This window comes from Nerophis ophidion, linkage group LG06, assembly GCF_033978795.1.
Source record: "Nerophis ophidion isolate RoL-2023_Sa linkage group LG06, RoL_Noph_v1.0, whole genome shotgun sequence".
Taxonomy (NCBI): Eukaryota; Metazoa; Chordata; class Actinopteri; order Syngnathiformes; family Syngnathidae; genus Nerophis; species Nerophis ophidion.
In genome coordinates, this window is record NC_084616.1 from 53,785,083 (window position 1) to 53,929,261 (window position 144,179).

Consider the following 144,179-nt stretch of genomic DNA (forward strand, 5'->3'; position numbering starts at 1 on the left):
AACAATGTAATAATTTATTACATTTGACAGATAAATCACATGCATTCTGACTTGTGTTATTTTCTTATACACCATAAACCCAATATGGTGAATGTTTCAATCAATCATCAATCAATGTTTACTTATATAGCCCTAAATCACTAGTGTCTCAAAGGGCTGCACAAACCACTACGACATCCTCGGTAGGCCCACATAAGGGCAAGGAAAAATTCACACCCAGTGGGACGTCGGTGACAATGATGACTATGAGAACCTTGGAGAGGAGGAAAGCAATGGATGTCGAGCGGGTCTAACATGATACTGTGAAAGTTCAATCCATAATGGATCCAACACAGTCGCGAGAGTCCAGTCCAAAGCGGATCCAACACAGCAGCGAGAGTCCCGTTCACAGCGGAGCCAGCAGGAAACCATCCCAAGCGGAGGCGGATCAGCAGCGCAGAGATGTCCCCAGCCTATACACAGGCGAGCAGTACATGGCCACCGGATCGGACCGGACCCCCTCCACAAGGGAGAGTGGGACATAGGAGAAAAAGAAAAGAAACGGCAGATCAACTGGTCTAAAAAGGGAGTCTATTTAAAGGCTAGAGTATACAAATTAGTTTTAAGGTGAGACTTGAATGCTTCTACTGAGGTGGCATCTCAAACTTTTACCGGGAGGGCATTCCAGAGTACTGGAGCCCGAAATGAAAACGCTCTATAGCCCACAGACTTTTTTTGGGCTTTGGGAATCACTAATAAGCCGGAGTCCTTTGAAAGCAGATTTCTTGCCGGGACATATGGTACAATACAATCGGCAAGAAAGGATGGAGCTAGACCGTAAGTAGTAAAACCTTAAAGTCACATCTTAGGTGCACAGGAAGCCAGTGCAGGTGAGCCAGTACAGGCGTAATGTGATCAAACTTTCTTGTTCTTGTCAAAAGTCTAGCAGCCGCATTTTGTACCAACTGTAATCTTTTAATGCTAGACATGGGGAGACCCGAAAATAATACGTTACAGTAATCGAGACGAGACGTAACAAACGCATGGATAATGATCTCAGCGTCTTTAGTGGACAGAATGGAGCGAATTTTAGCGATATTACGGAGATGAAAGAAGGCCGTTTTAGTAACGCTTTTAATGTGTGACTCAAAGGAGAGAGTTGGGTCAAAGATAACACCCAGATTCTTTACCGTGTCGCCTTGTTTAATTGTTTGGTTGTCAAATGTTAGAGTTGTATCATTAAATAGAGGTCGGTGTTTAGCAGGACCGATAATCAGCATTTCCGTTTTTTTGGCGTTGAGTTGCAAAAAGTTAGCGGACATCCATTGTTTAATTTCATTAAGACACGCCTCCAGCTGACTACAATCCGGCGTGTTGGTCAGCTTTAGGGGCATGTAGAGTTGGGTGTCATCAGCATAACAGTGAAAGCTAATACCGTATTTGCGTATGATGTCACCTAGCGGCAGCATATAGATGCTGAAGAGTGCAGGGCCAAGGACCGAACCCTGGGGAACTCCAAACGTTACCTTAACGTAGTCCGAGGTCACATTGTTATGGGAGACGCACTGTATCCTATCAGTAAGATAAGAGTTAAACCAAGACAGGGCTAAGTCTGACATACCAATTTGTGTTTTGATACGTTCTAATAAAATATTATGATCGACGGTATCGAAAGCAGTGCTAAGATCGAGGAGCAGCAACATAGATTACGCATCAGAATCCATCGTTAGCAATAGATCATTAGTCATTTTTGCGAGGACTGTCTCCGTGGAGTGATTTGCCCTGAAACCGGATTGAAAGGTTTCACATAAATTGTTAGACGCTAAGTGTTCATTTAACTGCTCCGCAACAATTTTTTCGAGGATTTTTGAAATAAAGGGAAGGTGAGACACCGGTCGGTAGATTACCATGAGGTCAGGATCGAGGTTAGGTCTTTTAAGAAGAGGATGAATAACCGCTTTTTTGAATGCTAGGGGAACAGTGCCCGAGGAAAGTGATAAGTTTATAATATTTAGCACTGATGGACCTAATAATACAAAGAGCTCCTTGATCAGTTTCCCAGGAAGTGGGTCAAGTAAACATGTTGTTTGTTTTATTCCATTTACACGTAACAATTCCTCTAATGTTATTTCCTCAAAATAAGAGAAACTATTTTGGAGGGCAGTATCCGCCGTATATACAATCGTGTCAGTGTTAATAGAACCCAGTTGTAGGTGGGACGCATTGTCTTTAATCTCCTTTCTAATGACTTCAATTTTTTTACTAAAGAATTGCATAAAGTCATCAGCTGAGTGGGTGGAGCTACTGGAAGGAGTCCCTTGTTGGGTTAGCGATGCTACCGTATTAAACAAAAATTTAGGATCGTTTTTATTACGGTGGATGAGATTTGAGTAATATTTAGCTTTAGCTAAGGTAAGCATGCGTTTATAAGTTATTAAACCATCACTCCATGCTTGATGGTGCACCTCAAGTTTAGTCGTGCGCCATTTGCGTTCCAGCTTTCTACATAATAATTTCTGAGCTCTAGTTTCTTCTGTAAACCACGGGGTACGCTTTTATGGAGCCTTTTTTAACTTTAGCGGTGCTATGTTTTCAATGGTTTCGCGCAGGGCGTTGATAAAGTTGTTAGTGAGGTTATCAATAGAGCCCACATACTTTGGGAATGGTGCCATTACAGGGGGCAGTAGGTCAGCAAGAGTTGTCGTTGTGGCCGTATTAATGTTGCGGCTGCTATAGCAGTTATTATTATTATTAGTTTGACGAACATGCGTCTGAACCTCGAATTTTATAAGGCAATGATCGGACAATACTTTAGTATACGGGAGTATCGTAACTTTGGAAACGGTGATACCCCTGACAAGCAATAGGTCTATCGTATTACCGTTGCGATGCGTGGGTTCATTTATTATTTGTGTGAGACCACAGCTATCAATTATAGTCTGGAGCGCTACGCACGGTGGGTCCGATGGGGTATTCATATGGATATTAAAGTCCCCCATTATGATTATATTATCGGCGTGTGTCACTAGATCAGCAACGAACTCTGAGAATTAATTGATAAATTCCGAATAGGGCCCTGGGGGGCGGTAAATAACAGCCAGGTGTAGAGGCAGCGGTGTGACAGACCTCATAGTAAGCACCTCAAACGATTTATATTTATTATTTATGTTAGGACTAAGGTTAAAGTTTTCGTTGTATATTAGTGCGACCCCCCCACCCCTTTTAAGAGGACGGGCAATATGCGCATGTGTAAAGTTAGGAGGACATGCCTCGTTTAGCGCAAAAAAGTCGTTTGGTTTAAGCCAGGTTTTGCTGAGACCGATGACGTTAAGATTGTGGTCTCTGATGATATCATTAACTAACAACGTTTTGGGAGACAATGATCTTATGTTTAAAAAACCTATATTATAGGTAGTTGGCTGTTTTAGGGAATTTTTGATCAAATTATCCGTAGTAGCAATATTAATAATGTTGTGTTTATAATGCCCAGTGCATTTAGTATAATTACGACCATATCTAGGAATTGATACGACGGGAATTTTCCGATTGTTTGTTTGTTGCTTTGATAAACTGCACGCATCATAGTTAGCCACCTCAGTAAAACACATGTCCAACTCTGAAACACTCAAAGCAGAAAAAACTTGTTCTAATTTAACTGACTCCTTACCCAGACCAGTAGTCTAGCATCTTCCATTTAAATCCGGCTTCAGGATGGAGGGAAGTGGTGTTCTGTGGGGATTAGCCTTCTGCTTTGTTTTTAGCCCCGCTCGGCATCTGCGTTTCCGATCACACCGCTGGCGTCTGCTCCGTAGACGGCCCCTGCTGCTACTATACTCCCCTGCTTCACAGGCCGCTGGATGTAGCCGTTGAAGTATTCCCGTGCTAGTTAGCAGGTCTAGCAAGCACGCGTTTATCAGTCCAAAACGGCCCGATATGTCCACATCCAGAAGTGTCTGGCGGTCGTACGTGATCACGGAGTGACCACGATGTGAGCCAGCCATAAAGTTTGTTTCTATGATTCAAACCCACATTGTTCATGCTTTAACCTGATTGTTATTAGGAAGGCACATAGGTGAAACACACTACACACAAGACTGCCCACACTGATGGTTCAACTTGAATAGGCCAACAACAATTATTCACAACATGCACGCGACACAAAGGCCAAGCACCATCACGCCCCTTTGAGGTGGGTAGAACTTTTCATCTGTTTTGGAATGTTTTGTTTTTTTCAAATTAAATGTTTAACAATAGTAGCACAAATCCATCCATCCATTTTCTACCGCTTATTCCCTTCAAGGTTGCGGGGGGCACATCCATGCTGACAAAAAAGTACGAGGAAACAAAGGGAAATTGGGGGCCCAGAAATATTGCAAGTACTGTACATGGATTCAATCTATGCTCTTTCACATTGGAAAACAAAATGATTATCCTAACTAAAATCATCAATTTACAATCCAAACATTTGAATATGACACTAAAGTTGATGCTTTCGTTAAAACTTTTGTTATGTGACAGACGGACGGCAGTTTCTACAACAGGAAGTGGACTCGCGGGACTGCACATAAACAGAAAGCGATGTGTACAATACTCGTTTTGCCTTTATCATAAAAAAAAATCTAAAACCTTAACAAATTTAAATGGAGGAAGATAAACATATTTTACCACTCACATAAAATTATTGTGAGTGTTAAGAAGCCAAAACATTTAATAAAAATAAAGTATATAGTGTGTGTCTTTATTTCATTAAACTTGGTTCAAAGATTTCAGTGTGTAGAATTACTTTTTGAGCACATTCAACAATACTGCGATTAAAATCATAAATGAGGTCGCAATAACCATTACATGAAATTTTCATATTTTTATAACTTTTGTAACAAGTCATTGATGTCAAAATACAAGTCGGGTCGTTATTGATATGATATTGTTAAGTTGAGTCCAAAGTCTTTAAAATTGTAATTAGAACTAGTCTCGAAGCCACACCTCTGAAAGCAAAGTAACTTTACTGTAGTTTCCCTTACCATTCAATGTAGCCTCTTCTTTTTTTGCCTTCGTGTCATTCTCAGGTTTAGCCTTCTGGACCTGTTTGACATCGCAAAAGAGAAATAAATGGTTAGAGAAATTTTTAAATTTGCTTTTTTCAGTGAGACGTACATTACCACTCATTATTTTACACTGCAGCTCCATTTTTTTCTAATTTGGCCCATGAAGAAAACATTCAAGGATACCTTCAATGTAGAACAGGGAGTATTCCAGGTAGGAGGTTCAACAAAATGAGTTTAAATCTGAAGTCTGAGTTGATTTTCCGTAAAATGGGAAACTCATGAGTGTTAAGTTCCAAAACAGTTAATCTGAATTAGTTTATTTAAGTCTGTTGACTCTGAGTTAAGACCACAATTAAAAAAAACTATCAATGTAGTGCTGATTCTACGATTTACCAAAGCAATTGGGGACAGAAAAGGTTGTCTTTCTTTACCCGGCTGAAATTAAAAATGTTAATGCTAACTATTAGCACTATTTAAGAAAGAAAAGTAATACAATCAAAATAACAGACTTAAGTGACAGACTATTACTGCCATAGTCAATGCGTAAGTTTGAATGCAATTCTTCATTGATTTAACTTTTAATCACATTTTATTATTGGCACACAGTTTAAAAAAAAGTGGAGGAATGATGTGCAATGAAATCTTGTTTAAATTTAGATGTAATCCCCCCAGGTAAAATCGCACATGGAGGCAACTGAAAAAAATGTTTATTATTTGTTCTGATGAGAGGGCTGGCTAATAATATGATTGTGATCATTGATCACGATTAATTTCAGTTTGATCACGGTGATCAGCTGTTAGAATTTATACCTCCATCAAACATGGCGGAAAGTCTGTTAAAAGTTACTGGGTTAGTAAACAGTATGGAATCTACGATGTTTGGTATAATTCTGCAAAGAACGATCTGCCTTTATTGACCGTGATCCTGTGTGTGTCTATGAATGTGTTCGTTTATCTGTGTTTGTGTATAAGTGTCTCCGTGTGTCCGCGTGACCTTCCGTTCCACCGTCCCGAAAGTCAGACAAGGCAATTTTATATCTAATTATTTTTGTAAACATACTTTTTGTTTATGTGTCGGCAGAGAGTACACTCCACTGATATAACAGGTACTTAAAAAAACTCAGCAGACGGATACTTTTTGTCTGTTTGTGAATAACAAAAAAATAAACATTTTGTTCCTGAAATAATCACAAAAATTGTTTTATGTCTTGGAATACATTATTTTACAGTACCTCAAAATTAAACTGCACTTTAATTTATTTTGAATCAATATAAAATACAGAATTTGAGTTTTAAAAACTCCACAACTTGGGTTACCGCTTGTTGTTTGTCAAAGCACTGGTGAGAAGCACTGATGTACACAAGTAATTAAAGAATACAAATAATAACTTACCATTTGAAAGTATTTAGCAAATGTTAACTTGAAATAAAATTCATAAAGTATTCACTACACCAATTATACTTTGTTTACTGCAGAATGTTTGTGATGACAAGCCAAAAAACTAAATAACTTTGAGAGGAAAAAAGTTATTTTCTGAACCCCCAAAAAACATACCGAAAAAGAAGCAAAATTGTACCCATTAAAACCAGGTATGGATTGTAGTGTGGCTTACCTGTACTGTTACAAATCTTGTAAGCACTTTTATATACAGTATACGAACAAAATGACAGCTGTTAGCATTTATTACCTCAATGAAACATGGTGGAAATGTCTGTTACAAGATACTGCCGTTGTAAACAGTAGGGATGCGGTACTTAGTATAATCCTGCACGGAGCAATCCGCTTTAATTAAAAAAGAAAAAGTGATATTAATCGAGATTGGATGATATAAAAAAAATATCGTCCAGCCCTATTTGATGATGAAACAATGCAAATATATTTAGTGACTATATATTTTTTCTCCAACCAGGCCCTTTCTTTTAGACTAGTGCTTCTAAATCATTTTCTGTTATGCCCCCACCTCCTACGAAGAAGAAAATATTTAAGAAGGCCTGTTTTAGACTAATTTGCTTACAGTATCATAAATATGTACCAAAATCTGAAATGTATTTCTTGAACATGTCTATGAATGTTCTATTACATCCATGTTATTTTAATCTCAGGGCATTCAATCCATCGCAACTGGACTGTTTGGTTTGTCTTAGAAGACTTGAAATATATATTTCTTGAAATAAAAATAATCTAAAATTGCAGCTCTTGTTGGCATGTTATTATGCTTATTGTAATTAATATAGCTAACATCCATCCATCCATCCATTTTCTACCACTTATTCCCTTTCGGGGTCGCGGGGGGCGCTGGCGCCTATCTCAGCTACAATCGGGCGGAAGGCGGGGTACACCCTGGACAAGTCGCCACCTCATCACAGGGCCAACACAGATAGACAACATTCACACTCACATTCACACACTAAGGCCAATTTAGTGTTGCCAATCAACCTATCCCCAGGTGCATGTCTTTGGAAGTGGAAACATATTAATTCTATTTAAATTGATGAAATACCAAAAAATCTAAGTTTGTTAAAAAAACAAATAAATTACAGCCAAGCCAAATAAATAACTGAAATCAAGGTAAAGAAAATACATTTCGTTTTTTTGCTGACGGGATACCACAGATTTTAGTTATATTTACAATATTTTAAAAAATAAATATAGTACGCTACTCTTTGTTCTTTTACACATCATGTCTGACAGTTCTATTAATGTTTATCAGGAAAGAGGCAGCATGAAAAAAACATAAGGTTTGTTCAAGAAAACATGCCAGTTTACAGAGTGAGTTACAATAACTTACTTTGAAATTGACTTGCCTCTCTTTCTTAGAAGAGAAGACTCTGAATGGTCCTCCTCTCGGGCTTTACATAGACAAAAGAGTTTTCACCTGCTTTACGGACTACCCCATGGTCTACATCTTATTCTTTAACTAAACAAATAAACTAAAAAGCCTTAGATTACTTATTTGCTATTATTCTGTCTCTACATGGTCACATGTGGACACATCTATTTTCAATTCGTGCACAAATTTTGTGTATTATCTGTGAAATGTAACTGTGAGCCAATAGCAATGGAGTAAACCATGCTGAAAACCTAGGGAAAACCACTGAACCTTGTAGTATTTCAAAATTATTTGTGAATTACCTTAGTTTTCTTCTCCAAGTCAGCCTCAGTCTTGGGTCCCAAGAGGAGCAGGATCTTTAGATACAAAGGAAGCCTTGTTTTAGATGAAGTGAACAGGCCACTAACATTTCATCATTCAAAATGGCAGACCTGCCATATGCTGACAATATCTGCTTTTTCAAACCCACCTGCATGTCCACCTCATTTTTCAGAGCTTTCCCATCAGCCCATTTTAGAGCAGAACGCACATCCCCTGCAACAAACATAAAACAAAAATGAGATAACACCATCTGTGTGGAATGCTACTGTCAGTGTATGTTATAGTCATTGAACTTTCTTTTTATGAATGGAATTGAAAAAGCAAAAAAACTATTGAATAGAATAGAAATTACTTTATTGATCACTGGGGGAAATTCAGCAGTTCGCTCACAATAGACAATAATAATAATAAATAATATATATATCAAATATTATACATATAATATATGAATAATATAAATATATTCTAAATTTAAGTGCAGTTGGTTCATATGAATTTTATTTTGAAACAAACTAAAATTAAAAAACAGTGTTCTTGTTCAGTGTCAAATTAAAATTGAAAAACAAAGTGTTCTTTTTCAGTATAAAAGACCAATAATTACATCTAAAAACTGTTTTAGGATTGTGAAACACACGCACTAACCCCTGTTCCACCGTGCTATGAAACTGTTTTATTTTCATTTTATATTTCATACAACAAAAATGAAAGTCATTTGTCAGAAAAAAGGAAAACACACCAAAACGAGATATTTCATATTCCGACACCGAAACGTGCATCAGAAAGACCACATTATAATTTATCAATATGTTTTTATGAGAGATGCCTCGATCTTGATTATGGTATCTGATATTTTTCTGTCTTTGGATAGCAACCTCCGATTCTGGCGTCTTTTGTTTCTGCTTAAAACTGGTTTACATTTTAAAATTAAAATAAAACAATTTTTTTGCAGAGTTATTACTCTTTGATACTGACGAACAAGAACACACTGTTTTACAATTTAAAACAAGTGAAGCAGTTGTTTTTCAATTCCCATGTATGAAACCAAAATCCAAAGACCAAAACATATGCTGACCCGCCTCACTATTTTCAGAAATTTCTTCCAAGTTATTTGAGTGATCCTACCCATTAGCAGACCCATGTTGAAGTGGTATCTCTCCTTTAGAAGCTGCTCTTGGTGCTTCAAGATCACAGACTCCACCTGCACAGCAATGTGCTGTCACTAATGACTGCATGACTTGAACCTTGTAAAATAGTCGTGTACTTACTGCATCTTCAATCTGCTCTGGCGTTATAACCACACCCACTCCACAGGCCTCATTAAACTCCCTCTGGTTGAGGGGGTCCTGGGGGTGACTCTTCACAAATTCCAAAGCAGCTGTGGATTTAGGAATTTTGTTTTAGAAAGAAAACAGTGAAATGTGACGCATGTTTTTTAAGACTTAACTGATTACATTTTGCAAATAGCAAAACTTTCTATATATTGCTTGCAACAAGTTAATGTGGACTAGTAATCTGACTGATTGTTAATTAATTATTAAGAGAATGCTGTATAACTACTCATAAAATAGCTTGCATGATTTACAGCAGGGGTCACCAACCTTCTTGAAACAAAGAGCTACTTCTTGGGTTACTGATTAATGTGAAGAGCTACCAGTTTGATACACACTTAAATAAATTGACAGAAATAGCCAATTTGCTCAATTTACCTTTAACTATATGTTATTAGTAATAATTAATGATATTTATCTTTGTGGAAACACTGATCATCTTAATGATTTCTCACAATAAATATATATTTTTGATGACATGTTTTAAATAGGTTAAAATCCAATCTGCACTTTGTTAGAATATGTAACAAATTGGACCAAGCAATATTTCTAACAAAGACCTTTCATTATTTCTTCTACATTTTCAAGAACAAAAATTGTAAAAGAAATTCAAAAGACTTTGAAATAATATTTAATTTTGATTCTACATATTTTCTATATTTGCCAGAATAATCTTTTTGAATTTTAATCATAATAAGTTTGAAGAAATATTTCACAAATATTCTTCGTTGAAAAAACAGAAGCTAAAATGAACAATTAATTTAAAATGTATTTATTATTCTTTACAATAATAAAAAAAAAGGACTTGAACATTGATTAAAATTGTCAGGAAAGAAGAGGAAGGAATTTAAAGGTTGAAAAGGTATATGTGTTTAAAAATCCAAAAATCATTTTTAAGGTATTTTTTCTCTAAAATTGTCTTTTTGAAAGTTATGAGAAGCAAAGTAAAAAACTAAATGAATTCATTCAAACAAGTGAAGACAAAGTCTTTAAAATATTTTCTTGGATTTTCAAATCCTATTTGAGTTTTGTCTCTTAGAATTAAAAATGTCGAGCAAAGTAAGACCAGCTTGCTAGTAAATAAATAAAATGTAAAAAAAAATAGAGGCAGCTCACTGGTAAGTGCTGCTATATGAGCTATTTTTAGAACAGGCCAGCGGGCTACTCATCTGGTCCTTGCGGGCTACCTGGTGCCCGCGGGCACCGCGTTAGTGACCCGATTTACAGGTTTGGGCGACTCATTCCTATGGGAGGGGCGTTGCAACATGTGGAAAATGTAAAGAATTACCTGCAAGTTGTTGCTCGGTGCATATTTTGCGCTGAGCTATAATTTCTGCGAGGAAACCAAGACGTTTTGGGTCTTTGAGTCGAGAAGCCAAGCTGTACAACAATGTCCCCACAGCTTTGTCCACTCCTGTTGCTCCACTGACACTAGTAGCCTTGGGAAATAGGTTAAAGCGTAAGAGAAATAATGAACAACTCATTTAGGTGTTACTATTATGGACAAATGTTGTAACTTTCAGCAGTCCAGTCATTTTAGTTGACACTGAAGTGGTCATAGTGAAAATAAAAGTACAGCGACCCCAATTCACTATCTACAGTTGTAAGGCAATCAAGCAAAGTAGTGATATGTCTCTAAAAGAGTACGGTATATGTTTAATAAAAAAAAGTTTGTTTCGATACGTGGAGTGATTAGAATATGTGGCTGCCGCAGCTGCCTCTGTTGGGATATCACCAGTAAGACGTGGAGTCAAACCTGAGTAATAGCGTTCTTCAGGGCAGAACTGAGCGCTTCGTTTTTCAGCGTTTCTTTAGCCTTCTGCTCACTGAGCCCAATGGAAGTGAAGAGTGTCGTCGCATCGGCCATTTTCCAAATGTTTTAAGAGGTTCGGGTGAACGGACGCACGCCACCGCTGCCACACTCGACCGCCGCTGCCAAGGAGAGACGAACTTCCTGTTCACTTCACGGGGAAAGTAGGAGTAAAAATATGAGCCAATTGGAACTGAGGGGAATCTGATCGCGTCATCCAATCATCTAGTAGTGTGGATGAAGACCCGCCTACTAAAAGGAGTCTAGCCAATCACAACGATCGTGTTGACAAGATCGGAAAAATATTGCATCATATTGTCATTTTCGACTTTTTATCATTTTTAGGACCGAAACACATTATATAATTACATCATCACATTCTTGTATAATTAGTTATAAGTCAATAATAAATGAAGTCACAACTTTTGGGTTGACACCTGTCAACTGTCCAACAGTGCCTCAAAATATTGGATCACTTTGACTATTTTATAATGTATTAAATGTATTTATTATTAAATTTTTATTATTATTATTTCAATCATCTACAATTTCAGTACCCGAATATTTTTGTTATCGTGTGGCCGTTTTTGATCAAATAAACAAACACATGGGGCAGAAATAGCAGAGTTAGTGCGTCTGCCTCACAATACCAAGGTCCTGAGTAGTCCTGGGTTCAATCCCGGGCTCGGGATCTTTCTGTGTAGAGTTTGCATGTTCTCCCCGTAAATGCGTGGGTTCCCTCCGGATACTCCGGTGTTGTGCCGAATTCTGCACCCCCGCCGTAAAATGCACCCCCTGTCGGGAGCGCGCTTACGTCACTCAGTTTAGCTACTTTTCGAGACGGGTGATGCAACCGAGTGACGTAAGCGCGCTCCCGACAGGGGGTGCATTTTACGGCGGGGGTGCAGAATTCGGCACAACACCGGCTTCCTCCCACTTCCAAAGACATGCACCTGGGGATAGGTTGATTGGCAACACTAAAATTGGCCCTAGTGTGTGAATGTGAGTGTGAATGTTGTCTGTCTATCTGTGTATGCCCTGCGACGAGGTGGCGACTTGTTCAGGGTGTACTCTGCCTTCCGCCCGATTGTAGCTGAGATAGGCGCCAGCGCCCCTCGCGACCCCAAAAGGGAATAAGCGGTAGGAAATTGATGGATGGATTTGGTCGGCAGGCACGCCGATAGCTTCCTTCCATGCAGCAGGTGGCGGCATGCACCTTTGAAGCTTTGACTGCAACCCATCAGACATTCAGACAACTGAAAGAAGAAGAAGGGGGAGGAGAAAGAAAGCACTGTGACAACCTCCGGGTTGGTATCATAAGTTCCGGTTCAGTGGTTGTAAAATAGGAAGTAACACTGGAGATACATGCATGTCAATAAATACCTGAAGTTATGTCTCGGCATGCAGTCCTGTCATCGGGAGTAAAAACCTGGAGATCTATAGCTTGTGAAAAGTCAGAGTTGCGTCTTGATTTAACTCTAGCTTGCGGGCAGTCCTTCCGGTAAGATCGTAAAATAGACTACACTTTTATTGATCCCACAATGGAGAAATTATGCGGTACCGTTCATCATTTTTGCAAAGAATACATCAGTTTTGGTTGCAATAAATTAGCCTTGCCAGACAGTGTTTCTATAGTGGTTTTTGCACTGTTGTAGATGCAAAGATAGAGACTTAGACTTAGACAAACTTTAATGATCCACAAGGGAAATTGTTCCAGACAGTAGCTCATTTACAAAGGATCGAAAGGGTAAGGCTGGAAAGGACAATGCAGGTATAAGATAGACACAAAATGTACCGTAGTAGCAATATAAAATATAACATCCATCCATTTCTACCGCTTGTCCCCTTTGGGGTCGCGGGGGGTGCTGGAGCCTATCTCACCTGCATTCAGGCAGAAGGCGGGATACACCCTGGACAAGTCGCCACCTCATCGCAGGACCAACACAGATAGACAGACAATATTCACACTCACATTCACACACGAGGGCCCATTTAGTGTTGCCAATCACATCGTCTACAGGTGTTCATGTAATCATGAACATCCATCCATCAATTTTCTACCGATTGTCCCTTTTGGAGTAGCGGGGGGGTCGCTTTAATTGATACTTTTATTAGTAGATTGCACAGTTCAGTACATATTCCGTACAATTGACCACTAAATGGTAACAACCGAATAAGTTTTTCAACTGGAGCCTATCTCAGTTGCATTCGGGATGAAGGCGGTGTACACTCTGGACAGGTCGCCACCTCATCACAGTATAATATAACATGTATGTACTATTTACATAATATATATTATATATACTGATATGTGTTTCTATCACATATACATATATCTGTTCCTTTATTGTCATTGTAAATAAATGAGGGCTGTCAAAATGTGATTATCCATCCATCCATTTTCTACAGCTTGTCCCTTTTGGGGTCGCGGGGGGTCGCTGAAGCCTATCTCAGCTGCATTCAGGCGGTAGGCGGGGTACACCCTGCACAAGTCGCCACCTCATCGCAGGGCCAAAATGTGATTAATCACAACAAAATAACTTGAATCATGTACAAACTTAGATTAATCATGCATTTTATTTTGATCGTACAAACTATTTTGCCTTAACCGTCATAGGGTCAGTGAACAGATCAATTTATACCTTTGTACCAGAAATAAGTGAGGAAAGACCACCCGGTGTTCTCAATGGCAAATTTCACTCCTAAATACAGCCTGAAAGGAATTTAGATGCATTTGTTGCCACGTTTTGCGCTAATAAATATAATTCCTTTAAGCAAAACATTTCAAAACGTTCCTGGATGAAATTCTGAGAATACTATTGCTTTTGTAATATTAGGATCTTTTTTTCTTCTGCAATTGTTTGTATTATGCAAGAAAGTAATTACCTGTGATCAATTATGATTACTCCAAATTCCAAAATGTGACTAATCTTATTTAAAATATATATAATTTGACAGTCTTTTAAGATAAATACATTGAAATTTAATTTTAAGGTGAAACCCAAAATAACTAATATATAAAATCAATAATTACTTAAAAAATATTATTTTCATTCATACTTGACATCCACACTACACACATGCATGCAAGCAAATAGTGCCAAAATATGCAGTGAAAATAAAATAGGCCAATTCTGTATTTAAAAAAAAAATAGTCTCAAGTTCATTGCACATGGCTCGTTTTTAGTACATTATTTAGTTTGGTGATGGCTTGAGAATAACAGAATTGACAGAAATCCACACCTCTGCTACAAGTGTTGTGTACTGTAAAGCAGAAATATCTGGCAGTCTACATGCAAACTCACGACACCAGAATGCATTACCGTTATTAATAATATTGCACACATATTTTCCCACAGTTGGAGAGAGACATCAGAAAACCACTGGACTGGAGTGATAGGAGGACAAGTGTGGACTCTGACCCAAACAGAAGATATTTTGTGGTACCATGTTTACCAAAGAAATGACAGGCACGTGGATACAGGAGTTGGACCAATTGGAGAAAACAAATCACAGATTAGATTTAGAGGAGTTGTTAAGAAAGAAGAGGAGGAGGCAGTGGCTGTAACCGTACAGAATGATAAAAAGGAAGAGGTAATGCTGAGAGATTACTTCCAGCTAAATGTGAATCTGAAGGATCTGTACAGGAAATGGGCAGCAACAGACCCCCACTTTAAGCAAATCGCAGACATCTTCACCGGTCAGTGTGTGCTTGCCTGCAATGGTGTGAATCCAACTGTCCAAAATTAAAGAGAATCTTTTCACTTTTTTTCTACAGGTGTACGAATGCTCCGCCAGGACCCGACTGAATGCCTATTTTCCTTCATTTGCACCTCAAACAACCACATTTCTCGTATCCAAGGCATGGTGGAGAGGCTCTGTCAGGCCAGGGGTAACCTACTCTGTCAACTGGATCAAATCTCCTACTACAACTTTCCTTCGCTGTCTGCATTAGCAGGTGCAGTACAAGTTGTTAAAGGTGTTCATCTATCAAACAGGAAATACTAAAATATCCTTTTTTCCGTGCAGTTGCCTCAAATTTTAAAGTGTTACTTTATACCAGGGGTCACCAACGCGGTGCACGCGGGCATCAGGTAGCCCGTAAGGACCAGATGAGTAGCCCGCCGGCCTGTTCTAAAAAAAGCTCAAACAGCAGCACTTACCAGTGAGCTGCCTCTATTTTTTTTATTTTATTTATTTACTAGCAATCTGGTCTCGCTTTGCTCGACATTTTGAATTCTAAGAGAGACAAAACTCAAATAGAATTTGAAAATCCAAGAAAATATTTAAAATATTTGTTGAAATACATTTTTTTTTTTTTTTTTTTTACTTAGCTTCTTATAACTTTCAGAAAGACAATTGTAGAGAAAAAATACAACCTTAAATTCCTTCCTCTTCTTTCCTGACAATTTAAAACAATGTTCAAGTATTTTTTTTTAAATTATTATTGTAAAGAATAATAACTACATTTTAATTTAATTCTTCATTTTAGCTTCTGTTTTTTCGACAAAGAATATTCGTGAAATATTTCTTCAAACTTATGATTAAAATTCCAAAAAATTATTCTGACATTCTAAAAAATTTGTAGAATCAAATTTAAATCTTATTTCAAAGTCTTTTGAATTTATTTTAAAATTTTTGTTCTGGAAAATCTAAAAGAAATAATGATTTGTCTTTGTTAGAAATATAGTTTAGTCAAATTTGTTATATATTCTAACAAAGTGCAGATTGGATTTTAACCTATTTAAAACTTGTCATCAAAATCCTAAAATTAATCTTAATCATGAAAAATTACTAATGATGTTCCATAAATACTTTTTAATATTTTTTTCAAAAAGATTCAAATTAGCTACTTTTTCTCTTCATTTTTTTGGGTTGAATTTTGAACTTTAAAGAGTCGAAATTGAAGATAAACTATGTTTCAAAATTTAATTTTAATTTTTTTCGTGTTTTCTCCTCTTTTAAACCGTTCAATTAAGTGTTTTTTTTATCCTTTATTCTCTACAAAAAAACTTCCGTAAAAGGATAAAAAATGTGCAATGGAATGACAGACAGAAATACCCATTTTTTTATATATATATAGATTTATTTATTAAAGGTAAATTGAGCAAATTGGCTTTTTTTGGCAATTAATTTAAGTGTGTATCAGACTGGTAGCCCTTCGCATTAATCAGTACCCAAGAAGTAGCTCTTGGTTTCAAAAAGGTTGGTGACTCCTGCTGTACGCTGTATTTTCCCTATGTAAACATAGCAATAACATACTTGTGTAAATTGCAGATAGCAGTGTCGAAGCATGTCTCAGGGAGCTTGGTTTTGGATACAGAGCTCGGTTCCTGCAACAAAGTGCAAAGCAGATTTTGGACAATCATGGTCCCGAATGGCTTGAAGGTCTACGTAGTGTGCCATATGTGGAGGCCCGTGATGCCCTGCGTACCCTTCCCGGAGTGGGCACTAAGGTAAAGCAGCAAAAGGACAAGTTGCTCTGGAGTGATATTCTAAAAAAATAACTTGTGCTTCGTGTCATTCTGCAGGTGGCAGATTGTGTATGTCTGATGTCCCTTGATAAGGCTGATGCAGTGCCAATTGATACACATGTGTGGCAGATTGCCAAGCGTGATTACAAATACATTGCTGTCAATGAACCAAAAAGCATCACAGAAAAACTTCACAGAGACATAGGTTTTTGTCCATGCATTTTATCAGTCAAATGTTGAAAGTGTTTACATAGGTCATACACGTTAAAGATAATATTTACTTTTACTTTTACAACAGGGGATTTCTTCAGGAAGCTGTGGGGTCCTTATGCTGGTTGGGCACAATCTGTAAGTGTGTCCATTATTCAACATCTGTCTGTGTGCTGCTTGACCACAATATTATAAGTCTTTCCATTGTTTAGGTTTTGTTCTGTGCGGATCTCAAGAAATTCCAAAAGCTGAAAGAAAGACCTAATTTGAAGAAGCCAAAGAATGAGTCAGACGGTGAAAACATGGTAATATGCAAGAAGCCAAATATTAAGACTGGAAAAAAAGCAACTGTTGTTAAACAGAAACTAAATAAGGGACAGTTGAGTAGGTAGTATAACATACTTTTCTACAATGTCAATTTATGGTATTAATCAACCTGTCATGATATTTTGTAGCTGAGATAGGCACCAGCGCCCCCCGTGACCCCAAAAGGGAATAAGCGGTAGGAAATGGATGGATGGATCGATGATATTTTGAGAACAAATTAGTTTCTATGTAAACCCTTCTGTGTCCAATTTTCCATGAATTTAGAAATTCAGCACTGCGGTAACTTTTTTTTTTTTACATATACATGAAATAACTTTTACGCTGCTGTATCGCCACATGATCACACACAGCTACTGATATTTCAAAATCCAAATGTAAAGCCAGATAACTCCACTACAGCCAGCAGTGGCCTCTTGGCGGCAGTATGCACTTGAATATGCTTTACTGTATTTCTTTGCATCTTTTAACGTCAAATATGGGTCATTGGCTTTGTTCAGTCTATTCTTAGAGCAAATTAGGATCAAGTTGCAGAGTTTACTGGGGGGATGTGGTCTGTCAGTATCTATGCCATCTTTGGTTTCATGTTCTTATCTAACATAAAGATGTCACTAATGCGTATGTCGTGTTTTGCCAGTGTCTTTGTGTCGATTTAATTTAGTGGCTGCAAAGTGTCCACTTGTTTATAGACGGATTCGGATTTAGGTAAAGTAACTCACAATATTGGTAGGCTTTGTTCACCAAGAGTCATTGTTTACAATAACACTACGCGTGAAATTCCCAAACAAAATAACATTTTACCGGCTTTGATATGATGGTCAAATACTGTGAGTCAATAGGTAAGTCCTTTTTCGTTGTAAGGAGAAAACAGCTGTTATTGAATGGGAGGATCCTGACCCGATCGACAAGTCTGAGTGGAGTAGAGATCAAAACATCTTCCCCAATGTTTCATACCCGAACTTAGTGAACTACTCAGTTTTTCAACCAAGCCCATTTTACATCTTCAATGACTTTAAAGATGATAAGATTTTAGAAAGCTATGACCCTTTTTTGTGTAAATGGACAAGCGTTAGAAAATGGATGGATGGATGGGTTTGTGACATTAGTGTTTGTCCGTCTAAAATCCGTAGGTATTGTGTTGTCAAGGCGAGAGTCATACACTTGCAGAAATGATCTGACCCAAGTTTGACAACCTAGAACAATAATCACGGATAACCAATCTTAGGTCATCTCAACACCATTATTGGGAGAATGTTGTTCTCATGTTGTATCTCTTTAGTTTTATGTAGAGGCCACAGTCCAGATACAATACAACTACAGTACTACCAAAGTTCTTCGACCAAGGACATCAGGTTAACGCAAAGTGGAGTTGTTCTTTTTTTAATTTGTTTCTGCTTACAAAATTGTATTAAAACATAACAACTTTTCCTGCATTTGTACTTAAAGAATCAGTGCCAGTTTATGATGAAACTGAAGTCTTGAATTGTTTTAACCCGCATTTCGTATTCTCTGGTTCTCTATTTGACTCAAAAGGGACAACTATGGAGACTCCTTGTACAGAATCTCCCATGTTTTCTAGAGATTCTTTGAATTTTGCACCTTTTACTTGTCTTGAAGTGCATAAACCCCTAAAAATATTAGACCACAGAAAGCCTTCTGGACCTGACTTGATTGAGCCTTATTTTTTAAAGCTGACAGCTGATTTTACAGCAGAGCCACTTTCAATTATAAACAAAGACATTCCATCAGTTTGGAAATCATAAAGGGAGGTGATCCAGCAGTTCTTTCAAATTAAAGGCAATTATCACATTTATGTGCCTTATCAAAACATCTGGAATCTCTTGTTAGTGATCTGTGAAATAGTTCTTCAACCAGGCTTCAGGAAACAGCATAAATGACGGTGGTAAATGACATCATGGTAGTGCTTGATAAAAACAGTACTGTGCCTCACTTTTAATTGATCTCTCCAAAGAGCTTGACACTGTCGACCACGCTATATTAAAACACAGGCTGTTTCTCATTAGTCTGTCAGAACATACGGTAGCTTGGTTTTCAAATTATTTAGAAACAGGACCTTGTGTATTAAATATGAGGGCCTTTGCTCAGAATGTGTCACTGTTCATAAAGGAATGCCTCGGGGTTCTGTTTTGGGGCCGCTCTTATTTGTCTTGTACATTAATTATCTCAAACAACATTTCTAAGATGCTAAAATGCATTTTTATGCTGTTGATACAATTATTTATTGCTTTGAATCATCTCCTGAACATGTAAAATCCACTTATTGACTTAAAACTGGTTCTCAATGCTGACAAGACAAAACTTACGGTATAGTGTTTTCCAAACATAAAAAGGTGCCTCAAACCTCCCTGGTATAGTGTCCACTCTTGAAGGGAACATCATAGAAGTGTTGCATGAACACTAGACACTCTGCATCAAGGGTTGGAATTGGGGTTTAAATCACCAAAATGATTCCCGGGCGCGGCCACTGCTGCTGCTCACTGCTCCCCTCATCACCCAGGGGCTGATCAAGGGTGATAGGTCAATCCATCCATCCATCCATTTTCTACCGCTTCTTCCCTTTCGGGGTCGCGGGGGGCGCTGGCGCCTATCTCAGCTACAATCGGGCGGAAGGCGGGGTACACCCTGGACAAAATGCAGGGAATAATTTCACCACACCTAGTGTGTGTGTGACAATCATTGGTACTTTAACTTTTTAACTTTAAATACCCTGGTGTTTCAATTGATGACTCTCTCGCTTTTAAACCTTTTAATGATAAACAGGTGAAAAAACAAAAACTTAAATGAGTTTTTTTCTTACTTATATAAGAGATGTTTTTCTTTTAGTTTAAAAAAACGCCTTCTCTCTGCCACATTTTTATCTGTCCTAGATGATGGTGATCTTTTTTTATATGAATGCTACTCGTTCCTGTCTTCAGAGGGTCGACTCTGTTTACCATGCTTCTTTGAGGTTCATCACAAACTGTAGAGGGATGACACACCACTGTGACTTGTACCCCCAGCTGGGATGGCGTTCTCGGTCCACTAGGAGACATTGTCATTGGTAGACTTTTATTTACAAGGCTCTTCTGGGACTATTGCATGATTACATTTGTAAATTGATTATACACAGATGTACGGACTCTTCTGCTCTGAGATCCAACGATCAGCTGTTGCTCTCTGGGCCTTTTGCTTGCACTGAACTGAGGAAAAAAATATTTTGTCTATGCAGCTCCTTGTGATTGATTCATTGAAACTTTTATTAGTAGATTGCACAGTACAGTACATATTCCATACAATTGACCACTAAATGGTTACACCCGAATAGGTTTTTCAACTTGGGGTCCATGTAAATCAATTCATGGTATCATGTGCTTGGAACATGTCACAAAGAGACTGGAAGCTGACTGATTTTATGTCCTTAAATGCTTTTAAGTCTAAACTGAGAGAGTATTGAAGCAGCCTCAGTTAAATGTAACTGTTTTACTTGATGTCCATCCTGTCATTTTAATGTGTAATGTGAATGTAATTTTATTTGTAACTTTGCCACCTCTTGGCCACGACTCCCTTGAAAAAGATGTTTTTAATCTCAATGGGATTTTTTTCCTTAATAAATAAAGGTTACCGTAAATTTAAAAAAATAATCAATTACCTGAATTGAAATATTCCAAACAAACACTTAGTTGTTCATTGCACGTCACATCTGATTTGATTGATTTGCCATTCAATCTTCTGTTCAGCTGCTTCCCTCTGTCCAGAAATGATTTATCTCTCCCACTTCGATTGTGGTAGTTGACAATCACACATGTCGTCGGCATATAAGTATCACTGGATAAATGATAAGCAACAATGAGCGTGTTTGCAAACAAAGCCTACCTATATGGCCATTGTGGGTGATATCGAAAATGCCAAAGCCTGCTATAGGCCAGCTAGTCTCTTTACAGCAGGCATGACAGTCTTGCCAGTGCTTTGGTGTTTGTCACAATAACAATATACTGTGTTAATGTTAAAATACCAATGATTGTCACACACACATACTAGGTGTGGTTAAATTTGTCCTCTGCATTTGACCCATCCCCTTGATCATCCCCTGGGAGGTGAGGGGAGCAGTGAGGAGCAGTGGGCAGCAGGGGTGCTGCACCCGGGAGTCATTTTTGGTGATTTAACCCCCAATTCCAACCCTTGATGCTGAGTACCAAGCAGGGATGTAATGGTGGACATAAATAATGTAAAATGTGGCATAATTTTACTGAATTGTTATACTACATGGAATGTAAAATTCACGCTCCAGGGAGTCAGTTGCATCAAATGCAACTGTGTGTTACATCTTTATGTTGTACAACCATAGGCGTTGTTTATTTGTGGAAGAGTGTGCAGCCATGTGTGTTAATAAACATGTGAGTCAGCGTTCATGCTCACTCCAGTTAAGCTGGATGCAGGCTGGGGCCCTGCTTTAGGGCAGAGTGAGGCCGGAAAACAACAGCACTGTTAGAAGAGCAATGAGAGAGCAGCAAAATCGAAACAAAAAAGGGGGGGTGCATGTCGGGTGTAGGTGAGCACATGAATTTAAGAGGAAAGACCACAAGTCTCAACAAAAAACACATAACACTGTGTTATGTAAGTGATGGGTCTCAGCTGGTGTTTTGTCACATCCTCACATCAGACCGGCATAACATAAAAAATAGTAGGATCATGATCTGTGATCTTAGCGACCACTATATAACCTTCTGCATGCGCAAAATAACTAAACCCAAAGCCAATGGCCACATAACAGCTCAATCCAGATTCCTTAAAACATACTCCAGTGATAATTTCAACCTTAAATTGGGTGAGTGGGACTGGTCCCCTGTGCTCATGAGCAACCTGGTTGAAACTGCTTGGGATCGCTTCAAAACAGCGTTCCTAGCGATACTAAATGATATGGCTCCCGTGAGAACAATCAGGATCAAAGCCCACTCTGAACCATGGATCAATCCAGACCTATTAGCTGCCATAAAAGACAGAGATAGAAAATACTTTGAATACCAAAAGTGTAAAACCGAAGTAGATAAACAACCCAATAATAATAACCTCAAATCACTCCTTTCAACACTCAAAAAGAAATGCAATAAGTTAAGAAATAAGACAAACAACCTGACTAAATCCTTAAAAAAATGACATCAATGAAAAAACAGAGGAAAACACAAATATGCCACTTGAGCTCTGGGAAATTCTCAACAACCAGCTTCCTGGATGCAGCCTGAAACTTAAAACCAGACTCACCAACATCAACATCAAGGGAGGTGACTCCCTCATAACAGACAAAATGGAGGTAGCAAGCAGACTTAACACCTTTTTCACCAGCATATCCACAACTCTCGTTAACAAGCTGTCCCATCACTCTGGTCACTTTGGTGTAGAACACATTAAAGCCTTCTACAGAAAGCTAGGAGTAATCAACAACAATTTCAAATTAGAAATGGTCTCAGCTGACGAGGTACTTAATAAATTGAGCGCGCTCCACCCAAACAAGGCCACCGGCCTTGACAATATCCCCCCCAGATTCCTCATGGACTCTGCCACCACCATTGCCCCAATAATCACACATATAATAAACTTCTCAATCAAACAAGGCCAAGTACCCAAGGATTTTAAGATAGCAAGAGTAACCCCCCTTTATAAAAAAGGAAGCAAATTAGAACCTGGTAACTACCGACCTGTTTCAATTATCAGTTCCATTTCGTAAGTAATGGAAAAAATAGTTTATGAACAGGTCGATAGATACTTTGCTACTAATAAACTAATGTACAAATTCCAATCCGGCTTCAGAACTAACCACTCCACTGACACATGCCTTCTCTATCTGACCGACCACATCAAACATGAGGTGGACGCGGGCAAATACTGCGGCATGGTCGTGCTGGACATTTAGAAGGCCTTTGACACCGTTAACCACGCTATACTGTTGGATAAGCTCAGAGCAATCGGATTCGATAAAACTGCATCGAGCTAGATGCAATCTTACTTGGAGGGGAGGAAACAGGTGGTAGAGGTGAACGGCACCGTGTCCCCTCCCCTCTCAGTAAGCTGTGGAGTCCCCCAAGGCAGTATACTAGGACCTTTACTGTTCCTAATATACGTAAGTGAACTGTTTCTGTTTGCGGATGGTATCCGGCAAGGACAAATCACAGGTGGAACAAATCCTCAGTGCTGAATTATTTAATATTTGCACCTGGCTCGCTGACAGCAAGCTATCCATACACTTAGGTAAAACGCAATCCATCCTATTTGGGTCCCATATCAACCTTAAGAAAGTCCGTGACTTCACTATAAAAGTGGGTGACATTGTTATCACCAGGAAAGATGAGATCAACTACCTAGGTTGCATTCTAGAGGCCAATCTTTCCTGTGATAAAATGGCAACCAAGGTAATCAAGAAGGTCAAACAAAGAACGAGATCCCTCTACAGAATCTCCTCTCTGGTCAACAAAAGCACCTTGAAGATTCGAGCGGAAACTCTCATTCAACCCTTTTTTGATTACGCTTGCACCTCCTGGTACCCCAGCACCTCCAAAACCCTCAAATATAGACTCCAAAGATCCCAGGACAAGCTAGTCCGGTTACTTTTAGACCTCCACCTCAGATCACACCTCACTACAACCCACTTCCCCAAAGTGGGCTGGCTCAGGGTGGAGGACAGAGTATAACAACTTGCACTGAGCCTAGTCTATAAAATCTGCTACACTTCCCTGATACCGAAGTACATGTCAAACTACTTCCTTAACGTAAATGAGCGCCATAACCACAACACCAGGGGGAGCTCCACAAACCATGTTAAACCCAGATTCCAATCTAACAGAGGTCTGAACTCATTATCTTTCTATGCCACATCAATGTGGAATGCACTCCCAACAGGTGTAAAAGTAAGTGCATCTCTATCCTCCTTCAAAAGCGCTCTAAAACAACACCTCCAGGCAACTTCAACCCTTTACTAATACCCTCCTCCATTCACATCCCATCTCCCCGGATTGTAAATAACCTAATGTAAATAATCAAATGTATTTTTAATGTATATACTTGTTCTTATGCTATCTGAACTCACTATGTTCTCTGCTGGCTGTACATATCCTACTAAGTAAGACCTACACTGTTTCAATGTCCATTTCTCTGTTGATGCAATTGTTGATGACTGAAGTACTAATATCAACCAAAGCTTCTCATCCCAACCCCCGGATTGTAAATAATGTAAATAATTCAATGTAAATATTATGATAATTAACTTGTGTGATGACTGTATTAAGCTGATGGTACATATTTGTACCATGAATTAATTAACGTAGACCCCGACTTAAACAAGTTGAAAAACTTATTCGGGTGTTACCATTTAGTGGTCAATTGTACGGAATATGTACTGAACTGTGCAAACTACTAATAAAAGTTTCAATCAATCAATCAATCAAATGTCCCAATCTGGGAGTACTTCCGCTCATCTTTTTCTTTGTGGGATGATTTACTTAACAGAGGCACCAGGGGGCGCAACAATTTGCAGTGTGTGTAGGAATGTAGTGTTTTGTCTGCCCCAAAAGACAATTCTCATTGTTTGTCCATTTAGTTTAGTCCATTGAAATCACCATTAATGGTATAAACATTCATCATCCAACTTCTGCAATGGCTGTTTTTACTGCTGAAGATAGGCTCCAGCACCTCCCGTGACCCTGAAAGGGACAAGCTGTAGAAATGGATTGATGGAATATCACTAGGTGTATTACAGTGAGGGATAGGTTGCTTAAGATGGTTAAACTATTCAGCTATATGTTGATTCACGTTGAATGTGGTATAACTGGTGACAACCAAAACTTTTGCAGCCGCTCTTCGTGGAAGTCTGTTTTGGGGGCCGGCAGTTGGGAAAAATTAGTTTTTGGATGTCTAGACAACCACAGACATAAATAGTTGAGTTGAGAAGTTGACATTGGCAGATTAAGTTTTTGGCTATTCTAGATAAAAAGCTAGGCTTATTTCCCGGAGGTGATTAACACTTTCTTACATCTGATGGAACTAAGGCTTGGCTGGCAAATGATGAAAGTTCAGTGCCTTGCAGAAGCTGAGGGAGAGCCAGTACCGTCTGTTCCAGCACTGAACTTCACAGCTCCTATACCAAGATCAGTTGAAATGACAAGTTGGAATGTATTCACTATATTCTTGGGCAAGGGTGGTAGAAATAAATGATAATGGTTCATACAGTGCATACAGTTATAATGTGGTAAATCACATATTTACAGTTTTTCATCACTGCATGTCCGAAACAGAATTAAAAGAAGCAAAGCTTGTGTAATCCTACCCGTTTTAATATTAATTTCTGACACATTTTCTCAATTCCTCTGCTCAATTTTAAAACAATTAAGTTAAAAATAATCAATAAAGATCTCATGAATAAATAGTTGTTTGAATTGTGATTTGATTTGATTTATTCTTATATATTATCCTGCAAATCTTGTCATTTTAGGTCAAAAACTCATGCTATACATTGCATCTATGAAGAAATCAATTGTATTTTGCTTATTGGTATTCAAAAGGTCCATGTTGAAGTCCCTATGTAAGAAAATTACTTTTTTTAATGATTTCAGTAAAGATTGTCTTGAACCAAGTATGTCAAGCTCATTTTCATCGTGAACTATGTCACATATGGCTGCCCCTCAATGGGCCACTTGTAAATAAGAAACCATCCATCCGTCCATTTCCTACCGCTTATTCCCTCTGGGGTCGCGGAGCGCAGAAACCATAAATGTATAATCACCAGATGATATTATCATCCCATTGCCCCTTTTTTTGGTTACTATCATACTGTATGCCAACAAGCTGATGAAAAAATTCATTTGCAATCAAAGGTCAAGGTAAAAAGCGGATATTAAAGTTCAACCATTGTAGAATTAATTTAAAAAAGTTTAAATTTGAATGACAATAAAAAGGAAGTGTAAGTCTAAAAAGGGTTTCAAAGACAGAAAAATGCTTGGAATAGCTTTTTACACCACATAAAAAGTTGATTGGCAACACTAAAATTGGCCCTAGTGTGAGAATATGAGTGTAAATGTCTGTGTATCTGTGTTGGCCCTGTGATGAGATGGCGTCTTGTCCAGGGTGTACACCGCCTTCCGCCCGATTGTAGCTGAGATAGGTTCCAGCACCCCCCGCGACCCGAAAAGGGAATAAGTGGTAGAAAGGATTGATGGATAATATGAAGTTTAGAAGAACTGCAGTTTCATGTGATACATTATTTTTTCTGTCAAAATAAAAAAAAAAAGTGAAATTCCTTATTGACTCACATTTAGAGGTTTTTTGTGGGCCACATAAAACGATGTAGTGGGCGAGATTTGTCCCCCGGGCCTTGAGTTTGATACGTGCCTTAACTAACATTTCAAAACTTATGTTTTTATGTACAGCTGACTAAGGTATTTTTGCTCTTTTTTCAATTGTTATACATTGTAAAATATGATCAAAACTAAATGACATGTTTTTCAACACTTATTTATAGTTGAGATCCTTCATCATGTATGCCACTACTCCTCCTTTCTTGATGTTTCCGTCGATCTAATTCAGTTCGTATTTTTCCAGATTACTATGGATGACATTTTTAGCATCAATCCATGTTTCTAGATAGCGGTCACTTGGAAAGGTTTGTTTAGTTGTTAAAAGAAAAGCTTCATGTTGTAGTAGTTTGCATATATACTTGTGCTATTGAAATGAATAGCTGACATGTTTGTTTTTGGATTTAATGGTGCTATTGTTTTGATCCTAAAAACAATTATTTTTGATGTAGGAGGAGACTGCATCATCATTAGTTCCCTATTTGGGTCCTTTATTTTTCTTGTTGTATTTATTATTTGTCCAGAGTCTTGATGTTTTATGGAGTACTCTTGCTTCTGGTATTCCATTTCTTTGTAAAAGGTTAACAAAAATGCACCTGAAAGACTCTCAGACCATGACAAACCAAATTTTCTAGTCAGATGAGACAAAGATTGAACTCTTTAGCACAGGGGTGTCAAACTCATTTTCATTGAGGGCCACATTGCAGTAATGGCTGCTTTCAAAGGGCCGTTTCTTTAAAATTAATTTTCATTATGCAGGTGGGTATTAACCTGTGATTAATCTAAATGCATGTGCATTTGATTATTACATTTTGTTATGTATAACTTGCTTTAAAATCATAAATAAAGGTGACAAGCAGATATTTAACTATTTGTTTTTATCTCACACAAATAGTTTTGCAATACACTATAGCAGGGGTCAGCAACCCAAAATGTTGAAAGAGCCATATTGGACCAAAAATACAACAAAAAAATCTGTCTGGAGCCACAAAAAATTAAAAGCCTTACATAAGTGTTATAATGAAGGCAACACATGAAGTAAGTGTCTATATTAGCCTACTATCAAACTGACTTTAAAAGTCTTATAATGGAGACAACACATGATGTACATGTCCATATTAGCCTACTGTCAAAATGACTTTAAAAGTCTGATATAAGTGTTATAATGAAGACAACACATGATGTAAGTGTCTATATAAGCCTACTATCAAAATTACTTTAAAATCCTTACATAAATGTTATAATGACGACAACACATTATGTAAGTGTCTGGAACGACCTACCTCTGTGTGTTAGACAAGCCTCCTCTCTTCCTGTTTTTAAATCTCTCTTGAAAACATACCTTTATTCCTTGGCTTTTAACACTGAGTGATAGCTATCCTGCAATGGCGCCCCATTATACACCTGCTGTGAACCTGTTTTTATTTTTAATTTTTTTAATTTTTATCATGTTCTGTTTGTGTTGTGTTGTGTCTGCTGGGTTCTCATATTATCTTTTAACCTGCCCATTGTACAGCATTTAGGCTACCCCTGTGGTAAATGTTAAATGTGCTTTATAAATGAAGTTGATTTGATTTGATATGATAATAGCCTAGAATCAAAATGACTTTAACAGTCTTATAATGAAGACAACACATGATGTAAGTGTCTATATTAGCCTCCTATCAAAATGACTTTAAAAGTATTATAATGAAGACAACACAAGATGTAAGTGTCTATATTAGCCTACTATCAAAATGACTTTAAAAGTCTTATAATGAAGACAACACATGATGTAAGTGTCTATATTAGCCTACTATCAAAATGACTTTAAAAGTCTTATAATGAAGACAACACACGATGTGTCTATATTAGCCTACTATTAAAATGACTTTAAAAGTCTTATAATGAAGACAACACATGATGTAAGTGTCCATATTAGCTACTATCAACATGACTTTAAAAGTCTTATAATGAAGACAACACATGATGTAAGTGTCTATATTAACCTACTATTAAAATGACTTTAAAAGTCTTATAATGAAGACAACACATGATGTGTCTATATTAGCCTACTATTAAAATGAGTTTAAAAGTCTTATAATGAAGACAACACATAATGTAAGTGTCCATATTAGCCTACTATCGACATTACTTTAAAAGTCTGATAATGAAGACAACACATGATGTAAGTGTCTATATTAGCCTACTATTAAAATGACTTTAAAAGTCTTATAATGAAGACAACACATGATGTAAGTGTCTATATTACCTATATTGGCCTACTATCAAAATGACTAAGAGTCTTATAATGAAGACAACACATGATATAAGTGACTATATTACCTATATTAGCCTACTATCCAGGGAGTCACTGGGGGTGGGCGAAAGAGCCGCGGGTTGCTGACCCCTGCACTATATAATATCATTGGTAATATCAGATAATATTAAAGTTTAAAATATGCTTTTTTTTTTCAAATTATTTGAGTAAAAAAAAAAAAATGATTTAATTGAAACCCATTTGTTCCAGTCTTTCGCAGGCCAAATAAAATGATGTGGCCTCCGGGCCTTGTGTTTGACACCTGTGCTTTAGCATGAATGCCAGGCGTCATGTTTGGAGGAAACCAGGCACCGCTCATTAGCAGGCCAATACCATCCCTACAGCCAAGCATGGCGGTGGCAGCATCATGCTGTGGGGATGGTTTTCAGCGGCAGGAACATGTTATCATCCTGATGAGTCTCCTTCTTCATGTTTTAAGCCCTCGCGGTGTTTTCTGCTGGCTCAGTTACAAAGTAATAGCATTAGGGAAATCCTGTGCCATGCACAGGTTATTTTAGGATCTCACTCCACAGTGCACAGAAACAAATAATGGCTGTATGCGACCAAGAAGAACATCCACTCTATCTAGTGCAGGGGTCTCAAACTCAATTTACCTGAGGGCCACTGGATGCAGAGTCTGGGTGGGGCGGGGGCCGCAAGGAAAGATTTCTTAAAAAAATTTTTTTAAATGTCTTTATTTTTACTTTCAACACAAAATAAAATCACAATATCAATGAAAAGATGAGAATTAAGTACTGTGAGGCAATGCAAATTAAACAATTTAAAAAAACTAATAACGGTTTGAAATGGTCCAGGTTATCGGGGACTGTTATTACCGACGGACAGGTGTCGCGGTGTGACTGCAACCAGGCACGTAAGAAAACCCTCGTCTCCATGGCAACATTTCTGTCGCTTTCACTCATTTTGCCGCTTTTCCACTAACGCATGGGTAGGCAACACAAAATGCTGAAAGAGCCATTTTGAACCCAAATAACAAAAATCGTCGGGGGGTTGGCAAAACGTTTTTCTGCTTGCATCACACAAGTGACGTCAATGTTCAGCCCTTGAGAGCCACATACCACACCGTGATTGGTAGATTTCTTCACCTCCGCACACAACGCTGTCAAGCGCCATTCATTTAAAGGCCTACTGAAACCCACTACTACGCAGTCTGATAGTTTATATATCAATGATAGTTTATATATCAATGATGAAATATTAACATTGCAACACATGCCAATACGGCCATTTTAGTTTACTAAATTACAATTTAAAATTTCCCGGGAGTTTTGTCTTCGAAACGTCGCATAATGATGATGTGTAAGCAAGACGTCAGGGGTTTTTAGGAAGTATGAGCGCTGCACACACACACAGCTAAAAGTCGTCTGCTTTAACCGCATAATTACACAGTATTTTGGACATCTGTGTTGCTGAATCTTTTGCAATTTGTTCAATTAATATTGGAGAAGTCAAAGTAGAAAGATGGAGTTGGGAAGCTTTAGCCTTTAGCCACACAAACACACGGTGATTCCTTGTTTAAAATTCCTGGAGCTGAAACTTTCCTGTGGATCAGAGCGCGGTCAAGCCAACATGGATCCCTAACAAATGTCAACCAGCAGGTTTCGGTGAGAAAATTGTGGTTAAAAAGTCAGTTTTTACCGGATAAAAGCTGAGCTTGTGCCGTCCATGGCTGCCGTCGACTCCCCTGAGACACTGCGCGTCAAGACACCCGTGGAGACACCCTTCCGACTATCAGGTACTATTTAACTCACTAAATCACTAGCAACACAATAGAAATATAAGAGATTTCCCATAATTAACCTGTAAATGTGTCTAAAAACATCGGAATCTGTCCAAATGCAATCGTGTGTTTTTTTGTTGTTTTTTTTCTAGTCCGTCGCTATCAATATCCTCAAACACGAATCTTTCATCTTCGCTCCAATTAATGGGGAAATTGTCGTTTTCTCGGTCCGAGGCTTCCATTAAATATAATGTGAATATGTTAGGCTTCACGGTGGCAGAGGGGTTAGTGCGTCTGCCTCACAATACGAAGTTCCTGCAGTCCTGGGTTCAAATCCAGGCTCGGGATCTTTCTGTGTGGAGTTTGCATGTTCTCCCCGTGAATGCGTGGGTTCCCTCCGGGTACTCCGGCTTCCTCCCACTTCCAAAGACATGCACCTGGGGATAGGTTGATTGGCAACACTAAAATTGGCCCTAGTGTGTGAATGTGAGTGTGAATGTTGTTTGTCTATCTGTGTTGGCCCTGCGATGAGATGGCGACTTGTCCAGGGTGTACCCTGCCTTCCGCCCGATTGTAGCTGAGATAGGCGCCAGCGCCCCCCGCGACCTCGAAAGGGAATAAGCGGTAGAAAATGGATGGATGGATGTGAGGAGCCCCCACTCGGGTGACATCATCGTTTGCGACTTCCAGTAGAGGCAGGGCATTTCTCTTAGCACTAAAAGCTGCGAACTTTATCGTGGATGTTCTCTACTAAATCCTTTCAGCAAAAATATGGCAATATCGCGAAATGATCAAGTATGAAACATAGAATGGACCTGCTACGCCCGTTTAAATAAGGAAATCTCATTCCAGTAGGCCTTTAAAACTCGCGGGCAAAACTAACATTAAGCTTTCATATTAAGGTGAGGGGCGCAAAATAACGTCTCGCGGGCCGCAATTGGCCCACGGGACGCATGTCTGAGACTCCTGATCTAGTGGGTCTTTATTGCACAGTGCGTGCATTTGTTCAAGCAGGAGTGTTATTATTGCACCTCGAAAGGCAAGTCGGCGGGCGGGGGTGAAAAGTGGGCACCGCTCCACGGCGCAGCATGAGGACTGGGTATGATGGAGGCCAGCTCATATTCCACCTTGATGTCCTCTGGCAAAGTACGCATATAATTTGATATTGATATACCTGCAACCTCATGAAACTTCCATGCACCAAAATACTGCTTCTATACCCAAACGTCACCACGTTTTGTGGCTGCATGGTGGATGTTGCGTGAACGAGTACTAAGGTCAGCAATCGAGCATATTCGGCTGTGGAGATAGGGAGGGGAGGTAGACTCATGGATGGAGCCTTCTGGGGGGGGGGGGGGGCGTCACTCTCTCTCTCTCTCTCTCTCTCTCTCGCTCGCTCGCTCTCTCGCCCGCTTTCTTCGCATTAGCTGAGGAGAGTGGGTCTGGGTAGTGCGGCAGAGTGATTCCCTCCCTGCGACAACCATCGGTGGTCCGTGGGTACCTTCGTCGCAGCGACCACCATGGCCTACCCTCATAGGAGCAGCACAGGCAGCAGGTATGTTCGTGATCCTATGGCTGACTTCTGCTCAAATATTTATGGAGAGTGTCTTTGCGTCGTGCCGCTATAGGAGGACATCCACTATGATAGCGTTTCCCCACTTGCTCTGAAGTGTGGGCATGGTTTGTGTGTTTTTTATTAAAAGCGGGAAACACATTTGCGTGCGGAGGGAGATTATTTTTCTAAGTGGTGACCGGGGATCTGGAAATTATATGAAGGGCCTTGCAGTCTGAAAACAGTAGTATAAAAGAAAATTAAAAAGATGACATCATCGTGATTTTATTTTTACAATAATGTGATGACCGAATGAACACAGGTACAATATTAGTAAAATATGAATGCACATTGATTGGAGACTGACATTTAACTAAATTTTCTACATTTGTTTATTTTTTTAGATAGTATGCTATTTATTTACAGCTGAAGTGCTCTCTTAGGTGCCCAAACGCTTGCTTAAGTGCCCACAGGTGCCAAAACGTGCTAAAAGTGCGTTCTTAGGAGCCAAAACGCATGTTAAAGGCCTACTGAAATGAGATTTTCGTATTTAAACCGGGATAGCAGGTCCATTCTATGTGTCATACTTGATCATTTCGCGATACTGCCATATTTTTGCTGAAAAGATTTAGTAGAGAACATCCACGATATAGTTCGCAACTTTTGCTTGCTAACAGAAAAGCCCTGCCTTTACCGGAAGTCGCAGACGATGACGTCACTTGTTGATGGCTTATCACATATTTACATTGTTTTTAATGGGAGCCTCCAACAAAATGTGCTATTCGGACCGAGAAAACGACAATTTTCCCATTAAACAGAACCAGTTTGAAATATCTGGTGCTAATATGGTGTTAAAATGCACGAGAATACAGGAAATGTTGACTTTATTGAAAAATTTCAGAAGGAAGACCCACAGATATATAGAATTTTAACAGTTCTCGTGGATGCTGATCAAAACAAAAAACTGACCTGTGTCGTCTGTCATTTTAGTCTGTTTTAAGGCTATTCCGTATTTTTTGGATTATAAATCGCTCCGGAGTAATTGTCCCACCGGCCGAAAATGCATAATAAAGAAGGAAAAAACATATATACGTCGCGCTGGAGTCGCATTTTGGGGGAAATTTATTTGATAAAATCCAACACCAAGAATGAAATTTGAAAGGCATTTTAAAATAAATAAAGAATAGTGAACAACAGGCTGAATAAGTGTACGTTATATGACGCATAAATAACCAACTGAGAACGTGCCTGGTATGTTAACGTAACATATTGTAGTAAGAGTCATTCAAATAACTATAACATATAGAACATGCTTTACGTTTACCAAACAATCTGTCACTCCTAATTGATAAATCCGATGAAATCTTCTTCCTCGATGTGGCTTCTAAACAACTCTGCCAACTCCAAAGGTATGCGTCGCTTCCTCTTGTCGTTTTCTGCTGTATATTTCACTACGTCCAGCCTGTAATCTGCAGTACATGATTTCCTTTTCGGTCCAGTTTTTGTTCGGCCCTTCTCAGTTTTTATAAGTTACCGCCAATGTTGAAATGATCCATTTTAATAGCTCAGTTTTTATAAGTTACCGCCAACGATAAAATGATCCATTTTAATAGCTACGGCAGTAGCATTTAGCAGTTAGCATTTCATGACCCACAATGCACTTCTGCGATGACCCTCCCCCGCCAAATTCTTTTTGTGTATTTGACGATTGCTGACGTGTGTCTGACGATTGCTGACATTTTCTTTGTCTCTTCCGCAAATTAGATATTTTACGGTAATGTGTTAATAATTTCACACATAAGTGGCTCCGGAGTATATGTCGCACCCCCGGCCAAACTATGAAGAAAACTGTGACTTATAGTCCGAAAAATACGGTAATATAAACATGTTTAAAGTGCCCTCTTGATTGTTTAGGACATGCCATCAGGTGCACCATAATTAATTTTATGCAAAATAACGGAACAGCCCTGCAGTAAGTTTTCTCATTTGTTTTTTTTTTTGTTGCTGCCTGCCTGAAAGGGGTGCTGCTTAGTTGACGGGTTTCAGTCGTTAGAAGTAAGAAGAAATTATCACTGGAGAATCCAGTCTTCATATAAAGCTAAGTTTAATGAGCTATGGGTTGGTTTCATATATCTCATCTCTCACAGTCACCATTGAAGCCAGCAGCTTCTTTGGTTTCATTAGATTGGATGGAAAACCAAAATAGCCCAAACAATAAGCCAGGAAATTGAAACGGCCTTACAGCACGGAGAGAGAGGGTGAAAATATATATGCACTTAAACCAGCAACAAGTATGCAACATGTTGTGTGTTGTATGCTGTTGCAACACATCCACACAAGTTTGTGTAGTATCAACGTGTTGGAGAATTATTATTCAGGGACATTTGAGCTCATCCTGCAGGGAAAGGAAACTGGTCCAATGTGCTACTGGATGTCATGCAGAACCCGCCAGATGAACTCAATTCTCAAGAATAACAACACACCCTGATCCAACGGCAGGACAAAAAGGCTTCATCTTTCGCCTGATGCAACTTAGGAAAGATTTGTGGTCTGGGATAAAGTTATCATTTAAGTAGGGCTGTCAAAGTTAATACATTAACTCAGTGTTGCGGCACACTAGTGCAATACAGTCTGCTGTGCCGTGGGAGATTGTCATTGGGTTAAAAATATTTTTTGCACACTAGTAGTTATAATCCGTAAATAATGTGCCGTTGTTAAGTGTCTGTGCTGCCTAGAGCTTGGCAGAGTAACCATGTTGTACTCTTCCATATCAGTTGGTGGCAGCAGGTAGCTAATTGCTTTGTAGATGTCAGGAACACGTCGTGTCATGATTACGCTATGTAGGCGACAGCGGCAGGCAGGGTGCAGGTAAAAAGGTATCTTATGCTTAAACCAAAAATAAACAAAACGCGAAGGCCACTAAGAAAAGGCATTGAAGCTTAGGGATGGCTGTGCAAAACGAAACTAAAACTGAATTGGCTGCAATGTAAACAAAACACAAAATGCTGGACTGGACGACAGCAAAGACTTACAGTGTGAGGAGCAGAGACGGCGTCCACAGAGCACACCATACATGACATGACAATCAACAATGTCCCCACAAAGAAAGAAAACGTCCACACAACTTAAACTGTCTGGATTGCGAAAACAAAGCAGGTGTGGGGAATAATGCTAAAGGAAGACATTAAACTGCAACAGGAAAATACCAACAAAACTGGAAAAAACACCAAAATAGGAGCGCAAGACAAGGACTAAAACACTATACACAGGAATGGTAAATGGGTTGTACTTGTATAGCGCTTTTCTACCTTCAAGGTACTCAAAGCGCTTTGACACTATTACCACATTCACCCATTCACACACTGATGGCGGGAGCTGCCATTCAAGGCCCTAACCACAACCCATCAGGAGCAAGGGTGAATTGTCTTGTTCAAGGACACAGCGGATGTGATGAGGTTGGTAGAAGGTGGGGATTGAACCAGGAACCCTCAGGTTGCTGGCATGCGCCACGCCGTCCCCCAGGAAAACACCAAAAAAGAGCTGTAGTCATGCATGCTTCGTTATGGTCTAAATTCATATCCAACAATTGCGAGAACGGCTTTGTAGTCATCGATATTGGCTACTGAGGTTCGTCTTTTAATGATTTCTGCGTGTAGTGTGCCTCAGGATTTTTTCAATGAAAAAAATGTGCCTTTGCTCAAAAAAGGTTGAAAAACAGTGCTTATGCGATTAATCGCAAAACATCATCACATTATTGATGTATAAACACAGATTAATCGCCATAATTGGTTTTGACATCACATGCTCCTTAATCGTAATGACAGATGGTTACCTGAAAGGCAGAGCAGGTTGCTTCATGGTCAGTGATCAGGTCAATGCATACGTCAGTGCAAAGACCATTGAGGACTCAGGAGACACCGACTGGTGTGCTCCTTGGCTAATTTAAATTTAAAATACAAAGTTTGAGCAAGTTTTGAGAAAATAAATGGCGCATATTCAAGTAAAAGATTTAAAGAATGTTCTTGTATGACATTCTGACAATCAAATTGCATTTGTGTCCAAATAGTGGGGTCTTTTTAAAAGTTAATTTAAACTTTGCACGCAAGTAATTTACTGTGATTAGAATTAAAATGCAAAAATGCGAATACTCTGATTAAGAATATAATCGTTTGACAGCACTAGTTTGTGGTTGTTAAAAAAAGCCTTTGCATAAAATGTGTTTTAAAGACTTTACAGATGTAGCAAATGTGCAGCTTTGATTAACTAAGTAATGGCTTACCTTGGAGGCTTATATACTGGCAGCAGTGTACTGCAATATTTTCTCGCCGTCATGACAGAACTTCTAATACATTTTCAGAGCACTGAGAAATAAAACATAATCCACCATGAGTAGGCTAGTTCAACAACCCCACTTAGTATTAAACATAATCCAATCCTTTTAAAGGCTCCATTTCTTGTTTTAAGTTGTGCATCACTATATTTACATGTATTTGACAGTATTTTTACGGTCAACATTTGCCACACAACACTTCACTTAACACCTTTTACTGCATACAGCTGCAACAGCGAGAGTTGTGGTTCACTCTCTAACTACAGGACTACACTTTAGGATTTGGGATGTGGGTAATGTCTTTTCCTGACAGTCTTTTGTGGGATTGGACATGATTTAGCAGCTGCTGCACTCGTGGTGCGTCACCTGGAATGTGGGGGGGCTACTTATTTAAACACCTGAACATATTCTTTCGTAGTGGATTTGTGTAGACAATAAAGACTGCTAAAACGTCTATATGGGCTCGCTCGTGTGTCAATATTTGCAGCAATGGGGGGAACTATGTTGGAGCACAGTTTGTGTGTGCGTGCGTGTGTGTGTGTGTGTGTTTGTGTATGCATGTGTGTGCGTGCGTGCGTGTGTGTGTGTGTGTGTGTGTGTGTGTGTGTGTGTGTGTTGTGTGTGTGTGCGATCTTGTATTTCTACCCTTCTTGAGACATTAACAAGGAAAATGACCTTGAGGTCAAGTTAGGACCAAAATCATGGTCCCAATACGGAAAACCATTGCATCTAATAGAAAAAGTCTTGTTTGAACCCCTTGTGGGGAAATCTATCAAAATTAGGGTGGTCCCAAAAAGGAGGGATTTTTTAAATCGACTGTGTGCCGGTTTTAAAAATGGTCTCCTCTGGTCAACATATGAAATAACAAGTGTGTGTAAAAAAAAATTGAAGTGCTCCCCCTTTGGCCAACATATGTAATAACAAGTGTGTGTAAGAAATGAAAATGCGCCCCCTTTGTCCAAAATGTTGTAAAAAACATGTATATGGAGACACACTGTAATAACTTGAAGTAAATAATGAAGATTAAAAAACAATTACAAACAAAAAATACAAAAGATATATAAATTAACTAAAAGCAGTCTTTTCCCTACAATGTGTCGACTTTTTTCTTATAAAATTGGGAACAATTTCTCATATTATTTTTGTTTCTGTAATATTGCAATATTTTCTCGTAAAATTATTACCGGTACTTTTTTTTTTTTAATGTAAAACATAGCTCGGCATAGCTCGGTTGGTAGAGTGGCCGTGCCAGCAACTTGAGGGTTGCAGGTTCGATTCCCGCTTCCGCCATCCTAGTCATTGCCGTCGTGTCCTTGGGCAAGACACTTTACCCATCTGCTCCCAGTGCCACCCACACTGCTTTAAATGTAACTTAGATATTGGGTTTCACTATGTAAAGCGCTTTGAGTCACTAGAGAAAAGCGCTATATAAATATAGTTCACATTTCACACATTACTTTTTAATGCAATCTGGCAACATTTGTCATATAACATTCTGACTTTTATCACAATATTGCCAATTTTTTGGTGTTCTTGTAAAAAACAATGACATTTTTTGAGTCATAATTTTGCTAAGTAAAATTCCCATTATTATTATAATATTGCCAAAATTTGAAAGCTCCCTTATAAAACTCTCTTTCATAAAACTGCCAAAATTTGAAGCTTTTCCTGTAAAATTGCGACAGTTTTTCTTGAAGCAAGATGGCGGCGCCCGGACGGGCTGCGACACTGCGGAGCTCTTGCTAAAGATGGAACATTTGGCGGAAATGCCGGACAGTTCTGCAGACTTCATGGCTGGCTCGCATCGTGGTCACTCCGTGATCACATACGACCGCCAGACACTTCTGGATATGGACATATCGGGACGTTTTGGACTGATAGACGCGTGCTTGTTCGACGTGCTACCTAGCATGGGAATACTTCGGCGGCTACATCCAGCGGCCTGTGAAGCAGCGGAGTCTAGTAGCAGCGGGGGCCGTCTACGGAGCAGACGCCAGCGGTGTGATCGGAGACGCGGATGCCGAGCGGGGCTTAAAACAAAGCATAAGGCTAATCCCCACAGAACACCACTTCCCTCCATCCTGCAGCCGGATTTAAATAAAATATGCGAGACTACTGGTCTGGGTAAGGAGTCTGTTAAATTAGAACAAGTTTTTTCTGCTTTGAGTGTTTCAGAGTTGGACATGTGTTTTACTGAGGTGGCTAACTATGATGCGTGCAGTTTATCAAAGCAACAAACAAACAATCGGAAAATCCCCGTTACTGAGGTGGCTAACCATGATGCGTGCAGTTTATCAAAGCAACAATCAAACAATCGGAAAATTCCCGTCGTATCAATTCCTAGATATGGTCGTAATTATACTGAATGCACTGGGCATAATAAACACAACATTATTAATATTGCTACTACGGATAATTTGATCAAAAACTCCCTAAAACAGCCCACTACCTATAATATAGGTTTTTTAAACATAAGATCATTGTCTCCCAAAACGTTGTTAGTTAATGATATTATCAGAGACAACAATCTTAACGTCATCGGTCTCAGCGAAACCTGGCTTAAACCAAACGACTTTTTTGCGCTAAATGAGGCATGTCCTCCTAACTTTACACATGCGCATATTGCCCGTCCGCTTAAAAGGGGTGGGGGGGTCGCACTAATATACAACGAAAACTTTAACCTTAGTCCTAACATAAATAATAAATATAAATCGTTTGAGGTGCTTACTATGAAGTCTGTCACACCGCTCCCTCTACACCTGGCTGTTATCTACCGCCCCCCAGGGCCCTATTCGGACTTTATCAATGAATTCTCAGAGTTCGTTGCTGATCTAGTGACACACGCCGATAACATAATCATAATGGGGGACTTTAATATCCATATGAATACCCCATCGGACCCACCGTGCGTAGCGCTCCAGACTATAATTGATAGCTGTGGTTTCACACAAATAATAAATGAACCCACGCATCGCAAGGGTAATACGATAGACCTAGTGCTTGTCAGGGGTATCACCGTTTCCAAAGTTACGATACTCCCGTACACTAAAGTATTGTCCGATCATTACCTTATAAAATTCGAGGTTCAGACGCATGTTCGTCAAACTAATAATAATAATAACTGCTATAGCACCCGCAACATTAATACGGCCACAACGACAACTCTTGCTGACCTACTGCCCTCGGTAATGGCACCATTCCCAAAGTATGTGGGCTCTATTGATAACCTCACTAACAACTTTAACGACGCCCTGCGCGAAACCATTGATAACATAGCACCGCTAAAGTTAAAAAAGGCTCCAAAAAAGCGCACCCCGTGGTTTACAGAAGAAACTAGAGCTCAGAAATTGTTATGCAGAAAGCTGGAACGCAAATGGCGCACGACTAAACTTGAGGTGCACCATCAAGCATGGAGTGATGGTTTAATAACTTATAAACGCATGCTTACCTTAGCTAAAGCTAAATATTACTCAAATCTCATCCACCGTAATAAAAACGATCCTAAATTTTTGTTTAGTACGGTAGCATCGCTAACCCAACAAGGGACTCCTTCCAGTAGCTCCACCCACTCAGCTGATGACTTTATGCAATTCTTTAGTATGAAAATTGAAGTCATTAGAAAGGAGATTAAAGACAATGCGTCCCAGCTACAACGGGGTTCTATTAACACTGATACGATGGTATATACGGCGGATACTGCCCTCCAAAATAGTTTCTCTCGTTTTGAGGAAATAACATTAGAGGAATTGTTACAACATGTAAATGGAATAAAACAAACAACATGTTTACTTGACCCTCTTCCTGGGAAACTGATCAAGGAGCTCTTTGTATTATTAGGTCCATCAGTGCTAAATATTATAAACTTATCACTCTCCTCGGGCACTGTTCCCGTTGCATTCAAAAAAGCGGTTATTCATCCTCTTCTTAAAAGACCTAACCTCGATCCTGACCTCATGGTAAACTACCGACCGGTGTCTCACCTTCCCTTTATTTCAAAAATCCTCGAAAAAATTGTTGTGGAGCAGTTAAATGAACACTTAGCGTCTAACAATCTATATGAAACCTTTCAATCCGGTTTCAGGGCAAATCACTCCACGGTGACAGCCCTCGCAAAAATGACTAATGATCTATTGCTAACGATGGATTCTGATGCGTCATCTATGTTGCTGCTCCTCGATCTTAGCGCTGCTTTCGATACTGTCGATCATAATATTTTATTAGAACGTATCAAAACACGAATTGGTATGTCCGACTTAGCCCTGTCTTGGTTTAACTCTTATCTTACTGATAGGATGCAGTGTGTCTCCCATAACAATGTGACCTCGGACTACGTTAAGGTAACGTGTGGAGTTCCCCAGGGTTCGGTCCTTGGCCCTGCACTCTTCAGCATCTACATGCTGCCGCTAGGTGACATCATACGCAAATACGGTATTAGCTTTCACTGTTATGCTGATGACACCCAACTCTACATGCCCCTAAAGCTGACCAACATGCTGGATTGTAGTCAGCTGGAGGCGTGTCTTAATGAAATTAAACAATGGATGTCCGCTAACTTTTTGCAACTCAACTCCAAAAAAACGGAAATGCTGATTATCGGTCCTGCTAGACACCGAACTCTATTTAATAAAACAACTCTAACATTTGACAACCAAACAATTGAACAAGGCGACACGGTAAAGAATCTGGGTATTATCTTCGACCCAACTCTCTCCTTTGAGGCACACATTAAAAGCGTTACTAAAACGGCCTTCTTTCATCTCCGCAATATCGCTAAAATTCGCTCCATTCTGTCCACTAAAGACGCTGAGATCATTATCCATGCGTTTGTTACGTCTCGCCTCGATTACTGTAACGTATTATTTTCGGGTCTCCCCATGTCTAGCATTAAAAGATTACAGTTGGTACAAAATGCGGCTGCTAGACTTTTGACAAGAACAAGAAAGTTTGATCACATTACGCCTGTACTGGCTCACCTGCACTGGCTTCCTGTGAAATTAAGATGTGACTTTAAGGTTTTACTACTTACGTATAAAATACTACACGGTCTAGCTCCATCCTATCTTGCCGATTGTATTGTACCATATGTCCCGGCAAGAAATCTGCGTTCAAAGGACTCCGGCTTATTAGTGATTCCCAAAGCCCAAAAAAAGTCTGCGGGCTGTAGAGCGTTTTCATTTCGGGCTCCAGTACTCTGGAATGCCCTCCCGGTAACAGTTCGAGATGCCACCTCAGTAGAAGCATTTAAGTCTCACCTTAAAACTCATTTGTATACTCTAGCCTTTAAATAGACTCCCTTTTTAGACCAGTTGATCTGCCGTTTCTTTTCTTTTTCTTCTATGTCCCACTCTCCTTTGTGGAGGGAGTCCGGTCCGATCCGGTGGCCATGTACTGCTCGCCTGTGTATCGGCTGGGGACATCTCTGCGCTGCTGATCCGCCTCCGCTTGGGATGGTTTCCTGCTGGCTCCGCTGTGAACGGGACTCTCGCTGCTGTGTTGGATCCGCTTTGGACTGGACTCTTGCGACTGTGTTGGATCCATTATGGATTGAACTTTCACAGTATCATGTTAGACCCGCTCGACATCCATTGCTTTCCTCCTCTCCAAGGTTCTCATAGTCATCATTGTCACCGATGTCCCACTGGGTGTGAGTTTTCCTTGCCCTCATGTGGGCCTACCGAGGATGTCGTAGTGGTTTGTGCAGCCCTTTGAGACACTAGTGATTTAGGGCTATATAAGTAAACATTGATTGATTGATTGTACATTTTTGACTTGTGTTGAGTAAAATTACGACTTTTATTATAAAACTGCCAAAATTCTAAGTTTTTCTTGTGAAATTCCACCTCACTTTTCACAACAACCTTTTATGTATAGCATATATATATTTTTTTTTTGATGTTGTATATACAAATCTTCATACATCTCGAAAGGGTGGTCCTACAGAGGTAGGCATTTTTGGCAGGTCTCAAGAAGGTAACAAATTCAAGAATGTGTGTGTGCGTGTGTGTGTGCATGTGTTTGTTTGTGTCAGTGTGTGTTTGTGTGTGTGCCTGTGTGGCACTTGAAACACCTCACCCTCCACACTGACCTTCGGCCTCTGAGCTGAGGCCACGACATCAGTCAAAGATGCCTTGGGGATCTGCACTTTTAAGCTTTACATCCGTTTGGGCAGGGAATCAAAAACAAGCACGATTGGTTCTGTATGGAGCCTTCTCTTGACTTCGCTGCGAGGCTGAAGATTTTCCACCTCCCCCAAGCTGTAGAGCGCCACAAGAGAGGCATCTTTAACTGGCTTTGAGCTAACTTAAAAGCTAAATGTGTGGAAAGTTGTGTATCAGCTGTGATAACAAGCCGTGGAATCATTTACTGGATAGTCCTGTTTATTTTTCACATATCTAACAGATTAATTTAAGATGAATTATTAGACACATTCAGATGACCAAATTGGTCAAATAAATAGGTGAAGCTGGAGAATATTATGGAGGAAATCCACATGTTTTTCCAAGGTGTGGAATTTTTAACGGTCATACCCGGGCCTGGACGCGCACTGCTGCCCCCCCTGCACATACCAAGATAACCGCACATACTGTCCCTCCCATTTCCCCACCCTGTGTGCCTCTTGCTGCCCATGTGCCGCTTCACAGCCTCATGTGTCCACCTACATAAGGCAGTGCAAACAAGTCAATCATCTGTCTGGCGAGTGGACACAGCAGCAGTAATAACTCCTGTGTTCTGCTGTGGAACCGACACATACGGTCGCTTTCATACACTTGTTTCTGTTTTGTTTTTTTTTATCCTCAAAAACGGTTTTATCTCAAGATATCTGTATCATTTATTTTTCAAACGTTTTGGATCTGCCGTTGCTTTTCCAAGAGCTGGGTGGCCTAGTGGTCGTACTGTGTGAGTACACAGTCACAAGATCAAATCTCCGCTTGAACATCTGTGTGTGGAGTTTGTATGTTTTCTCCGGGTAGTCCGGCTTCCTCCCACATACCCAAAATATGCATGTTAGGTTAATTGGATACATTGAACACAATCTGGTATGAATGCGACTGTGAATGGTTACCGTATTTTCCGGACTATATCTGGTGTTCCGACATGTGACTTATTTTTATTCATTTATTTTATTTATTTATTTACTTTTGTTTAAACACAAGATACACTTACAACAGTTAGCCCAGGGGTCTCACACACGCGGCCCGTGGGCCAATTGCGGCCCCCACCTTAATATGAAAGTTTAATGTTAGTGCGGCCTGCAGATTTTATATGAATGGCGCTTGACAGCGTTTTGTTATTTGGGTCCGAAATGGCGCTTTCAACGTTCTGGGTTGCCTACCCCTGCGTTAGTGGAAAAGCGGCAAATGAGTGCAAGGGACAGAGACGTTGCCACGGAGACGAGGGTTTTCTTATGTGCCTCGCTGCAGTCACACAGCGACATTTGTCCGTCAGTAATAACAGTCCCTGATAACCTAAAAAAAATGTTTAAGAAATCTTTTCTTGCGGCCCAGCCTCACCCAGACTCTGCATACAGTGGCCCCCAGGTGAATTGAGTTTTGAGACTCCTGAGTTAGCCCTTTGAGACACTTGTGATTTAGAGCTATATAAATAAACATTGATTGGTTGATTGAACAGTTAGTGCCCCAACCCAAACCCCCACCCCCATTTACACTCATTCTCACTCATTCACACTCATTTAGACAAAAAGTATGTTTCCTTCTGTTATTAATATTCTGGTTGCTACAATATTTATCAATGTAGTCTGCCAGGGATACAGTGTGTGAATCACACATGACTGTGTGTGCTGCTGGTCCACTAATATTACTAACCTTTAACAGTTATTTTTTTCTCATTTCCATTAATTATTAGTTTCTATGTAATTGTTTTTATTTTTTTATTTTTTTATTTTTTATTTTTTTTAAGAAAATATTTATTATCATTTATTTCTTTTTTAAAATAAAGGACAGTATCTTCACCAGACCAGGTTGTCAATGAAATTAGATTGTTTAAAGGGGTGTTAAAACCAGGTCCAGTCCAGATTATGTCCAGGTCGGGATCAACAACCCACATGTTCATTTATGTACACTCAAGTTAGGGAACACAAGAACAGATTGCATATAATCTATAAATGAATGAATGAAATAAGTCTATATTATCAATCAACCATTTTGTGTGATCAGTTTAACAGTACAGGTTATACCTATCAACAATCATACACATAAACACACAAAATAAAATAAAAAGAATGACCGAAAAAAGAATAGGCTGAAACCAAAGGTTATATTTGCCTATCCTATACATTCACTGAAATTGCCTTGAACATCAACGTTAAAAAAATCAATGTGATGAAAGTAATTGTTACTATATTTTATAATTTTCAATTATTTCACCTTTCTTCAACTCATCATTGAGCTTGTTCCACCATGTATCTCCTAAAACTGGAATAAATTTGTATTTTATATTCGTTCTTACTTTACATATTTCAAAAATCTATATCCCCGTAAATTACAGTTTTCTCCCCTTAATTGAAATAGACTAGGAAATACAAGCTGGAAGGCTGTTCTATAAAAACACAATGTCTGAAAATTTTAATACATTACAATTTATAAATAATAAACAAACAAAATTTAATTTTCAAAATAAGCATTTGAGGACTTCCAATCTACAGTATGTTTATGTTTTTCAGCTTCACTATCCGTTTCAACCATATAGCTTTCTAAAGTTAAAAAATGCTGAATAAATGTTTTAAAGAAAGTAATACTAAGTGAATATCTATTTTTGGCCTTAAAAATAAACCGAGTACTATGATCAAATTGTCTAAATTATGACTGTCAATGAACTCTCCTAAAATAACAGAAACAACATCAAGCTTCATAAACAAACCAATCCTTAAACACCTGACTTCTTGCTGGAAGAGAAAAGCAGTGGTGGTCGAGCAAGCCAAGATAGCTGATGTACAGCAAGCAGCGCGAAAACTATCTGAGTACAAAAGAGGCTTAAATCTTTCTGCGAAAACCACATACAAGCAAAAATTCAAATTGGAATAGTTCCCGATACTTTATCCCAAAAAATGTTTTGAGTGATATCAAGGATTATACGTCAGTCATGTTCTCAGACATATCAAACATTTTGTGCTCCGGATGCCATTCTACAGGACAAAACAGATGGAATTGTGTAAAAGCATGGAGGTGTCCAACTTCTTTGTGTGTGGCTGGGTTAGGGCTGGGCGATACGGCCTTTTATTAATATCGCAATATTTTTAGGCCATATCACGATACACAATATATATCTCAATATTTTGCCTTAGCCTTGAATGAACTTGATGCATATAATCACACCAGTATGATTATTCTATGTGCCTACATTAAAACATTCTTGTTCATACTTCATTAATATATGCTTATTTTAAATTTTCATGCAAAGCGAGAAATCACTACGAAGTAAATTTAACAAAACTATTTATTAAACAGTTATTAAGCAGTGGCACAAACATTCATGTCATTTCCAAAACACAAAGTGCAAGATTGTCAGAGACATTTTAAAACAAGTTATTAGTGCACTTTTGTGCATGATGTCACTAAGATGACATATCAAAACAACACTAAATTAAAGTGCACTTTTTGTACAGAACGCCACTACAATAGTTTTAAACAAATAAAGTGCACTTTTGTGCATGATGTCACGCAAGATATTTCAATAACTATCAAATAAAAATGAGCTGCATAATAGGAAATCAAATAGTGTATGTCCTGCACTATGTGGTAGGTTCCCGCGGACCGTATCTCCTTGTGTTGTTGACTATTTTTTTCATATGGTGTTCATCTGGCATTCGCATTTTGTGGGTGTGACACCGGCCGAGATGTTGACATGCAGAGTTTCAATCACTCTTCATTCTCCAGCGGTTGACTTTTCAAATGATGCTACAAATTAGTAGTGCTGCCACTTTTTGTAGCAACCCTTTTGCCGCATACATGACATATTACGGTTGTCGGTTCAACATCTTCCCGCTTGAAGCCAAACCACCACCAGACGATGGCCCCTGTGCTGTTTTTTCTTGGGAATTAATTTTTCTTCCTTCATTTGTTACCAGATTCGCACCTTCTTTCTCTCGTATTACCACTCGCACCGCTCCGCCTGCACCACAGCTAATGTTACCCGTGCCGCTACCTCTCTCCTCCGCGAGAGCGTATGACGTTGCACGTGCGACAGTATGTGACGTATATAAGAAGGTGCGCTTGTTTTATGTCTCCGGGAGAAGGAGAGACAAGAAAGAGTGAGAAACGGCTGTAGTGTAATGCCCGCAGCTAACAGTAACTGCGTGAGAACGTATACTCGAATACTTAGGATATAGTAATTTTCTACATATCACAGAGACAATCCTATGCTGAGTCAAGGACATTGGGATTAAGACTCTCCCGGATAAATATTTATCATTTTTGCTCGGGTAAGGTTGCATTTCATGATTTAACTTTGCGTCTAAAATGCCATGTTTGTTGCTGTTGCGCGCGCCGTTTATGAGTAGCGTGATTTATTTCCCATTTTGATCAAAATATAACTATATATTTCAACATTGTGTATGTACTGAAGTATTCATTTATGATTGCTGTCTTTGATAAAAGCCTAACTTTTAAGATTTTTGCTCCCATTTGCGTTCCTTTTTTAGACATGCCGAGTTGGTGCTTTTTGAAACACTAATAGCCATCATGTGTTCAGGAAATACAAATAATATCGAGATAAAACTGAAATGGGAAATAACTACCGTTAAAAGTATATCAAAAAAACCTTTAATGGAGTGATCACTGAAAAAGTATGCATTATTCGACTATGGACTTTTTTTTGGTCTTTGGACTAGAGTGTGTGCTGCTTTTCTCGTTCCGTAAAATCTTGCGCTCGTTTTCCCTTTTTAATGACCTCTGTAGTTCTCTTAAGTTGAGGCTCGGGATGTAATGATTAACCGTAATAATGATAAACCCGGTAAAACGCTTGACGGTTAGCACTGCACTTTGATAAACTCATTTAACGACTGGTGCCAGCTCGCTAGCTTAAATGCTTACATGAAAAGAGGAGACATTAAGGTATTTCCCCAATATGAAACAACATACCCCAATCTAAACTCATATTAACACATTACTGTCTGAGCAACTAAGCCATTTAACTGTGGGCATTGAACCTACAAGCTGTGCTCTCTTAGAGTGATCAATCTGACCTTAAAGGAAAAGAGACAGGTGTTTTTTTACGGTGCATTAAAATTCCACAGCCCCCGACAGAAATAATGAATAATATATTTTATTTGTTATGCCCTTTTCATTTCAATAAATCTTAAAGTGTAACAGTACAAAGCAATATTTAAAACAACAAAAGCCTTTAAAGCAGAATACTAAGACTCAAACACAATCAGTGAAGTATAAGAGACAGGCAAAATAGTGGCTTTTCTAACATTGTAGTTATTTTTTTAATTTTTAATAACTTGGTCAAAATATTTCAGTTCGTGTATAAGTATTTTTTTTAACTCATTCAACAATACCGAGACAATAATGGCAACCATGGTAATGTTCGTCACGATAACCATGATAAGGAATTGTCATATTGTTACATCTAAGGTTGAGGCGCTCTTAAGTTGAGTTACCACGGTCCTTTTTTAATGCCGTGACAGCGTTTTTCTTTGACCTTTTTTGCGTGCATACATTGATTTAATGTAGCTAAAGGTATGTGGGATGCATACAGTCAGACTAAAAAGAATCTTTCATTACTCAAAATGTTATTTTCTGGTGAACAAGAGTTGTGTGTTCTGCTCCCCTGCATTTTAGGCGTTTTGGATGAGATGTTTTCCCTTTGCACGCAAAATTCCTTTGTCAACTTGGGAACCTTATTCTTTAAGTTAAAGTTAAAGTACCAATGATAGTCTCACACACACTAGGTGTGGCGAAATTATTCTCTGCATTTGACCCATCACGCTTGAACTCACGACCTACCGATCTCAGGGCGGACACTCTAACCACTAGGCCACTGAGTAGGCCTTCATATGATACCTGATGTAATACTGTGAGAAAGGCAACACTGCCAGAGTACTTAACGCAATGTTAGAAGCAGCGCTTCATTCATTGCCGCAAAATGTATTCACTGGAGCATGAAACAAAGTTCCTCTGGGGAAAAACGACCAAAGATCGTCTGCTTCTATACTGATCATAGAGCATGCATGCTACTCTTTTATTTAACCCTGTCTGACATTTATTTTATCAGTCTCAACAAAATTATACTCTTTGTTTTTGCTACATTTACAACCTCAAATAGAACAGGCTGGTCATTTATCATTTACTCTGTCCAAATGCAAATACAATTATAATTTTGATTTCATAATTAGAACTATAGATGTCCGATAATATCGGACTGCCGGTATAATCCGCCAATAAATGCTTTAAAATGTAATATTGAAAATGATCGGTATCTGTTTCAAAAAGTAAAAATGTTGACTTTTTAAATCGCCGCTGTACAGAGTGCTACATGGACGTAGGGATAAGTACAGAGCGCCAACAAACCTCAAAGACACTGCCTTTGCTTGCCGGTCCATAATATCAACGGCTTTTCACACACACAAATGAATGCAAGCATACTTGGTCAAAAGCCATACAGGTCACTCTGAGGGTGGCCATATAAACAACTTTAACACTGTTACAAATATGCGCCACACTGTGAACCCACACCAAACAAGAATGACAAACACATTTCGGGACAACATCTGCACCGTAACACAACATAAACACAACAGAACAAATACCCAGAACCCCTTGCAGCACTAACTCTTCCGGTACGCTACAATATACCAATATACGCCCCCTTTTTTTGCACGACTTTCTGGACTCTGGCACCGGAAAAAAAGGAACATTTGCAAGGGTAAATTATCCGAAACCTTCTGTAAACAGTGACCTCATTAATTCTTCTGCAAAGTCCCAAAGTGTGTGCCAACCAACATTTGTCATATTAAGACATTAGTATTTGTATTGAAATGATTTAGAGATTAGCACAGCACACAATGAGTCATGTCCTTGAGTAATTTTCCGTTTTTCAGGGGCGGCACTATTTCACGTTGTCATTCCATATTGTTCGGAAGCATTTCCTGCCCTACATAAAGGACATATTGTAGAAGAGTGAGTGACAGCATGCACACCCCCCTGCAAGTAAATGAGCAGAATGATGCATCCTTTGGCCCCCGAGGGGGCCGCATGATAAAAATACACCAACTTTCTGCACCCATCTGCCTTAACCCCCCCATAGGGAGAGAGAGAAAGCTGTTGTCTTCTATAGGAGATGGCAATTCTCAATTGCCCTCTCTTTGGGTAATAAATTAAGTATTTTCTGATGCTGGCTGTCTTTTTTGAAAAATGTGCAGTTGTTCCTTTTCTCTCACAAAAGCTTAATTCTTTGAAGCCACACTAATCTCACTCGTGTTAACACACAAGCTCATTCGTGCTGGAGCACTTTAGAACAAGATAGTAATACTGTACATATTAAAAGCCATTTCTCAGTAGATATATTGTTTATGTTTGGCTGCCATCCACTGTGTACCTGGCTGGAAACCTCAGTGAACATATACAGTACATGATAGTTAAACCTACAACAACCCAAAGTACTATACAGTTGTACCTTAAGTTAAAGTTAAAGTACCGATGATTGTCACACACACACTCGGTGTTGTGAAATTTGTCCTCTGCATTTGACCCATCCCCTTGTTCACCCCTTGGGAGGTGAGGGGAGCAGTGAGCTGCAGCAGTAGCCGCGCCCCGGAATAATTTTTAATGATTTAACCCCCAATTCCAACCCTTGATGCTGAGTGCCAAGCAGGGACGTAATGGGTCCCCTTTTTATAGTCTTTGGTATGACTCGGCCGGGGTTTGAACTCACAACCTACCGATCTCTGGTTGCACACTAGGCACGGAGTCAATCTACAAGCGTAATTGGTTCTGTGACGGAGCTCTCAACCCAAGACACTTAAATTAATGAAATGTATGTTTCTCCACCCCCACCCAAAAACAGCAGAATTTTAACATTTAACACATCTTTTAAAAAACATAAATATTGTACAAAAAATAAAATGTAGGTTGCTACTTTTATGGTATCATGTAATAATAATAATGTACAGCATTTACCCTGGAGAGTCCACTTGTACGGTATCTCCTTCCAGCTACTTTTCCATCAAACACACCATCAGCAGCTTCTTCATATTTGTTTATTTTATATTTTATTATACACTATTCCACTGGGGCTGAGCAATATTACCTCAAATTCAAATTTCTACTCGAATGTCCCCTAAAATTTAATTAACATGTTTTCCCCCATCAATTTTTAAGGAAAACAATAAATACAAATGCCAGAGATAATTCCCAAAAAAGTTTTGCTTTTATTTGAGCAAAAAAGTAGCAATAGTAACCTGAATTTTCCTTCCTGGAAGTAAAGTGGCAGCTGTTTTTTTTTCTTCTTTTTTTTTTAATACATCTAGTAGATTGTAGTTTGAAAAGAACTCTAACAAGAAATTCTCTCATCACTGAATCTGAAAAAAATTACACAGTGACATTTTTCATTATTTCTAGCTTCAGTGGCTTTGTGGTTAGAGTGTCCGCCCTTAGATCAGTAGGTCGTGAATTCAAACCCCGGCCGAGTCATACCAAAGACTATGAAAATGGGACCCATTTTCTCCCTGCTTGGCACTCAGCCTCAAGGGTTGGAATTGGGGGTTAAATCACTAGAATGATTCCCGGACTCGGCCACCGCTGCTGCTCACTGCTCCCCTTACCTCCCAGGGGATGAACAAGGGGAATTGGTCAAATGCAGAGGTTAATTTTACCACACCTAGTGTGTGTGACAATCATTAGTACTTTACTTTAACTTTTTTTAAATAATGCCACAACTTACAGAGCCCACACCAAACAAGAATGACAAACACATTTTGGGAAAACATCCGCACTGTAATACAACATAAACACAACATAATAAATACCTAGAATCCCATGCAAACCTGACTCTTCCAGGCTACATTATACACTATGAACCCACACCAAACAAGAATGACAAACACATTTTGGGAAAACATCCGCACTGCAACATAAACACAACATAATAAATACCCAGAAACTCACCCCCCTCCCCCGCCCGCCTCAGTTCCTCAGTGTTCGCTCTTACAATAAAAATGGCGCTACCATTTGGTCACAATACAGGTTTTGGAACACAAATTAAGTATTGGTGACAGTTTTTGTATGCATGTTTAGTGTGAGTGAGAGTTCTAGTTGATTGGTCCCATTAGCTGCATTGCGAGCTACCTAGAACAAGCCGATGGATACATGTTTAACTCCAAATACCTTTTGTCTTCTTGTCTCTCATGATGATTGTAAACAATACGCAAAAAAATAAAGTGCAGTTCTCCTTTAACATAATTTTCGCCCTTTAACACTTTTGTAAACAAACAAGAGGGGAGGCTTGAAGAGTGGAAAGGTATATCCAAAAACAACTTACCAACATTTTCAATTGTTTTTGGTCTCTGTTATGTCAACACCTTTACTCTTTTGGCAACAGTTGCACCTTCCAGTTCTTTTTTTGCGAGGAAGGTACTCTTTGTTGATCCTCTTCATTCAACAACTCAAACGCCAACTTTTGGGATGATTTCAATCTGGAATTCAATAGTAGTTCTCACTCTATTTTTCAAATAATTGACACCCAAAACTTTCATGGCTGATTTTTAGTAAGCAGTCTCACTGCATTAAAAAAAAATCATGAACCATTAGTCAACAAGTAGCTTCCTTACTTTTGGCACAGTGGATTGATGCAAAAAAGATGGGACTACTTTCCCAAATCAAAGTGTATCTTACAAGACTTCAGTGTTTTGCAAGATTTGGTGTTCGGCGTGTGATTCAAGATGGCTTAAAAAACAAGCGTTGATGTCAACACACAAATGTAAAATTCCATCCATCCATCCATTTTCTACCGGTTGTCCCGTTTGGGGTCGCGGGGGCTCACTGGAGCCTATCTCAGCTGCATTTGGGCGGAAAGCAGAGTACACCCTGGACAAGTCACCACCTCATCACAGGGCCAATACAGATAGACATACAACATTCACACACTGTAAATGTAAAATTCAACACACAATATTAAAATCCAACCTAAAAAAACTACTTTAAACAAGGATACTTTTGGCAAAATGTTTTGTTTTTGACTGAAAACCTTTCTAACTAAGGTACTCGTTAACCAAGGTATCACTGTAGTTAGTATTGTTATATGATTACATCTGATTCATCCATCTATTTTCTATCACTCGTCCCTTTTGGGGTCCCGGACTGCTGGAGCATTTCCCAGCTCCATTCGGGTGGTAGGTGGGGTACATCCTGGACAAGTCACCACCTCATCGCAGGGCCAACACAGACAGACAGACAACTTTCACAAACAGACAATATTCACACTCACATTCACACACTAGGGCCAATTTAGTGTTGCCAATCAACCTATCCCCAGGTGCATGTCTTTGGAGGTGGGAGGAAGCCGGAGTACCCGAAGGGAACCCACGCAGTCACGGGGAAAACATGCAAACTCCACACAGAAAGACCCTGAGGATCAAACCCAGGAGTTTCGTAATTTGCACATGCACTAAGCCCTATTCCACCTTGCTGCCTTATATCTAATATATACCTAATTTATAATAAATTAAATAGAATTTCCAGAACATGTTGAGAGCCAATGAATAAAACTTGCTGCGAGCTGCACTTTGGATAGCCCTGTTCTGGGGGCAAAATGTATGCCTAAGTGAGAAAATTAAAAAAAATATTTTTGATTGTTCGCAACAAAAATCTTGAATTAATTGTTATATCGCTCAGACCTTATATGTACACTCTCACTATGCACTTCTTCAAAGTAATAGATGCCAATTATCAGATTGGGGCTATAGCACATAAGCAAAGCTGTGTGAGTAACAGTGCTAACGTCAGATTATAACATCAAAATCATACTAGGTTAGTTAATATGCTGAAATTGTCTGTATATGACTGACTGATATACACTCCAGGCTTTATTTAAAGATGGGTAGCGAAGTTGTGTGTGTGTGTGTGTGTGTGTGTGTGTGTGTGTGTGTGTGTGTGTGTGTGTGTGTGTGTGTGTGTGTGTGTGTGTGTGTGTGTGTGTGTGTGTGTGTGTGTGTGTGTGTGTGTGTGTGTGTGTGTGTGTGTTGAAAGGTAAAGAGGCTGAGGGCGGGGCTTACTGGCTGGTCTGCTTGTTAGATCCATCCATCTTCTTCCGCTTATCCGAGGTCGGGTCGCGGGGGCAGCAGCCTAAGCAGGGAAGCCCAGACTTCCCTCTCCCCACCCACTTCGTCCAGCTCTTCGCGGGGATCCCGAGGCGTTTCCAGGCCAGTCGGGAGACATAGTCTTCCCAACGTGTCCTGGGTCTTCGCCGTGGCCTCCTACCGGTTGGACACCTCCCTAAGGAGACGTTTGGGTGGCAACCTGAGCAGATGCCCAAATCACCACATCTGGTTCCTCTCGATGTGGAGGAGCAGCAGCTTTACTTTGAGCTCCTCCTGGATGACAGAGCTTCTCAGCCTATCTCAAAGGGAGAGCCCAGCCACCCGGCGGAGGAAAGGAAGCTCATTTCGGCCGCTTGTACCCGTGATCTTGTCCTTTCTGTCATAACCCAAAGCTCATGACCAAATTGAGAGCTTTGCCTTCCGGCTCAACTCCTTCTTCACCACAACGGATCGATACAGCGTCCGCATTACTGAAGACGCCACACCGATCTGCCTGTCGAGCTCACGATCCACTATTCCTCACTCATGAACAAGACTCCTAGGTTTCTTGAACTCCTAAAATTGGGGCGAGATCTCCCCCCCAACCCAGAGATGGCACTCCACCTGCTATAATAAGTAGTCGGCTGATTATGTGGCCAGGCTGCCAATCAGCTGCAGGTGCGGGGAAACAACACTCAGGGAGACAAGCAGGAAACTGAACCAAAATATCAAACATAACCAAATTGTCAGTGACAAGCCTGACAGGGCAACCTGTATGGTTAGTGCATCAGTGCCTCACCCGGTGAGAAGGTCACCGCACGTCACTGTATGCCAGGTTCACCTGGCTGGATCCACCAAGGAAAAGGTTTTTCCTCATCAAAGCATTAGAAACCGACATTTCAAAACCAACCGTGTCAGCGCCTCTTGTCTTGAAAGTAGATGAAACAAATGATACATTTGTTTTCACATTGCCTGTGTCTTATAACTATCCCATCACTCCACTGGCAAACACAATAGTCCAGGATGACTCACCCACTACACCAATACATCATCCCACTACCATCAGGGCGCAGGTACACAACTATCAAATTCCGGAGGGCCCACTTCGGGAAAAGCCTTATTCCTGCAGCTATATCCGCCCTAAACGGCAGGCCCGGCCAACCTGTCTGACAAGCCTGAAAATGTGTTAGTCATGTATGATGTCTTTTTGTTATTTTTTTTTCGTGATGTGTATGTCTATTGTTTAAATGTACGGCAATTAAAATTAATTTCCCCAACGGGGACCAATAAATCTAAATCAATCAAATTCCTTCCTGCATCCTCACGACTTGTCAAGTTTTGGCCCTCAAGGTACCCTACGCCAGTGGTTCTCAACAGGGGTAGGCGTACCCCTGGGGGTACTTGAAGGTATGACAATGGGTATGTGAGATTTTTTTTTAAATATTCTAAAAATAGCAACAATTCGAAAATCCTTTATAAATATATTCATTGAATAATACCTCAACAAAATATGAATGTAAGTTCATAAACTGTAAAAAGAAATGCAACAATGCAATATTCAGTGTTGACAGCTAGATTTTTTTGTTGACATCTTCCATAAATATTGATGTTAAATATTTCTTTTTTTGTGAAGAAATGTTTGGAACAGTACTTCTTAACCTTGTTGGAGGTACCAAACCCCACCAGTTTCATATGCGCATTCACCGAACCCTTCTTTAGTGAAAAAGAAAACTTTTTTTTTTTTTTTTTTCAAATTCAAGACAAAGTTATATGTTTTTGGTAACACTTTAGTATGGGGAAGATATTCTAAGTAACAAAGACTTCATTTAGAGTTATTTGGACCCTAGGGGAACATATTCTAAGTAACAAAGACTTAATTTAGAGTTATTTGGACACTAGGGGAACATATTGTAAGTAACAAAGACTTAATTTAGAGTTATTTGGAAACTAGGGGAACATATTCTAAGTAACAAAGACTTCATTTGGAGTTATTTGGACACTAGGGGAACACATTCTAAGTAACAAAGACTTAATTTAGAGTTATTTGGAAACTAGGGGAACATATTCTAAGTAACAAATACTTAATTTTGAGTTATTTGGTTAGGGTTAGGGTCAGGGTTAGAGGGTCAGGGTTATAATAATGCCATGCCGAATAAGGCATTAATAAGTACTTGATAATGACTGGTTTAGAGCCAATATGTTACTAATTTGCATGTTAATAAGCAACTAATTAATGGTGAATATGTTCTCCATACTAAAATGTGACCATGTTTTTTTTTAACTGGTGCACAAAATGAACTGTGCATGAACATCACCTTGTTCAGACAACAAAACCAACACAGTGCATAAACTTACAACAAATTACACACCTGCAAATCATTCAGCTGTTGCCGTATCTGGAATACGCCGATAGGGAGAAGTTTGTATTCATACTGATGAGTCGGGTGTGTTTTGACCTCCGCCGAACCCCTGAGGCCGACTCACCGAACCCCTAGGGTTCGATCGAACCTAGGTTAAGAACCACTGGTTTAGAATTAAGTTCATGAATCCAGATGGATCTGTATTACAATCCCCAAGGAGGGCACTTTAAGTTGATGATTACTTCTATGTGTAGAAATCTTTATTTATAATGGAATCACTTGTTTATTTTTCAACAAGTTTTTAGTTATTTTTATGTCTTTTTTTCCAAATAGTTCAAGAAAGACCACTACAAATGAGCAATATTTTGCACTGTTATACAATTTAATAAATCAGAAACTGATGACATTGTGCTGTATTTTACTTCTTTATCTTTTTTTTTCAACCAATAATGCATTGCTCTGATTAGGGGGTACTTGAATTAAAAAAATGTTCACAGGGGGTACATCACTAAAAAAGGGTCGAGAACCACTGCCCTACACTCTCAGCTTTATTCCATCACTACGCCTCCTCCACCATTGCTGCTTCACCCGCCTATTACCCCATCAAGCAAAGAACTTTAATCTGGATTCCAACCATCCATCCATCCATCCATCATCTTCCACTTATCCGAGGTCGGGTCGCGGGGTCAACAGCCTAAGCAGGGAAACCCAGACTTCCCTCTCTCCAGCCACTTCGTCTAGCTCTTCCCGGGGGATCCCGAGGTGTTCCCAGGCCAGCCGGGAGACATAGTCTTCCCAACGTGTCCTGGGTCTTCCCCGTGGCCTCCTACCGGTTGGACGTGCCCTAAACACCTCCCTAGGGAGGCGTTCGGGTGGCATCCTGACCAGATGCCCGAACCACCTCATCTGGCTCCTCTCGATGTGAAGGAGCAGCGGCTTTACTTTGAGTTCCTCCTGGATGGCAGAGCTTCTCACCCTATCTCTAAGGGAGAGCCCCGCCACACGGCGGAGGAAACTCATTTCGGCCGCTTGTACCCGTGATCTTATCCTTTCGGTCATGACCCAAAGCTCATGACCATAGGTGAGGATGGGAACGTAGATCGACCGGTAAATTGAGAGCTTTGCCTTCCGGCTCAGCTCCTTCTTCACCACAACAGATCGGTACAACGTCCGCATTACTGAAGACGCCGCACCGATCCGCCTGTCGATCTCACGATCCACTCTTCCCTCACTCGTGAACAAGACTCCTAGGTACTTGAACTCCTCCACTTGGGGCAGGGTCTCCTCCCCAACCCGGAGATGGCATTCCACCCTTTTCCGGGCGAGAACCATGGACTCGGACTTGGAGGTGCTGATTCTCATTCCGGTCGCTTCACACTCGGCTGCAAACCGAACCAGCGAGAGCTGAAGATCCCGGTCAGATGAAGCCATCAGGACCACATCATCTGCAAAAAGCAGAGACCTAATCCTGCGGTTACCAAACCGGAACCCCTCAACGCCTTGACTGCACCTAGAAATTCTGTCCATAAAAGTTATGAACAGAATCGGTGACAAAGGACAGCCTTGGCGGAGTCCAACCCTCACTGGAAATGTGTTCGACTTACTGCCGGCAATGCGGACCAAGCTCTGGCACTGATCGTACAGGGAGCGGACCGCCACAATAAGACAGTCCGATACCCCATACTCTCTGAGCACTCCCCACAGGACTTCCCGAGGAACACGGTCGAATGCCTTCTCCAAGTCCACAAAGCACATGTAGACTGGTTGGGCAAACTCCCATGCACCCTCAAGAACCCTGCCGAGAGTATAGAGCTCGTCCACAGTTCCACGACCAGGACGAAAACCACACTGTTCCTCCTGAATCAGAGGTTCGACTATCCGGCGTAGCCTCCTCTCCAGTACACCTGAATAAACCTTACCGGGAAGGCTGATGAGTGTGATCCCACGATAGTTGGAACACACCCTCCGGTCCCCCTTCTTAAAGAGAGGAACCACCACCCCAGTCTGCCAATCCAGAGGTACCGCCCCCGATGTCCACGCGATGCTGCAAAGTCTTGTCAACCAAGACAGCCCCACAGCATCCAGAGCCTTAAGGAATTCCGGGCGGATCTCGTCCACCCCTGGGGCCTTGCCACCGAGGAGCTTTTTAACTACCTCAGCGACCTCAGCCCCAGAAATAGGAGAGTCCACCACAGATTCCCCAGGCACTGCTTCCTCGTTTTCCATGGCTCCCCCGAACTCCTCCCATGTCCGAGTTTTTGCCTCCGCGACCGCTGAAGCTGCACACCGCTTGGCCTGTCGGTACCCGTCCACTGCCTCCGGAGTCCTATGAGCCAAAAGGACCCGATAGGACTCCTTCTTCAGCTTGACGGCATCCCTCACTGCTGGTGTCCACCAAGGGGTTTTAGGATTGCCGGCCCGACAGGCACCAACGACCTTGTGGCCACAGCTCCGATCTGCCGCCTCGACAATAGAGGTGCGGAACATGGTCCACTCGGACTCAATGTCCAGCACCTCCCTCGTGACATTTTCAAAGTTCTTCCGGAGGTGGGAATTGAAACTTTGTCTGACAGGAGACTGCCAGACGTTCCCTGCAGACCCTCACAATGCGTTTGGGCCTGCCAGGTCTGTCCGGCATCCTCCCCCACCATCGCAGCCAACTCCCCACCAGGTGGTGATCGGTAGAAAGCTCCGCCCCTCTCTTCACCCGAGTGTCCAAAACATAAGGCCGCAAATCCGATGACACAACTACAAAGTCGATCATGGAACTGCGGCCTAGGGTGTCCTGGTGCCAAGTGCACATATGGACACCCTTATGTTTGAACATGGTGTTTGTTATGGACAAACTGTGACGAGCACAAAAGTCCAATAACAAAACACCACTCGGGTTCAGATCCGAGCGGCCATTCTTCCCAATCACGCCTCTCCAGGTTTCACTGTCGTTGCCAACATGAGCGTTGAAATCTCCCAGTAGGACAAGGGAATCACCCGGGGGAGCACTTTCCAGTACTCCCTCGAGTGTTCCCAAAAAGGGTGGGTACTCTGAACTGCTGTTTGGTGCGTAAGCACAAACAACAGCCAGGACCCGTCTCCCCACCCGAAGGCGGAGGGAGGCTACCCTTTCGTCCACCGGGTTGAACTCCAACGTACAGGCTTTGAGCCGGGGAGAAACAAGAATTGCCACCCCAGCCCGTCGCCTCTCACTGCCGGCAACGCCAGACTGGAAGAGGGTCCAATCCCTCTCGAGAGAAGTGGTTCCAGAGCCCTTGCTGTGCGTCGAAGTGAGTCCGACTATATCCAGCCGGAATTTCTCGACTTCGCGCACTAGCTCAGGCTCTTTCCCCCCCAGTGACGTGACGTTCCACGTCCCAAGAGCTAGCTTCTGTAGCCGAGGATCGGACCGCCAAGTGCCCTGCCTTCGGCTGCCGCCCAGCTCACATTGCACCCGACCTTTATGGCCCCTGCTATGGGTGGTGAGCCCATTGGAGGGGTGACCCACGTTGCCTCTTCGGGCTGTGCCCGGCCGGGCCCCATGGGAACAGGCCCGGCCACCAGGCGCTCGCCATCGTGCCCCACCTCCGGGCCTGGCTCCAGAAGGGGGCCCCGGGAAATCTGGGTCCATGCTTTTTCTTCTTCATAAAGGTCTTCGAGCTGCTCTTTGTCTGATCCCTCACCTAGAACCTGTTTGCCTTGGGAGACCCTACCAGGGGGCTTTATGCCCCCGGACAACATAGCTCCTAGGATCATTGGGACACGCAAACTCCTCTACCACGATAAGGTTGCAGCTCAGAGAGGAGAATCTGGATTCCGTTAAATCTTTTTGATTGATTGAGAAGTTTATTGACATCTTAAAGAATTAAATCCATGTAATGCTTTAAAAAGGCAAATGGATGGCACAAAAAGCCAAAAGGCTTCTAAAATATATATAACCTGTAACATGTCCATCCATCCATCCATTTCCTAACGCTTATTCCCTTTGGGCTCGCGGGGGGCGCTGGTTCCTATCTCAGCTACAATCGGGCGGAAGGTGTCGTACACCCTGGACAAGTCGCCACCTTATCGCAGCCTGTAACATGTATATAACAATTTACTTTTTTTTTATAAATTGATTAATTATTACATATGCACGCTTCTGCCTCTGTTTCGGTATGTTCTCTGGTCAATTTGATCATTATCGAGGCGCACGCGGCATTGCTGAGCTCAGATTATTCCGGCTAAATGGAGAAAAAAAAGAAAAAAGGAAAGGACTCAGACGGGAAGGAAAAAACATTGAGGCTACTGTTATTGGGTGGAGTTGAAGCACTTACATTATATCTCTGCCCTCATGGCCATTTCCCTTCTATGCAGCATTTCTCTGCATGGGTGAATGTAAAATAGTGATTCTCAGACCACTGGCAACCCGCCTCAGCCATTTTATTTTTTCCAGATGCAGATTACTCATGTTAAAAGAAAATCACCTTATGAGCTCATCCGCCACACAGTGTTGAACGAGTCGTCACAGCTGTGAATGAGGCCTCGTTGAGTCATTCGCTATAGAATGAGCCCTTGCACAGACCTACGTGCATACACACACACACACATGCATGCACACACACATGCACGCACACACACACACACACACACACACGCACGCATACACTCACTCACGCACGCACTCACACACACGCACACACATTGAAATGCAAAGATTTCTGCTCCTAATGTTTCATGCTGAAGTTTCAGTGTTGTCCTCCCTTTGCTGCTTTGGGGCATCGCTCATTGTGAGTCATAGATAGAGGCCAGTGTGAACAAGGGAGTGTTATGTAAGTCACATGCTAAAATAAGCAAAAATTAGTTTTTGACAAAAGGGAAGGGAAGCTGGTGTGTGTTTGGTTACATGACTACATGAGGATTGTATAATAGTAGTGGCTCGCAGTGTTTCTCTGAGCATCACTTTACTCATAATGTGCCTTTGGACATTATGAGCTCGACTTGAATAATGGGTTCCACGACTCAGAACAAATTACTATTTGATCATTTTGGCTGATATGATGCCAATTTCTAATGTTCTATTTGTAATCTTTCACCTACAACCTTTTATTTTTCCCAATCCCCTCACACACAAGTACCACTTGAGAACGGTCTTTCTAAAAGAACTGAAAAGAAGCTTTGATAACAGGTGATATGTACAGTATTGTTATAAGCTGGTAACCTAAAATTGTATTGATTGATTGATTGATTGAAAACTTTATTTGTAGATTGCACAGTTCAGTACATATTCCGTACAATTTAACACTAGATGGTAACACCCGAATAAGTTTTTCAACTTGTTTAAGTCGGGGTCCACGTTAATCAATTCATGGTAGTAATAGGAGTGTAATAATGATTGACACTGCTTGACCAATCAGTGCTCTCTGTATGGATTGATATCTAGCTCAGCCACAAATATTATAGATGGGTCTCTTCTAATAGGGGATCCGGTGTTGCCATGGTATTGACTTGAAGTCGCGTTGTTCTTATCACAAGCAATGAGCTCAGGCGAAAAAATAACTGTGGCATAAACTAGTATTTTTCATGACAATGACAAACTGACCTGATGTTTGTACTGTATGTCTCTGCGTGGACTTGTGCAATGTATTGAAACTATGAAACCTTACACCTGACAGCTCCCTGTATGACTGATGGTGACATGCCCAAAAACCCCCCTACAGAAGTTTCATTGGCTTGACCCGAACCTGCCTACTGTATCTACTAGGAGGTGTGGGAAAAAATCGATTCGAATATTAATTGCGATTCTCACGTTGTGCGACTCAGAATCGATTCTCTTTTTTTTTTTTAATTGATTTTTTAAAAAAAAATTTTATCAATCCAACAAAACAATACACAGCAATACCATAACAATGCAATCCAATTCCAAAACCAAACCTGACCCAGCAACACTCAGAACTGCAATAAACAGAGCAATTGAGAGGAGACACAAACATGACACATACAGTGTGTATATATATATATATATATATATATATATATACACACACACACATATATATATATATATATATATCTATATATAGTATATATATTGTATACATATATATATATAGTATATATATTGTATACATATATATATATAGTATATATATTGGATATATATAGTATATATATTGGATATATATAGTCGAGGTTTCTGTGGTTGATCCGTTATACAGTGCTCAATACAGCGGAATATATGTTTGGTTAGGAAAAAACACAAGAGGCTATATCATTCATACAAGCCTGTATATATATACACACACACATATATATTTATGTATGTATGTATATTTACACAGTTTATGTATATGTACAGTGTGTGTATATGTATATATACAGTATATGTATATGTACAGTATATATATATATATATACATACGTATATTTAAAAAGAGTTTTAATACATTTGTTTCCACGATTTTGCACGATAAAATGTACTGATTGTTTTTTTTCTTTGTCAACAGAAGCCAACTGTGATGATGGTGTAACAGGAAGAGGAACTGCTCACCACTCAGGCCATGGCTTTCATGCTCCTTTTTTTAAGATTCCTCACCTTTTCCCTCCATTCCTGTGATGCCCGGGTCATCATTGGCACATCCTCTTCATTTGTTCCCCCTGTTCTTTCCAAAGACTCTCAACCTTCCGAGACAGATGGATATCTGTCCTCTACGCCTCACAGTGGGCGCAGTGCTGTGCCAGCTAAGGTTACAATGTGGGATCAGCTGACAACAACAAATGCAGTGCAGCAAGGACAAATAATACGCCCCACTGCCTCTACTATGTCAATCCTTTCTTCTCAGACACGAAGTCGTGGGACAAACATTAGTCAAGCGAGCCTCGCCAAGCCCAGGATGGATCTAACTAACCACAGTGGGGCTTTGGCAAAAGAAAAATCTGCCACAAAAGGCTTGTCGGCACCTGCGCTCACTTCACCCTCCAGTAAACCGGTGATCGCCATCAATCCATCTGCAGATACAAGTGATTTGCAGGGGCTAGGATCAGGAAGTACAACATTGATGCTTGAAAAAGAGGAATTACTTCCTCCTGTGCCAACAACTGCTGATTTAATGGAGCACTATCAAGTACACACACAGGCTAAAAGATCTGAAGTACACAATTCATCAACTGGGGAGACCCATATGTTGGCACTGACACCACAAACTGGATCAAGAGCCTCACAGGCCACGGATTCTGTTTTTGTGATAACAGGTGAGAATTAAAAAGTTCAATAAAGTTTAAACCTGCCCTTACAAATGACATATAGTATGTCTATGTTCTTCCAAAATTTCAGGTGATCCTGCTCCTCCTTCAAAACATGACCTGGGAGTTGCTGTGACTCTACACACACTTTCCACCACGACAGTTGGATCCACTGGGAAACAGCCAGAGATTCCTAGACAGCCAGTTACCAATCAAAACAGGAACATTTCACATTCCATGACAGCGATAGCAGCTACAACAACCATAGCTAGTATGTTTCCAACTACTGATAGGAAACGACAAACCAAAGCAACAAATAAACCCAATCAAACACACCTGGTAAAAAAGGGAACGAGGAAGACCGTGCAGCCAACAGCTACAGGTATGTGAAGAATGTGCAATAGCTTGTCTAACTAGTTAGACCAGTTTCATAATCAGTGGTAAACAAATAATGTACCTTGATATCAGCTGGAAGATGGGGAGAAGCAGTGAGCAGTGAGATGGTATTTTGTGTGAGGTACACACACAGATGGAATAAGTATAAGCAGATGCAGAAAGGTTGGAAAATAAAGTGTAATAGATGATAATGGAATCACAAGCAGGCATGCATATAAGAGGAAAGTGGGCTCAGAAAAAAGGGACTATGGAATACAGGCAATGGGTAAATGTGTGGTCAAAGAAATAGGTACAGAAACGTAGTGAGCCGGTTTGGTAATGAAAAGCAGATGTAAAGAAAAATTATTCCAGGGAGGAGTTAAATATAACCACCTAGAAAGGGGAAAGTGTGACATACAGGCGGAATGGAGAGGAACAACATAGTAATGACCTGGATGACTCTCATCCTTAAAAGGTTAGTAAAATGTTCCACAACATTACATTAGGACTCTACTTTGAGATCTGTAAGCACTTTGGCTAAGTTCATTACAACAAGTGCACATGCAAACGGAGGTATGTTGAACCTACACAGCTGTGCAACATGGAATGTGTCTGGATCACACTCCTGTGAGGAATGGGGTGAATGAAGACATTTTAAAAAATGTAAAAGTTTGACAAGATCAAAAAAGTGTAGCTATGAGCTGTTCAAGTAACAAGAAGCACCAAGATAAAAGATGACTCTTGAGGCTCTGTGTCACTTTTATTTTTAAGTTTTTTCAAGTCATCTAGAAAATTAGTGTTTGACCATGCTGTGCATGCTTAAAATCCATAGAAGGAATACATCTATTGTCAGCATGAGACATCATAAATCTGCTGTCTGGTAAATGGTAGTCATGGAAATGCATTTATTTTCAACATCTTTAAAGACCTACTGAAATGAGATTTTTTTATTTAAACGGTGATAGCAGGTCCATTCTATGTGTCATACTTGATCATTTCGCGATATTGCCATATTTTTGCTGAAAGGATTTAGTAGAGAACATCCACGATAAAGTTCGCAACTTTTGCTTGCTAACAGAAAAGCCCTGCCTCTACCGGAAGTCGCAGACAATGACGTCACATGTTGATGGCTCCTCACATCTATCTTCACATTGTTTTTAATGGGAGCCTCCAGCAAAAACAGCTATTCGGGCCGAGAAAACGACAATTTCCCCATTAATTTGAGCGAGGATGAAAGATTCGTATTTGAGGATATTTATAGCGACGGACAAGAAAAAAACGAAAAAAAACCGCGATTGCATTGGGACAGATTCAGATGTTTTTATACACATTTACTAGGATAATTCTGGGAAATCCCTTATCTGCCTATTGTGTTGCTAGTGTTTTAGTGAGTTTAACAGTACCTGATAGTCGGAGGGGTGTGTCCACGGGTGTGTTGACGCACAGTGTCTCAGGGAAGTCGACGGCAGCTTTATGGATGGCACAAACTCAGCTGATCTCCGGTAAGAAGTGACTTTTTACCACAATTTTCCCACCGAAATCTGCTGGTTGACATTTGGTCGGGATCCATGTTCGCTGTGATCCATAGTAAAGTTTCACCTTTGTGAATTTTAAAAAAGGAATCACCGTGTGTTTGTGTGGCTAAAGGCTAAAGCTTCCCAACTCCATCTTTCTACTTTGACTTCTCCAATATTAATTGAAGAAATTGCAAAAGATTCAGCAACACAGATCTCCAAAATACTGTGTAATTATGCGGTTAAACCAGACGACTTTTAACTGTGTGTATGCGCATCGCTCATATTTCCTAACAGTCCGTGACGTCAAGCGTACACGTCATCATTACGCGATGTTTTCAAGACGAAACTCCCGGGAAATTTAAAATTGTAATTTAGTAAACTAAAAAGGCCGTATTGGCATGTGTTGCAATGTTAATATTTCATCATTGATATATAAACTATCAGACTGCATGGTGGGTAGTAGTGGGTTTCAAAAGGCCTTTAAATACTATGGTGTGTTTCCAAGAAAGCTTAAGAGTAGGAGTTTGACAAGATGAGAGCTTGTAAAAACACAACGTTATTTCTTGTTTAAGAGAAAAGCTGTCTTGGCCGCACAGGGGAGACGCCCCACCCTCTTTTCAAGGCTCACACAGGGGCAAACATAGGTGAGGTTTAATAAGCAGCTGTCACTGACTTGGAGCTTAAAAGATCCAACCATCCATCCATCCATTTGTTACCGCTTGTCCCTTTTGGGGTGGCAGTGGGTGCCGCAGCCCATCTCAGCTGCGTCCGGGCGGAAGGCTTATCACAGGGCCAACACAGATAGACAGACAACATTCACACTCACATTCACACACTAGGGCCAATTTAGTGTGGCCAATCAACCTATCCCAAGGTGAATGGCTTTGGAAGTGGGAGGAAACCGGAGTACCCAGAGGGAACCCACGCAGTCACGGGCAGAACATGCAAACTCCACACAGAAATATCCCGAGCCCGTGATCGAACCCATTGTGAGGCTAATGCACTAAACCCTGTTCCACCGTGCTGGATTGGGAAACCCTGCAACCCACCGCTGTGTTCCCTGTATCACTCATTTATTCAAGCGGGTTAGACTACTGGCTGCTTTTTCAGCAGGGTTCAACAACGACTGCTGTGTTAATGTACGAGCAGAAGCAGCTACAACTGCCATTCCACAAGTCAATCATGGACGTCAGAACGCCATGATACAGCACTTTGGATATGCTGGCAAGCTGTTATAGAAGCATTTCCCAACAGCCTAGCCCAGATATAAGACAGAACACCCAAATCATTGATAGACTTGACAGCTGCGATATGAAAGTTACATCCTTTTAAGACAGTTGCCACAGTGGGGATGTGATGAAAAAAAGCTGACAATGTCTCTCATTGTGCTACTGAAGAGAACGATTGAACGGTTCAACAGTTAAAAGCTCATGCCTCAGTCCTACATGTAAAGTTATAAAACATTTCAAAATTAACTTGCATTGTATTGTGACTCAGTTAAATAAACAAGTCTGTATCGTCATCCATCCATCCATTTTCTACCGCTTATTCCCTTTGGGGATCGCGGGGGGCGCTGGTGCCTATCTCAGCTAAAATCAGGCGGGAGGCGGGGTAGACCCTGGACAAGTCGCCGTCTCATCGTAGGGCCAACACAGATAGACAACATTCACACTCACATTCACACACGAGGGCCATTTTTAGTGTTGCCAATCAACCTATCCCCAGGTGCATGTCTTTGGAAGTGGGAGGAAGCCCGAGTACCCGGAGGGAACCCACACAGTCACGGGGAGAACATGCAAACTCCACACAGAAAGTTCCCGAGCCCGGGATTGAACCCAGGACTACTCAGGACCTTTGTATTTTGAGGCAGATGCACTAACCCCTCTTCCACCGTGCTGCCCCCGTATCGTCATTTATTTTTAAATTAAGTTTTTTTCAAAGTTATGTCAAAATACACTCCTCAATTTCCCTGGGAAAATCTGTTCCTTAATGCTAGAGAGATAGGTACAAATGTTGTTCAAACCTCAGCTATAAGGAGATAGACACATTTTTTGTCCTTGTCGGGGCGGCATGGCGTAGTGGGTAGAGCGGCCCTGCCAGAAACCTGAGGGTTGCAGGTTCGCTTCCCACCTATTGACATCCAAATCGCTGCCGTTGTGTCCTTGGGCAGGACACTTCACCTTTGCACACTTCACCCTTGCCCCCAGTGCCGCGCACACTGGTGAATGAATGATGAATGAATGATTGGTGGTGGTCGGAGGGGCTGTAGGCGCAAACTGGCAGCCACGCTTCCGTCAGTCTACCCCAGGGCAGCTGTGGCTACAGATATAGCTTACCACCACCAGGTGTGATTGAATGATGGGTTCTCACTTCTCTGTGAGCGCTTTGAGTATCTAGTAATAGAAAAGCGCGATATAAATCTAATCCATTATTATTATTATTATTATTATTATTGTTATTATAACACTGGTCCAGCTCTACACCCTTGCAAGGGTACTGAAGGTTGCATAGGAGTTTGCCTAACTGGTTTACATGTGCTGAATGGATTTTGAAAAAGCATAGGATCATGTCCATTGCAGAGCCCTATGTGGGGTTTTCAGGGAGAATTGAATTCATACTCCTACGTGCTATCTGTTCTTTTCACAACCAGCAGGAGCCTGGTTCGCATTGCCATCAGTAAATCCAGCCTGTTCACTGTAAATGTTGGCTTTCGCCAAGCTTGCTCCTTGTCATCGGTTCGTTCATTATTTTCATATACAGAATAACGAGGTGCAGCCAAAGTCTCTGCTATTTGCTGATGATGTGGTTCTGATTGCCACATTAAGTTGTGACCTCCAGCGTACATTTAGGCAGTTAATAGCTGAGTGTGAAGCTTCTGGGATGAGACTCAGCACCTCCGAATCTTAGGCCATATTTTTAGCTAGAAAACAGGGGATTACACCCTTCGGGTTAGGAGTAAGGTGGAGAAGTTGTAGTATCATGAGATCTTGTTCTGGATTGAGGTAAGGCAGGGGGCGCAAGATTGACAGGCAAATCAGGGAAGCGGTCATTGTACTGGACCATCGTGGTGAACAGAGAGCTGAGCCAGAAGGCAATCTCTCAGTTAAGTGGTTGATCTACGTTCTTACCATCACCAATGATTACAAGGTTTGGGTAGTGACCAAAAGAGCAAGATTGCGGGTACAAGCAACAAAGATAAGTTACCTCTTAAGGGTAGCTGTGCTCATTTTAAGAGAATGGGTGAGGATCTCATTAATCCGGGAGGAGTTTTAAGGTATGGCCTCTGCTCTTTCACATCAGGAAGAGCCAGTTGAGGAAGCTCAGGCATCTTGTCCGGATGCTTCCTCGATTACTCACTGGTCAGGTGTTTTAAGAAATCCTCAGTGCACAAGTTTAGTGGATCAGCTTTACGTCAAATTTGCACTTGTTTTAACGCACACAGACCTTTAGTAGATAAGGGCCTCAGTCTACAGCTTGGAACACATTATAGATGTACTGTAATGCAGTTCTATACCTTGATGCTACTACCACCATCCTTGACTGCAAAAAAGACGCCATTATCTTGACACTCACTTGTGTTGCTAGTTATTTAAACTTGGGTTTCCTAACCTTTACTGAGCCATTGCACATACTGTATTTTACTTTCTCATTAGACACTATAACGCATTCCATGATTTATTCTGTTGTATGAATGGCAACAGATGGATACACAGGTTTATTTTTAACCTTGTGCCATCCACAGAATGGTTCTGCCAGTCACTATGTGTCCCTGCAATGGATAGATGAAAGTACATTACCTTAAGCGTTGTTTTCAGTGGATACCAAATCTATACTGCTATTCAAGCTGCACACTGACTGCTCTAAAGTACAGTACAGGGTTTTCCCTGGATTACCAACATATTTGTGTTGATAGAGACTTGGCTTGGTGGAGTGGTGGGGCCGTGGTCTATATCAGTGTTTTTCAACCACTGTGCGTGTGCCGCGAATGCCGCGAAATCCAGCCTGGTGTGCCGTGGGAGATTATGTAATTTCACCTATTTGGGGTAAAAAATATTTTTTTGCAAAGCAGTAATTATAGTCTGCAAATGATGTGTTGTTGAGTGTTGGTGCTGTCTAGAGATCGGCAGAGTAACAATGTATACTCTTCAATCAATCAATCAATGTTTACTTATATAGCCCTAGATCACAAGTGTCTCAAAGGGCTGCACAAGCCACAACAACATCCTCGGCTCAGATCCAACACCAGGGCTCAAGAAAAAACTCATCAATACTCTTCAATATCAGTAGGTGGCAGCAGGTAGATAATTTGTTTGTAGATGTCGGAACATGGTTTGCTGTAATCCCAATCTGCAGATGACAGTGGGAGGCAGGTTGCAGGTAAAAAGCTATCTAATACTAAAACCGAAAATAAACAAAAGGCTAGTGCCCCTAAGAAAATACATTGAAGCTTAGGGAAAAAAAAAAAAAACTGAACTGGCTACAAAGTAAACAAAAACAGATTGCTGGACGACAGGAAAGACTTACCGCGTGTTGAGCAAAGATGGCGTCCACAAAGTACATTTGAACATGACATGACAATCAACAATGTCCCCACAAAGAAGGATAGCAACATCTTGAATATTTTTTATTGCTAAAACCAAGTAGATGCAGGGAATAGCGCTCAAGGAAGACATGAAACTGCTACAGGAAAATACCAACGAAACAGGAAAAGTCACCAAAATAGAAGCGCAAGACAAGAACTAAAACACTACACACAGGAAAACAGCAAAAAAAAAGTCCAAATAAGTCAGGGGGTGATGTGACAGGTGATGACAGTACACCTACTTTGAGACAAAAGCTATAGGGATGCATGCTTGGCTATGGTTTAAAGTCATATCCAACAATTGCGACAACGACTTTTTGCTGTCAACCGATTTTCATTTTTTAATAATTTCTGCTGGTGGTGTGCCTCCGAAATATTTCAATGAAAAAAATGTGCCTTGGCTCACAAAAGGTTGAAAAACACTGGTCTATATGACGCTGTCATGCCAATATTTCTCTAAAAAATGTTACACCTAAATGTGAAAATAAATGTGTTATTATTAATTAGTATTTACATATATTTTGTTATGTTATATTGTTTTCCTTAATTTTCAATTGTTGCTGCTTTGTTAATAATTTTTCAAGTTTCTACAGATGACCTCGGTCCTTTTAGTGACTTTATATATAAAAAGACTAGCAACAAATCTAGCATCTTGTTGTAGTGCTATTGGAGACTGTACTCGTGTTTAGAGACTCTTTACTTCTGTCACTCCATGTCTGCGACAAACCGAGTGATGCAAGGAGCCTCACTTGACTCTTGCTTTGCACTGCAGCAAGCCTGACGTCACTCTTCCTTCGCGCTACTGTCCCAGCTGCACTTTTTACCCTTAAAACAGCGCCATTATCTTATAATTTGCAGTTTGCACATTTTGCAGATCGCTGTCTGCAGGTATATTTAGCATGCATTAAAGTACTGCCACATTGCAGGTGGCAGACATGCTGGCTCCGGTCCAGAAAATCAGATGTGTGTTCCTTACATCATCACAACATTCTTTTTCAGCAGTGCTGTTTCAGTGATCATTCTATTTTTGGTGGCCGAATTTTCAGTGCATCACTAGTCAATAGTGCACAAATAATAGGCTCTATATATCCATTCATACAATATATTACTTATATAATAATAATTTGTTTTCACGTAAATCACCATAATTTTTAACATGTGAAGGCTTTTATTTTGCCGTGGCGGGCTGTCACCATTAATTACATGGAGGGGAAACCCTGCAATATATCTCTCCACAAAAGCAACCAGAATCATCACGACTTAAGCAGTGACTTAAGCAGTGATAATCAGTACGGCAATCCTGTAAAAAGTTCCAGTGTTTTTACATAGTGTAGGTGCGATGAAATACTATGTGGTCTCTACAAATGTAATTAACATTATACTTACTCCATCCCCAAAGATTATATGCGCCACATTTGATGAATTTCTGAGCATTATTATGATTATATCATCTAGCCTGTACCATAGAAAGGCATTTTCTTAACCAAATCAAATCAAATCAACTTTATTTATAAAGCACATTTAAAATTTACCACAGGGGTAGCCAAAGTGCTGTACAATGGGCAGGTTAAAAGATAATACAAGGACCGAGCAAACAACACAACACAACACAAACAGAACATGATAAAAAATAAATAAATAAAACATAAAAACAGGTTCACAGCAAGTGTATAATGGGGCCCCATTGCAGGATAGATATCTCTTAGTGTTAAAAGCCAAGGAATAAAAGTATGTTTTTAAGAGAGATTTAAAAACAGGAAGAGAGGAGGCTTGTCTAACACTCAGAGGTAGGTCGTTCCAGAGCTTGGGAGCAGCAGCAGCGAAAGCTCTGTCACCTCCAAGTTTCAGCCTTGTGTCAGGGACACAAGGCTACAATGGCTCACATTTGTTTTATGAACTGGTATTGTCTGGCTTTGTTTAGGATGTACTGTTCTTCTGTTTACATCATAATGCTTACTGTCCAAGAATGATTGAGTCAGATTAGAGGTTTCATTAGTATGGTTAATTTTCTTCCTTTGTAGAAATCCTATTTATATTGGCAGTGATGAGATGCAGAACTGATTAGCAACACAAGAGTGACTTGATTGGGCCAGATGGTTCTGGGTCATTATTATAATGGTGAACTGCACCCCTCTAGTGGCGTGAACACCACACATACTGTACATTATTATTATGATGCAATGCTTTTTATTTAAGATTGCCTTTGTATGTATAATGAATTCCAATGTCATAATGTTATGAATTAACATATTTATTTGTTTTATTAGTTGCATTATATTTTAGAATAATACAATCGAGACTCTTTTCTTCTCATCCCCAGTGAACTCGTCGGTCCTGACAACAACAGTGGCAGCAGTTACCCAAACAATCTTGGCCCCAACTTACCGTATTAATATGAAGAACCGCTCCATTTTGCTGGGTCATCCTCAGCAAGTGCCTCACTCCACGTTTAACCCATCCACTTCTGCCAGCAACGAACTCTCCCCAAATGGCAGCCTTATCTACTGGGGTGACCTAAGCAGGACTTTAGCTTTTGCATGGGCTCTTCATGTCTACGGATCAGCAAGCCTTTTCCTGCTTTTGTTTGGCGGATCTGCTCTTGGACTCATCTTGTCACCTGGCTCAAATTGTCCTCATCGGGGGGCTCTTGCTCTCGCCAATGCATTTTTGTTTCTCGTTGGAGGATTGAGAGCATCCCTCTTTCTTATTGATCCCTACGGGACACAGAAAATCCTTCCTCGCTCTGCAGTAGCGGCCATTTACAATTTGCCACTACACTTGCTAGTGTGGACACAAGCTGCCCTGGCCCTGCTGGCCTTGAAGGTGGCTGGAGTAAGAGCTTTACCTGCAACATTAGAGCGTCCCCCCCTGGTGGCTGTGTTGGCTGTGCTGCAGTGCACTCTGCTGCTGGCAGCAGATCTGCTTTCCCCAGCGCTGTCCCCTGTGGTGCCTGTCACCCTGCAAGTTCTGTCCCTGTGCTGGGGTCTGGGTCTGTGTTTCGGATTCCTTTTTTATGTGTTTCCACGTATACGATGTCCTCCCATACCTCACCCTGGAATTACTGAAGAGGCCAATAGGAAGGCTTGGTCAGGAAGCAGGAGCGAAGCGGTGATTCTGGGAAAAGTGCTGGCAGTTTGTGCAGTTTTAGGGGCTCTGTGCTGTGGGCTGCATGTTCATGCCACCCTCTGGCTCTATGGACTGCTAGGAGACTGGATGAGTTTCAACTGGGGTTGGTGGCTGGTTCATTTCTGGGCCAGACTGCTGGAGCTGGCTTGGGGATTATCCCTCCTACTCTTGGCTTCATGGGTCTTTTGGAGGCCTCAGTGTTCCCGGCCGAGAGAAGAAGTTGGAGCAGGAGATAAAAGAACAACAGGAGAGATGCCGTCACCTGGTCATTCTGGAGGCTCTTCTCATAGACACACATGCTGGTTCAAGATAGTCCAAAGTCTCACGGGTAAGCCTTGCAGAAAGTCTGATAGTAACGGTGTTGGAGGAGCAAGTACAGCAGAGGTTCCTAACAACTGGGCTGGCCCCGAACGTTCAGGAACTGACATCACAAAGAGTCTAATCAAGAACCAGAATCATGAGCAAACAATTGCCCAGCCACAGTGCATCAAAGACAGCAACCGGGCACGCAACCACAGGGGCCACTCTGCAGAACATGCCATATCTGATGGTTCTGCAGGCTCCTTGCTGAGACTGCAGGCAATGGACGTGCCTCAACATCGCTCAGGAAGCGGAAGTCTGGATCAAGATAGAGACACATCCCTTTCAATGTGTGAGTTTGATCTACGGCCCCCTTCTCCAATTAACCTCACCCGCAGTATTGATGAGGCTCTGCACAGAGAACACCTGATTGAAGGTGGAAGCCTGTTTCATCCTTTAAACCTAACTTTACAATCCCCCTCCCCTGGGTCAGGGGAAAGTCCGGGGCCTTGGATGCGCAGGAACAGTGACCTTCAATTTTCTGAAAGCAGTGAGGCTCCTACAGAGTCCTCGATGCCTTTGGGGGGCAGCATTCTCAGCAGTGTGCCCAGCAGGCAGGTGACTGCGCCACCTACACCCTCTCACCAGGGTCACAGGTGGGCTGGGAACGAGGTGGGGAATGTCCCCTCATCAGTGTCCTGCCCCGTGTCACTTCATCCCTCAAGAACATCAACAGGACACCTGGGGGAGGATGGAGTGGATGACACGCGGCCCTTCATTACACCAGACTCTGACAGGAGGCGGGGAAGGTCCGCAAAGCCCGTGGGTTCACACAGTTACCTTGAGGTCAGCCGACACGACGACTCTGCGAGCGTGAGCAGTGAAATTATTGACTTATGAACAGATCCTGTTCCTATCAAAAACTGGAGCTACGAAGCAGATATCAAACGACAATAGCACTTCAGCTTACTATCGAGTTTGTATCTCAAAGCACATGTATCTCAAATCAGTTGCGCCTTTTGAAATTAATTTAATCGATTTAATCCTTCCTGGCCCTCCCGAAACACGTAACAGAGAAATATAAATAGGAAATATTGTTGGAAAAACAATGCAACATCGTGTACCTACTAACAACTATATTAGTAACAGAATTGTTCAACATTTACATTTGGAAGCAGACTTTTTTGGGTCTTCTGGTGTCTGTTTGGAGCTGCTTCTCTGTTAGGTAACAATAGGAATTGTTATTGCTGATTATTTTGCACACGGACATCTTTGGGTGACGGACCGGAGGTCAGTGTTGACAGCAAGTTGTGTCTGTGTACCAATAAAGGTAATTTTCAATAATCCAATTTGTTGAGTCAGGTCTAAACTGAACAAACTAAAACATGTCAAACACAGCATCGGGATCTTATTCATGTTTTCATGGATAACCTTTCGCAGCTTATGGCCGCAGAGGCTAGCTGCGGTTGTTGTAACGTAGGCTGACAGACTGACTCCCTGGGTCGGCTAACCGGTAGGACATTTTTCAGTGGTTAGTGTCTCTGATTCGGCCTTTCGCTTCTTCTCCTTTACAAAAACTTTCTCAATTCCGGTGGTTGGAGGGCAGAATCTGTGATCAAATGCTACTTTAACCACGGCAGTTGAGAGGCTCTTATCTCAAATTATGCTCGCAACCTAAAGTTTAACAAAAAGCGCAGAGACAGCTTGCATCACAAAATACTTGTAAGTTGAGGTACTACTGTAATTCTAAATTAACTTCAGTATGAACAAAGAAACGTATCACTTGGTGATGGACTAAAAAAATGCTCATATTTGTCTTGTTTACGAGGTTTGAAGATATACAGTGTACTTGACTCGATTATGAGTAAATCAGAAGAAATTGCTGCTTATAGGAACAATCCTTGACACCAGAATTATCACATTTGAAGGCAAAATTGTGCTCCTCTTGGTCCCATCATTATTGTTTCTTTTGTACAGTACATATCAATAAGTGTTTTTGTTTACTTTTGTTCATTGTCCTGGGAATTTCATTTCAATTGAGCTTTTGTGTAATGTAAATATGTGCCATACATGGTTTTGGTTTGTTCTTTGGTATTGTAATGGTTATATAAGCCCATCTTTACTGTGTCTAAGGACATGGTGGCTCGACAACCATTTCCAGGCTAATATTCTGTCCTCTCTGCTTTGGGACTGATATCATATTGAGGAAGTAAAAAATAGCCAGCGACGCAGACGCCATAACTTACATACTAACATGTTCTTGCCTGTAGGTGATTATCCGCCTTAGTGGATGTCATGTAAAACTATTTTCTTCCATCTATTATATTACAATGATACAATGCCCAAGACTGCATTTATCAGGATTTAATAGTAGTACTGATTATACATGAGGCCCTAATGGAATTATAGTATCCATGACTGCTTTGGTAAAAACAAATATATATATATATATATATATGTGTGTGTGTATTTACAGCCAAAGTCTGATTTGCCATGGACTCACTAATGCAACACTTGACTTTAAATTAAAGCACTAGAATTAAGTATTTTACTAAAGAGAAAATTATCTTTCAAAATTATATAGGAATGATGTAAATACTGGTATTTTTATGTTAAATAAAGGGATATTCGAAACTGTCATATTTGTCAATGGGAAAGACAATCGAAAGTGTTCTTTTGTTGGCAGAGTGCCGTGTCGCTGTTTTGTTAGTTTATTCAGGCAAGGACAAGTGAGGAATAAAATATTGATGCAGGTATTGCGATGACATAAAATTACAAACGTTATCCTTAAACTGACAGCATATAGCATTAGCTTGTATGTGCTAATTGGAATATTGATTTTTCAGTAATTATTTAAGGAGTGATTTTTTTTTCCTTTCACTGGTTAAAAACCATATTAAATATGTCTCATGTATCATAAAACCCAAACCAATGACCTACAGTTCTTTTGATGACCTTTGGAGTGATGCTTGGGTTGTTATTTGTGGTATTTTCAGCTTAATGGCCTTGTGTTGTGGTCTACATTCCAATCAAACTGTAATACTTTGTTGTCTTGCTTTTTGCTGTTACTCATATTTCGTCCTGACTAGAGTGGGACCCCCAAGTGTGTTAGTGGGGCCCCCTCAGCAAAGAATATGTGCCATAGAAAAAACGCACTCCATGTGTCCAGCCTAGTTTGTAGTCACTGTGCGGATATTCAGTATTTGGCTCATGGAGCATTTGTTTCCTTCATTTTACTGTCTGGATTCAAATAAACATGAAATGATTGCAGTTTGTGTGTACTATTTTGTATGTTACTTAATTTTAGATTACTCTAAATCAGTGGTCTTCAACTTTTTTTCAGTGATGTACCCCCTGGGAACATTTTTTTAATTCAAGTACCCCCTAATCAGAGCAAAGCATTTTTGGTTTAAAAAAGGAGATAAAGAAGTAAAATACAGCACTATGTCATCAGTTTCTGATTTATTAAATTGTATAACAGTGCAACATATTGCTCATTTGTAGTGGTCTTTCTTGAACTATTTGGAAAAATATATAAAAATAACTAAAGACTTGTTGAAAAAGTGAAAAGTGATTCAATTATAAATAAAGATTTCTACACATAGAAGTAATCATCAACTTAAAGTGCCCTCTTTGGGAATTGTAATAAAACTTAATTCTAAACATTTCTCTACAAAAAAAATAAACCTTTAACATCAATATTTATGGAACATGTCCACAAAAAAATCTAGCTGTCAACACTGAATATTGCATTGTTGTATTTTTGTTCACAGTTTATGAACTTACATTCATATTTTGTTTAAGTATTATTCAATAAATATATTTATAAAGGATTTTTGAATTGTTGCTATTTTTAGAATATTTTAAAAAAATCTTACGTACCCCTTAGCATACCTTAAGTACCCCTAGGGGTACGCGTACCCCCATTTGAAAACCGTTTGGAGGTTGTTGTTTTTTACATTTACATATAAATATGCAAGATTATAGCCAACGGCTAAATCCCATCCTTAGTCCCTTCAACTTGTTGATGTTTACATAGTTGATAAATAAGACAACATTGACAAGTACAAAACCCAAAACCAGTGTAGTTGGCATGTTGTGTAAATCATAAATAAAAAAAGAATACAATGATTTTCAAATCATTTTCAACTTATATTCAATTGAATACATTGCAAATACAAGATATTTAATGTTTAAACTGAGAAACTTCTTTTTTTTTCTCCAAATAATTGATAGGTTGATTGGCAACACCAAATTGGCCCTCGTGTGTGAATGTGAGTGTGAATGTTGTCTGTCTATCTGTGTTGGCCCTAGTTTTGTAGAACAATTAGTCCTAAAAGGATAAAAGTACCCCAACAGTTAGTTAATATTAAAGTATTAATTATTTTCTGTCATGACCCCCCTGGAGGACAGGAATGTCCATCCATCCATCCATTTTCTACAGCTTGTACCTTTTGGGTATGCGGGGGGTTGCTGGAGCCTATCTCAGCTGCATTCGGGCGGTACGCGCAGTACACCCTGGACAAGTCGCCACCGCATCGCACGGACAGAAATGTACCCCTCTGAATTTAAATTCTATTGAGAACTTGATAACAATTCCTTAGAGTTTCTTTCTTCTTTTCATTCCTGTCACAAACTTCTTGATCTCTTTGCCTCCATTAGCTCTGTCTACATGTGTTCCTATACATTTTTGCTTCTACTGGGTAAAACAGGGAGCCTATCTTTTAGATTAGGCACTGTTGCCACCCAACATCAGGCGTGTGTATCTTTATAACATGAATACTAGCGTTTAGACACAAATAGTGAAAACCTCAGCTGCTAGCGACTCCCTATTAGAGAAAAACTGCACTGCTTATTTTGGTCTATTTCAGCTCAAGTATTTCTAAACAGAGTGTCAGGCTCGCCACTGACAGTTTGTTTGTGTTTTAGTTTCTCCTCTGTGTGTTTAGTATTTCCTGTCCTTATTTCATCAGCATTATTATTTTGGTTCAGCTTCCTGTTTGTCTCCCTGAGTGCTTTGTTTCCCCTCAACTGCCGCTGATTGGCACCTGGTCACACCTGGTGTCAATCAGCCCGCTACTATTTGTATCTGCTTTGTCTTCCAGTCAGGGCTGGATTATAGTCTTGTTGATGTCACGTATTGCATATCGCTCTTGTCATGTATTATCGCTCCTGTCGTGTCGTATCTTGTCTTGTCTGTGCAGCGTTGCAGTAAGCTATGTTTGATTGCGGTTTTTAGCTTACTACCTTTTGTTCCCTGCTTCCAAGTTTGTTTTTATATTACATGTACGACTTCTGTTTCCTGCTCGATTCATGCTAGCTTCCATGCTAAGTTCCTTTTTGTTTTGTAGCTCCCATGCTAGCCCCCATGGTTTGTTATCCGCCCACGTGCGTGCTTTTTGTTGTACCCTTTGTTTGTTTTTGTCTTAGTATTTAAATTAAATCATGTTTTCCTGCAAAATGCCTCCCTCCTTCTCTGCATCTTGGGGTTCGACACAAACTAACTCGGACACAGAGAAGATGGCAGCAAAGGAAAATCTTTGAAGAAGAAAAAAAAAAAAGAGGCTTTTCTGTAAAAATGAGCTTATACTTTAATTGGAATCCACCAGCCAATAGACAAAAAGAGACCAGTACAGAAGTTTAAGCTCTAAACTTGGGTGCGGAATTGCAGCGCGGGATCTCTAATTTTCTGGTTGTAGTATTCATCACACTGCTCGTTCTGGGCCACGGTGAAATGATTCTTCCAGTCACCAACTTTCCCTAAAGGCAGAGGGATATTTCAGATCACATTTAAATGTCAAATTTGCAGTCATTTTCGGCAAATTCTTTACCTTTTCTCATGAAAGGAGACACCTTCAGATTCATCAAGGGAGCATTGGTAAAGTTGGTCAGTTTGTTATTTTTCATATTGTCAAATTTCACAGCATTCACGATGGCCTCCTTCTCCTCGGCTGAGGGAGACAAGCCGATGAAAGTGCACAGTTTGTCGATCTCTCGTCCCACGTTCTGTGCACATACATATATATTTTCTGTTCATTTGACGGAACACATTCAGAAAAGATGTCATCTGGTTTATGGATGGTCAATAGATGCTTACGGCCTCTCAATTGTCCTGTTTTCAAAGTGCTCTCCTACTGCTACCAAGTTGTCATATTATCCCACAAACTATCAGGTGTGAGCAATGAGACAGATTGTAGTTGTGAAATGACTCTTAGGTGTGCATTAGGCACTTTTAATGCAGATATATGATATCCGCAGAAGTAGCAACACTCATCCCATTTCCAAAACTCATGACAAACTATGCAAATTAACAGAGCAATTGAGAGGAGACACAGACACAACACAGAACAAACCAAAGTAGCGAAACAAAAAGGAATTTTATCAACAACAGTATCAATATTAGTTATAATTTCAATTTAGCAGTGATTAAAAATCCCTCATTGAAATTATTAGACATTTATAAAAATAAAAAATAGCATCACAGTGGCTTACACTTGCATCGCATAAGCTTGACAACACACTGTGTCCAATATTTTCACAAAGATAAAATAAGTCATATTTTTGGTTCGTTTAATAGTTAAAAATATTTTACATTATTGCAATCAGTTGATAAAACATAGTCCTTTACAATTATAAAAGCCGGGTGATGAGCGGTGCCTGGTTTCTTCCAAACATTACGCCTGGAACTCACGCCAAAAAGTTAAATTTTTGTCTCATCAAACCAGAGAATTTGGTTTCTCATGGTCTGAGAGTCCATCAGGTGCATTTTGGCACACTTTACAAAGAAATGTCTTCTGTTTGGTCACTATACCGTACAGGCCTGATTGGTGGTTTGCTGCAGAGATTGTTGTCCTTTTGGAAGGTTTTCTTCTTGCCCCAGAGGAATGCTGTAGCTCTCACATAGTGACCATTCGGTTTGTGGTCTCCTCCCTTTCTAGACTAGGGTAAATGCAGCAATGTACAGAGACATCCTCGATGAAAACCAACGACGCTTCCCATCCAACCTGATGGAGCTTGAGAGGTGCTGCATTAATGAATGAACATTGCCCAAAGATAGGTGTGCCAAGCTTGTGGCATCATATTCAAAAATACTTTAGGCTGTAATTGCTGCCAAAGATGCATCAACAAAGTATTGAGCATCCACCCATCCATTCCTTTTATACCGCTTATTGCCTTTTGGGGTTGTGGGGGGCGCTGGCGCCTATCTCAGCTACAATCGGGCGGAAGGCAGGGGACACCCTGGACTTCATCGCAGGGCCAACACAGATAGACAGACAACATTCACACTCACATTCACACACTAGGGCCAATTTAGTGCTGCCAATCAACCTATCCCCAGGTGCATGTCTTTGGAGGTGGTAGGAAGCCGAAGTACCCGGAAAGAACCCACCCAGTCGCGGGGAGAACATGCAAACTCCACAAAGAAAGATCCTGAGCCTGGGATTGAACCCAAGATTGCAGGACCTTCGTATTGTGAGGCAGACGCACCGTGAAGCCCCAGCTATTGAGCAATAGCTGTGAATAGTTTGTCCATGTGATTTTGTTTGTTTTTAATTATAATACATTGGTAAAAATTAAAAAAAATTAAAACTTTTTACACTGACATTATGGGGTATTGTATGTAAAATGTTGCATTCCATTTTGGAATAAGGTAGGTAAGTTTTTATTGTCATTGCACAAGTACAACAAAACTTTGTTTTCAGCACAATAAGGCTGTAACATAACCAAATGTGGAAAAAGTTAAGAGCTGTGAATACTTTGTTCCCATTAACCACACTCCAAAGAGTGTGTTAAAACAGGTACTAGAATACCTCACCTCACTCAGATCTTCATAGAACATATAATGAAGCTTTGGATATGTTTGTTTCTTCTTCCACCAGCCGACCACATGCTCATGCCAGGGTCCATAGACCACTGAAGACACAGACAATTGCAGCCAGGTATATTAAATGAGAAGACAAGAACCTCACACTTTAACCTCACTCTTTCCCTCCATGAATCTTTGTAGAAAGCCATCCCAGTCTCCTGGGGCAGGGTGGATGCTGTTCATGCGGCTAAAGTGGAAGTGGGACACGGCGACATCCTTAGGGTTACGAGCCACATAGACTGCCTGCACAGAGAAAAAGATCTAGAATTGCGACTCTCTGCATCATGAAACAGCTAAATTCAGACTGTCTGTGGTGAGCGTACGCTTTTACCCGACAGTTGTTCTCCCAAAATGTCTCTGGGAGAAGTTGGACCGGCAGATGAGTTTTAATGAGACGGGGACTGACGGTGAGTTGGTCTGCCAGGTCTTTTCCTTATTGAAGAGCACATGTAAATGTCATGTAAATCCACAGTGGTCATGTGGGACGGTCTTAGAAAAAAATATATACATTACAAACTTATTCTGTGCACTAGCAGGAACATTTTTTTTTTTTTTTGTCCAAGCTCAGCTATCTAAATTACAGACATTACAAAATTGGAGTAGGACAGCAATCACATACATTTCTGGGTACGCAGCTGATTATGTGGCACTTTCTGAGCCCAAGATGCAGAGAAGGTAGGCATCATGCTAGCAAGAAGTAATTTCATGGTATACCAGGCAGAAAAAATTAACACAGGTCTAGTAAGAACTCAGAAAGCAACAGAACATGTTGGCATACAGAAGATAATGAACCAGCACAAGTTTTCCTCAACAGCTTTGTTGTGGTTAAATAAACCAGGATTCACTCTGTTTGAATCATTACTAACTCAGTAGAGCAAAAGATACCCCTTGCAAATGAGTAAACATTTTCTCATTTTATTAATAACAATAATGGATTGGATTGACACTCACAGCGCTTCACAGATAAGTCAGAACCCATCATTCATTTACACCCGGTGGTGGTAAGCTACATTTGTAGCCACAGCTGCCCTAGGGTAGACTGACAGAAGCATGGCTGCCAATTCACACCTATGGCCCGACCACCACCCATCATTCATTCACCAGTGGGACTGAGGGGGACTGTCCACTGCCCAAGGACACAACGGCAATTATTTTGATGGCAAGAAGGTGGGGAGCGAACCTGCAACCCTCCGGGTTCTGGCACGGCTGCTCTACCCACCTGACATTTTTACCCGATCCATTTCCATAACAGTTAACATGGATATAGGTTATGTGGTTCAAATTCCATAGTTTTTGCTATGAAACTAACTATGAAACCCCCTAGAACAGGGGTGTCAAACTCAAACACAGAGTGGGCCAAAATTTTAAACGGAACAAAGCCGCGGGCCAAAGTTGAACAAATTAACCTTTTAATAGGGACCCAAACAAGTTTTGCATTAAATATTGAACAAGCAAGGCTTATATAACTTTAATGACATGCAAAATCCAGTTTCAAATAATAATAATAATAATTAAAAAAATATCAATGGCATATCAAATAAAATTTTAATAAAAATGTTATGCCTTTTTTTCTATTTGCAATCTTCTGATGTAAATATCAATTTTTTTCCACAGGCTAATAATGCATTTGAAAATAAAATAACAATAATGAATGAACCAAACATTCAAGCCTTGAAGTAGCAAGAGAAAATGCATGAATAAAACGTTAATTATTGGTCAGTTTGCTGAAAGTTTCCCGCAAGAGTTATAATGGGTTGTACTTGTATAGCGCTTTTCTACCTTCAAGGTACTCAAAGCGCTTTGACACTACTTCCACATTTACCCATTCACACACACATTCATACACTGATGGAGGGAGCTGCCATGCAAGGCGCCAACCAGCACCCATCAGGAGCAAGGGTGAAGTGTCTTGCTCAGGACACAACGGACGTGACGAGGTTGGTACTAGGTGGGAATTGAACCAGGGACGCTCGGGTTGCACACGGCCACTCTTCCACTGCGCCACGCCCTATGACTTCCATGACGACAAAGAAATTCATTGACAGACTGGATCAATTTTTAACCGCCATGGATTACCAAAGAGTTGTTCAAGAAGTACTGTGAGAATAACGGAATCACAAACGTGAAGACAACTCTAAAATGGGTTAAAGCGAATGGAAAAGTTTAGTGACTGAATACATCGATGATGAAAAGACTAAGGATGGCTCAAGGACTGGAAACATGAACTGAGAAACCATGTGACTGTATACAGGGAGAAAGCCCAGCTGAGCTACTATTCAACCCGGGTTGCGCACGGCCACTCTCCCCACTGCGCCACGCCGTCCCTATATATATATCAATCAATCAATCAATCAATGTTTACTTATATAGCCCTAAATCACTAGTGTCTCAAAGGGCTGCACAAACCACCACGACATCCTCGGTAGGCCCACATAAGGGCAAGGAAAACTCACACCCAGTGGGACATTGGTGACAATAATGACCCAGTGGGACGTCGGTGACAATGATGACTATGAGAACCTTAGAGAGGAGGAAAGCAATGGATGTCGAGCAGGTCTAACATGATACTGTGAAAGTTCAATCCACAATGGATACAACACAGTCGCGAGAGTCCAGTCCAAACACAGCAGCGAGAGTCCCGTTCACAGCGGAGCCAGCAGGAAACCATCCCAAGGGTAGCGGACCAGCAGCGCAGAGATGTCCCCAGCCGATACACAGAGGGACATAGAAGAAAAAGAAAAGAAACGGCAGATCAACTGGTCTAAAAAGGGAGTCTATTTAAAGGCTAGAGTATACAAATGAGTTTTAAGGTGAGACTTAAATGCTTCTACTGAGGTGGCATCGCGAACTGTTACCGGGAGGGCATTCCAGAGTACTGGAGCCCGAACGGAAAATGCTCTATAGCCCGCAGACTTTTTTTGGGCTTTGGGAATCACTAATAAGCCGGAGTCCTTTGAACGCAGATTTCTTGCCGGGACATATGGTACAATACAATCGGCAAGATAAGATGGAGCTAGACCGTGTAGTATTTTATACGTAAGTAGTAAAACCTTAAAGTCACATCTTAAGTGCACAGGAAGCCAGTGCAGGTGAGCCAGTACAGGCGTAATGTGATCAAACTTTCTTGTTCTTGTCAAAAGTCTAGCAGCCGCATTTTGTACCAACTGTAATCTTTTAATGCTAGACATGGGGAGACCCGAAAATAATACGTTACAGTAGTCGAGGCGAGACGTAACAAACGCATGGATAATGATCTCAGCGTCTTTAGTGGACAGAATGGAGCGAATTTTAGCGATGTTACGGAGATGAAAGAAGGCCGTTTTAGTAACGCTTTTAATGTGTGCCTCAAAGGAGAGAGTTGGGTCGAAGATAATACTCAGATTCTTTACCGTGTCGCCTTGTTTAATTGTTTGGTTGTCAAATGTTAGAGTTGTATTATTAAATAGAGTTCGGTGTCTAGCAGGACCGATAATCAGCATTTCCGTTTTTTTGGCGTTGAGTTGCAAAAAGTTAGCGGACATCCATTGTTTAATTTCATTAAGACACGCCTCCAGCTGACTACAATCCGGCGTGTTGGTCAGCTTTAGGGGCATGTAGAGTTGGGTGTCATCAGCATAACAGTGAAAGCTAATACCGTATTTGCGTATGATGTCACCTAGCGGCAGCATGTAGATGCTGAAGAGTGCAGGGCCAAGGACCGAACCCTGGGGAACTCCACACGTTACCTTAACGTAGTCCGAGGTCACATTGTTATGGGAGACACACTGCATCCTATCAGTAAGATAAGAGTTAAACCAAGACAGGGCTAAGTCCGACATACCAATTCGTGTTTTGATACGTTCTAATAAAATATTATGATCGACGGTATCGAAAGCAGCGCTAAGATCGAGGAGCAGCAACATAGATGACGCATCAGAATCCATCGTTAGCAATAGATCATTAGTCATTTTTGCGAGGGCTGTCTCCGTGGAGTGATTTGCTCTGAAACCGGATTGAAAGGTTTCACATAGATTGTTAGACGCTAAGTGTTCATTTAACTGCTCCGCAACAATTTTTTCAAGGATTTTTAAAATAAAGGGAAGGTGAGACACCGGTCGGTAATTTACCATGAGGTCAGGATCGAGGTTAGGTCTTTTAAGAAGAGGATGAATAACCGCTTTTTTGAATGCAACGGGAACAGTGCCCGAGGAGAGTGATAAGTTTATAATATTTAGCACTGATGGACCTAATAATACAAAAAGCTCCTTGATCAGTTTCCCAGGAAGAGGGTCAAGTAAACATGTTGTCTGTTTTATTCCATTTACACGTTGTAACAATTCCTCTAATGTTATTTCCTCAAAACGAGAGAAACTATTTTGGAGGGCAGTATCCGTCGTATATACAATCGTGTCAGTGTTAATAGAACCCCGTTGTAGCTGGGACGCATTGTCTTTAATCTCCTTTCTAATGACTTCAATTTTCTTACTAAAGAATTGCATAAAGTCATCAGCTGAGTGGGTTGAGCTACTGGAAGGAGTCCCTTGTTGGGTTAGCGATGCTACCATACTAAACAAAAATTTAGGATCGTTTTTATTACGGTGGATGAGATTTGAGTAATATTTAGCTTTAGCTAAGGTAAGCATGCGTTTATAAGTTATTAAACCATCACTCCATGCTTGATGATGCACCTCAAGTTTAGTCGTGCGCCATTTGCGTTCCAGCTTTCTACATAATAATTTCTGAGTTCTAGTTTCTTCTGTAAACCACGGGGTGCGCTTTTTTGGAGCCTTTTTTAACTTTAGCGGTGCTATGTTATCAATGGTTTCGCGCAGGGCGTCGTTAAAGTTGTTAGTGAGGTTATCAATAGAGCCCACATACTTTGGGAATGGTGCCATTACCGAGGGCAGTAGGTCAGCAAGAGTTGTCGTTGTGGCTGTATTAATGTTGCGGCTGCTATAGCAGGTATTATTATTATTAATTTGACGAACATGCGTCTGAACCTCGAATTTTATAAGGTAATGATCGGACAATACTTTAGTATACGGGAGTATCGTAACTTTGGAAACGGTGATGCCCCTGACAAGCACTAGGTCTATCGTATTACCGTTGCGATGCGTGGGTTCATTTATTATTTGTGTGAGACCACAGCTATCAATTACAGTCTGGAGCGCTACGCACGGTGGGTCCGATGGGGTATTCATATGGATATTAAAGTCCCCCATTATGATTATATTATCGGCGTGTGTCACTAGATCAGCAATCAGTTAGTGCTGCAAAGGGTTCTGGGTATTTGTTCTGTTGTGTTACGGTGCGGATGTTCACCCGAAATGTGTTTGTCATTCTTGTTTGGTGTGGGTTCACAGTGTGGCGCATATTTGTAACAGTGCTAAAGTTGTTAATACGGCCACCCTCAGTGTGACCTGTATGGCTGTTGACCAAGTATGCGTTGCATTCACGTGTGTGTGTGTGTGTGTGTGTGTGTGTGTGTGTGTGTGTGTGTGTGTGTGTGTGTGTGTGTGTAAAAGCCACAAATATTATGTGACACGCTGTTAGTATGGAGGAAAAGCGGACGTGACGACAGGTTGTAGAGAACGCAAAAGGCAGTGCCTTAAATGCACGCCCCCAATATAGTTGTCCAGGTGGAAATCGGTAGAAATTCGGAAGAATGGTTGCCCCGGGAGATTTTCGGGAGGGGCACTAAACTTCGGGAGTCTACCGGGAAAATTAGGAGGGTTGGCAAGTATGAGTATTAGCGGTGAATGCGGTGTTACAGCGGCACCGACGCTGTATAACACTGGCGGGCCAGCTCTAACGCTAAATTGATATTGCCTCAAGGGCCAAATTAAATTACACGGCGGGCCAGATTTGGCCCGCGGGCCAGAGTTTGACACCCATGCCATAGAAGAACTGAAGAAACTGTCAGACATGCCTTCACACAAAGCTTTAATTAGCAACCGGGTCGAAAGGCCTTAAAAAGGTCCTTGTATTGCTTTGTTTTGTATTGTTCTTTGCCTGCATGGATGTGGCTCCATCGAAGAAACGTAAGAAACTGAGAATCAATAATAGACTACAAATGTCTTATACACTAACAGATGTTTATACTTAACAGTTATCAATTTTATTTTTTCATTTCTTAAACTCATATTTTTTTTTCATCCATCCATCCATCCATTTTCTACCACTTTTCCCTCTTGAGGTCGCGGAGGGTGCATTCGGGCGAAAGGCGAGGTACACCCTGGACAAGTTGCCACCTCATCGCAGGGCCAACACAGATAGGCAGACAACATGCAAGGCAAGGCAAGGCATTTTATTTGTATAGCACTTTTTATACACAAGGCAGACTTAAAGTGCTTCACAGACAACAAAGTGAAATGAAAGAAAATAAAAGCAAAATTAAAATGCAGACAATAAAAATAAAAACAGTGTGGACGTTAAAAGTTAAAAGACTTAGCTGAAAGCAAAGGTGAACATAAAAGTTTTCAGTCTACTTTTAAAAGTAGTCAGAGTTGGGGAAAGTCTGACATCTTTAAGAAGTTTATTCCAGGTATTTGTTGCATAGTACCTGAATGATGCTCTCCCTTGATTTGAGTTTACTCTGGGAACCGCTAACAGATTGGTCTCAGAAGATCTTAGTGATCTAGAGGGCTTATATAGTGGGAGCATATCAGTGATATACTTCGGCCCTAGACCATGTAGTGATTTATATGTGAGCAGGAGGATTTTGAAATCAATTCTCTGATTTACAGGGAGCCAAAGTAAGGATTTATGAATTGGTGTAATGTGACCACATTTTTTGGTCTTTGTTATAACTCTAGCAGCAGCGTTCTGAACAAGCTGTAACTGCCTGACAGGTTTTTTGGGAAGACCTCCAAGGGGAACATTACAATAGTCTAGCCTACTGGTAATAAAGGCATGTACAAGTTTTTCTAAGTCTTGAGCTGACATGAGCCCTCTAAGTCTTGTTACATTTTTTAGGTGATGGTAGGCTGATTTTTTTACTGATTTGATGTGACTGTCGAAATGTAAATCAGAATCTAAAATAACCCCAAGATTTCTGGCTTTATTTGAGGTTTTCAGGGACAGTGATTGAAGGTGTTGGATGACTTTAAAGCTTTCTTTTTTAGCACCAAAAACTATTATCTTAGTTTTATCTTCATTTAGTTGTAGGAAATTTTGGCACATCTAGTGTTTGACTTGCTCAATGCACTGGCACAGAAGATCTATGGGGCGATAGTCATTTGGTGATAGCGCTACATAGATTTGGGTGTCATCGGCATAGCAATGATGGTCAATATTTTGCATGATTTGTCCTAGTGGGAGCATTTAGATGTTAAAAAAAGTCGGTCCCAAGATTGAACCTTGGGGGACTCCACACGTTACGTTGGTTGGTTCTGATACAAAGTCACCAATGGAAACTAAATAGTTCCTATCTTCCCATTCACACATTAGGGCCAATTTAGTGTTGCCAATCAATCGATCCCGAGTCGCACAGAGGTTAGTGCATGTGCTTCACAATACGAAAGTCTTGAGTAGTCCTGAATTCAATCCCAGGCTCGGGATCTTTCTGTGTGGAGTTTGCATGTTTTCCCTGTGACTGTGTGGGTTTATTCCAGGTACTCCAGCTTCCTCCCACCTCCCCAAAATTTTTTGGGTAATTTTCTTTATTTCTAATACTTATATATTTTGGTTTATCGGCAGCTTCAGTGGTGTTTCACCCGCTGCCGCGACCTGATTCTTCCTCTCTGGCTGCATGGCATTTTCCTTCGGTCCCTCTTGGCGGGGGCACAGTTTGTTGACTCAGCGCCAGACCACCCTCAACACCTCCTTGGTACTGGACTTTATTTTATTCATGTTCCTGTATTTGTATTGTTTCCTTTCAAGCACTCATATTATTAGATTCACTTCCAGTTGGTCTCTTTTTGTCATACGTGATTATCAGGACACACCTGTCCCTGCTGGAATAACATGACAAGACTGAGTCACCAACGCAGAATGATTCGCAGGGTAAACTGACTATATATAGTTTACTACCCGCAATGATTGGGAGTATGATGAAACCGTATACGAAAACCAGTACAAACTTTCGGATAACATTTTGGTCAGAACCCGACTCTTACCAAAAGTAAAGTGTACAAACACCAAGGTATTTTTGTAAACAAATGAATAATTACAGTAGGAAACAAGTTGCAGAGACATTGTACAGCATATAAGCAAATGCTGCATTCGTATTATTCCTTGTGTTTCAAAGCGTTGGACATCACTGACATGTTCTAACCTTTGGGGTGACCAGGAATGCAGAGCTCCAAAAATGGTACCCTCATATACAAAGGTAGGGATGTCGATTCCTCTGGCTGCGTTTTTCCAAAGTACAAACGATCCAAAAGATAGCATGTCCATGTAGTTCCTGGGTTGAGGATAACATTACATTCAGTAAACAGTATATATATGATATTTTGCAAACAAAAAAATGCTGATGATGCTTCCAACCTTACCTGATTTAGGGTAAGAGGCTACGAGGATATCATCTGGTTTGGCCTTAAAATTCTTCACGTTTTCATAATTGTCCGTAAAGTACTTCGTCATGGAGACACCATGAAAGTCAAAGAGTTCTGGGCGAGGTGGCGTGTCCATCTGTTTTCGTCTTTTCAAACACAATATCAGTTTGACCTGCAATAGACTCTATGTTATATAAGGCTATGGATGACATATCAGGACCACTTCATTTTGATTGACATTGCAATACTTTTTATATGACGACCCAGCAAATTGACATGAGACCAGTCCCAAAAGCAAGATGTGTGGTCAGACGAGGTAAGTGAGACAAAAAAAAGGAAGAATGATATCTAGAGCTGTCAAAGCTAACGCAATAATATCGAGTTAACACTAATTACTTTTAACGGTACTATTTGGGGTTTTTTGGCACGCGATTAACATGCTCGCATCATGTGTGAGTTTCAACCTACTCAGTAGTGGGGAAAACACACTAGCGCCACTGCCGCAAGTGGGAACAAATGGACAAAAAAGGCCGCACTCAAAGGCAAGGCTAGCCCCCACAAGAATATTGACACTCCTGAAATGACCAAAGCCATCTGCATTCACAGCCAAGGGCCGTGTAATTACTTGGGCAAGTATCGTTGGTGTTATGTCTAAGGACGCACAGACATTAACTGTGTGTGCTCACACAACTTCTATTTACATCAGGAGTGTCTGGCCCGCTGGCATCTTCAACTTTGCAACAGCACAACATTTTATTTCAATAAGGAACCTGGCCATGCAGGGTTTTTTCATATTAAATTTAAATACTGAAGGGTCTGACATGTGCTAATTTATCGTCAAATTGTGGACATTGAGAAAAACTCAGGCCACTGAATGGGATGTGTACTTTCTTGCCCTTGCAAGGTCACCATGACCCAATCCAAACAACCTTTCCTAGTCATGGTGCAGAAAAAACTAAATTTCAATTCATTTGAATCCACCTCAAATAACTTGTGCGTCTGTTGAAAGTCAATAGTTCCTTTAGGAGAAATTATGTAATAATCTTATAGTGGGGATAGGTTGATTGGCAACACCTAAATTGGCCCTAGTGTGTGAACGTGAGTGTGAATGTTGTCTGTCTATCTGTGTTGGCCCTGCGATGAGGTGGCGACTTGTCCAGGGTGTACACCGCCTTCCGCCTGATTGTAGCTGAGATTGGCGCCAGCGCCCCCGTGACCCCAAAAGGGAATAAGCGGTAGAAAATGGATGAATGGATGGATCTTATAGTATCACTAACCCGATAACCAAATTATGTTTAAAAACAATAACTTAAAAGTACTGTATTACAAATACAATACAGGTAAGGGAAATCTGGACTACAAATAAGAATGCAGATTTCTTAAAAAAATAATGGCGGCCAGATATGAGGTATACCTACTTCCGGTTTTAATTTTAGTTTAGGCCATGGCCATTGGGTGTGACATCACGACTGTAGAAAAGTCACAGTTCGGTGAATCCAGTCTCGGCCCATTTGTTCTTCATTTGTTTTGCTGTGCATTTTCTGTTTTCAAGAAATGTTGCTTTAAATTCTCTGTATCTTGACGCGTGATGATTTTGTTGGTCTACCACTATGCTTGCTTTTTACAACATTCCCATATTGTTCTTTCTTGGTCCAGATTTTAGACACCGCTGACTGTGAACAATCAACATCTTTTGCCGCATTGTGTGATGATTTGCCATCTTGAAAGAGTTTGAGAATCATCTCCTTTGTTTTGTTTTAATTGACATCTCTGATGTTGGAGCCACGATTCATGTCAATCCACCAGGTGCAACAGCTGTACAAGGTGTGAGCACTCATTTTTAACTACAGACTAATGAAAATATTTAATCTGATACTTATGAGACATGACCTGAGTGGTCATGTCTCATATAATGTTTGTTGTGGTTTACCTATGTTTAAGTCTAGTTCTCCTGTTTTTCCTTTGCTTTTCTTGTTGCCTTGGACACTGATTAGACACGCCTGTTTATGTTTAGTATTTAGTTTCCTCACCTGTTGCTTCTTCTCATTACTCCCCTTTATATTCAGTTGTTACCCAGCTTAATTTGCTGGGTCAATGTTCGTTATGCAAAACGATTGCGTTTTTCTTGTTTTCGCCATGCTTGAGTGTTTTTCCACGTCAAAGACTTTGAATTTGAAACTATTACTGACTGCCACAATTTGTGTTTTTGATTTGTTTTAGTGTTCCATAAAGCCAGAAAGTTGCCATTTGAAATGGTTTTGGGTTATATCTGTTTGGGTTTTTTTTCTACAAAATTTAACAATTGAATGAACATCTTCCAAGTCTAGTGATTCCATAATTTTAATCCAGGGGTTTTAGAAGGTTGTGACACCAAGTCGATAAATTGGTGAACTTTTAAATTCCATCTCACGCTAAAATCCAAACCGACTGAAGCAGTTAATACTTATCCTACTCAGTGGCCTAGTGGTTAGAGTGTCCGCCCTGAGATCGGTAGGTTGGGAGTTCAAGCCCCGGCCGAGTCATACCAAAGACTATAAAAAAAATGGGACCCATTGCCTCCCTGCTTGGCACTCAGCATCAAGGGTTGGAATTGGTGGTTAAATCACCATAAATGATTCCCGGGCGCGGCACTACTGCGGCCCACTGCTCCCCTCACCTCCCAGGGAGCGATTAAGGGGATGGGTGCAGAGGACACATTTCACCACACCTAGTGTGTGTTTGACAATCATTAATACTTTAACTTTTTTTTTTTATTTAATTGCTCTCAACTGGACACTTATACCTGAGGAATGAGGTTTATTCCCAATTCACCAGCTCAGGGACAGCACAAGTCCTGTGCTGAAAGATACAACCATCCCATCAGTCGGCATCCCAGTGAGAACGAACATTGTGAGTAACTTTTTTGTTATGTTTTTATTGTTTCCATTAAACAATTAGAAATACCTGATAACGCTCCAAGGCTTTCGCAGTCTGTCATGATTAGAGAACAGAACGCGTTGAAGTCTCTTTGTGCTGTTGATGTTGATGTAGCGTTACTTGTCATTAAATGCGGCCCTGAAAAAAGAGTTTTTGCAATACTAATACTAATAATGACAATAATACTGTAAGTAGTACATGTTATCAGACATGTGCTTGTTACAGCTTTACATACCGTTTTTTCCGGACTACGGAGCACACCGGGATATAAGCCGCACCCTCTAAATTTTAGAAGAAAAATATTTTTTTTCATATTAGCAACACCAACAAAAAGATATATACGATGTGAAATTAGTTATTTACACGGAAAAATTCTGAAATAATTTATTTACATACCTTAATTGTTTTCAAACGGTGCTTGTAAAATGGTTGATATACAAAATAAAACAAAAGTCATCGTCTGGACCAACTAGGTGCAAAAGCAAGCTCTCCAATCACTTTAACAGACTCAATAACTCCACAGTGATGTCTTGGTAAGTTTACTGAAGAATTTGCGAAACTGAAACAATACAAAAAGAATGCCATTGTAAGTTAATAATACTGACACAGACACTTGTAAACATGTTAGCATATTAGCTCATGCTGACGGCGCTAGCATTATTACATTGCAATAGTACATACAAATATGAATGAAAACACTCTACAGACGTCACACATGAGGTGGTTTAGAAAGTATAAACAGTTTTAGTTATACTTTAAAACTTACAAACGTAGCTTGAAGAATCCGTATGAGTAGGAACGCTATGGACAGCTACAAAACACAATGTTACTCTACTTCAGGTTTCAAATGAAAGGACACTGCAGCACCAGCAGTGAGCTAACTAGTCCAAAAGATAGCGCCATAGCACAAACAAAACACCTTCTAAGTGTATTTGCTTTTTTCCTTTTATTAAAACCATTTTTATTATTGCTCTTAGCGAAGAAAGGTCCATGAGTTAGTCATTATTCTGTCTTATGTTATGGCTGTTGGCGAAGAATGGTCCATGAATAAGTACATTTTCTGTCTTATAAGCCGCAGGGTTCAAAGTGTAAGACAAAAGTAGAAACTTATAGTCCAGAATTTACGGTACATATTACAGCATGTATATAAAAGGTTTTTGGAGTATTTTTTAGAGGGCTTTAGTGGCGGAATAAATGAATCTCCATTTCTTGCTTTGTTAGCCGCCTCAAGAAAGCAGTTTTTCTACTCTCTAAAACACACAGAAAAAAAAGATAGTGATAGTAGATAATGAGCAAAATTACATATGCATTACTTCAAGCTGCTGATGGTGTGTTTGATGGAGAAGCAGCAATAAAGAGATACAGTAGAAGTATGCACTCTTAAGTAAATGCAGTACAATATTTAACAAAACTATAATACTTGTTTGTGGTACATGCTATTGTGTTGTATTTTATAAGATATTCATTGTCTAGAAGTTTGTTTTTCCTATTTAACTGCATCTATCCATCCCATCCGTTTTCTACCGCTTACTCCCTTTTGGGGTTGCGGGGGGCGCTGGTGCTTATCTCAGCTACAATCAGGCGGAAGGCGGGGTACACCCTGGACAAGTCGCCACCTCATCGCAGGGCCAACACAGATAGACAGACAACATTCACACTCACATTCACACACTAGGGCCAATTTAGTGTTGCCAATCAACCTATCCCCAGGTGCATGTCTTTGGAGGTAGGAGGGAGCCGGAGTACCCGGAGGGAACCCACGCATTCACGGGGAAAACATGCAAACTCCATACAGAAAGATCCCGAACCTGGGATTGAACCCAGGACTGCAGGACCTTCGTATTGTGAGGCAGACGCACTAACCCCTCTGCCACCGTGAAGCCTATTTAACTGCATGTTATATGTTAAATGTGGGTGGGTTATTTTTTTTGGAGGGGGGGAGGGAGGGGGCAGCACCGATTGTGAAATTCTAATGAATTTTCATGGGGACTATTGATTTGAGATACGAGTATATTTAGTTACGGACTTCAACTTGTATGTTAAGGCAACACTGTACTTGAAAACAACATGTTAATTAATGTGAAATTGTGAATACTTATCTTCCTTTTGACATCCATGTATGACAAAACATAGAACATTGATTGGAGCGGAAGAGTTTAAAGGCATGTCACTGCGACAACGGTAATTATTGGTTTATTTCTGGCTTTACTTGTTTTGTACAATGTGGCTTAAGCAAAACATTTTATACACACAAGATTTTTAAAGTGATATGTGACATGAATGCTACAGGTAAATTTTTTGCTTGGACTGATACGATGTTATTACAATAAAAGCTTGAATAATATCATTATTTCTTATGATTGAATATATTTCCCTTTATTTGAATGAATGGTTTATTTTGAGCCATGCAAAAAAACAAGAGAATGACATAAAATACAAAAGAAATATAAATACATTATTTTTACACCTACATAGAAAACATTACATGTGACTAATCTTTTGTAGATGTCAAGATTGGCTAAAAGGGAGTGGGAAGAAGTAAACTTATTAGGTCCCACCCCTATACATATACAATATATATTTATTCAGACAAGATTTACGTTATGTATAGTTTTTCCCTTAAAATGGTTCAACTGTCATGTGCAATCTTCTTCAGAACGGTAGAGGACGCTACCTAAATCTTATATGAATAGAATAAACAGAAAGTATGTTACGCTACCAACATGTTTAGTTGTTCTTTTTTTAAACAGAAAACCTTAAGAATTTTAACATGAGGTGTAGACTTTTAACAAACAGCTTGATTATGTATTAGAGTAAATCTACAAAAACAAAATTAATATTGCAATTCAGCATTTTTTGCAACATATAATTATCACACAAACTGCCATTAGTAATATTTAACATTTCTTATCCAACAATCAAAAAGACAAAAACCCAAAGAGTAAGAATCACATCATACCTGTATTTGCACCAGACAAAGTAGAGGTACTGACTGGCTGTGTCTTACAGCAAGAGCCTATTAAAATAATTTGCAAGGCCACACCTCTTTGTTTCATCAATTCGTACAAACCAGTTCACCAACTGGCTCCACAATAAGTTGTGAGTCTGGGGGTTTTAACCCACAAGGTCAAATTTCATACAGGCGATGTTGGTACTTGTACAATTAGTATCTTTGCTGTGATATTATAGCTCTTTGAGCAGGAGTCTTCAAACCAAACTTCTTTTTTTAATGTGGCCTGTCCAATAGCTCCTTCAAATCATATTGTTGATGTAGATGCACATATCTGCTGTACAGATTTACTTTACAAAAGAGAAGTGTTGAATACTTCTCTTGTTGCCTTGTTTGTATTCAACTTTATTAAATGATTGGAGCTGCAGCAGGTGGTGATAGAAAGAAGAACACACACACACATATACATATGTATATATATATATATATATATATATATATATATACACACACATTTATACATATATATAAATATATAAATATATATATATATATGTATGTATATATAAGCATATATATATGTATATACATACATATATATTCATATATATCTGTGTGTGTATATATATGTATACATAAACATATAAACACATGTATATATACAAATAAATATTACACACACATATATACATATATACACATACATATGGAGACACATTTGTGTGTATATATATATATATATATATATATATATATAATATAATGTGTGTATATATATGTGTGTTTATACACACATATATATATATACATATATATATATATATATATACACACAGTATGTATATATACAGTGTGTATATATGTGTTGTGGTGGCCCTGGCCTGCGGACCTACAGCGAAGCGGGGTGTGGCAGAACCGGTTTTGAGATTAGCGACAGGTGAGTGGATGACACAGCTGAGAGTGTTTGTCTAATCACCTGTCACTCTGTTAAAGGCAGCAGTCGGGAAGGATAAGGGAGTTGTTGACGGTGGAGCGCGAGAGAGAGCGAGTTAGACAGACGCCAAAGACATTTGCTGGAAAGCACAACAAAGACGCTTTATTGAAAAATAAAAATTGTTGAGAACCTGGAAGAGCCTGTCATGTCAGTGCTTGATGGTCCGAGGAACCCCGAGGAGAGAAACCTCCACAAATGTATACATAAACATGTATACACATGTATATATACAAATAATTATTACACACACATATATACACATACATATAGACACACATTTATATATATATATATATATATATATATATATATATATATATACTGTATATATATATATATATATTTAATGTGTATGTGTGTGTATATATTAAGGGTGTGGAAAAAAATCGATTCGAATTTGAATCGCAATTCTCACGTTGTGCGATTCAGAATCGATCCTCATTTTTAAAAAATTGTTGTTGTTTTTTAATGATTTTTTTTTTTAATCAATCCAACAAAACAATACGCAGCAATACCATAACAATGCAATCCAATTCCAAAACCAAACCTGACCCACCAACACTCAGAACTGCAATAAACAGAGCAATTGAGAGACACAAACACGACACAGAACAAACCAAAAGTAGTGAAACAAACATTTATATTATCAACAACAGTATAAATATTAGTTATAATTTCCGCATAGCAGTGATTAAAAATCCCTCATTGACATTATCATTAGACATTTATAAAAATAAAAAAACAGAACAATAATGTCACAGTGGTTTACACTTGCATCGCATCTCATAAGCTTGACAACACACTGTGTCCAATATTTTCACAAAGATAAAATAAGTCATATTTTTGGTTCGTTTAATAGTTAAAACAAATTTACATTATTGCAATCAGTTGATAAAACATTGTCCTTTACAATTATAAAAGCTTTTTACAAAAATCTACTACTCTGCTTGCAGGTCAGCAGACTGGGGTGGATCCCTGGAAGAACTGTACAACTCCCGCTGCCTGAAAAAGGCAGCCAACATACTCAAGGATCCATCCCACCCCGGCAACAGCCACTTCGAACGGTTGCCTTCCGGCAGACGTTTCAGAACCATGCGAACCCGCACAAATAGACTCAAGAACAGTTTCTACCCCCGGGCCATAACTGCACTAAACGCAGCTGGAATGTAAAAAAAAATAAAATAAAAATAAAAAATCTCTCATGTGCAACATGAGGAAGCCACCGGTCAATCATGACCCGGGACTGTACAATCAGTGGTTACATGCCAACTGGACAATATTTACCATATTTATTTACATATTTAATCCACAATAAAAAGCCTGCACAGCATAGGAGGTAGGAAATACTGACTCCCAACCCCTCAGCACACTCGGAATCAGCATTACTCCTCTCTAGTCAGTTTTAGTAGTCACTTTATACTTTTTATTGTCTCGTTTTTTACATTGCCTCTTAGAGTGGTCTTAGGACATATTGTATATTGCATATTGTGTATATTGTGTTGTTTCTGTATATTGTGTGGTTTCTTCTTTTTTTAAATGCAAAGCAACTCAGGGAAGCGACCTAAATTTCGTTGGACCTGTACCTGCACATGCACAATGACAATAAAGAACATTCATTCATTTATTACTTCATCCTGCTGAAATCCTATGTAACAAATGAATAGAGAATCCTTTTAAATCGGGGAAAAAATCGTTTTTGAATCGAGAATCGTGTTGAATTGAAAAAAAAAAATCTATTTTGAATCGAATCGTGACCCCAAGAATCGATATTGAATCGAATCGGGGGACACCCAAAGATTCGCCGCCCTAGTGTGTGTATATATATATATATATATATATATATATATATATATATGTATATATATATATATATTTATATATATATATATACAGTAGGTATGGTGTTCTTGGGATGCAACTCAGTATTCTTCTTCCTCCAAACAAGACGAGTTGAGTTTATACCAGAATGGGTACATGGATGATACAGCAGAGGATTGGGAGAATGTCATGTGGTCAGATGAAACCAAAATAGAACTTTTTGGTATAAACTCAACTCGTTGTGTTTGGAGGAAGAAGAATACTGAGTTGCATCCCAAAAACACTAATGTGAAGCATGGGGGTGGAAACGTCATGCTTTGGGGCTGTTTTTCTGCTAAGGAGACAGGGCGATTGATCCGTGTTGAGGAAAGAATAAATGGGGCCATGTATCGTGAGATTTGGATCCAAAACCTCCTTCCATCGATGAGAGCTTTGAATGAATGACCAAATACTTATTTTCCACCATAATTTACAAATAAATGCTTTAAAATTCCTACAACGTGAATTCCTGGATTTGAGTTGCATTCTGTCTCACACAGTTGAAGTGTACCTATGATGAAAATTACAGACCTCTGTCATCCTTTTAAGTGGGAGAACTTGCACAATCGGTGGCTGACTAAATATTTTTTTGCCCCACTGTGTATGTATATATATATATATATATATATATATATATACATCTCAGAAAAATTAAAGGAACACTTTGAAAACACATCAGATTTCAATGGTGAAAAAAATAAAATCGGATATCTATACTGATATGGAAAGTTTAATGTCTCAGGAACAAAATGATGCCACATCTTTTGATGGAAATAAAAGTTTTCAGCCTACTGAGGGCTCAGTATACAGACACCCCAAAACTCAGAGTGAAAAAATTATGTGGCAGGCTTGTCCATTTTGCCTAAATTCAATTTCTGCAACTCAAAATTATTTTCAATATCTTGCGTGGCCCCCACGTGCTTGTATGCATGCTTGACAACGTCGCGGCATGCCCCCAATGAGACGACGGATGGTGTCCTGTGGGATGTCCTCCCAGATCTGTCTAAGGGTAATCAGTGAGCTCCTAAAAGTCTGAGGAGCAACCTGGCGGCGTCTGATGGACCGAAACATTATGTCCCAGAGGTGTTCTATCGGGTTTAGATCAGTTGATCGTGAGGGCCATTCAATTGTGTCAATTCCTACATCCTCCAGATACTGTCTGCATACTCTTGCCACATGAGGCCGGGCATTGTCATGGACCAGGAGGAACCCAGGACCTACTGCACCAGCGTAGGGTCTGACCATGGGTGCAAGGATTTCATCCCAATACCTACTGGCAGTCAGACTGCCGTTCTCTAGCCTGTAGAGGTCTGTTTGTCCCTCCATGGAAATACATACCCATACCATCACTGACCCACCATCGAATGGGTCATGCTGAATGATGTTGCAGGCAGCATAGCGCTCTCCTTGGCTTCTCCAGACCCTTTCACGTCTATCACAGGTGCTCAGGGTAAACCTGCTCATATCTGTGCAAAGCACAGGGCGCCAGTGCCGGACTTGCCAATTCTGGTTTTCTATGGCAAATGCCAATCGAGCTCCACGGTTCTGAGCAGTGAGCACAGGGCACACTACAGGACGTGGTGCCCTGAGGCCACCCTCGTGAAGTCTGTTTCTGACTGTTTGGGCAGAGACATTCACACCAGTCGCCTGCTGGAGGTCATTCTGTAGGGGTCTGGCAGTACTCAACCGGTTCGTCCTTGCACAAAGCAGAAGATATCGGTCCTGTTGATGGGATGAGGACCGTCTACGGCCCTGTCCAGCTGTCCTAGAGTAACTGCCTGTCTCCTGGGATCTCCTCCATGCTCTGGAGATTGTACTGTGAGACACATCAAATCTTCTTGCAACAACACGCATGGATGTGCCATTCTGGAGTAGTTGGAAAATCTGCGCAAGTTCAGGAGGGTTAAGAAATCGCCTCATGCTCCCAGTTGTGATAATGACTCTAGCTAAAGCCAACACTTGTGGAAAAACAGTTAAAAAAGATCAAGAGGGAGGAAGTTGATATACACAAACATATATACACATGTATATATACAAATAATTATTACACACACATATATACATATACACATAGACACATATGTATTTACATATATATATGTATATATATACACAGTATATATATATATATATAAATATATATATATATATATAAATATATATATACAGTATATATATATACTCTATATATATATATACTGATATATATATATATATATATATATATATATATATATATACTGTATATGTACAGTATATATGTGTGTGTATTTATATACAAAACCCAAAACCAGTGAAGTTGGCACATTGTGTAAATCGTACATAAAAACAAAATACAACGATTTGCAAATCCTTTTCAACCTGTTATTCAATTTAATAGACTGCAAAGACAAAATACTTGATGTTCAAACAGGAAAACGTTGTTATTCTTGGCGAATATTAGCTCATTTGGAGTTTGATGCCTGCAACATGTTTCAAAAAAGCTAGCACAAGTGGCAAAAAAGAATGAGAAAGTTGAGGGGTGCTCATCAAACACTTTTTTCGGAACATCCCACAGGTGAACAGGCTAATTTGGAACAGATGGGTGCCATGATTGGGTACAAAAGCAGCTTCTATGAAATGCTCAGTCATTCACAAAAAAAGATTGGGCGAGTGTCGCCACTTTGTGAACAAATGCGTAAGCAAACCGTCAAACAGTTTAAGAAAAACATTTCTCAATGAGCTGTTGCAAGGAATTTAGAAATTTCACCATCAACGGTCCGTAATATCATCAAAAGGTTCAGAGAATCTGGAGAAATCACTGCACGTAAGCAATGATATTACGGACCTTCAATCCCTCAGGCCGGTATTGCATCAAAAAGCGACATCAGTGTGTAAAGGATATTATCACTCTTGAATGAAGAATCCGTATGAGTACACATGCTATGGACAGCTACAAGACACAATGTCCCTCTACTTTGGGTTTTAAATGAATGGACACTGCAGTAGGGCTGGGCGATATGGCCTTTTATTAATATCTCAATATTTTTAGGCCATGTCACGATACACGATATACAGTATATCTCAATATTTTGCCTTCGCCTTGAATGAACACTTGATGCATATAATCACACCAGTATGATGATTCTATGTGTCGACATTAAAACATTATTTTTCATACTGCATTTATATATGCTCATTTTAAACGTTTATGCAGGGAGGGAAATCACAACTAACTCAATTGACCAAAACTATATTTTTTAAACAGTTATAAGCAGTGGCACAAACATTCTTGTCATTTCCAAAACAGAAAGTGCAGGATTTTTAAGAGACTTTTTAAAAAGAAGCTATTCGTGCACTAAGATGACATTACAAACAACACTAAATTAAATTGTACTTTTTGTACAAAACGGCACTACAATAGTTTAAAACAAATAAAGTGCACTTTTTTGCATGATGTCACACAAGATATTGCAAAAGGGGCCAAATAAAAATGAGCTGCGTAATACGAAATCAAATAGTGTATCTCCTTCGCTATGAGGTAGGTTACTGTGGATGTTATCTTTTTCTGTTGTTGACTATTTTTTTCATACGGTGTTGATCTGGAAATGGTAGCTCGGGCATTTTGTTTGTGTGGCACCAGCCGGAGATGTTGACATGCGGAGTTTCAAGCACCCCTCATTCTCTAGCGGATCACTTTTAAAATGATGCTACAAATTAGCAGTGGTGCTACTTTTTGTAGCAACGCTTTTGCCGCATAAATGTTCAACATATTCCCACTTGAAGCCAAACCACTGCCAGACGATTGACCCCGTGCTGTTTTTCTTGGGAATTAATTATTCCTCCATTTGTTACCAGACTCGCACCTTCTCTCCGTCGTATTACCACCCGCACTGCACCGTTAGCATCACAGCGTGTGACTTTGCACATATGTAAGAAGGTGTGCTTGTTTTACGTGTCTGTGAGAAGGAGAGATAAGAAAGAGTGGGAAACGCCTGTAGTGTAATACCCGCAGCTAAAAGCAACTGCGTGAGAACGTATACTCGAATATCACGATATAATCATTTTCTATATCGCACAGAGACAAACCCGCGATACTGTATACCGAGTATATCAATATATCGCCCAGCCCTACACTGCAGCACCAGCAGTGAGCTAAATAGTCCAAAAGATAGCGCCATAGCACAAACAAAAGACCTTCTAGGTGTATTTGCTTGTTTTTTATTAAAACAATTTTTATTATGGCTGTTAGCGAAGAAAGGCCCATGAATTAGTCATCATTCTGTCTTATAAGCCGCAGGGTTCAAAGTGTAAGACAAAAGTAGAGGCCTATAGTCCAGAATTTACGGTACAAATTACAGCATGTATATAAAACGTTTTGGAGTATTTTTTAGAGAGCTTTAGAGATTAAATAAATGAATCTCCATTTCTTGCATTGCTAGCCACCTCCTGAAAGCAGTTTTTCTACTCTCTAAAACACACAGAAAAGAAAAAACATGTGTTCTTGTTATGCATAGTGATAATAGATGATGAGCAAAATTTTGGTTCACTGCGCCGCGCCATGGATATCAACCAGACTGACCTACCAATCGTTGTTGTAAAATGTTCTTTAACACATTGTTTACCAACTCATGTCCACTAAAGATTTGATTCATGTATGATGGCTCAAGGATTCACTACAATCGGGCCTCACAGCACACTGGATTCCAGTTCATTGAAATACCTCAACACTGGATATTGTTCAGATAAGTTAAAATTTCATTTAATTTCCAGGTCTGAGGTGACGATGACGCACGCATTCATTTTTCCATGCATGCGTACTCGGTCACATTGATATTGCCTGTATAACCTTAGCTGGCTTAGTGTAGAAGGGGCCTGAGTCTATTACAAATGAAGACAATAAGAATACTGGGTATAACAACACTCAATAAACGTTTGGGAACTGAGGAAACTAATTGTTGAAGCTTTGAAAGTGGAATTTTATTCCATTCTTGCTTCGTATTTCAAGCTTCATAATGCGCCACACATTTTTGATAGGAGACATGTCTGGACTGCCGGCGGGCCAGGAAAGAACCCGCACTCTTTTTTTATGAAGACACGCTGTTGTAAGACGTGGCTTGGCATTGTTTAGCTGAAATAAGCAGGGACATCCATGATAATGTTGCTTGGATGACAACATATGTTGCTCCAAAACCTGTATGGACCTTTCAGCATTAATGGTGCCTTCACAGATGTGTAAGTTACCCTTGCCTTGGGCACTAATACACCCCCATACCATCACAGATGCTGGCTTTTGAAGTTTGCGCCTATAACAATCCGACTGGTTATTTTCCTCTTTCTTCCGGAGGACACCACGTCCACAGTTTCCAAATACAATTTGAAATGTGGACTTGGCAGACCACAGAACACTTTTCCACTTTGCATCAGTCCATCTAAGATGAGCTCAAGCCCAGCGAAGCCAGCGGCGTTCCTAGGTGTTGTTAATAAATGGCTTTTGCTTTGCATAGTAGAGTTTTAACTTGCACTTACAGATGTAGCGACCAATTGTAGTTACTGACAGTGGTTTTAGGAAGTGTTCCTGAGCCCATGTGGTGATATCCTTTACACACTGATTTCAGTTTTTGATGCAGTACCGCCTGAGGGATCAAAGGTTCGTAATATCATCGCTTACGTGCAGGGATTTCTCCAGATTCTCTGAACTTTTTGATGATTTTACAGACCGTAAATGGTAAAATTCCTAAATTCCTGGCAATAGCTTATTGAGAAATGTTGTTCTAAAACTGTTCGACAATTTGCTTACAAATTGGTGACCCTCGCCCCATCCTTGTTTGGGAATTACTTAGCATTTCATGGAAGCTGCTTTTATACCCAATCATGGCACCCACCTGTTCCCAATTAGCCTGCACACCTATGGGATGTTCCAAATAAGTGATTGATGAGCATTCCTCAACTTAATCAGTATTTATTGCCACCTTTCCCAACTTCTTTGTCACGTGTTGCTGGCATCAAATTCTAAAGTTAATGATTATTTGCACACAAAAAAAGTTGATCAGTTTTAACATCAAATATGTTGTCTTTGTAGCATATTTAACTGAATATATATATATATATATATATATATATATATATATATATATATATATATATATATATACATATATATATATATACATATATATATATATATATATACATATATATATATATATATATATATATATATATATATATATATATATATATATATATATATATATATATATATATGTAACTTGGTACATGTAGCGGTGTTGGCGCTGACCCTATCAAGTCCCAAATTGGGGTCCCACAGTAAAGTTTAGAAGTCCCACTTTTTTGTAAGTGTTTTAAAACAAATGATAAATGTATGCATTATGCTGTTATATCTCAAATTCTATATTAAGTTTTTGAAAAAGGTTGTCATAAACGTTAATTAATTAATTAAAAAATTATACCCACGCATTTACGGGGAGGACATGCAAACTCCACACAGAAAAATACCGAGCCCGGGATTGAACCCCAGGCTACTCAGGACCTTCGTATTGTGAGGCAGACGCACTAACCCCTCTGTTAAAATTACAATACCTTGAAGTGCTTTATTGACACACATTGTTTCCCAACAATGTTGAGGGGCCATTTGACATGTTGTAAATAACATGTCACTATCTTACACCTGTGCTAAAGTGGGTTTATCCCAAATAATGTATTCATGATTGTTGAATGTAATTTAGTAAAAATACCAATAAAAAAGTTTTTTTTTTCACTAAGCAAAACTCAACAGCCACAAGCACGACAGACTAAAACGAAAACTTCCAATCGAGACAAAGTTGCTGAATGCAGTAGAAGAAGACATCCAGATAAAGAAGAGACTTCTGGACATGATGGAGACATCAGAGAAGCGATTGTCTGACAATTTAGACAAACTAACATCAAATTCCATCCATCCATTCTCTACCGCTTATCCCTTTCGGGGTCCCAGGGGGTGCTGGAGCCTATCTAGCTACAATCGGGCAGAAGGCGGGGTACACCCTGGACATGTCGCCATCTTATCGCAGGGCCAACATATATAGACAGACAACATTCACACTCACATTCAAACACTAGGGCCAATTTAGTGTTTCCAATCAACCTGTCCCCAGGTGCATGTCTTTGGAGGTGGGAGGAAGCCGGAGTACCCGGAGGGAACCCACGCAGTCACGGGGAGAACATGCAAACTCCACAAAGAAGGATCCCGAGCACAGGATCGAACCCAGGACCTTCGTATTCTGAGGCAGACACACTAACCCCCCTACACTGTGCTGCCCCTAACATCGAAATACTAAGTCAAAATATTGACTTACAAAGTCATAATAATGAAATACCTAGTATAGGGCTGGGCGATATGGCCTTTTTTAAATATCTTGATATTTTTAGGCCATATCACGATACACGATATATATCTCGATATTTTGCATTGGACTTGAATAAACACTTGATACATATGATCACAGCAGTATGATGATTATATGTGTCTATATTAAACATTGTTCTTCATACTGCATTAATATATGTTACTTTTAAAATTTTCATGCAGAGAAGGAAATCACAAGTAAGTCAATTGACCAAAACTGTATTTATTAAACAGTTATTAAGCAGTGGCACAAACATTCATGTCACGTACAAAACAGAAAGTGCAAGATTGTCAGAGAAATTTTAAGTGTCAAATAAAAATTAGCTGCATCATAGGAAATCAAATAGTGTTCATCCTTCGCTATGTGGTAGGTAACTACGGACGTTATTAAATTATATTTTTTTCATACGGTGTTGATGTGGAAATGTTTGCCTTGGCATTTTGATGGTTTTGGCATGTAGCACCGAACGGAGATGTTGACGTGCGAAGTAAGTACTCTTCGTTCTCTAGCAGGTGACTTTTCAAATGATGCTACATTATAGCAGTAATGCTACTTTTTATAGCAATGCTTGTGCCGCATGCTTGACTTATTACGGTTGTCTGTTCTACATATTCCCAATTAAAGCCAAACCACCGCCAGAAGATGGACACCCTGCTGTTTTTCTTGGGAATTACTTCTTCCTTCATTCACACCTTCTTTCCCTGGTATTTCCACTCTCACGGCTTTGCTAGAATCACAGCTAACGTTACCCATGCTGCAACCTCTCTGCTGCACGAGGGCGTATACGTATGTGACGTATGACCTGACAGTATGTGACGTGTCTAAGTAAGTGCACTTTCTGTCTATGAGAAGGAGAAACAGGAAAGAGCGAGTATGGTCTGTAGTGTAATACCCGCAGCTAAAAGCAACTGCGTGAGAACGTATACCCGAATATCACGATATAGTCATTTTCTATATCGCACAGAGACAAACCCGCGATATATTGGGTATATCGATATATCGCCCAGCCCTAACTTAGTATCTCAGGTAACTAGGACTGTTTTGTGTTTTGTTTATACTTAATGGAAAAAATATCAAGATATATATCTTATATCGCCATTCTGCAAATGGAGCGGGAAACACAACTAAAAATGTGTCTTCTTTATTTCTCTAATATTTTATTTATTATAAGATATTGTTATTTTAAATTTTTTAATAACCAATTTGTTCAAAGTAATCAGAGTTTGTAGTCTATCGTCCCCCCAGGCTGATGTGGCAGCGATGAGGTGGAGACATGATGGTGACAGGCCACGTTACACTGTTCCTTACACCCACTCACCCCTTTCCTCGTCCTGGTGCCTATCCCAGGCGACGCCCCCTCCCACCACCATAACTAACAAGTTTTCTGGGGGAAACACTGATATATATATATATAAATATATATATATATATATATATATATATATATATATATATATATATATATATATATATATATATACAGTATATGTACTGTATATATATATATAAACACATACATATATAAACCTGTATATACACATACATATATACATAAATATATACACAGATGCATATGCATACATTACATATATATACATATATATATATAATACATATAAATTACATATATACACATATATATATATATATATATATACATACACATATATATACATATATATTTACTGTATATACTGTATGTATATACACACATGCATATATAAACATGTACATATACACATACATATATATACATACATATATATACACATACATATGCATACATTACATATATACACATATATATATAATACATATAGATTACATATATACACATATATAATACATATATATATACATACACATATATACATATATACACACCTAACATATATATATATATATATATATATATATATATATATATATATATATATATATATATATATCATCCGTGGGTTCCCTCCGGGTACTCCGGCTTCCTCCCACTTCCAAAGACATGCACCTGGGGATAGGTTGATCGGCAACACTAAATTGGCCCTAGTGTGTGAATGTGAGTGTGAATGTTGTCTGTCTATCTGTGTTGGCCCTGTGATGAGGTGGCGACTTGTCCAGGGTGTACCCCGCCTTCCGCCCGATTGTAGCTGAGTTAGGCGCCAGCACCCCCCGCAACCCCGAAAGGGAATAAGCGGTAGAAAATGGATGGATGGATATATATCATCCTGGATTGAAAAGATGGTCTCTCAAACTGATGGTTAACAATATTCAATATTTATTCACCTTCCTTTATGTGAACAAACCGTAAGTGCTACACTTTTTTTTTTAACATATCCATATTGTACCTTACATAACTCAAGACATAAAATATGTAATGTACATTGCAAATGTCTTTGACGTTACATTACTTCACAATATACCTTGTGAACATTGCAACTACAAGTAAGTTTTACTATTACCATGAATTGATTAACGTTGACCCCGACTTAAACAAGTTGAAAAACGTATTCGGGTGTTACCATTTAGTGGTCAATTGTACGAAATATGTACTGAACTGTGCAATCTACTAATAAAAGTATCAATCAATCAATCAATCAAACAGTACGACAGCACCCTCAAGTGGACGATATAACGTCACACATTAACGTGCAGTAGTTAATCGTACACTCGATAAAACACGACAATAAACATATACATCATAAATTGTATCACCAACCTTGTTTCCGCAGGTGCTGGGAGACCGTGAACACTTTTGTTGTACACCAGAGAAGTAACTCTAACTTTGATAAAACTGTGGAGCACACTTTTCTCTGAACCTTGTGGTTTCCCTCTGCCTTACCTTTTGTCAGCAACTGGTACTGCTTTCCAACATTTTATGGGGCAGCTTGTTGACAGCATTTCAAAATAAAAGTTCCATACAGATTTTCATTACAACAGCCATATACATACACATATATATACATGTATACATGTATAAATGTATCATGACTGTACAACTCCTCTCTGGGACGGGGGACGGGGGGTATTAGGATGACAGGGGATGCAAAACATTAACAGTGCAATACGTTTTCATAACATGGTCACTACTGCCTGCTTTGTCTTGTTATATTCTTATTTTACTGTTATATTGTTATTCCCATTGTTTTTATTCTTTTTGTAATATTTCTCTATTTTGTTTCCTTTTAAACCCCCATTATTTACTTTTTACTTTTTTTTTTTAATTGATCTCAACTCTGTACACTGCTGCTGGAATTTTAATTTTTCTGAAGGAACTCTCCTGAAGGAATCAATAAAGTACTATCTAGCTATCTATCTATGTGTGTGCTTGTGTGTGTATATATATATATATATATATATATATATATATATATATATATATATATATATATATATATATATATATATATATATGTATATATATATATATATATATATATATTTATATATATATATATATATTTATTGAAATATTTAATCTCGATGATTAACTGTAACAAGCTTTTAAGTCATATTAATCGGTCCAAATATTACTCCTAATATTAATCGGTCCAAATATTACTTCTAACGGCCTGGAACCCCCTATCTTTCCTCACAAAAATGTTGGTTTCAAGTTTGATAAATGAACACGTTAATTTTGTTGTTTAATGTATTGTTATCCTTTTAGCCTGTTTGCTAACATCAAACAAGTTTTATTATTTACCAAATTTCAGCCCGGAATCCCTGCTTTAATTTATTTATTTTTGTATTCAGTTTTCACCTTATTTAGGATTGAACATTTGCGTTTGTAGAAATATGTTTTACTAGATTCGAACGACTTGCAAATGGTAACCACATTAACATAATTCAACATACCGTATTTCCTTGAATTGCCGCCGGGGCGCTAATTAATTTAAAACCTCTTCTCACTTCTGCGCTTACCAAAGGCATGCGGTAAAAGTGAGCATGCACTATTTATTTTAAAACCTCATCTCACTCCGGCACATACCAAAGGCATGCAGTAAAAATTTGAGTGTGATGTAAGCCTGGACATTAAATCCTACTGAATAGCTCTTAATCTTCTTCCTTTTATGCAATTTCAAATTACCGGTATTGAAATCAGCCTCCTCCATTTTGAAAATGATGACAGGGGAAGTGTCAGTCGTGACGTCACGAGTTTGACCAGGCCGTAATAGTAAGCATGCGCTAATTATTTTGCGAAGCGAGTTTGACCCGGCAGTAATTCAAGGCAGGAGCATACTATATGCCCTGCGGCAATTCAAAGAAATATGGTATTCCCATCGGTAACAAGTTTACTTAAAAAATTATCTTGAAATTGTTTTGTACTGTTTTAAATTGATTGCCTCGCCTCAACATGTTATCGACCTCTTCAAAATTCTGGGATTTGCTGATTAATTTATTTATGTGGTCCCAAAAACTAGATTACGATACAAAAGGGATTACAAGTACTTTCCCTTCTGTTGTTCAAAACTTCTGAGCTTTCACCCTTTGGTGCGCTAAATGCCACCACCTATATTTGCATTTAAGTCCAATCATCTCTTAAAACACATTTTACTCTTTGACTTTTAACACCTCATGAGAGATGTGTAACCTCTTCTTTTACCGTATTTTCCAGACTATAAAGTGAATTTAAAATCCTTTTTTTCTCAAAAACGACTGTGCGGCTTATAACCAGCTGCGCCTAATGTGCAGAACAATTCTGGTTTTGCCCTTTGACCTTAAAGCTCTTTTATTTGGTACATGGTAAAATGATGAGAGTGACCAGTAGATGGCAGTCACACATAAGAGATACGTGTAGACCGCAATATGATGGCAGTCACACACAGAAGAGATAGTGTAGACTGCAATATGACTCAAGTAAACAACACCGACATTTTATATGTTCCTTTGAAAATATAGAACATTACACACAAAAATCTATCAAAATGTTTTAGTACGACTTAGGTAAGCTATGAGGCCGCACCGCTTGATGGATTGTACTGTGCTTCAATATATGAGGATTGTTATGGTGTGTGTATAACGTAAGACATTTTCTCTGCTGGTTTTTTTCGTGGTATTATGTGAAAACAACTTTTCTTACCTTATAGTACTTGCTGATTTATACTTGGGATCTGCATAAGTTATAAAAAGTTGCACGCGTCCGCCTTTGTAATCCATGATGACACGGCGGTCGATAAGCTTCTTCTTTTTCTCTATCTTCTTGTTATTGGACATTTGTCCTCCGCTGTTGCCATTTCTAATACAAAGTAGTGAGTTGACATTATTCACCCAACGAACTTTGGTTATTACATAGTTTCGGTAGGACGTTTTTTCACTGGACACATTTCCGGCGATGTTGTTGCACTAGTGCACCTCGGATGAGAAAATGCTGCTCCATTATTAATTTAAGTAAAATATGACAGTCATTAAAAACAGTTAGCTCCACATTTTGACACTTCTTCCACTCGTGTCCTTACATGCTACACCGGAAAAACAAAGATGATGAGGAGCAGATGCTGCCGAAGGTGAGCCACGTATATAAGACCGCCCACAAAATGGCGCATCCTGAAGCGACTGTCAGAAAGCGACTTAAAGATGATCTGTAAAACGTAATCGATGCAACATTTTGACCAAAGAACCACCTTTACATGTTATGTAAACCACAAGGAAGTGTTGTAAATGTAGAAAAAAATAATAATAATATGACTCCTTTAACGGTGGCAGAGGGGTTAGTGCGTCTGCCTCACAATACGAAGGTCCTGCAGTCCTGGGTTCAATCTCAAGCTCGGGATCTTTCTGTGTGGAGTTTGCATGTCCTCCCCGTGAATGCGTGGGTTCCCTCCGGGTACTCCGGCTTCCTCCCACTTCCAAAGACATGCACCTGGGCATAGGTTGATTGGCAACACTAAATTGGCCCTAGTGTGTGAATGTGAATGTTGTCTGTCTATCTGTGTTGGCCCTGCGATGAGGTGGCGACTTGTCCAGGGTGTACCCGCCTTCCGCCCAATTGTAGCTGAGATAGGCGCCAGCGCCCCCCGCGATCCCAAAAGCGAATAAGCGGTAGTAAATGGATGGATGGATGGATGGATGACTCCTTTAAAGCGTCCTAAAATCCGGTGCGCCTTATATATGAAAAAAGATCGAAAGTAGACCATTCATCGGCAGTGCGCCGTATAATCCGGTGCACCCTACTGTTCGGAAAATAGAGTATTTGTTCATACTTTTAAAGTGATACGTCTGGTTCCGGTTCAAGGTTTTGTCCAGTTTTATCTAGCTCTGAAATGTTAATTCTTATTACTATCAAGCACTGTGCAACCATTAAGATGTTATTCAATGGTGCTACGTTAATAAAATGCATGAGATTGGATGTAACTTTTTAGTTACAACGAAAACTTTAACCTTAGTCCTAACATAAATAATAAATATAAATCGTTTGAGGTGCTTACTATGAGGTCTGTCACACCGCTGCCTCTACACCTGGCTGTTATCTACCGCCCCCCAGGGCCCTATTCGGACTTTATCAATGAATTCTCAGAGTTCGTTGCTGATCTAGTGACACACGGCGATAATATAATCATAATGGGGGACTTTAATATCCATATGAATACCCCATCGGACCCACTGTGCGTAGCGCTCCAGACTGTAATTGATAGCTGTGGTCTCACACAAATAATAAACGAACCCACGCATCGCAACGGTAATACGATAGACCTAGTGCTTGTCAGGGGTATCACCGTTTCCAAAGTTACGATACTCCCGTATACTAAAGTATTGTCCGATCATTACATTATAAAATTCGAGGTTCAGACGCATGTTCGTCAAAATAATAATAATAACTGCTATAGCAGCCGCAACATTAATACAGCCACAACGACAACTCTTGCTGACCTACTGCCCTCGGTAATGGCACCATTCCCAAAGTATGTGGGCTCTATTGATAACCTCACTAAGAACTTTAACGACACCCTGCGCGAAACCATTGATAACATAGCACCGCTAAAGTTAAAAAAGGCTCCAAAAAAGCGCACCCCGTGGTTTACAGAAGAAACTAGAGCTCAGAAATTATTATGTAGAAAGCTGGAACGCAAATGGCGCACGACTAAACTTGAGGTGCCCCATCAAGCATGGAGTGATGGTTTAATAACTTATAAACGCATGCTTACCTTAGCTAAAGCTAAATATTACTCAAATCTCATCCACCGTAATAAAAACGATCCTAAATTTTTGTTTAGTACGGTAGCATCGCTAACCCAACAAGGGACCCCTTCCAGTAGCTCAACTCACTCAGCTGATGACTTTATGCAATTCTTTAGTAAGAAAATTGAAGTCATTAGAAAGGAGATTAAAGACAATGCGTCCCAGCTACAACGGGGTTCTATTAACACTGATACGATTGTATATACGGCGGATACTGCCCTCCAAAATAGTTTCTCTCGTTTTGAGGAAATAACATTAGAGGAATTGTTACAACGTGTAAATGGAATAAAACAGACAACATGTTTACTTGACCCTCTTCCTGGGAAACTGATCAAGGAGCTCTTTGTATTATTAGGTCCATCAGTGCTAAATATTATAAACTTATCACTTTCCTCGGGCACTGTTCCCCTGGCATTCAAAAAAGCGGTTATTCATCCTCTTCTTAAAAGACCTAACCTCGATCCTGACCTCATGGTAAACTACCGACCGGTGTCTCAACCTTCCCTTTATTTCAAAAATCCTTGAAAAAATTGTTGCGGAGCAGTTAAATGAACACTTAGCGTCTAACAATCTATGTGAAACCTTTCAATCCGGTTTCAGGGCAAATCACTCCACGGAGACAGCCCTCGCAAAAATGACTAATGATCTATTGCTAACGATGGATTCTGATACGTCATCTATGTTGCTGCTCCTCGATCTTAGCGCTGCTTTCGATACCGTCGATCATAATAATTTATTAGAACTTATCAAAACACGAATTGGCATGTCAGACTTAGCCCTGTCTTGGTTTAACTCTTATCTTACTGATAGGATGCAGTGTGTCTCCCATAACAATGTGACCTCGGACTACGTTAAGGTAACGTGTGGAGTTCCCCAGGGTTCGGTCCTTGGCCCTGCATTCTTCAGCATCTACATGCTGCCACTAGGTGACATCATACGCAAATACGGTGTTAGCTTTCACTGTTATGTTGATGACACCCAACTCTACATGCCCCTAAAGCTGACCAACACGCCGGATTGTAGTCAGCTGGAGGCGTGTCTTAATGAAATTAAACAATGGATGTCCGCTAACTTTTTGCAACTCAACGCCAAAAAACCGGAAATGCTGATTATCGGTCCTGCTAGACACCAAACTCTATTTAATAATACAACTCTAACATTTGACAACCAAACAATTAAACAAGGCGACACGGTAAAGAATCTGGGTATTATCTTCGACCCAACTCTCTCCTTTGAGGCACACATTAAAAGCGTTACTAAAACGGCCTTCTTTCATCTCCGTAATATCGCTAAAATTCGCTCCATTCTGTCCACTAAAGACGCTGAGATCATTATCCATGCGTTTGTTACATCTCGCCTCGACTACTGTAACGTATTATTTTCGGGTCTCCCCATGTCTAGCATTAAAAGATTACAGTTGGTACAAAATGCGGCTGCTAGACTTTTGACAAGAACAAGAAAGTTTGATCACATTACGCCTGTACTGGCTCACCTGCACTGGCTTCCTGTGCACTTAAGATGTGACTTTAAGGTTTTACTACTTACGTATAAAATACTACACGGTCTAGCTCCATCCTATCTTGCCGATTGTATTGTACCATATGTCCCGGCAAGAAATCTGCGTTCAAAGGACTCCGGCTTATTAGTGATTCCCAAAGCCCAAAAAAAGTCTGCGGGCTAGAGCGTTTTCCGTTCGGGCTCCAGTACTCTGGAATGCCCTCCCGGTAACAGTTCGAGATGCCACCTCAGTAGAAGCATTTAAGTCTCACCTTAAAACTCATTTGTATACTCTAGCCTTTAAATAGACTCCCTTTTTAGACCAGTTGATCTGCCGTTTCTTTTCTTTTTCTTCTATGTCCCACTCTCCCTTGTGGAGGGGGTCCGGTCCGATCCGGTGGCCATGTACTGCTTGCCTGTGTATCGGCTGGGGACATCTCTGCGCTGCTGATCCGCCTACGCTTGGGATGGTTTCCTGCTGGCTCCGCTGTGAACAGGACTCTCGCTGCTGTGTTGGATCCGCTTTGGACTGGACTCTCGCGACTGTGTTGGATCCATTGTGGATTGAACTCTCACAGTATCATGTTAGAAACGCTCGACATCCATTGCTTTCCTCCTCTCTAAGGTTCTCATAGTCATCATTGTCACCGACGTCCCACTGGGTCATTATTGTCACTGATGTCCCACTGGGTGTGAGTTTTCCTTGCCCTTATGTGGGCCTACCGAGGATGTCGTGGTGGTTTGTGCAGCCCTTTGAGACACTAGTGATTTAGGGCTATATAAGTAAACCTTGATTGATTGATTGATTGATTGATTGAGTTACTAGTAGTAGCAACGCTTCAACTTTTTCACATTACAGTAAGGTAATGCTGTATTCCAAATTTGTCTTTAGTGGCTCAACTGGCTCTTGAGCTACACCTTGAAGCCCACATCCCCCTATATATTCTTTAGGGCGGATGTCATAAATGCACACTGCACACGCACACCCTGAGGGAGCAAGAAAAAAAATGCATACCCCTTGTGCCTCTTTCTTTTTTTCTTTTTTTTTTATGTCACAATACAGTTCTTAGTCAGTTCTTACAGTTGGTACAAAATGCGGCTGCTAGACTTTTGTCAAGAACAAGAAAGTTTGATCACATTACGCCTGTACTGGCTCACCTGCACTGGCTTCCTGTGCACTTAAGATGTGACTTTAAGGTTTTACTACTTACGTATAAAATACTACACGGTCTAGCTCCAGGCTATCTTGCCGATTGTATTGTACCATATGTCCCGGCAAGAAATCTGCGTTCAAAGGACTCCGGCTTATTAGTGATTCCTAAAGCCCCAAAAAAGTCTGCGGGCTATAGAGCATTTTCCGTTCGGGCTCCAGTACTCTGGAATGCCCTCCCGGTAACAGTTCGAGATGCTACCTCAGTAGAAGCATTTAAGTCTCACCTTAAAACTCATTTGTATACTCTAGCCTTTAAATAGACCTCCTTTTTTGACCAGTTGATCTGCCGCTTCTTTTCTTTTTCTCCTCTGTCCCCCCCTCCCTTGTGGAGGGGGTCCGGTCCGATGACCATGGATGAAGTACTGGCTGTCCAGAGTCGGGACCCAGGATGGACCGCTCGTCGGGACCCAGGATGGACCGCTCGCCTGTGTATCGGTTGGGGACATCTCTACGATGCTGATCCAACTCCGCTTGGGATGGTTTCCTGTGGACGGGAGTCCCGCTGCTGTCTTGGATCCGCTTTGAACTGAACTCTCGCGGCTGTGTTGAAGCCACTATGGATTGAACTTTCACAGTATCATGTTAGACCAGCTCGACATCCATTGCTTTCGGTCCTCTAGAGCAGTGGTTCTCAAATTGGGGTACGCGTACCCCTGGGGGTACGTAAAGGTATGCCAAGGGGTACGTGAGATTTTTTTTAAATAGCAACAATTCAAAAATCCTTTATAAATATATTTATTGAATAATACTTCAACAAAATATGAATGCAAGTTCATAAACTGTGAAAATAAATTCAACAATGCAATATTCTGTGTTGACGGCTTGATCTTTTGTGGACATGTTCCATAAATATTGATGTTAAAGATTTGTTTTTTTGTGAAGAAATGTTTAGAATTTAGTTCATGAATCCAGATGGATCTCTATTAAAATCTCCAAAGAGGGCACTTTAAGTTGATGACTACTTCTATGTGTAGAAATCTTTATTTATAATTGAATCACTTGTTTATTTTTCAACAAGTTTTTAGTTATTTTTATCTTTTTTTCCAAATACTTCAAGAAAGACCACTACAAATGAGAAATATTTTGCACTGTTATACAATTTAATAAATCAGAAACTGATGACATAGTTCTGTATTTTACTTGTCTATCTATTTTTTTCAACCAAAAAGGCTTTGCTCTGATTAGGAGGTACTTAAATTAAAAAAAAATTCACAGGGGGTACATCACTGAAAAAAGGTTGAGAACCACTGCCCTAGAGGGGGGGTTGCCCACATATGAGGTCCTCTCCAAGGTTCTCATAGTCATCATTGTCACTGGCGTCCCACTGGGTGTGAGTTCTCCTTGCCCTTATGTGGGTTCTTCCGAGGATGTCGTAGTCGTAGTGGTTTGTACAGTCCTTTGAGACATTTGTGATTTAGGGCTATATGAATAAACATTGATTGATTGATTGATTAGTCCTATACTAAGGATCATTTTAGCAAACAGTCCTAATTCAAAGTAATCTTAGGCAGAATCATCCAATTTACCATGAATTGATTAACGTGGGACCCGACTTAAAGGCCTACTGAAACCCACTATTACGGACCACGCAGTCTGATAGTTTATATATCAATGATGAAATATTAACATTGCAACACATGCCAATACAGCCTTTTTAGTTTACTAAATTACAAATTTAAATTTCCCGTGAAGTGTCGTGTTGAAAACGTTGCGGTATGATGACGCGTATGATGACGCGTGCGTTTGACGTCACCAGTTGTAGCGGACATTATTTTCCAGCCCGATCCAAGCTATAAGTAGTCTACTTTAATCGCATAATTACACAATATTCTGGACATTTGTGTTGCAGAATCTTTTACAATTTGTTCAATTAATAATGGAGAAGTCAAAGTAGAAAGATGGAGGTGGGAAGCTTTTAGCCTTTAGCCACAAAAACACAGCCGGTGTTTTCTTGTTTAAAATTCCCAAAGATGAAGCTTTACTATGGATCAGAGCGGTCAAGCGAACATGGATCCTGACTACATGTCAACCGTCAGTTTTTGGTGAGAAAATTGTGGTAATAAGTCGCCTCTTACCGGAGACATCAGCGGAGCTTCCGTCCTGCTGCAGCTGCCGTGACTTCCCTCAGAGACTCTGGCGTCAACAGACCCCTCAAACTTTCAGGTAGTATTTAACTCACCAAAACACTAGCAACACAATAGGCAGATAAGGGATTTTCCAGAATTATCCCAGTAAATGTGTCCAAAAACATCTGAATCGCTCCCACTGCAATCGCCTTTATTTTTTTATTTCTTATTTATTTATTTATTTATTTTATTTTTTTAGTCCTTCACTCTAAATTTCCTCATCCACGAATCTTTCATCCTCGCTCAAATTAATGGGGAAATTGTCGCTTTCTCGGTCCGAATAGCTCTAGCTGCTGCTGAATATGATTATAAACAATGTGAGGATGTGAGGAGCCCTACAACCCGTGACGTCAAGCGCACATTGTCTGCTACTTCTGGTACAGACAAGGCTTTTTTATTAGCGACCAAAAGTTGCGAACTTTATCGTCGATGCTCTCTACTAAATCCTTTCAGCAAAAATATGGCAATATCGCGAAATGATCAAGTATGACACATAGAATGGACCTGCTATCCCCGTTTGAATTAGAAAATCAAATTTCAGTAGGCCTTTAAACAAGTTGAAAACTTATTGGGGTGTTACCATTTAGTGGTCAATTGTACGGGATATGTACTGTACTGTGCAATCTACTAATAAAAGTCTCAATCAATCAACCAATCAATCAATCAATCCTATCATAATACACGCCTTCTGTCATTTACAGATGTGCCCAATGTAATCACTTGAGAGCGTCCCCTCAGTATTTCATTTGGCGCGTCTGTAAATGAAAATACGTTTTTTCTGTTATCACTGCTGTCTCGTCACAATGTCTATTATATATGTTGTTAAGCCTCCTGAATATGATGTTTAAAATCACAGCATAATTGTTCTAATAAACAGTAAATCTATATTCCTTCTTCAAAGGTCACACGTATACATTTATTTATTTTACTTGCATTTTTAACTGCAAATGCCTCTAATCATGCCAATTTCACTAAGGCAATTCCCAATAACTAAACCCTGCCTCACCATTTTGTCCAAAACTAGCAGATTCGAAGCCCACATTGGCTTATCATTGTCATTTTTGCCAATCAAATTTGTGTATGAGCAGCGCCCAAATGTACATGACAGTTGTCTGTTTGATTTGTGTAAAGAACGCAGGAACAGTCATTATTTGACAATTAAGCCACTCTTTATCGGTGGGTTGCATATGGCAGTGTTTTTCAAACGTTTTTCAGCCAAGGTATATTTTTTTCAAAGAAAAAATCATGACATGGAGTAATTCTTATCAAAGTGTCTTGAAAAGGTAACAAATAAACACAAACCTTTATTTTATAATTTTTTATATTTCTTCTTTCAAATAAAAAGTGCACTTAACATGTGCACTTCAAAAATGCAGCTAGAACAAGGAATGCCACAACAATGTGGTCCTAAACCACGAAAAGAGGTTGTAAAAAACTTCAAAGTGTTTTGCAAACTCTAATTCTGTCCAAAAATGCTTATTCTGACAGAAGCAATAATAGTGTTTTTGGGAACGATTTCACTGTTACAATATGAAGATTAAAAAGAGTTGCATGTACAAAATAAAAATCTTAGTATTTTTTACTCAGTGTGCATACTTGCGAACCTTGAGACCTCCGATTTCGAGAGGTAGGGGGTGGTGGTGGGGCGGCGGGCGTGGTTAAGAGCGTATTTGCCAACCCTCCCGGATTTTCCAGGAGACTCCCGAAATTCAGCTTCTCTCCCGAAAACCTCCCTGAAGAAATTTTCTCACGAAAATCTCACGAAATTCAGCCGGAGCTGGAGGCCACGCCCCCTACAGCTACACGCGGACCTGAGTGGGGACAGCCTGTTTTCACGTCCGCTTTCCCACTATATAAACAGCTTGCCTGCCCAATCCTGTTACAACATCTACGGATTTTAATAAAAAACTGCACACACAAGGAGACGGAGCAGAAGAACGAGGAAGTTACAGCCATGGCGACCCCGTCGACTAGCAAAATGAAGAAATACGCTTGCAAGTTCCAAAACGAATGGAAACAAGAATTTCTGTTTATCCAGGAGAGTTCGAAGGGGAAGGGGTATGTTGCCTGTAAATTTTGTAGAACAAACTTCTCCATTGAACACGGTGGCCGAACGGATTTACTCAGTCATGAACGGTCAGCGAAGCACAAACCGTCCACAGCGCAGCATCGTTCAAAACCCAGTATTATGGCCCGCCTCGCAAAATGCAGACCTGATGGTGTAACTTATGCTGAGACATCCCGTTCTCCTTTGCGGATGTCTACAACAAATCCTTGAAGGATATGTTCCCGGATTCGGAGATCGCTCGCTAGTATGCAAATGGCAGAACAAAGGTTACTCAAATGGTGAAAGGTAAGTGTCGTTGTTGTTTTTTTAGTAACCATCAAGCACAGTACAGTTAGTAGAACAACTGTGTTTTTATTACTGTGTATTTGATAGGTGCCGTCTGAAATTCAACTATTTATTTTATTTATATATATAATAAAATAAATATATATAGCTAGAATTCACTGAAAGTCAAGTATTTCATACATATATGAAATATATATGAAATACTCGAGTTAGTGAATTGTAGTTGTAAATATACTCCTCCCCTTTTAACCACGCCCCCAACCACGTCCTCGCCCAAACACGCCCCCAAACCACGCCTCCGGCCCACCCCGACCACGCCCCCCCACCCACCTCCTGAAATGGTTAGAAGTCAAGTATTTCATATATATATATATATATATATATATATATATATACATTTATATATATATACATTTATATATATACATTTATATATATATATATATATATATATATATATATATATATATATATATACAGTATGTATGGATTGTGCAGCCTTTTGAGGCACTTGTGATTTAGGGCTATATAAATATACATTGATTGATTGATTGATTGATTGATATAGCTAGAATTCACTGAAAGTCAAATATATATATATATATATATATATATATATATATATATATATACATATACACATATACACATATATATAAGAAATATTTGACTTTCAGTGAATTCTAGCAATATCATTATATTAAGTGTCATGCCAATCTCACTAAGGAAATTCCCAATAACCAGAGGTGGGTAGTAACGCGGTACATTTACTCCGTTACATCTACTTGAGTAACTTTTGGGATAAATTGTACTTCTAAGAGTAGTTTTTATGCAACATACTTTTACTTTTACTTGAGTATATTTATAGAGAAGAAACGCTACTTTTACTCCGCTCCATTTATCTACAATCAGCTCGTTACTCGCCACTTTTTTTTTTTTTATCAATCTGTTAATGCACGCTTTGTTTGTTTTGATTTTGTCAGACACGCATTCAAAGTAGGAAATACGCATGCCTGCGTTTCACCAATCAAATGCAGTCACTGGTGACATTTGGACCAATCAAGCAAAACCAGGTGGTCACGTGACCGTCCCACGTCGAATCCGACCTAAAAAAGTTGAAAAACTTATTGGGGTGTTACCATTTGGTGGTCAATTGTACGGAATAGGTACTCAATCTACTATTAAAAGTTTCAATCAATCAATCAAAACTGTAAAGGAAAAAAGACACTTTTTTATTTCAACCGTACTTCCCGTCACAAGCCTAAAGACTGATCGCGCAGTTCCTGTCTCCACAATAAAAGCGCCGCTCCATCGCGCTTGCGCTAACAAAATAAGAGTCTCCGAAAGCCAGCGCAAACAAGGTAGCAAGATACAGAGTTTGCCGCCAATGTATTTCTTGTAAAGTGTATAAAAACGAATATAGAAGCTGGACAAATAAGATGCCAAAAACCAACGATTTTCATGTGGTATTAGACAGAAAAGAGGACCTTTTTTTCTCCTCCATTTGAAAATGTGGACATTATCAGCACTATACTGTCTGATTCCAATCAATGCAAGTCATCAGAATCAGGTAATAAACCAACTTATATTCTTGTCTTCATGAAAGATAGGAATCTATACATTAAACATGCATGTATATTCATTAAAACACCTTTAACATGTCAACAAAAACGGCAAAATAAATAACTATAAATTATATACTGTGTGTGTATATATATATATATATATATATATACATATATATATATATATATATATACATACATATATATATGAGGTAGATCACCTCGACTTGGTCATTTATTAAGTAATTGATTAATGTTGAAAAACTTATTGGGGTGTTACCATTTAGAGGTCAATTGTACGGAATATGTACTGTACTGTGCAATCTACTAATACAACTTTTAATCAATCAATCAATCAATCAATAAATGCCTACTGAGCCTATGGTGCTGTTAGTTATTGTGGCTCAATTTGCCTTATTTTTTTTATTTTGACATATTATTATTTAATATATATTATTGTTTTAGTTGCTTAAGAGATATTCCTGGCTATGAATTTGCTCATTGCTATTTTTATGTTTTTGTGCATTATTTGTTGCTGGAATCATTAAACAAACAGGTTACTCATCAGTTACTCAGTACTTGAGTAGTTTTATCACAACATACTTTTTACTTTTACTCAAGTAAATATTTGGGTGACTACTCCTTACTTTTACTTGAGTAATAAATCTCTAAAGTAACAGTACTCTTACTTGAGTACAATTTCTGGCTACTCTACCCACCTCTGCCAATAACTAAACACTGCCTCACCATTTCGTCCAAAACTAGCAGCGGGCTGTGCTGATAGCTGGGGCGTGGTTAAGAGCATACTTGCCAACCCTCCCGGATTTTCCAGGAGACTCCCGAAATTCAGCTTCTCTCCCGAAAACCTCCCTGAAGAAATTTTCTCACGAAAATCTCCCGAAATTCAGCCGGAGCTGGATGCCACGCCCCCTCCAGCTCCATGCGGACCTGAGTGGGGACAGCCTGTTTTCACGTCCGCTTTCCCACTATATAAACAGCTTGCTTATATATATATATATATATATATATATATATATGTATACATATATATGTATATATATATGTATACATATATATATATATATATATATATATATATATATATATATATATATATATATATATATATATATATAAGAAATACTTGACTTTCAGTGAATTCTAGCTATATCAATCAATCAATCAATAAATGTATATATTTATAGCCCCAAATCACAAGTGCCTCAAAGGGCTGCACAAACCATACATACTGTATATATATATATTTATCTATTTTCTTATATATATATGTATGTATACATATATACTGTATATATATATATATATATATATATATATATATATATATATATATATATATATATATATATATATATATATATATATATATACACAGAGGTGGGTAGTAACGCGCTACATTTACTCCATTATATCTACTTGAGTAACTTTTGGGATAAATTGTACTTCTAAGAGTAGTTTTTATGCAACATACTTTTACTTTTACTTGAGTATATTTATGAAGAAGAAACGCTACTTTTACTCCGCTCCATTTATCTACAATCAGCTCGTTACTCGCTACTTTTTTTAAATCGATCTGTTAATGCACGCTTTGTTTGTTTTGATTTTGTCAGACACGCATTCAAAGTAGGAACTTCGCATGCCTGCGTTTCACCAATCAAATTCAGTCACTGGTGACATTTGGACCAATCAAACAAAACTAGGCGGTCACGTGACCGTCACACGTCGAATCCGACCTAAAAAGTTGAAAAACTTATTGGAGTGTTACCATTTAGTGGTCAATTGTGCAGAATATGTACTGTACTGTGCAATCTACTAATACAAGTTTCAATCAATCAATCAAAAGTGTAAAGGAAAAAAGACACTTTTTATTTCAACCGTACTTCCCGTCACAAGCCTAAAGACTGATCGCACAGTTCCTGTCTTCACAATAAAAGCACCGCTCCATCGCGCCTGCGCTAACAAAATAAGAGTCTCCGAAAGCCAGCGCAAACAAGCGAGCAAGCTACGGAGTTTGCCGCCAATGTATTTCTTGTAAAGTGTATAAAAACAAATATAGAAGCTGGACAAATAAGATGCCAGAAACCAACGACTTTCATGTGGTATTAGACAGAAAAGAGGAACTTTTTTTCTCCTCCATTTGAAAATGTGGTCATTATCAGCACTATACTGTCTGATTCCAATCAATGCAAGTCATCAGAATCAGGTAATACACCAACTTATATTCTTGTCTTCCTGAAAGTTAGGAATCTATATGTTAACTATATGTTAAACATGCATGTATATTCATTAAACACCTTTAACATTTCAACAAAAACGGCAAAATAAAAAACTATAAATTATATACTATATACTATATATATACATATATATATATATATATATATATATATATATATATATAGATAGATAGATAGATAGATAGATAGATAGATAGATAGATAGATAGATAGATATATATATATATATATATATATATATATATATATATATATATATATATATATATATATATATACATATATATGATATGTGTTTGTATGTATATATGAGGTAGATCACCTCGACTTGGTCATTTATTAAGTAATTGATTAATGTTGAAAAACTTATTGGGGTGTTACCATTTAGTGGTCAATTGTAGGGAATATGCACTGTACTGTGTTATCTACTAATACAAGTTTCAATCAATCAATCAATCAATCAATGCCTACTGAGCCTATGGTGCTGTTAAGTTATTGTGGCTCAATTTGCCTTAATTTATTTTTTCTAATGTATTGTTATAGTGCCAACCTCGTCACGTCCGTTGTGTCCTGAGCAAGACACTTCACCCTTGCTCCTGATGGGTGCTGGTTAGCGCCTTGCATGGCAGCTCCCTCCATCTGTGTGTGAATGTGTGTGTGAATGGGTAAATGTGGAAGTAGTGTCAAAGCGCTTTGAGTACCTTGAAGGTTGAAAAGCGCTATACAAGTACAACACACAAACACACAAATATATATTATTGTTTTAGTTGCTTAAGAGATATTCCTGGCTATGAATTTGCTCATTGTTATTTTTATGTTTTTGTGCATTATCTGTTGCCGTAATTATTAAACGAACAGGTTACTCATCAGTTACTCAGTACTTGAGTAGTTTTTTCACAACATACTTTTTACTTTTACTCAAGTAAATATTTGGGTGACTACTCCTTACTTTTACTTGAGTAATAAATCCCTAAAGTAACAGTACTCTTACTTGAGTACAATTTCTGGCTACTCTACCCACCTCTGTATATATATATATATATATATATATATATATATATATATATATATATATATATATATATATATATATATATATATATATATATATAAGAATATATATATATATAAGAATATATATATATAAGAATATATATATATATATATATATATATAAGAAATACTTGAATTTCAGTGTTCATTTATTTACACATATACACACACATAACACTCATCTACTCATTGTTGAGTTGAGGGTTGAATTGTCCATCCTTGTTCTATTCTCTGTCACTATTTTTCTAACCATATGCATGTACAGTAGATGGCAGTATTGTTCTGTTTAAGAGTGTCACAACATTGCTGTTTATGGCAGACGAACTGCTTTACGGTAGACAAAAACGTGACTCCTGTTGTTTTGTGTTCTTACCGCGCTGGGAGGACGTTAATGAAACTGCCTAACAATAAACCCACATAAGAAACCCACAACTCACCCTCGATCATTCTACAGTTATAACAACATTGGGCAGGTACACTGTTTATATTGTGGGAAAGCAAACGTGAAAACAGGCTGTCCTCACTCAGGTCCGCAGGGAGCTGGAGGGGGCATGGCCTCCAGCTCCGCCTGAATTTCGGGAGATTTTCGTGAGAAAATTTGTCCCGGGAGGATTTCGGGAGAGGCACTGAATTTCGGGAGTCTCCCGGAAAATCCGGGAGGGTTGGGGGGTATGTTAGTGTGAAACCTATGCCTGTTTGAACACAGAGCTGATATCCTGGCTTGAATTGAAGACAGACACACACGGAGCTCTTCCTTAACAGCTCTCAGTCTCTCTATGTTTTTAGTTTTTATAGCTCACTTCACACAGATATGTTGTGAAAAATGGGAGCAATGTTAAAATAGCTTTGTTTGCGAGAATGGGGAACTCCTTGGCAGAAGTCAACCAAAAACTTTCCAAAGGTAGATCAGCAAAACTTATCTTTAAACCACGATTTTGTCTCCGTTCAGTTAGTTCCTCCTGTTTATGTAAAGTCATGTTCTTTCCAACAACTGCTGAGCTGTATGAGGTCCAACAACTGCTGAGCTGTATGAAGTCCTGACTCAGTCACTGCATTCAGTGAATGCTGAAGAGAAATACAATGACATTTTTCCTCCACAGTTGTTAAATGTTTACCTATTATTTCACACAGAACAGCAGTGTGAACAGTTTGCCATTTCTTGGTGAGTGGGAACGTTTCAGGTTTGCCCCGTTTCACATGCTGTCGCCAGAGGTACACCTTTGAGCGGAATCCGTCCATTTTATCTGTACTCGTGAGCAAGTTTTCATTTCGGCCTTGCATCCGTATGTTCGGTTCATTCAGATGATGAAAAATATCCGCCAGGTATGCCAGTCATGCACACCACTCATACCTGGAGAGAAGCTTTGTGTAATTCGACCCCTCATTTGTCAGCAACACATTAAGTTTGTCCCACTGCTCAAACACAGGGGCCAGCTACTTGTCGCGCGACAACCATCGGACCTCCGTATGTAACAGCAAGGCTTTATTCTGCGCTCCCATTTCCTCGCACAAAGATGCAAATATGCGGCTTTTCACAGGTCGTGTCTTTACAAAGTTTACCATGTGCATAACATCATTCATCACAGCGACTCGGCCAGCTGGTAAGCCTTGGCCATGAGGGCCTCACAGTGTAAGAAACAGTGCGAAACGATCACATCTGGATTTCTTTACTTCACTCTGCTTCCAAAGCCTTTGGTGCGCCCGACCATGGCTGCAGCTCCACCAGTGCAGACACTTGTGCAGTTTTACCACTAAAGTCCTCCTTGTTCAAGATATTTCGATGTGACCCGAAACATTTCCTTTCCCGTTGTCTTTTCTGGCAATGCCCTGGCAAAACAGGAAGTTTTTTCTGACTGCATCTCCATCCACAAAACGCACATTGGCCAAGAGTTGAGCTTGTCCACTTATATCAGTACAATCATCCAATTGCAACACACATTTCTCACAAATACAAATCTTTTCCAAAACCACACTTTCAATGTCTGCAGACATGTAATCAATGCGTCTGGAAATCGTGTTATCTGAGGGAAGGACTGTGTCTATTTCTTTAACCGCTTCAGGCTTTGCAGGTGGGTAATATTAATGTCTCTGCCATAAGTTCAGCTAGCTTTAACACTCGCTCATTTACCTGTGTGGTTTTCCTCATAAAAGTTGCCTGTTTCTCCGTGTCTTTACGATGGCGAACAAAATAGTCTGCATTAATGTTTTGAAGCAAAGGATGTTTCGTTTGGAGATGGCATTTGAGCTTACTTGGTACCATAGCACTGTTGAATAGCTTTTCCCCCACACACCAAGCACCACAGAGTCCGTGTCGTTGCATTCCCGGTAAAATGAAATCCAAATTAAATGTAACTCTCGCTGTATTGCCTCAAGCTCACTGTATTTGCCGTTTGTTGACCTCCACCCAAACTAGGGCCGTCATCTGGGTCCCGATTTTGTCCACGGTCCAGATCGGAGGTAGCATTTTTCCTTTTCAAAAATCTTAGTCTTTCTGGGCACAATGCTGTCACCACTAACTGTCTCATTCATTCGTCGCTAGTTCACTTGCCTTAACTACAATGTAATTCGCTGTTGGTATCTAGTGATAGGAATTCATTATACTGCTGCCAGTCACTACCACAGGACAATGTTTTTAGACCAATTAGACCAGGGGTCCCAATTTTGACTTGGGGGCCGCATAGGGTTGGCCGGGGGCCGGGCTGTACATACATACATACATATGTATATACATACATATGTATATATATATATATATATATATATATATATATATATATATATATATATATATATATATATATATATTGTTCTGCCCCAGTTATTAAGATTACTCTATTTAGTGTATGTTTATTGCTAAGTCATTTCAATTGGTTCTGCTAAGTGAGCTGTACCTATAAGAAACGTGTAGGTAGGTCACGTGTTTAGACTCCGAAAACATTTCAAACTGGTGCGCACAACTCCACTTCACTCCTCGTGTTTCTCAGCAAACAACTATTACACCTTATGCTGTTCGTGGCATCGTTGGTATGTACCTATCTTTAATGTTTATAGTACACAATGAATCATACTTAGCTATGAAATGTGTGTGTTTAACGATGTTAGACGATATCTGATTTCATCACTTGTTCACGTCAGCTAACTTTCATTTGTTGTCATCTGCCTCCATCTAGTGGACGTTTGTTGTACTGTTACTTAAGACAAATTTACCGGTAAACAGCAGAATGCTCATTTGTCACTTGTATTTAATAATTATAACAATACATACAGTAAAGTGTGACAAAGTTAAACTTAGATTTAATTCAAATGGAATACTTGATAGTCTGTGGTCTGTGATATGACATTATTAAGTTCATTTAATTCAGGCATTTACATGTACAATGTTTGTGTCCTACAGTTTCACCCTTTCAATTGTCAATAAACCTGGCCTCCATCAGTCAACCTGGTGTTCAGAGTTTTGATGAGCGGAAGGTGTTGAACTTACTGCCTTCATGTACAAGTGTGCTTAAGGAAGGCAGGATATATATATATACATATATATATGTATATATATATATGTATATATATATATATATATATATATATATATATATATATATATATATATATATGTATGTATGTATGTATGTATGTATGTATGTATATATATGTATGTGTGCTGGGAGACTGTGAATACTTTTGTTGTACACCCAAGAAGTAACTTTAACTTTGATGAAACTGTGGAGCACACTTTTCTCTTTCGACAATATGATATGCCTGAGTGGCTAAGAGACACTGAGAGTAACAAGGTGGTGGTAAATGGATTAGAAAGGCCAGATTTCAAAAATAATAATTAAAATTTGAAAATGTTTTCTTTAACTTGGGACTTCCCGCAGGCCGGATTTTGGACGCTGGCGGGCCGCATCCGGCCCGCGGGCCGTAGTTTGGGGACCACTGAATTAGGCGAAATTGGATAATTTTTGTGCCACGGAAGTGGTTGAAAACCACTGGTATATATGAACCCTTAAGGCTACTGTTCATTTTCCTCCAGCGGTACCAAGGTTGGGCTTTTATAAAGGTTTAGATGTAAATATTAGGAGCAGAGGTGGGTAGAGTAGCCAGAAATTGTACTCAAGTAAGAGTACTGTTACTTGAGGGATTTATTACTCAAGTAAAAGTAAGGAGTAGTCACCCAAATATTTACTTGAGTAAAAGTAAAACGTATGTTGTGATAAAACTACTCAAGTACTGAGTAACTGATGAGTAACCTGTTTGTTTAATGATTCCAGCAACAAATAATGCACAAAAACATAAAAATAGCAATGAGCAAATTCATAGCCAGGAATATCTCTTAAGCAACTAAAACAATAATATATATTAAATAATAATATGTCAAAATAAAAAAAATAAGGCAAATTGAGCCACAATAACTAACAGCACCATAGGCTCAGTAGGCATTTATTGATTGATTAAAAGTTGTATTAGTAGATTGCACAGTACAGTACATATTCCGTACAATTGACCTCTAAATGGTAACACCCCAATAAGTTTTTCAACATTAATCAATTACTTAATAAATGACCAGTCGAGGTGATCTACCTCATACATATATATATATATATACATATATATATATATATATATATATATATATATATATATATATATATATATCCATCCATCCATCCATTTTTCTACCGCTTATTCCCCTTTTGGGGTCGCGGGGGGCGCTGGCGCCTATCTCAGCTGCAATCGGGTGGAAGGCGGTGTACACCCTGGACAAGTCGCCACCTCATCGCAGGGCCAACACAGATAGACAGACAACATTCACACTCACACACTAGGGCCAATTTAGTGTTGCCAATCAACCTATCCCCAGGTGCATGTCTTTGGAAGTGGGGAGGAAGCCGGAGTACCCGGAGGGAACCCACGCATTCACGTGGAGGACATGCAAACTCCACACAAAAAGATCCCGAGCCTGGATTTGAACCAGGACTGCAGGACCTTCGTATTGTGAGGCAGACGCACTAACCCCCTCTGTCACCATGAAGCCATATATATATATATATATATATATATATATATATATATATATATATATATATATATATATATATATATATATATATATATATATATATATATATATATATATATATATATATATATATATATATATATATATATATATATATATATATATATAGACAAATACAATCAATCAATGTTTACTTATATAGCCCTAAATCACTAGTGTCTCAAAGAGCTGCACAAACCACTACGACATCCTCGGTAGGCCCACATAAGGGCAAGGAAAACTCACACCCAGTGGGACGTCGGTGACAATGATGACTATGAGAACCTTGGAGAGGAGGAAAGCAATGGATGTCGAGGCGGGTCCAACATGATACTGTGAAAGTTCAATCCATAATGGATCCAACACAGTCGCGAGAGTCCAGTCCAAAGCGGATCCAACACAGCAGCGAGAGACCCGTTCACAGCGGAGCCAGCAGGAAACCATCCCAAGCGGAGGCGGATCAGCAGCGCAGAGATGTCCCCAGCCGATACACAGGCAAGCAGTACATGGCCACCGGATCGGACCGGACCCCCTCCACAAGGGAGAGTGGGACATAGAAGAAAAAGAAAAGAAACGGCAGATCAACTGGTCTAAAAAGGGAGTCTATTTAAAGGCTAGAGTATACAAATGAGTTTTTAAGGTGAGACTTAAATGCTTCTACTGAGGTGGCATCTCGAACTGTTACCGGGAGGGCATTCCAGAGTACTGGAGCCCGAACGGAAAACGCTCTAGCCCGCAGACTTTTTTTTGGGCTTTGGGAATCACTAATAAGCCGGAGTCCTTTGAACGCAGATTTCTTGCCGGGACATATGGTACAATACAATCGGCAAGATAGGATGGAGCTAGACCGTGTAGTATTTTATACGTAAGTAATAAAACCTTAAAGTCACATCTTAAGTGCACAGGAAGCCAGTGCAGGTGAGCCAGTACAGGCGTAATGTGATCAAACTTTCTAGTTCTTGTCAAAAGTCTAGCAGCCCCATTTTGTACCAACTGTAATCTTTTAATGCTAGACATGGGGAGACCCGAAAATAATACGTTACAGTAGTCGAGGCGAGATGTAACAAACGCATGGATAATGATCTCAGCGTCTTTAGTGGACAGAATGGAGCGAATTTTAGCGATATTACGGAGATGAAAGAAGGCCGTTTTAGTAACGCTTTTAATGTGTGCCTCAAAGGAGAGAGTTGGGTCGAAGATAATACCCAGATTCTTTACCGTGTCGCCTTGTTTAATTGTTTGGTTGTCAAATGTTAGAGTTGTATTATTAAATAGAGTTCGGTGTCTAGCAGGACCGATAATCAGCATTTCCGTTTTTTTGGTGTTGAGTTGCAAAAAGTTAGCGGACATCCATTGTTTAATTTCATTAAGACACGCTCCAGCTGACTACAATCCGGCGTGTTGGTCAGCTTTAGGGGCATGTAGAGTTGGGTGTCATCAGCATAACAGTGAAAGCTAACACCGTATTTGCGTATAATGTCACCTAGCGGCAGCATGTAGATGCTGAAGAGTGCAGGGCCAAGGACCGAACCCTGGGGAACTCCACACGTTACCTTAACGTAGTCCGAGGTCACATTGTTATGGGAGACGCACTGCATCCTATCAGTAAGATAAGAGTTAAACCAAGACAGGGCTAAGACTGACATACCAATTTGTGTTTTTGATACGTTCTAATAAAATATTATGATCAACGGTATCGAAAGCAGCGCTAAGATCGAGGAGCAGCAACATAGATGACGCATCAGAATCCATCGTTAGCAGTAGATCATTAGTAATTTTTGCGAGGGCTGTCTCCGTGGAGTGATTTGCCCTGAAACCGGATTGAAAGGTTTCACATAGATTGTTAGACGCTAAGTGTTCATTTAACTGCTCCGCAACAATTTTTTCAAGGATTTTTGAAATAAAGGGAAGGTGAGTTTACCATGAGGTCAGGATCGAGGTTAGGTCTTTTAAGAAGAGGATGAATAGCCGCTTTTTTGAATGCTAGGGGAACAGTGCCCGAGGAAAGTGATAAGTTTATAATATTTAGCACTGATGGACCTAATAATACAAAGAGCTCATTGATCAGTTTCCCAGGAAGAGGGTCAAGTAAACATGTTGTTTGTTTTATTCAATTTACACGTTGTAACAATTCCTCTAATGTTATTTCCTCAAAACGAGAGAAACTATTTTGGAGGGCAGTATCCCGCCGTATATACCATCATAACAGTGTTAATAGTATACACAGTATATAATTTATAGTTATTTATTTTGCCGTTTTTGTTGACATGTTAAAGGTGTTTTAATGAATATACATGCATGTTTAACATATAGATTCCTATCTTTCATGAAGACAAGAATATAAGTTGGTCTATTACCTGATTCTGATGACTTGCATTGATTGGAATCAGACAGTATAGTGCTGGGAGAAAAAAAGGTCCTCTTTTCTGTCTAATACCACATGAAAATCGTTGGTTTTTGGCATCTTATTTGTCCAGCTTCTATATTCGTTTTTATACACTTTACAAGAAATACATTGGCGGCAAACTCTGTATCTTGCTAGCTTGTTTGCGCTGGCTTTCGGAGACTCTTATTTTGTTAGCGCAGGCGCGATGGAGCGGCGCTTTTATTGTGAAGACAGGAACTGTGCGATCAGTCTTTAGGCTTTTGGACGGGAAGTACGGTTCAAATAAAAAGTGTCTTTTTTCCTTTACACTTTTGATTGATTGATCGAAACTTTTAATAGTAGATTGAGTACATATTCCGTACAATTGACCACCAAATGGTAACACCCCAATAAGTTTTTCAACTTTTTTAGGTCGGATTCGACGTGTGGACGGTCACGTGACCACCTGGTTTTGTTTGATTGGTCCAAATGTCACAGTGACTGCATTTGATTGGTGAAACGCAGGCATGCGTAGTTCCTACTTTGAATGCGTGTCTGACAAAATCAAAACAAACAAAGCGTGCATTAACAGATTGATTAAAAAAAAAGTAGCGAGTAACGAGCTAATTGTAGATAAATGTAGCTGAGTAAAAGTAGCGTTTCTTCTGTATAAATATTGTAGGAGCCTAAATGCTGTTTAAATGAATTTACATTTTATGGAAGGTGCTTTATGTTTATTCAGTCAAAATGGGACTATTTACTTTATTTGCATGATAAGAAAATTGAGTAATTATATAAATCTCACTTTAGGTGTAATTATTACATTTGTCAAAATGATTTGATGACGTAACTGTTTTAAGTGCATACATGGCGGAAGGACCTGTGTGGTAAGGGGGTTTTTGGACGCAAGGTGTCATCGGTAATTGCTGCCAGATGCGGTGGATCGAGCCACACAGTTTTTTGACCTCACTCATACTTATTCTCATTCATACTTTTTCTAACTAGTACTGCAGCAAATTCTCTTTATTTGGTCATTCATTTGTTCCCTCATCGTGACTGTTTTATGTTTTGAATTATTAAGATCACAAGTAAACCATACAAACGAAGAAGAACGTCTGGAGTTTTGTTTTGTTGTTGCCGCAGCAAGCGGAGTGAATGTGATAGTAGAGGAGCGTCAAGCTTAAGGCTACTTTAGGAATCTACATTTTAGTCAAAAAACGTGTTCTTTGTGGAGTAAACGGAGCGTGGAACTGCCTGACTGTAAAGGATCAAGAGGAACAAGCCTGCAAGAGGAGGCGACAGGTACGTGAGTGCACGCTGCTTGAAAGTGAACGAGAGAGAAGCTCGTCCCGGTGCGACGCTGCGGCACATCGGCATTTTTATTGACTCGTTATGGAAATATTGGCTTGTAATGGATTGCACAAGACAGTGGAAAAAGGACGGTAAAAATGACCGAGAAGGCTGTAGAAATGCACAAGGTGAGAAAGATGCAGGCACGCAAGAGCTCACCGGCTCAATTGACTCGCTTGATGACGCAGATTGAGCAGATTGAGCACTTAATGGAGGAGGATGTTAATGTGGACGCTGTAAAAAATCAGCTTCGTGTGGACTTTAGTGGCTTGCAGCAAGCATTTTTGGATCTTAATGCTGATGTTCAGAAATGAATGTCTGAGGAGGAGTTTGTGGAAGATCAAAACAATTGGTTTAATCCAACAAATAAAATGATGGAGGACTTTTTCTGGAAATGTGAGGAGTGGATGAAAGATGTTTTTAAGCTTGTTGAGCAAGCGGAAGAATGCAATAAACAAGTGTCACCTGCAGATAGTCGGTCTACATCAACAAAGAGGACCGCTAGAAGTCAAAGTAAAGCTGGATCATGAAACAGGAGTTCATGTTCTTCATCTTCTGTCAGATTAAAGGCGGAAATGGAGCGTGTATCATTGAGAGCAAAGAAATGCATGCAATGCAAACAGCACTCGCTGAATGTGACGCTAAAATGGAAGTTTTACAAAACTATGAAAACACACAAGAAGAAGACAGTATCAATACAGCTGATAAAAAGGATGTTAGAAGACTTGCTAGTCCTAACACACAAGTACCACCACCCACTTTACCAACACGTAGCATTAAACATAATGCTCACCCCACATCTATTCAAATGACTACATTTGCGCCAAGGACTGAAATTATAGAACAACAGACATTAACACTTGATGGGCTTTGCCAAGCAGTATCTCAGCAAGCCGATGTCACAGAGTATCTCGTGAAGAGTCACAAGGCATCTCTACTTCCACCTCTTTCCATTCCAAAATTCAAGGGTGACCCCCTGGAATACAAATCTTTTATTGGGGCCATAGAACATGGAATTGAAAGCCGCACAAGTGACAACCGGGATTGTCTTCAATTTTTACTACAATATACAAGTGGACAACCACATGAGTTGGTAAAGAGCTGCATCAATATGGAATCTTCAGCAGGATACACTAAAGCAAAACAAATGTTAAAGGAATTTTTTGGTGATGATTTTAAGATAGCCGAAGCCTACATAACAGAAGCCATGGAGTGGCCAACAATCAAGCCAGAAGACGGTGTTGCCCTTCAGTCCTTTGCATTATTCCTCACAGGCTGCTCGAACACAATGACAGACATTACCTACATGGAGGACTTGGACAACACAGCCAATATAAAGGCACTGGTAAACAAACTTCCATATAAACTCAGAGAACCTTGGAGGAAGTTTGCATGCGACTTAAAAGAAAGAACAAAGACAAGAGTTAAGTTTAAGGATTTTGTGGACTTTGTAAACCGGCAAGTCAAGTATCTTTTGAACCCGCTTTATGGGAACATAAAAGAAACCACCATGAACATGAAAGATTCTGTGAGACAAAAAATAAAACCACAATATGTAGAAACCCTCAATCCAAAAAAGGTGTTTACAACGGTCGTTGTGCCCCCCAAGACAGAAAATGATAACTACATCATAACAAAAACACGAACAGTGTTGGTGGACAGAAAACCTTGTGTTTATTGTAATGGAGAGCAACACAGCCTCACAGTTTGCAAGAAATTCAAGAGCAAGCTCCACAAACACAAGATTGACTTTTTGAGAAGCAAAGATGTGTGTTTTGCATGTTTAAAGCATGGACATATGAGTAGTAGCTGCAAACAAAAACTTCAATGTCAAGAATGCTCGAGACTGCATCCCACATTATTACACATTGGTCATAAAGACTCCAGAGAAGAAACCGGAAAGGACAATTGTGAACAGCAATCAATATCAAGTACCATTGTACAAACAACTGAAACCTGTGGTGTCACTGGGGCCGGTAGAGAAGATTGTGTTCTTTCGATTCTTCCAGTGTACATCAAGGCACAGAAAGGAACCAAGACAGTGCTCACGTATGCCTTTCTGGACCCAGGTAGTTCAGCTACTTTTGCCACAGAGTCACTAATAAACCAACTGTATGTGAGTGGACGCAATGTAAACATTTCATTGCGAACAATGGGAAATGACACTGTTGTGAACACAAGCATCGTGACTGGTTTGGAAATCAGCAGCTTGGACGGAAAATAGTTTGTGGAACTAAAGGAAGTTTATTCACAGAAAGACATTCCTGTCTCTAAGGACAATATTCCCCGACAAGAGGATATTGATAGGTGGCCACACCTAAAGGAGGCGAGAATACCTAAAATTCAAGCCAAGATTGGATTACTCATCGGAGTAAACGTTCCCAAAGCGATGGAGCCACTGCAAGTGGTTAAAAGTGTGGATAATGGACCATACGCTGTGAGAACGATGCTAGGCTGGACAGTAAATGGACCACTCGGAGGTGGAAGTGACAGAACTGCAATTGACAAATGGACAGGAATTACTGCAAACATAATCTCAGTGGTGAAGCTTGAGGAGCTTTGGCAGCTGCAGTTCAAGCACGACTTTCCTGATGCAGGACAAAATGAAAACATTGAGATGTCCAGGGACGACCATCAGTTTATCAGTATGATGTCTCAAACTGCAGTACTTAAAGATGGCCACTACAATATTTGCCTTCCAGTGAAGAAGAAGCCTTTGTCTATGCCAGTCTACAAATATACTCAAGTAAAAGTAAAAGTATGTTGCATAAAAACTACTCTTAGAAGTACAATTTATCCCAAAAGTTACTCAAGTAGATGTAACGGAGTAAATGTAGCGCGTTACTACCCACCTCTGATTAGGAGTGTGGGAAAAAATCGATTCGAGTTAGAATCGCGATTTTCATTTTTAAAAAATCTTGGTTTTTTTGTTTTGTTTTTTAATCAATCCAACAAAACAATACTCAGCAATACCATAACAATGCAATCCAATTCCAAAACCAAACCTCACCCAGCAACACTCAGAACTGCAATAAACAGAGCAATTGAGAGAAGACACAAACACAACACAGAACAAACCAAAAGTAGTGAAACAAAAATGAATATTATCAACAACAGTATCAATATTAGTTAAAAATTACAGCATAGCAGTGATTAAAAATCCTTCATTGACATTATCATTACACATTTATTAAAATATATAAAAAAGAACATTAGTGTACAGTGGCTTACACTTGCATCGCATCTCATAAGCTTGACAACACACGGTGTCCAATATTTTCACAAAGATAAAATAAGTCATAGTTTTGGTTCGTTTAATAGTTAAAACAAATTTACATTATTGCAATCAGTTGATAAAACATTGTCCTTTACAATTTTCAAAGCTTTTTACAAAAATCTACTACTCTGCTTGCATGTCAGCAGACTGGGGTAGATCCTGCTGAAATCCTATGTATTGAATGAATAGAGCATCCTTTTAAATCGGGAAAAATCGTTTTTGAATCGAGAATCGTGTTGAATTGAAAAAAAAAATCGATTTAGAATCGAATCGAGACCCCAGGAATTGATATTGAATTGAATCGTGGGACACCCAAAGATTCGCAGCCCTAGAAAATATACAAGTCAAGTCAGAAATCATAAAGAAAAATAATGTGATGAAATATATATCTCAAGATTATAAAGATTAAACATCACTAAAGTGGACTATACCTGTTGATCGCACTTACTTTGACATGCACAAGCATTACAAGTAAAAACGCATGGGAGGTACATACTTTATTTACGTGTGTGGTACATGAATTGAGCATTAATTTGTGCAAAATTTTTCACCAAAACATATTGAAATGGCGGCAGAGATATGAAGGAGGCAGACTGACCGTAAACAAGCCAGACTTTTATTTGCTGTTCATAAATATAGCACCATATAGCTAACAAGCAACACAATGGCTCTTAGCAGGGCTGTAACTACTATTTGAAAAATACCAAGGTCAAAAATTGTTTGTCCAAGAGGAGCTTTGAAAGTTAAAATTACAGGTATACCATCACCATATAAATAATAGAGTATTACATTAAGCGATGCGAAAACATTTCCAGAATAACACAAGCTTTTCATTAAGGTAGAACTATCAGGTAGTCTGTCATATTGAACCATGTACTATCATATTGTATAACATATTTGACAAACACCATGATTTTGCAACAGTCCACTTTTTATTAATATGCTGATGTTCAGTGTATTAAGCAATTTTAACATCATTAAAACATAAAATTATTTACCATACTATAAGTTGTACCACGACTGGGGCTCGAATCCAAGACCTTCTGCTTCACAAAGCAGTCAAAAGTAAATAAATCATTGAGATTTGCCAAAATTAAACGCAGCTGGTGTGAACTTCTTTTTAAAAATGTAATGCTCAAGCGCAGCGATGCACTGCAATACTGTGCTCAGTCATTCAATTTGTCATCGGCTTATTTAAGAAAATGTCTGTCAATTAAAACAAGTATTATACATCAGCAAGTGTCTGTATCCTTTTATTGTAGGCCATGTCAAGACACAAGCAAGGCCTTATGCTGCGTTCCCATTTCCTCACACAAAGATGCAAATATGCGGCTTTTCACAGGTCGTGTCTTTACAAAGTTCACCATGTGCACAACATCATTCATCACAGGGGCTCTGTCTGCTTATAAAGTTTTGACCATGAGGGCCTCACTGTCAAGTGCAACTTCAACTGCGTGGGTTTCCCACACTTGAAAAGGGAAGGATTTGACCAGACTCAGGATTTCAGTAAGTTTGCGGATTTATTGACCAGAAACCGGAAGGTAAAAACCCTTAGCCTCTTTGACATTTTACTTTTACCAATGCGTTTTAGTCCAAAGATTTAGTATACGGTGTTGCTGTCCTGCTGCCATCAGTTGCTCTGCAAGACTATTGGACAAAGTTCTGAGTAGCCAAACTTTTATGGAGTGCTGGTGTGAGCTGCCAATTAGGCTGATTTTGCTCACCTTTGCATGCCACTGTGGTGAGGTGAGGCTGATGTCATCAGAACACGCTCACAGCAACATCTCGCACTTGATTTTTCATCCTGCGACATTAAAAGGTCGCCCCTGACTCCTCAGGCGAGCTGGTGCCCGTCAACTTGATCATCTGCTGGGATGAGGACAATGAGCCGCTGCACGTCACAGTGCAGTACGGTACCCTGGAGATCCTTCTCGTCAGATCCAGTTTTAGGGGCTGCAGGTTTTGGAGTTCTTACCAGAACGCACCATCTCGGAGAGACTTTCACCTGGACATCCCGCAAAATGCCGTTGGGATTTGCGTTCACATTGATGACTCTTGCCAACTTGAATTGCCCCCTCAGTGCATTTTGGTCGCAGAGCCAAACTGTGTCTCCAATGGCCACATTCCTTTCTGCACTAAGCGACTTGCTGCGGACGAACAGGTTTGGACTTGCAAGTTGGCTCCAGGACTTCTAAAAATGATTACCTTGAGTTTGGATCTCTTGCAGCCTTTTGAAGGGGTAGGTGGTGGAATCGAACGCCTTGAAATCTCCACTTTGTGTAGCTCGACCAATCAATAGGGTGTTTAGAGTGATGTACTGTATACGGTCTTCACAGCTCTGGACTCTGACGTCGATCGATCTTTCATTGACAAGGTTGGCAGCTAATTTGAGCACCGTTAAGAACTCACTGAAGATAAGGCCTTCTCTTCTACCGAGACTTTGGAGAGCTCTTTTGGTGACCTTGAGAGCAGCTTCAGCAGCACCATTTCGGTGAGGTGAATCAGCTGGAAGAATTATCTACGTCCAGTCGGTTCCGTTCTTGGCAGCATATTCTTCAAGAGATGCCATGTTCTGTCGTTTCAGGTAAGTGTAGATCTCTTCTAAGACAGGTTTTGCTCCAATGAAGTTTGTACCTGGATCAGATCAGACCTTTTGAGGATGGCCTCGAACAGAATTGAATCTTTGGTAAGCAAGTAGAAAGCTCTCTGTTGATAGACTGTTTGTCAGTTCGACATGGATGGCTCGACTTGACATACAGCAGAAAGGTACGCTCCATACTTTCATGCTCACTCTCCTTCTGACATCATCCTTCCCCTGGTAGGGTAAGAACAGGTCGACGGATGTGAATTGAAAAGGTACGGCTGGATTCGTTCTTTCTTCAAGCAAGCCTCCCATTATTTGCTGACAGGTTCTTGCTTTTGCTGTCTAAAAAATGACAGATTTGTCAACAACTTTTTGGGCAATAATTCTTCCTCTGATGACCTATTCTTTCTTTTGCAACCGCAGCAAAGTTCCTGCCACTCCATCATGCCCCTCCCTCACTGTGTGCTTCTCGGGCTAGGAGAGTGGAGACCCAGGCCTGGAAAAGTAGGAGGTGAACAGCTCTTTAATCTTCTTTGAAGGTCTGGATTCTGCCGCCACACATCAGGAGTCTACTTGCTTGGTCCTTATAAACCACCAGTCTGTCAGTTGTTGTGTTCGGAAAATGCACGCCCTCTTGTGCTGCCAGGCATAGTTTCTGGAATACATCTTCTCCTTCAGTCGTGATGACACCAGATAAGGGCAGTACGGTGGTGCAGGGGTTAGTACACGCGCCTCACAATACGAAGAGCCCGAGTAATCCTGGGTTCAATCCCAGGCTCGCGATCTTTCTGTGTGGAGTTTGCCTGTTCTCCCTGTGACTGCGTGGGTTCCCTCCGGGTACTCCGGCTTCTTTCCACCTCCAAAGACATGCACCTGAGGATAGGCTGATTGGCAACACCAGATAGGCCCAAGTGTGTGAATGTGAGTGTGAATGTTGTCTACCTGTGTTGGCCCTGCGATGAGGTAGTGAAATGTCCAGGGTGTACGCCGCCTTCTGCCCGAATGCAGCTGAGATAGGCTCCAGCACCCCCCGCGACTCCAAAAGGGACAAGCGGTAGAAAATAGATGGATGGATGGATGGACACCAGATGTCCGTACTGCCTCCCACTTTTAGCACGCAGGAATTTCGTTGCTGCTATCCAAGTCCATGCCATCGTCCCGACCAGCCGTCTTCTGGATTGCAATTAGATCCTGTGCTTTATTTGGACTTCGGGTGAGTGCAGCAGCAAACATTTTCTTCTGTATTTTTGTGATGTTGTCTCTTGCTTGTGCAGCAATCTCTTTCACCGACTTTTTCGAACACTCACTCTAAGGAAGCTGAAGGAACTGTGGGCCTGACTGCCACTCGGATTTCTCAGTGAGGTCTGGTGATGATGTCTGCAATGTTCGTAGGCCCTGGAATCCACCACCAGTCTCGGATGTCGGTGCTGCCCTTGATTTCACCAACTCGGTTCGTGAAGAAAGTCTGGTAGCCATAACTTTCACGCTGTATTGCCATAACTTTCACGCTGTATTGCTTCCAAGATGGTCTGGCTGTCGACGAGATGCTACCACCTCTCGACATTGATTCTGCAGTGTTTCTTGGCCTAGTTCTTCAGTCGGGCTGCAAACACTGCTCCGCACATCTCCACTTTCACAGGATCACTCTTATGGTCGAGAGGGGTCAGCTTGGTCTTAGACTCAACAAGCTTCACGACGATACCTTTGCAGCAGCTCCACTGTAGGTACAGCACAGCGCCATACGCATGCTCGCCGCCATGGTCTTCTCGCTGGATCTGGCGGTTTGAGGGCTCTGGTGGATCTGATCAGATCAGCATACTCTTCGAGAAGCTTTGTGGTGTCCTCTCTGAGTTCTTTGGACAAGGCAGCGTCCAGGTGTCTTCCGCGCAGTACATTACTTTTGCTTCTTAAAAAGCTCTTTGGATCAGGATGGCTCCTTTCTGTTTTACCGGAGCCACAAGGCCGAGTGGATCATAGAGACCGGGGACTTGGCTTAGCAGTTCTCTCCTGGTGAGTGGATCTGGGGTTTGTTCTTTAAATTCTTCCTTCAGCAGGTCCTGGCCGAGGCGCAATTTTCTCTTCTTCTTGGAGAAGTTCACAGCAACCATGACATGTAGCTTGTCATCATGTAAGGTGTAGTCGAGGCCCAAGGTTTTATCCTCTTCAGTGAGCTGGTTCGGCAGGATCATGGTCCTTGACTCCATCTTCTCATCTCACAGCCGTTTCCTCCCACTTTGATCTGAGTAGAACTAGGGCTTCATGAAGAATCCTCCTGCTTTTAGGATCTGATTAATGTTGGATGTGAGGAGTTTCAGGTGGTCAACGTTGTTGTGAGAAATGAGGATGTCATCGACATAGGCGTCTTCCTCCAGCACACGTTTTTCCTCCTTGAAATGGCTGAATGTAGTCCCAGTTGGCGGTCTCTCGCGTTGCGACTTGGGCGATGCAACCAGCACGTTTTTCCCCAATGTTGACTCTTGTTATGGCAAAATCTTCCATCTCAGCATCTTCAGTGTCACGCCACAGAAACAAGTGCAGGTGGACCTCTTTTTCCTCCAGGCAGACAGTTATACATTTGGCGAATGTCACCAAGGGCAGCAAAAACACCATCTCAGAACCTCAGCAGGACAGCTCTGATCAGATTCAGAATGTCAGAACCTTTTAATGAGGATGTCATTCAAGCTTAGCCCTCTGTACTTCTGGCTGCTGTTCCATACTAGCCTCACTGGGGTGGAGGCTGAATGTGGATTTGGTGCAATCAGGTGACTTATGTACCACATTGGCCCAGTCCAGCTCTGCAGAACTTCTTTGGACAGCTTCACTGCAGACTGGCGACCGACCATTTCATGGACTTGTGAAGCATAGGCCAGTGGTTCTCAACCTTTTTTCAGTGATGTACCCCCTGTGAACATTTTTTTAATTCAAGTACCCCCTAATCAGAGCAAAGCATTTTTGGTTGGAAGAAAAAAGAGATAAAGAAGTAAAATACAGCCCTATGTCATCAGTTTCTGATTTATTAAATTGTATAAGTGCAAAATATTTCTCATTCGTAGTGGTCTTTCTTAAACTATTTGGGAAAAAAAGATATAAAAATAACTAAAAACTTGTTGAAAAATAAATAAGTGATTCAATTATAAATAAAGATTTCTACACATAGAAGTAATCATCAACTTAAAGCGCCCTCTTTGGGGATTGTAATAGCGATCCAACTGGAATCATGAACTTAATTCTAAACATTTTTTCACAAAAAAATAAATCTTTAACATCAATATTTATGGAACATGTCCACAAAAAATCTAGCTGTCAACACTGAATATTGCATTGTTGCATTTCTTTTCACAGTTTATGAACTTGCATTCATATTTTGTTGAAGTATTTTTCAATAAATATATTTATAAAGAATTTATGAATTGTTGCTATTTTTAGAATATTTTTTTAAAATCTCACGTACCCCTTGGCCTACCTTCAAGTACCCCCATTTGAGAACCACTGGCATAGGCCATCGTCCACTCTGGTTTCTTTACCAGCTGTTTTTCTGTTCTGTAGAATGTGGCTTCAACCGCTCTCTTGTTGTTGGGTAGAGATGCTGGGTCTTCTGTCCATGGATACCTGGCATGCCAGTGTGGATCAGGGCTGTGGTGGTCTCCGTTCACATAGGTCAGGCCATCTCACACCATCTTCATCTCTCTTTCTTCCGCTGGTGTCTTCTCTTTCCCTCTGGGTTGGCAATTCCTGCAACGACATCCTCCACATCTCGGCTCACATGCGGCTCTGATGCTTTCCCATTTCCACCACTTCAGAAAGTCTCTGCTGCTAGTGGCTGTAGTGGACTGGGTTGGATGGTCAGGAGACTGGCAGGAGATTGAATTCTTACAGGTGAGTTCACTGTATTTAACTGCTGCAGTTTTCATGGATCTTGCGAAGTGTGTCTTTGACAAATGGGCTGTTAGGGTGACTTCTTCGAAGGGGTCTGGGTGCGTGCCTCCAATGGTTTTGACAAGCGGGCCGTCCCAGAGCACCAGTTCACCGTGGAGCAAATTTTCTGGGGTACCAGTTGCCCTTCTTTGTGGTTGATCAGGAGCTGTAATTCCTTTGGTCTTGCAAGATCTTGGAAGGAGACATCCAGGAAGATCTTCTGTAAGTTGATCGCTAGAACATGTCTGTGGAATTCTGCAGTTTTATCAAGACCATAGCAGATCAGTTGATATGACTTGAGAGTCCCTCTTGGAGTGCTGACTCATATCTTGAGGAGGTAGCGCTTGGTTGCGACAGACACTTTCATTCCTCCAACGCCATAAACCACCAGTGTCATATCTTCGCTTTTCAGATTTAACTTGCTCACAGCCTTGTGCATTATGTAGTTTGTGTCCAATGCCAGATCAATGAGGGTCCTGATTTTTTGTCCGTCGTTAGCGGTGACGTTAAGAAGCATTAGGATCACTTGGTACTTCTTTAAGAAGTTGTCTTCCAAAAGGCCTCTCTCAACTGAGAAAGAGTTGAATGCTCTTGATGCTACGTTACATTGCTGCGCCAGCTACAGTGTAAGTTTTGGAGAGGAACT

At 39.9% G+C, this 144,179-nt stretch overlaps 4 protein-coding genes across 5 annotated transcripts in view; 2 read left to right on the forward strand and 2 right to left on the reverse strand.

Moving 5' to 3' along the window:
• The window catches only part of qars1 (glutaminyl-tRNA synthetase 1), a 23,320-nt gene extending 11,837 nt beyond the window's left edge, over positions 1–11,483 (reverse strand). The window contains exons 1-7 of the mRNA XM_061904247.1: positions 11,261–11,483; positions 10,793–10,943; positions 9,442–9,551; positions 9,299–9,374; positions 8,325–8,389; positions 8,158–8,211; positions 5,001–5,061 (exon numbers count right to left, since the gene is read on the reverse strand). Of these exons, the coding sequence (XP_061760231.1) occupies positions 5,001–5,061; positions 8,158–8,211; positions 8,325–8,389; positions 9,299–9,374; positions 9,442–9,551; positions 10,793–10,943; positions 11,261–11,371 (628 nt within the window). The 5' untranslated portion in view covers positions 11,372–11,483. The remainder of the gene's footprint in view (positions 1–5,000; positions 5,062–8,157; positions 8,212–8,324; positions 8,390–9,298; positions 9,375–9,441; positions 9,552–10,792; positions 10,944–11,260) is intronic.
• Positions 11,484–12,609: 1,126 nt separating this feature from the next.
• Positions 12,610–28,114, forward strand: ogg1 (8-oxoguanine DNA glycosylase). Of its 2 annotated transcripts, none has more exons than XM_061904249.1 (7): positions 12,610–12,815; positions 14,674–15,014; positions 15,093–15,206; positions 16,592–16,770; positions 16,846–16,993; positions 17,087–17,136; positions 17,211–28,114. In XM_061904249.1, the coding sequence occupies exons 1-7, from the start codon at positions 12,706–12,708 to the stop codon at positions 17,388–17,390; spliced, it is 1,122 nt and encodes a 373-aa protein (XP_061760233.1). In that variant the 5' UTR covers positions 12,610–12,705; the 3' UTR covers positions 17,391–28,114. The 2 variants fall into 2 exon arrangements, with proteins under 2 accessions (XP_061760233.1, XP_061760232.1); XM_061904248.1 differs by having other exon boundaries at positions 12,611–12,815; positions 15,093–15,272.
• A 4,007-nt stretch (positions 28,115–32,121) lies between these two features.
• Positions 32,122–76,578, forward strand: LOC133554936 (proline-rich transmembrane protein 3). Its single transcript, XM_061904250.1, has 4 exons — positions 32,122–32,255; positions 62,673–63,417; positions 63,500–63,790; positions 72,203–76,578. Exons 2-4 carry the CDS (start codon positions 62,727–62,729, stop codon positions 74,206–74,208), a joined length of 2,988 nt encoding a protein of 995 aa, XP_061760234.1. The 5' UTR covers positions 32,122–32,255; positions 62,673–62,726; the 3' UTR covers positions 74,209–76,578.
• Positions 76,579–78,874: 2,296 nt separating this feature from the next.
• Positions 78,875–95,575, reverse strand: LOC133554937 (cytosolic sulfotransferase 3-like). The gene is made up of 10 exons (XM_061904251.1): positions 95,525–95,575; positions 92,962–93,124; positions 92,801–92,846; positions 89,647–89,821; positions 89,430–89,558; positions 81,507–81,607; positions 81,292–81,418; positions 81,125–81,222; positions 79,140–79,314; positions 78,875–79,068 (listed from the first exon to the last, which is right to left on the reverse strand). The coding sequence occupies exons 4-10, from the start codon at positions 89,783–89,785 to the stop codon at positions 78,956–78,958; spliced, it is 882 nt and encodes a 293-aa protein (XP_061760235.1). The 5' UTR covers positions 89,786–89,821; positions 92,801–92,846; positions 92,962–93,124; positions 95,525–95,575; the 3' UTR covers positions 78,875–78,955.
• Positions 95,576–144,179: the final 48,604 nt, after the last annotated feature.

Bases quoted from the DNA above. Each gene is read 5' to 3' on its own strand.
- ogg1 (XM_061904248.1), top strand. From the start codon at position 12,706: ATGTCTCGGCATGCAGTCCTGTCATCGGGAGTAAAAACCTGGAGATCT. The intron at 15,015-15,092 runs GTCAGTGTGTGC...TTTTTTCTACAG, and splicing joins AATCGCAGACATCTTCACCG to GTGTACGAATGCTCCGCCAG. The intron at 17,137-17,210 runs GTAAGTGTGTCC...TCCATTGTTTAG, and splicing joins ATGCTGGTTGGGCACAATCT to GTTTTGTTCTGTGCGGATCT.
- LOC133554936 (XM_061904250.1), top strand. From the start codon at position 62,727: ATGGCTTTCATGCTCCTTTTTTTAAGATTCCTCACCTTTTCCCTCCAT. The intron at 63,418-63,499 runs GTGAGAATTAAA...CCAAAATTTCAG, and splicing joins TTCTGTTTTTGTGATAACAG to GTGATCCTGCTCCTCCTTCA. The intron at 63,791-72,202 runs GTATGTGAAGAA...TCTCATCCCCAG, and splicing joins CGTGCAGCCAACAGCTACAG to TGAACTCGTCGGTCCTGACA.
- LOC133554937 (XM_061904251.1), bottom strand. From the start codon at position 89,785: ATGGACACGCCACCTCGCCCAGAACTCTTTGACTTTCATGGTGTCTCC. The intron at 81,419-81,506 runs GTAAAAGCGTAC...TTCTCTGTGCAG, and splicing joins TTTGGGAGAACAACTGTCGG to GCAGTCTATGTGGCTCGTAA. The intron at 79,069-79,139 runs GTAAAGAATTTG...CTCTGCCTTTAG, and splicing joins GTCTCCTTTCATGAGAAAAG to GGAAAGTTGGTGACTGGAAG.